Genomic DNA, 135,764 nt, shown 5'->3' with positions numbered 1-135,764 from the left:
AGCATTCTTACCTCCCCAAGATGTACAAAAACAAGAAACAGATTTGGCAGTTGGGCTATAGTTCGCTCATTCCTGGTTTAAAGTGTGAATTTTCTTGGATCAAACCCTCTCATCTCTCCAAATAGCTTGATTTTAGCCTAGAAGCAATTTGATAGCCTTTAGGCCCCTTGGTTTCTTTTTCCTGTTATATTATGGAATTTATTATCAGAAGCAAAGTTATCAATATAATCCTAATAGCTCAGGGCCCTGGGTTAAGAACATTCCTAACATTCACAGAAAGGTTTGGTCCTAATTGAAATGTTGCATTTCTAACTAATTCCTGACTTCCTCTATGGCCCTTTTCACAGCATGGGCTAAGTAAGTAGACAATAAAAGCCTTCATGTTCACTCCAGGTTCTTTATATTTGAAATGAAATAAAGATATAAGAAAGGTTGAGATAAAAGAAGGGAAAAGAGTATTTAGCAGTACCTATTCCTTGACAAGAACAGAAAAGATTCAACCTTTGGGAATTTGCATTAATCCCCGAAGAGACAATTAAAGACTTCCCTTAAGGCCAATTTCTGGATTCCGAGGTTGCCAGCAGAAACCCTACAACTTGCTAGTTTGCTGGCTCACTCACTCTCTCTCTGGCGTGCTCTTTCTTCTTTCTGTCTGTCTCTGTCTCTATACCTCTCTCTCTCTCTCTCTCTCTCTCTCTCTCTCTCACACACACACACACACACACACACACACTATCTCTATCTCTCTGTTTCTCTCTCACACTTTGTCTCTGTCTCTCTATTTCTCTCACTCTGTCTGTCTTTTTCCCTGTCTCTCTCACTCTGTCTCTCTATATATTTTTTTCTCTCTCTCTCTCTCTCTCTTTCTCCGCCTCTATCTCTTTCTGTCTTTCTGTCTCTTTCTCACTCTGGCTCTCAGTCTCTTTTCTTGTCCATCTCTCTGTCTCTCTGCCTATCTGTGTCTGTATCTCCCTCTCATCTCTCTCACCCCTCACTTTCTCTCCCCTCCCCTTTCTCCCCTGCTTTTCTCCTTTAATTGCATTGTTCCCTTCCACTGTTGAGCCTCTTTGGTTCAGTTTGTTCAGGCTCTGATAGGGCTGAGGATACCTCCTCCCCCACTACCACTGCTCCTCAGTTAATGGTGTCTCCTTTCCTTCCTTTTAAACTGTTCTCATTCACATTGTGTCCTCTTCAAAACTCCCAGGTGTGCTTCACCACTGTCTTCCAGTTCAAAGATCATAGTAGTCCTAATCACACTCAGAGATGAGAGGAATATTTGTCCCTCTGAACAATAAATCCCAGAATGACGGTCGGTTCTCAAACCCCTCATTATATCACTGTTCAGTGTTGTTATGTTGGAATATCAAGCTTCTGAATTTGTTTGCTTTGTCTGAATGTACATGTGTTTGTAATGAATATTTTCTGTTAGAAACTTCATTCAAAACCTTGATTGCAGTTCTGCTTCTATAAGCTTGAAAAAATGAAAGCATGTGCTTAAATGCTTAGACAATGGTGATTAGATTTGAGAAGAAAAGAATTCAGCCTAACACCACTTAAGGCCTCTGGTTTCTTAGAGTGGGGCAGCAGTGGTAGAATGAAAACAGTACTGGTTTTGAAGTCAGATTGAAGATCTGACTGTTAACTATGTTACCCTCAAGTCACCTGTTAGTTTTTCTATCCAGAAAATGGACTTGTAGTCTTTCTAAGAAGGGTAAATCCTGGGGTGGGGGGGACAGGGAGGGATAGACTACCAGTTTTCTGGGTATATTTACAGGTTGTTATAAAGGAAAAAACACTTAGAGTGTACAATAATTGGAAATTAGTTTTAATCTTAGAAATTTTAAAACATTCTCATGGAATTTGGTCATCTCATTTGTTAATGTTTGTCCTTCATTCTTGAAGAAGACCGTGATGTCAGGGAGATGATTCCATGACAAGCACATGAAACTGGATTTGAGTGAGGAGGTACTGTGCTAAGTCACTTTCTCTTCCAAAGTCATCTAAGATCCGGTGGCCAGATATGAATCAGGTTAACTGGAGATGACCCTGGATGTGAGGTAGTCAGGGTTAAGTGACTTACCCAATGTCACACAGCTAGTAAGTGTCTGAGGCTGGATTCAAACTACTATCCTCCTGCCTCCTAGCTGTTCATTAAAATTTTTCTTGCACCACTCTTTCTCATTCTGTCCCTGGCTCAGTCTGTTTAACATTTGTATACTTCAACAAACGGAATTCATCAATATAAGTGTCAATTGGAGGGCAGCTAGGTGGCACAGTGGATAGAGCACTAGGGTCAGAAGGACCTGAGTTCAAATCCGGCTTCAGACACTTATTAATTACCTATCTGTGTAACCTTGGGCAAGTCACTTAAACCCCATTGCCTTGCAAAAACAAAAAAAAATTATATATATATACAAATTATAGCCCTTCTATGATATGGTAAATGGAGTTGGTCCCTGATATTAATGGTCTTCTTTGAGAATAAAGCACAAACAACAAGACAAAATGAGATTGGTGAGTTGCCAAGTCTGAAAAATCCATCAGGGTACAATTGACCTAGTTCTTTATTAATCAAGATGTCCTGATCCTCAGATGACAGACCCATTATCTATTTCTGCTAGCATTTCCTTCAGTTATGCTTTGAGCACTGTGGAGGATTCAATTACCATAACTGCTTGTATTTTTATAAATTTTATGGTTACATAGCACCCTGCTTTACTTAATTTGAGCCCCACCCACAATGGATAATGGATACCAGCGTTGGAGTCAAAGAAGATGGGCTAGAATCTCAAGTACTATCTTTTCTTCTCAAATCTAATCACCATTGTCTAAATCACCATTGGATAAGTCATTCATCATTCTAGATTTCACTTTCTCATCTTCATCATGACCAGGTTGGACTAGATGACTTCAAATGTCCTTTCTTACTGTTCATCCTTTTTTTTTTTAGAGGAAGACATCTTGATATCTTGATTTGTAGATGAATTGGATTTAAGTGAGTTGGAAAAAGTTATCACCTTCACTTTCTCTGCCTAAGTCATTTAAGTCAAGTGGCAGGATAAAAATCTTTAATGTCTGACCAAGCTCTAAGTGCTCCATGATGCCTGCTTCAACTGCCTTTGATCTTTGGAACAAATTGTTCTTATCTACCATTCTACCAAGGGAAGTCTTTACATGTTTGGGGTAAACATCCCCCTAACTCACCAATGGGTTTGATATTTGTTAGTTGCCCTTAACCTGATTTGACCCATCTGCATTCTTTCTAGTCCTGAATACAATCAATATTATTGTCCATATTTTGCCAATGATGAAACTCAAATTCATAGAAATGACTTGTCATCCTAGGGGAACTGGGCACCATGCAATGGGAAGCAGGGTGGGGAGTGACTCCAACTTAAACAGGCAATCTTGGGGTACCCTAAAACTGAGCCAGTGGGAGAAGGACCGTGAGATCTCAACTTAGCTAGCCTGATGAGGAGATGTCTGAAGTTCAGACTGGGAACTGGACATCACTACAGATCCTGAGGTCTGCCGGAGGAACCTAGAATCCATGCATGGAATCCCCAGCTGCCGACCAAAATAGAGAATCTGCTGAAGCACTGAGTGGCATGTACTCATTTATGATGTACCTTTGGTTTATTTAACTTGTAAATTTATGGAGCTTATCAAATTCGCCTCTGTCGGAGTTGATTTAAATGAATTTGCAACATTGGTAGGACAGAAAGGAAGAATATATGACATCATCAATGTATTAGCTTCAAAAAAGATCTAAGCATCAGGTTCGATGGATTGGATCTGATCTTGGTGGTCTTGGATCAAAAGTACCCCAGCAAAATAAGATAAGGGGTGAACTTAATGATATAATGGAAAAGGCTCTGAATGACTTAAAGATCTTGCTCAGCAACCGTTTGATCTAACAGATGATAAGGAAAATGAATGATTAATATGGTCTCTCAAGAAATCCATAGTATTCAAGTTTTTCACAAGCAGGCTCTTCTTGCAGTTGAAGCTTCAGAAGAAACCAAATTGGAAGTGCCAACTCCTAAAGAAGATTGTACAAGAATATTTGTCCTTTATATTCAAAGAAGACCATGATATCGGGGAGATGATGCCATGACAAGCACGTGAATTGGATTTGAGTGAGAGGGGTAAAGTGGCACAGTGGATAGAACACTGGCCTTGGATTCAGGAAGGCAAGAGTTTGAATCTGGCCTCAGACACTTGCCACTTAGTAGCTGTGTGACCTTGGGCAAGTCACTTAACCCTGACTGCCTTGCATCAAAGGTCATCTCCACTCATCCTGATTCATATCTGGCCACTGGATCCAGATAGCCCTGGAGGAGGATGGTACCTATAAGGAGCACAGAGGAATCCTTTGATGTTTGTGTGAAATGGAATAGGTTAACATAAATATCAAAAACATTTGAAGAAATGAGCACTATTGTATCTGAAAGTAAATATACAGTCCATCCTGATCAAGAAGGAAATCCACAGCCTTAGGAATCAGGTGAAAAAACAATCTGAATTGTCTTGAATATTAAAACTCAGGAATTATTTCAACCATTTTGGTCAAATTAGCTTAATTTCCTATGAGATTTGTTTGTTTTGTTTGTTTGAAATTAGCCATAGAAGATGTTTGTACCCAATTTGACAACAATATTAAGGCCAATAGGTTAAGTAGTTCTCTTGTATAGTTATATTCAACTTATTATAGAAAAATGGCTCATTTTATAAATGTAATCTGGCATTTACTTAAAGAACTTTCCCTACTGAAAAAAATTTATGAAAGCTATCTTTTATAGTACAAGTTTATTATTACTAAAACATTTGGACTAATCTGAAACTGAAGAGCACAGTATCTCATTAACTTTCCTTATAATGTAAAATATGTCCTGAGTGGAATTATGCTTCCCATTATGTGAGTACTATATGCATTGTTTACCATCAGGTATTTCAGTAATAAAAGTGGGGGGCAGCTAGTGATTAGAACCCTAGAGTCGGGGGGACTGAGTTCAAATGTTGGACTCGGCCATTTACTAGTTGTGCCGGGTTAACGCTAATTGCCTAAAAAAAAAAGTAAGGGAATATACAATAAAATTAAATGTAAAGATGATGTATATATATGTCTATAAAAGTGTTTAGCTAACTCAAGAAAAATGTGAAGGCTACTAAAACTTTTACCTTGTACGACAAAAAAACAAAATGTGAATATGAAGTTTTTTTTTTTAATGACTTGACCAAAGTCACATAGGACGTGGCATATTTGGATAGTCAAAGCCAGATCTTTGACATCCAAATCTCATGTTCTATCCATCAGACCTTTCCATTTGGAAGAATTTGTTCTAGTGGCAACAGGGTTGCTACCACCACATCTTCAGCAGCTGTCTTCTCTTCATTCAGAACTTTTTCATCTCTCCCCCAGTCTCCTAATTAATCATCTTTGAATTCAGTCTTTCATCTCTCCAAACTATCATTCACTCTGTGAAATTAATAGTACTCAAGAAGGTCCAGTGGCTCCCAGAAAAAAATACAAATTCCTCTGACTGGCTGTTTCTGGCTTCAACCTCTCTTTGCCAGGCTAATTACAAGTTATTGTCTTTCAACCCAAAAGTGTATCTCCTCTTCTGACTCTATGGCTTACAAATCATCCTTCATATCTGTAATGTTCTCCCTTCTCACCTCTGCGTCTTGCCGCCTGAAGCTCCCTTCAGCGATCAGATCAAGTGCCATCTTCAAATGGTACTTTCCTGGTCCTGCCACTTGTTGAATTGGTTTGCATTTATTTAGTGTACGTATTTTGTATTGGCTTATCTGTATAGATATTGTTTCCTGGTAATAGAATGTGAACTCCTTGGGGTCAAGGACTTCCATTTTTGTCCTCATATCCTTAAATACTTATTGAATTGAGTTGAATTGAGGTAAGTAGCATGAGCATTATTTTTCCATTGTTCTAAATGAGGAAACTGAGGTACAGAGAAAAGAAAATTATTTGTCCAAGGTCTTTTCTATTGGTAATAGTACAGGATTTTTTCCCCCTTACAACTTGCTATTGAATTCCTCATCAGTGGTAAGCATAAATTTAATTTCCATTTGGAAGGAGGGATATTGTAAAATTAATTTATCGCTGAGTTGGACTGAATGCTTTTAAGATACTTTCCTTCTTGAAATTCTATGACTTGTCATTCTTTAAGAAAATGGAAGCATTTGTTTAAAGCCAGAGCTAATTCTAGACCCATATAGGACTAGAGCCAAGGATTCCTGAGCTGCTCAGGTCAAAATAAAAATCAGTAGCAATTTGTCTTTCTAGAATTGGTATATTAAAAAGTTGTATTTTTTGTATCCTATAGAGTTGGAGACATAAGCAAGGACAATTAAGGGAAATTGCTTGGTTTATAAAAGCAGGCAGAGACCTAAAATAATGTGATACCATTATATTATAGTCCTGTGGCTCGAAGTATGTGTCTGCTGAAGATAATTTCCAGTGGTTGATTGAAATCCAAGTTCTTACTGCTAGTAGCCAATAGGAAGGTCTCAAAGGAGATTATTTTCTTATCTCCTATGCTCAGTGTGCTCAGAATTGTGAGCAACAGGTGTGTGTATGTGTTTGTAGGGAGGACTCCAAGTGCTGGTAACTTCAGCTACACTTAGATCAGTCCTAGGTTAGCCAGAGGGTGACCAAACGGTTCATATTACTTCCAGACCAAACTGATTCCCAGCTGTCAATCTGGCAATGGATCCTGGTCAAGGTTGGCCTTGTGTATCATGATGTACAATGTAACTGTTCAGGAAGAAGAAGACCCACCTGTCCAAAAGTATTGTCCTCATCATTCCTTCCACATTGTCAAATATGGACACCTTTGAAGCTATTCTCTTGGATGCACTTTTTTATTCAAGCCATGCATTCAAGAAACTCAGGATCCTGGAAAATTAAGGGTGGAAGGATCTTCATGGCATAGAGATCAGAGCTGAGAGAGACTTAAATAATCTAGCCCAAATCTTTCATTTTACCAATGAGGATAATAAGGCCAAGAGAAACAAAATGAGTTTCCCAAGTCATACAGGCAAAAGAACAGAGAACTTAGTAAGCACTGATTGTATGCAGATATAGTAAATCCAGAGATATGGATATATCTAGTATGATTATATGATATAGTATCATTATCATTGATTATCATTATATGATATAGTAGGTGATTAATGCTTATTGATTAATTATTAGGAATCAGAAACAACGAATCGTTGGTTGTTGCCCTTTGTTCTCTAAGACGATTAAAATGGCGTCACAATATTAGAGTCAAGTTAAAGTATATCCAACTATGGTTGATAAGAACCAGTATGAGAGGGGGCGGCTAGGTGGCACAGTGGATAGAGCACCAACCTTGGAGTCAGGAGTACCTGGGTTCAAATCCGACCTCAGACACTTAATAATTACCTAGCTGTGTGGCCTTGGGCAAGACACTTAACCCCATTGCCTTGAAAAATCTAAAAAAAAAGAACCAGTATGAGCTCAGAATGCTCTACCATAAATAGGGCATAAATAAAGCACGTGAATCTTTGTGGTGAATTCTCTAAATCTGAGCATCTCGCATTTCTTTTGAGAAGTCATAAATAATAATAGCTTATACTTGTATTAGGGCAGCTAAGCAGTACAATGGTTAGAGTGTCAGGCCTAGAGTCAGGAAGACACATCTTTCTGAGTTCAAATCTGGCCTCAGACACTTTCTAGCTGTGTGACCTTGGGTAAGTCACCCCAGTTTCCTTATGTATAAAATGAGTTAGAGATAGAAGTGGCAAATCACTCCAGTATCTTTGCCAAGAAAACTCCAAATGGGGTCACAAAGAGTCAGACATGATTAAAGCGAGTGAACAACAACAGGCTTGTGTGGAGTTTTACCAGTATAGAACATTTTAATGATCTTTCTATGTAGTTAAAACTAGAAGAGATCTTGGAAGCCAATTAATCCAGCCCCCCTCAGTTCACAGGTGTGAAAACTCAGATCAAGAGAAGTGGAGAGAATGACTTAATATAACACTGGAAATAAATGACTGAAGCAGGCCCTCAGACTCAACCTCCTTTCCCCACATTACAACACATCTCACCTTCATATCCATGATCTCATTTGATTCTCACAATGATGGTAGGAGGCAGATATTTTAGGGTTTTTATTAACCCACAGGTTAATTTTCCCAAAGGTAGCCTCTAATATGTGGCAAAGCAAAGAATTATACCTGGCCTAGCCTCAAACTGAGATGCTAAATTTTGAAAGAGAAGGATTGGGGAAGGAAAGGGAACCACATTCATTAAGTACCAGGCACGGTGTTCAGTGATTTTTACCACTGTTGCCTCATTTGAGGAAATGGTTGGGGTACTAGAGACAAGAATCCCTTTGGTGAAGAGAGCTCCCAGTGAAGACCTCCTACAAATTCAGCACCTTCTCTGCCCCATAAAGTCTTTAAGATTTACCTAGAGCAGGGAAAGGGTAAATGACTTTCCCAAGGTCATACAGTCTATAGTTAAGTAGCTAGCATTTATATAACTTCTATAATATGACTGGGCTAAATGCTTTACAAAGAGTCTCACATTTGATCCTCACAACAACCTTATCCCCATTTTTTGGATGGGAAAACAAATAACAGTAAAGTGACTTTTCAAGGGTTCACTGAAAAGTTTTTATTATTACCCCTGTTTTACAGATGAGAGGCAAATAGTAGTTAAGTGATTTGCCCAGCATCACACAGATGTTCTTCGCAATTTACAGAGAAGGAAACTGAGGCAAAATGAAGTTAAGTGACGTACCCAGGGTCACACTAGCATGTGACAGAGAAAGGCATTGAATTCAGCTCTTTTTGGCTTTGAGGCCAGACCTCTATTTGACACTGCTGCAATGAAGATAATTTAATATCTCTCAGGATTCAGGGTCATCATCATGAGCCATGGGTACCAAATCTGGATGGAGTCTAGGAAGCCAGTCCCCGACACCAGCTTGCTTACTGATTTTCTGATGCTTTCTCTAAACAGGACGCTATTTGAGATAGCTGGTTGCTTAAGATTCTGCATAAAGGGTCTTTTAGACTGCTGTGATCAAACCGACAGCTGATGCTAACTCCCCTCCCTAGAAACTTCCTCTGGTCTGTGTCTGCACAGCTTGGCAGCTGGCAGCAAACATAGAGGAGCTGCCACTGTCGCAGGCATCCTGTTGTCATGGCAAGCTTTGTTTTCCCAGATTTCATTGGAGAGTCATAGATCTTGGGCTTGAAAAGTAACTCAAGCATCTTCTAGGCCAGCCCTTTGCCTCAGACCATTCATCATTTTGGCAGAGTGGATACAGCAGTAAGCTGGATAGAGGCAGGCCAATCTGTTTTGAATTTTCTCTCTGATACTTGCTATATGTATGAATCTCAGTTTCCTCAGCTGTAAGAAGGGGATGATAATACTTCCAGCATCTGCCTCACACAAGTCACTTCCTCCTTTCTGAGCCTCAGTTTCCCCCCTGTAAGATGAGAATGAGGATACATATAAGACCTGCTTCAGAGGGTTCTGATAAGGCTCAAGTGAGCAAATTTATATGTGATGGCAACTCTATAACCATTGAGAAGTCACTGAGGGACAGTGTGGCAGGCTTGGCATCTAGAAGGTCAAGGTTCAAGTTCTATTTCTGACACAGGCTTGCTGTTTAACTATCCTATATCTACAGTGGACAATGAGGGCAAATTTCCATTTCCCTGGTGAAATCAGAGGCAGCCCCCCCAAAAAATATCTATCGTCAGATTAATCTGGGATTCTGCCTTCACTAGATGAAGACATATTCTTTCCCCTTGCTAGGTAAAAAATTTACTTAGATTTATTTGACTAGAAAGATTTGGAACTTCATGATTCATTTATTAGCCACACCAACAAAAAGCAAATGATTAGGCAGAACAATTTTATTTAATTGTAAAGTAAACACAGCATTACAATCATCCCTCAAATGATGGTTAGGTAGCAAGTTCCACTTCAGTTGTTAGCAATCGTATTGCAAGTTAATAACCTATTTTTTTTTGACCCTTCTGTTTGCTGAGGGATTTTGTCTTACTCACTGGGTCCTCCATAAAATGCCTCTTGGAATCAGGGGAGTTCTGGTAAATGACAAGCCAAGAGAGACAGTCTTCCATCCAACCTCCAAGGAGGAGCCCAGGGGCTGGTGAGGGCCTAAAGAGGCTTCAGTTTTGGCCTTGTTCTGTATCTCCCTTCCCCACCCTCTTTTGTCTGGAGGACTTTTCTAGCTTCCAAAGACCCAGTTGTTTTAGACTTCCCATTCTCCCATCAGTATCCTAGCAGCATGCTTTAGAGTAGCCAATGACAAGATCTGTTTTGGGAGCAGAGGACAGATTGGATACAGATTCATGAGGAGCCTGGGAAAGAAATTATATCTAGTGAGCATCCCACAAGTGGGAGAAAAGGCAACCACAGACCTGGAAGACCTCAAATCATCATCATGCTGGTGATAATTGGGCCTCTGGGAGGTGATAAGATCATCAATTGAAATAATATAGAGCAATCTAAGTTTAAATCTGGCCCCAGACACTTATTAGTCAAGTGACCCTGGGCAAGTCACTTAACCTCTCTCTGCCTTGGTTTGTTCATCTGTAAAATGAGGATTAAAACAGTATCTAATTCTCAGAATTATGAGAACCAAATTTGACGAGATCTGGAAAGAACTTTGTAAACCTTAAAGAACTATATAAATGCTAGCTATTTGTTTAGCATGTTACTAAAAAAAAAAGCTTCTGGGCAGCTAGGTGGCACAGTGGATAGAGCACTGACCCTGGAGTCAGGAGAACCTGGGTTCAAATCCGGCCTCAGATAATAATTACCTAGCTGTGTGACCTTGGGCAAGTAACTTTAACCACACTGCCCTGCAACCCCCCCCCCCAAAAAAAGATGTTAGATGTTAAAAAAAAAAGCTTCATTAACCCTCATAGCCATATGAACAAAGAGTCAAACATTCCCTTTCCCTGCCCAAACCTAGAGTAATTAGTTTCAGAAAGAAGAATCTGAGTGCTGAGCACCTTCTGGTGTCCATGTATTATGGAATCTGGAAAAAAAATGGATTCTTTCCTAATGGAAATCTCAATGGGTATTACTCAAAAAGTCCTTTGTGTTATGCATGAAATCCTTCCAGTAGTAGTAGTAGTAGAATTAGAGGAAAGTTTAAAGATTATCTAATCCAATGTCTTCATTTTATAGAAATGGAAACTGACACCCAAAGAGGGAAAAGACTTTTACAAAGTCACATACCTATACAGTGGCAAAATTAGAACAAGTAACCAGGTCTCTTGATTCCTAGTCCAGTGAGGACACTGAGTCTCAGAGAGAATAAGCCAATCTTAGAATATTAGAGTTGGAAGAAGAATGAATCCTTCCATTCCCAAGTGATCATAAAGCTTCCAACTGAAGCTCTCCAGGGACAGGAAACTCACTACCTTATAAGGCATCCCTTTCCTCTGTTGGACAGTAGCTTCTCTTTTATTAAATCCAAGTCCATTTCTGGAAATTCTACTGATTCATCAAACTGCTGCTTCTTTGGCTGCTACTTTTGCCTTTTTATTTTCTAGGTAAAAATCACACCTATTTTCTTTGATGTTTTCTTGTAGAGGGGCATAAAGCTGTTTACTTATTTAATTCACAGAAAATTATAAATATGGCTCCAATTAAAATTGGATTGATTCTGACAATTTTACCCTTGAAGTTATTTTAGAAATATTTGGGTGTAAAGAGCAGCTAGGTGGTCCTGGTGTCAGGAGAACCCAAGTTCAAATCTAACCTCAAATACTTACTAGTTGTGCGACCCTAGACAAGTCATTTAACTCCAATTTCCTCAAAACAAACAGGAAAAAAAATACTTGGATGTGGATAATCCCTCCAACTAGTACTCCCTCAACAGATAAGCAGATTTCAACTCTTAAATGACTTCTCATTCTTGTTCTTCTCCACACTCTCATAAATCCTCTAGTTGGGGTCTACCTAACATACTGAGGTCTTCCATACATACTGACACATTTCCTAACACCCTGAGGTCTCTTGGTATTTTGTGGATGCTAATGGAGTTACTTCATATATTCAACATAAATTTTGGTTTGCTGTCATGTTCACCGCCTTCTCTCCACTCCTACAATCCCCGTCCCAATTCAAGCTGTCCAATGATAGAAAAGAAGGACTAATAAGGAAATGAGCTTCCTGTTCCCCATGATCTTAAATGAGAAAGTTTTAAAGTTCAGCACACCTTTTGGTTTAGCACACAGTGGTTTAATGACCCATCAATTATATCACATTAGCCCATCTTTTCATTTCAATTATCAGCTCAACCTCTTTCCTCCTTCCATGCTGGAGGAACCATCTAATCTTTTTGTTTTGCTTTTGTTTTTGTTTTAGATTTTTCAAGGCAATGGGGTTAAGTGGCTTGCCCAAGGCCACATGGCTAGGTAATTATTAAGTGTCTGAGGTTGGATTTGAACCCAGGTACTCCTGACCCCAAGCTGGTGCTCTATCCACTGCACCACCTAGCTACCCCTGGAACCATCTAATCTTATTGATTAAACATCTTCAATTCAAAATCTCTTAAAACTATGTAATCTAACTTCTGACCTCTCTACTCTCTCATCAAATTCTGTAATACCCATTTGCCCCACTAAAACCCATAATAAACAATCAGTTCATTTCCTTAAGAAACTGTCTTGTTTCACCTTGTTTCACCTTGGCATTATCTATGATTCTTCCCTCCCCCTCACCACCATAGCCCATCAATTACCAAGTCTTCAATTCGATCTTCATAAAATCTCTTACTTTTACCACTTTCTCTCTAGTCTTTCTTTCTATCTTAGTTCAAGTCACAATTACCTTTTCCTTGGACTATAAGAGCCACCTAATTCCTCTCTGTCTTTTGCGTTTCTGTTAACTGTCAAGATAATATTACTAAAACACTGATCTGATCATATTGTGTCCCTCCTTAAAAAATCCTCAGTCTTCCTATTACCTCTAAAGGTAAAATGCAAAAATTTTGATAATATTTAAAGCCTTCTACAATCTGGCTCTCATCTACTTTTCCTGCTTTCTGTTATATTCCTTCTCTTTATAACTCTCCATTCCATTCTGATTGGTCTACTGACTGTTCCTGTACACATGTTCTCTCGTAACCTCATACCTTTACAGATGTTTTGTATATCTGGAATACATTCCCTTCTCACATCTGTTTTATAGACCCTGGTTTCTTCTAAAGAACAGCTCAAGGACCATCTTTCTCAATCCTTGTTCATTCTGGTACTTTCCCTTTGTTGATTATTTCCAATTTATCATGTCTCTAGCTTGTTTATACATACCTTGTTTGCTAGTTGTCTTCCCATTAGACTTTCAGTTAATTGAGGGCAGGGTCTGTGTTTTTGCCTTTCTTTGGATCCCTAGTACTTAGCATAATGCCTAATGCATAGTGGATACTTGATAAATGCTTATTGACTAATTGACTTTCCCAGTTATTTTGCCTTCTCTCTTTCTTTTGCCTTCTCTCTCTTCCTCTAACTTTCCCCTCTCCTCCCCACTCCCTCTTTCTCAACCTCTTCTCTCTCTCTCTCTCTCTCTCTCTCTCTCTCTCTCTCTCTCTCTCTCTCTCCCCTCCCCTCCCTTCCTCCCTCTCTTTTTCTTTCTTCCCCCTTTCTCATATATATATATATATATATATATATATATGTACTGTGAATTATGTATACATATACTTTGCTTGTACATGTTTTATCCCTCCAGTAAAATGTAAGCTCTTTGAGGACAGGAACTGTATCGTTTTTTATCTCCATGTCTTCAGAGCCTAGCACAGCACCTTACACAGAGAAGGCTGTCAAAAAATGTTTATAATTTAACCTTACTGAATATAGGAGAGGGGAAAGAGTCATTCAGGTTTATTAATAATTAAGACTATTGCAGATGGTGCTTTAATATTTACAATTTGTCATAAAACATCTTGATTGTCTTTGACACTTCATCACCTAAACCACTGCCTCAGCTAATCTCTCTAACCTTGGTTTTCCCTCTTTACAGAGCTCCCTCTATTCTTTCTACATGCTCCTGTTATAGACAAGCAAGAAATAAAGGCTTCTATTGAATCTTGGTGCCCCATATCACAGGAATTTATTCTTAATTCCTTGACTCATGATACACATCTGGTGTCTAAAACTTTACCCATTTTTAAAAATTTTTTTTTAATTTAAAAAAATTTTTTTTAACTTTACCCATTTTTAAAAAACCCAACTTACTTTTTCACCCAGTCATGCATTTTCTTTACCTGTTGCTGATAGTCTTGCTTCACTGAAAAGACTGAGCTTACAACAGCCCTTCTACATCTTGTGGGTTAGGAACTTGGTTTCCCTGAGGTCTGGAAAATTTGCATAAAATGTTTAGGTTTTCCTTTCATACCAGAGAAGAAGTGTGAATTTTTTTCTTTTTCTTTTATGGGGTGTTTACAGTGCTTTCTTAAAGATTTGAGTTGATATTATAGAGTATTACATATATATATATATATATATATTTCATACATTTCTGAGTTTCAAAGCATCTTCTGTGTCATATGCTGGCCTTTGAGGATTAAGTTTCTGAAAAATTCCTCCCAAAATTACCATTTAATTTCTGATGCCAATTCACAATATGTTGAAACCTTGATGTATTGAATCGAGATGTGGAAAGGATGACTATACATTCTTTTGGAGGAATAAAAGAGAAGCCTTGCCTGGCTCTCTCTGGAAGCAATCTCTCTTTACTTGAATTAGTCATATCACTTTGTTTTACTTCCTTTTCACTTAAATTCTCGTATCAGTCATTTGTGTACTTTTCTGATATCCTGTACGAAGTGAACAATTCCTTAATATGGAAATAGTACTTGTTTTGGAGTTAAAGAACCTGGTCACAAATCCCACCTCTGGTATAGAGTTCCTGTGGAACCCGAGTCACATCATCATCCTGTGTCCCAGTTGTCCCCTTCACAAAATGAGAAGATCATGCCAGATGGACTCTGATGTTTCTTCAGATTCTAGATTTATGATCCTATCTGTAAGACTTATATTATTCTCAGGAAACATAGGTATATCCATTTGGGTTATCTAAAATGTCAATAGATACGGTTTTTGACTTGCTTGATGAAAATCTCTAAAATTTGACCTATCCCTCTGGAAAGATTGAGATTTCAATTTAAGTGGAGCAATAAAAAGACTTTTTTGTGACTGGGCACTAGTTCTCTTCCTCATCTATAGGTTAGAATTATCTTTATCTCTTTCCAAAATACTGGTGGTCTGGGGTTTGAGTCTAGTTCACAAAAAAAGCTACTTCTCTGATTGTTCTTACAAGGAACTCTAACCCTTACCTTACATTACACGCCTTAGTTCCTGCCCATTAAATACTGTATAGATAAAAGATAGTCACAAAAAACAAATAAGTAAATTCTTTCTTCCAAGCCATCAGCAAATGGAAATGGGAAAAATTATGCTGAATAGAATTGACCAATAAATATAGAAACCTGAATGAATTCTTTAGGTAGGACTGAGTTGAAATTTCAGTTCAATGTAAGAAAGGAGGTTCCATAGCAATTAATTCTTTCTTCTTCTTCTTCTTCTTCTTCTTCTTCTTCTTCTTCTTCTTCTTCTTCTTCTTCTTCTTCTTCTTCTTCTTTTAGGTTTTTGCAAGGCAACGGGTTAAGTGGCTTGCCCAAGGCCACACAGCTAGGTAATTGTTAAGTGTCTGTGGTCAAATTTGAACTCAGGTCCTCCTGACTCTAGGGCCCATGCTCTATCTACTTCGCCACCTAGCCACCCCATTATAGCAATTTCTAAATCAGTAGATTGGCGATCACAGATATATTGAGGAGTTGACTTCATCTATTTGTCTGTTGCTTCTCTCTCTCAATAGTATAATAATTTTATTTTTAACCAAAGAAGTATCTAAAGGTAAGGCAGCACTGAACAAGGTGGGTATAATTACTTGTAATAACATGTTTTGAAGCTTGGCTCCATATTTGTTACTTATTCATGTTTAGTTGGATATAGAACTGAAAATAATCATTAATCAATAAACCTCATATTTTATAAGCAAAAAAAAGTTTTTTATCCTTGAGTTCACAAACTCATTTCTTAAAAAAATATTTTGGTATAACGATTTCTTTGCTCTCTTAGTAGCCTGTTTTGTGCATTTAAGATGTTCATCTGAAAAAGAGTGTATTTCTTGCTATTTTTCCATTGTTCAGTCCTATATTGACTCTTTGACATGGACCATAACAAGTTAAGCCCTTTTGTCCTCCACTGTCTTCTGAAGTCTTTTGAAGCTCACATTCATTGTTTCCATGCCATTAACTATCCATCTCATCCTTTGTCATCCTCTTCTTTTGCCTTCAATCTTTTCCAGGATCAGTCTGATTATATGTCTAAAAAATTTAAGCTTCAGGTCAGTATTTGTCTTTCTAAAGAATAGTCAGTGTTAATTTCTTTAAATATTGATTGATTTGATCTTGCTGTTCAAGGAACTCTCAAAAAATTTTCTCCATCACAATTTGAAAGCTTTGATTCTGCAGTGTTCAGTTCTCCTTATCATCCAGTCCTCATAGCCTTATATTGCTACAGGAAAAATCATAGCTTTCACAATATGGACCTTTGTTAGCAATTGATGATGCCATTCACCAAATGGCTAAAGGGGTCCATGGCACACACAAAAATCTTAAGAATCACACTCATCTCACAGAAGCTCTAGCCCCTCATTCCATTATTCTCTTTTTGCAGGTACAGAGTATGGTATCAGTCTTTGCTACTAAGTAGAGAGTATCATACTTAGACACTCTTTAATTCTTTGTTTTTGGTCAAAAGTTATTTTATCAGTCTCTAATTGAGGTTTGTAAATTAGTCTCTGCCCTCCTCAAGGTCTGTGTCTCTGAAATGATCTGAAAAAAGGCAGACTCTCTGTGTGAAACAACCTAATCCCCCTCTAATTACATCTGTTTGGGTTTTCACAGTTGTGTAAACAGTGTAAAGACAATCCTGAGAAGGCAGGAAACTGGTCTGGTTATCTCTGTAAGAGACTGAATAAATTCTTATACTTAAGACATTTTGGAAAGGGAAAAATCCCAATGTTTTATATGTCTATATTATATCTGATAACAACATAAAATATCAAATCAGAAGAGGAGACAGGAGTCCTGTTGCTATTTGGATCTTTGTCAGTTGTGACATAGAACAGACCTTATAGATGGATGAGAGAATCATAATCAATGATACCTTTATGTACTAATGTGTAACCTGATTGGGTTGACTGCCAAAATTTTATGATCCTTTATGAAATTTCTATAAATTTTTCCTCATTCAGCTCTTGGTTGATATATTTATTAATACTATCCATCCAAGAGTTCAGTAAGATCCTAGAGAATAAAACTTCATGAATAAAACTAACTTTTTGTTATTTCATTTTTAGCCCAAAGAAATTGTTTAATATTATCTGAGTCACATTTCCTTCCAGCCCCTAATCTGGGTGATTCTATGATGAATGCAAAAGATTTCCTTTTCTTTCATTTTTGTATCTCTTCCTTAACAGCCTCATCATGACAGTCAGGTGCCAGGGCTTTGAAGGATGGTTTAAGCTAGGAGGGCCTCAAGAACAGATTCAGATGACTATTGTTTGGTGTTTAAGGAACAACCTGATTAAGTTAAAGGCTCATTATTAGGCTGATGGGGAAGTGATGAATGTTTTTCACCATAGAAACTCTGGTGGCAGACCAGAGGAATTATCTCTTTCAATGCAAGGAATGATGGCACTGAGGATTCAAAAAAGTATTTTCAAAAAAGAAGAGGAGCTCAGTAAATGTTGACTTGAGTCATGAATTCTACCTGTAAATTCTCTACTGCTCAGGTCATCTCCTGCTTCTTCCTCTGTTCTTTCCAGTTATAGAGTGTATATTTCTTAGATATTCTGCTAATGATTGACACTTGATGTACATAAACAGAAGCTGTTTTTTCCTACTATAAGAAGCAATCCCTTTCTATTATCAGTTTTCTCTTTTATGGTCAATGGTGCCATCATTTCTCCATGTCAAATTTGAAGATGCAATTTTTATTTTCCTTCTTCACTTTCTAAATCAGAGTTGTAACAAAAGCTTGACTGTTCCTTTTCCAGAATGTCTCTTGGATATGTCTTTTCCCCACCTCCTGCTTCTAATTAACTCTCCCCACTCTGGCTACTGGTGAGAGTTCACTTGTTCTCCTTAGACCATCCCATAGCACCCTGGTCATCTTCCCCAAGGTGCTGCATGACCTTGCACCAACTTTCCATGTGGGGAAAACTCTGGGAATAGAAATCAAATCAATACTAGCCAGGGAGTGTCTTTTGTATTTGTATTCCTAATTCTTTTTTTTTTTTTTTTTTTAGGTTTTTTGCAAGGCAATGGGGTTAAGTGGCTTGCTCAAGACCACACAGCTAGGTAATTATTAAGTGTCTGAGGTCACATTTGAACTCAGGTACTCCTCTATCCACTGCACCACCTAGCTGCCCTGTATTCCTAATTCTTAAGAAAAGTGCTGGCACATAGTAGAAAATAAATGTTTAAACTTTTAAAATGTTTATTATTATTATATTATTTATAAACATTTATAATGTTTGTTAAATTTTTTTTTCCCTTATTCTTCCTAACTTTTGTTTGACATTATTGAGAATTACCACAGTTCACCAGTGGAGTTCTCTGTTAAGTCAATAAGTAATTATTATTACTAATTTAGTGAAAAGGTAATTGATAAATACCTATTATGTCCTTGGAGACAGGAAAATATGAGTTCAAATCTGACCTCAGACACAGGCTGTGTGAACTTGAGAAAGCCACTTAACCCTGTTTGTCTCAGTTTCCTCATTTGTAAAATGAGTTAGAGAAGGAAATGGCAAACCATTTCAGCATCATTGCCAAGAAAACTTTAATAGGGTCATGAAGAGTAATATAGGACTGGGAAAAAAAATCTACTAACAAACAACTGAACTGTCTACAGGAAACTGTGCTATGCTCTGGGGACAGAAAGGCAGACAGTCTCTGCCTGTGAGGAGCTCATAATCTAACCTACAAACAAGCAATCTACAAGATAAATGGTAAATCGTCATTTCATATATGGATGACCACAAACGTCTCCTTCCTGGTCTTACTGTATCTAGTTCTGCTGCTTCATTTATCTTTCCCCAAGAGAAACATCCCATCATTATTTAATAGTCCCCCCCTAGGATGGACAGAAGTATCTCTGGAGATCCTATTGAGGTGGGTAAAATATAATAGCCAGCCCAAAGCAACACTTACCTAGATTTTAATCTTTTAGAAGGCCATGTTGTTCCTTCAAGAATATCAAATGCTCAAACCTTAATACTTCCAAATGGCATACGTTTTTCTCTATTGAATTGAGAGCTTTGGAGCATAAAGATTCTTTAGAGCTTTCTTTTTAGAAATTTCTTTTCTTTAAAAATTTTTTTTTCAGATCGATTATTTAGTTTTCTTCCTCTGGCTATTCCCCCTCCCCGTTCCCCCCTTGTAACAAAATAAATCCTAATATTGACCTTGTCCAAAAATGTATGTCTCACATCTGAATAGTTAGTATATGATATCTTGTATCTGGAGGTGGCTAAAGAATATCATGCCTTCCCCAGGGTAAACTGATCACCTGAAATCTCATCACCTGTGGTGATTGACTCAGTTTTTGACACTTGACTCCATCAAGTACCTCCTCCATCTATTTGATTGGAGGACAATAGAGGGCTCAGAACTTCCAAAACTTTGACTGTTTATCAATTGGGGAATGTTTCTTATGCTATTAAATGTGAATCATTTTCCAATATTTGGGAAAGGAGAACTTGATCATAGAAATGTGCTTCGAAGATCTTTTTCAGGCTAACTATTTCCCTTCTACTTTTCTAGATGACAAAACTGAGCCCTAATGAGGGATTTAGGCTTAATAAGTAAAATGGAACTCTGAGACTCAGAGGAATTTGAGGGTGACTTCTGAGATTCTAGAATTGCTTTGCTCACTCAAATGCCATCTGTCACTCAAATTTATTTTATAATAAATCTTTCCAATAAGTGATATTCCAAATACTTGGTGTTAAATAGTCATCATCATCAGTGTCTGAGGAATAAACAGAAAATTTTTCTGCCTTGATAATGACTCAACTTTGTGTGACCTGGGGAACACAATTTAATTTTTCTCCATTTTATTATATCTAAATGGGCATCTTTATTAGTTGCCATAGCTGTTTGAAAATCATATTGTGATCCAAATAATAAATATATCAAATTGTTATTTACTTAATAATTTGAGTTTAAAAAAAAGGAGAAAGAAATTAAGAAACAATTTCTAGAGAACTTTGTTGCTGAGTCATTTTTTAAAATCATAGCTGATTCTTTCATGACCCCTTTTGGTGTTTTCTTGCAAAGATATTGAAGTAGTTTACTGTTTTCTTCTCCAAATCATTTAACAGATGAGGAAACTGAGGCTAACAGGGTTAAGTGAGTAAGTTTCTGAGGCCATATTTGAATTTAGGAAAAGGAGTATTTCTGATTTCAGGGCAGGGACTCTGTCCACTTAAACACCTTAAAACCCTAGAGTCAATTAAGTATATCTAATTTTTTTTATAAATTTGCATACTGATATATCATAGAGATGACTGATACACAAGAAACTTTATATGATAGCAGACAAAAAAACAGAAAAATCTTAATGAAGAAAAGGAGTACTAATGAGTTTGGTTGGTTCAATAACAAATTGCAATGTAACTGCTTTTATATGAGTTATATTATCCAACATATATAGAACTTCAAAGAACTGTACTCATTAAAATACACACTTCTGCTCATTTGATCTTTACAACATTTTTGTGATATAAGTAGAATTATTATCCTCATTTTATAGATGAAGAAACGGGTCCAGAAATATTGAATAAGGTCTAACAGTAAATTAATAGCAGACCAAGACTAGATCTAAAGCACATTTCTCTAGGCATTTTTCCCAGGAAACATAAGTGTCACATCAGTCAAGTTAACAAGAATTTAAGTGCCTACTATGTGCCAGCACTGTGCTAGGGGTTGCTAAAGCATTTCTTGCCATCTTTCTAAGTCTACCTCTTCCTCTTATTCTTCAGTTTAAAGAGAACAAGGTATATTATTTTTAATTGATATTTTATTTTTCCAGTTAACACATTTTGTTTTTCATCATTCATCAATTTGCAGATTCATAAGTGACACATTTTTCTACCACCCTCCTTTCCCTCAATGCTCCTTGCTTCCCTAGTAGCAAAGAGTCTGGTAAAAGTTATTTGTACATTTGTGTTCAACACATTTACATAGTCATTTTGTGCAAGAGGAATTAGGACTTAAGGGAAAAGGAAGAAAACCATGATCTGGGAAGAAATTTTAAAAAGTGAATATGGTAAGGATATATTATTTTTAATTCAAAAAATATCATTTATCCCAACCTTCTCCCCTGGGGGGGGGAAACCCAGCAGGGAATACTCTATTTTAAAATATATATATATTAATTATTCATAACCTTATGGATAGATAGACTGGTAGATAGATCATAATCTCTTACTATGTACTATGTACCTCAAAATGAAGGAACTTTGAGCACACACACACATTTACCATGTATACACACGTTCATTTATACATATGCATAATACATATAGCTGGTATAATGTACATACATGAACACATGTATATTTGCATTTGCGTATACATATATATATATATGTATGTATGCATATACATAAACATTCAAAGTTCCTTCATTTTGAGGTCATAATTTTGTCATTTTGAGCTGGGAAGGGGCCGTAATGGTCATCAAATGCAATTCTTTCCTTTTATAGAGGAAACTGACCCAAAAAAGTATGTCTGGGGCTTAGCAAGGGCCAGGCACATAGGAAGAGATTAATGCTCTATCTCTTTTTTTTTGTCTTTCATTTTGAACACCTAGATACTAAGAGAGGCGATGCCATGACAAGCGTGTGAATTGGATTTGAATGAGGGGGTCCTGTGTTAAGTCACTTTCTTCTCCAGAGCCATCTATCTACCAATCTAACTCTCTATCCTTACGAAGGCCATACAAGAGGCAAGTAGCGATGGCAGGATTCCAACCCAATCTAGCTCTATTCCAAATTCTAGGTTCTCTGACAGCTTACTACATCTCTCTACCCACCCCCCCCTTCGGCCCCTCAATGCTGGCTGATGACCGACCCACCGGCATTTCCTCATTCTAGCAAACTAGTCCTGCTCCTTGTACATCCAGATCCCCTCGACTCCCGGGATCTTTGATTTTTTAGAGCCAGGCTTGTTCTCCTTAGCTTCTGCTTTCCCCAGAAGCCTGGACTCCAAGCGTCCGCCCCCGGGGCCCATCCGGGCCTCCGCGCCTCGTTAATTTCGGTGGGCTGTGTCAGTTTCAGGAAACCTTTGAGATCCTTCTTGGCAACATTGTTTCCTTTCCTTTGGCGACTCTGAAGCGTAGGGATCCCCGGCGGTGGGGCCGGGGCCCAGTCCCCGAGGCACAGCAAAGACCATGGGGGCACCCTGTTCCCCTCGGGGGCCTGGCTGCAGGGAACTTCTCCAAGTTGCTACATCTCGGGCAACAAGTAGCCCAGACAGACCGCGGGGGTCTAGGCTAAAAGAGGATTTGTATGACCCGGGGGGGGGTCACCTCTCTCCGGCTTGGCTTCTGTCACTTTATAGACCTGATTCAACCCCTTTTTCAGGCAAGAGGAAGAAGCGGGGGTCCAGAGCGATGCGGCCCAAGGCACGCCGAGCCGCAGCATCCACACTCAGGCTCCGGGACTGCAAGGTCCGCGCTCGTCGCCCTCTCTCTGCTTCCGGCGCGACCCCGGGGACCCGGCTGCCTCGCTTTCTGCAGCACCGGCCCGCGGGCAGAAACGGGACTGGACGGCAACCTGGCCTTCCCGGCGGCGAGCCCGGCCAAGCCCGGAGCGCCTTCCCCGCCCCCCCGCCTCCCGCCGCCGCGCCTGCGCAGCGGCGCTCCTCTCCCCCGCCTCGCCGGTGCGCAGGCGCGGCGGCCGATGCGAGTGTGCCTGCATGAGAGCGAGAGGAGAAGATGGCGGCGGCGGGGGAAGCGGCGTGAGGAGCCCGGGAGGCGAGCGGGGTCTCCCTGAGGCGGGGGCGACATGGCCCTCCGCGGCCCCCAGGTGACTCGGGGCGCCCGCCGCGGCGGGGGGCGGGGGTCCGGCGGCGGCCGGGCCGAGCGGGGGGCTGGGGGCACCGGGGGCAGCGGGCCCGGCGAGGAGGGCGGGCGGCGTGTGAGGGAGCGTGTGAGGGAGCGGGACGCAGCGGGCTGCGGGCCGGGGCCGGGGCCGGGGCCGGGGGCGCGTCCTCGCCCTCCCGCAGCGGGGCTGGGCCTAGGCCCCGGGGCCCCGACCCGCCGCCGCAGGCCCGGGCCCGGCCCCGGCCCCGGGCCGGCCACGCTCCGGGCGGCCCAGCCGGCCCAGGGGGAGCAGGGAGGAGCCCCCGGAGCGGGGCCTGGGGGGCGGGGGAGGAGGAGGACGGGAGCGCGGCGGGCAAGTCTTGTGCGTGTCCAGAGGGAAATCGCATCCTTCCTTTCCCAGTGAGCAGGGAGCCTGGGGAGGGGGAGGGGAGGGAGGAGGGTCTTCCCTCACCCACACCGCCGGACTCCCCGCTAGTCTCCTTTGGGGCGCCCTAGAGGTTGCATGAAAGCCCAGGAAATCTGGGCGACCCGGGGATCCATCATCTCCCCAATATCCGCCGCAGCCCCCTGCTCAGCGAGGGGAGGGGGCGTGTAGATGTCTGGGATCCGGCCTGGGGGGCTGTGGATCGTGCCCAGCAGGGGAGCCCCTTAGTTCGAGGCGGCATGGCCTTTAGGGGGCTGCTACCTCTTTCCCCCTTATTTAAAAAAAAACTTAAGTTTTCTCTTTCTGCATCTCCTGTAAAGACACTATTAGAAGTCTCCAGCACTAATTGAAACGTGAGGGACATCTTTTAGGCAAATCCTTCCCTCCCTAGGTTTACAGGTCCAAAGGATCCTCACTGATAGAGGGCCCAGGTTCTGTGCAATACAGCTTGGATTGGAATTTTCATTTTTTGTCCCTCAATTTCCCTTAGTAAGCTTATTCATGTGGGCGCTAGTGGAAGAGAGCTAGCTCCCTGGATTTGCTATCAGGGACGGGGGCTTCAGATCTTAAGGTGGGGGGGTCTTAGGCTGGTCCTTTGCTTTTCTCACCCGGGAAATGATGATGATGATTTTGGACTGGAAGATCTTTCACCTACCTGTAAGACTACCCCATAAGCTTCTAAGTTTGAGAAGCGTTAATTACATAGTAAATGGATACAATGAAAAAAAGTGGTAAGATTGAAATGTTACTCATTTTATTTCAGTGTAAAAGAGAAAGTGTTTATCTGAGGTTGTGTATTTTTTCAAAATTGAAATTACACTGGGTAAGAATCAGCATATAGTAGGATTACTTCTGGAGCCTGTTGTACACTAATTTATCGACATGAAGGGATTGCATTTTCTATTATTTGAAAAAAATCAAACTTTAAGGGGACGGCTAGGTGGTGCAGTGGATAGAGCACTGCCTGGAGTCAGGAGTACCTGAGTTCAAATGTGGCCTCAGACACTTAATAATTACCTAGCTGTGTGGCCTTGGACAAGCCACTTAACCCTATTTGCCTTGCAAAAACAATCAAATAAATAAATAAATGTAAAAAATCAAACTTTAAAGCCAATAATAGAAAGACTAGGCTTTTTTTATTAATAATAGACCTTTTATAAAAGTATAAATTAATCCAAAATGTTTCTATATTTTCTTTATAAAATAATTTTAGTACCTGTTGGCAATAGTGAAGTTGTTTGTAGTGTGAAATTGGAAAACATGCAAATCATATTTTCTTTTTTAGATTCTTTGAGTTCTTTAAAGTAGAAAACTTTTTTTACAGGTGGTAGTATTTGTAGGATTCCATGAAATTGATGGCACAAAATTTTTTTTCTCTTGTCAACAACCCTTTTTTGCTTTTATTTTAAGTACACAATTGTTTTCTCTCACCGTTCTTTCAAAAGTATTGCAGTTTATTCCTCCTAATGGGGCACAGTAAGCATGTTTCTTTTTTATGATACTATTAGAAATTCACAATTCTGTTCACCTAGCATAATTTAAAATGGGAAAGCCTTAGTAGGCATAGATTGGTTCTATCTATGCTCTGTGCTAAGCATTAATTAGGATCATAGTTTTAGAATCAGTTACTTTAAGAAGTATTCTGGTTCAAATCTCTTATTTTACACATGAGGAAACCCAGTTTGTGGTTCCAGATATTGTCCTCTTTAAAGCATATCACTAAGTTTGTGTAGAAATAAAGATGATTACTTTTAACATTTCATTTGAATTAACTGACTCATCTTGTTTTTTGTATAGTTGTAGAGAAAACTGTTAATATATTTACAAAATATTGCTTTAAGAATAGTCAAAGAAACAAGGGAATAATAAACTTGTAGAGAATATGTTCCTCATAATTTTTGCTTTTTTTGTTATCCAAAGTTTTGCTATAACTTATTATCATAACTTATTAAAACAAAATTACTCATTAAGGGAGTAATTTTACCACTTTAGTTTTGAATTCAGGGTGCTGTCAAAATTTACTAATCTTTGCAAATCAAACTTTTTTGGGTTTTTTGTAGCCAGTTTAATAAGTATCTAATAATTATAGTTACCTTAACTAGAAATTTAGAAAAAGAAAAAGTAAATGCTCTGTTTGTACTTCACTTTTAGAGAATGACAAGTTCTGAATTAATGATAAAATGCTTAGTAAGTATTGACTATATTCTTGGCTCCTTGCATACAGATTAATAAAAACATCACAGTTCCTGACCTTAAGGGGCTTTCATTCTAATTGGAGATGTGTTGGGACAGGAAGTGAGTTTTGTTGGGGAAGACAGAGGGATGGTGAGTTAGAGTCATAGGCAGTTGATCTGACATATCTTTTCCACATATGATACTATTGATTTAATTACTATATTCAGAGCTACAGGTGGAAAGCAGTGATTTGGGGTGGAAGGGTAATCCATGATATGAAGCTATCCAGAGAGCAGCATACTAGGGCCTGAGTAGGGCTAAATATGGAAAATACTCACCAACTTGGAGTCTGTGGCCCCAAGGTAAAGAATTGGAATTCTCTTTCACTGTGGAACCAGTAGGTATGATAAGAAGATGGTTGGAGAACTGTGTGAATTTAAATTGGCTCAAACCAGTGTTTTGATAATAGGAAAATGTTGACCTGAGCCCTGATCCAACCTATACAATAAATTTTAATGTGGAATTTAAAAACAATTTTAAGTTTTCTTCTGGTTGCTAATATGAAGGTATTCAAAATGATTAGTTTCTACAAATAGAAATATAAATTAAGTACTAATTTTAACATTTTATTTTCCTTACTTTATACTCTGAATTAAGTTGGGAAAGCTTCCCTCCACTCCCTCCCTCTCCTCCAGAAGTTATATTTTATATAGTGTATAGATTTTGAAATCACTGAAGTCAAGGCTAGGAATAGGGACTAGGGACTAGCCTTGTGATTGATAACTGAGGATACTGCAGGTCAGTCAGTACTGTCTCTACAATTTAAGTCTTAAACAATTTCCTAAAACGCTAAAAGGTTAAATGTCAGGGTAGAAACTTAGTTCTTCTTAACTTTTAGGTCTTTACATCATACTGTTTCTCATTGAAGTCAAACATTAGTTAAGGTCCTTAATTTATGATTAACAACTGTCTTTACTGATGTATTCTTTATATTTATCAATTGACTTCTCAGATATAATGAACCGCTTAGGTAAAATTGCTGCTATATTCTTAAATGCTTAGTATATATTTTCTTTTAATATTGAACATATAATTTAAACAGAAAAAAGACCTGATATTAGATTTATGAAGTTGGCCATTTTTACTGCTTTAAAAATAGTTTCTATGAAATTTCACAGTATTTTAAACTGGATCTTAATTATACCTGTAATCTATTGTACCTGCCATATTATGTATGAGGTGAGATCCATTCTTTAGGTACTTGGAACCTTTTGGAATGGGGTCCAGTATTGACCTTTCTCTATTCTAAATTCTGTTCTGCTACATGGAGCCTTATAGTGGGATTCCTAGGTTCATCTTTGAGTTTACATGTATTTTTGAATATTTTATTTAAAATTGAATTGCACATTTATTGCTAAGTGATTAGAGTAAAAATGTGGCTTAAGCATTAAAAATTATGTTTCATTCTGGGCACCATGGTTTAAGAGTAATATTGATTAGCTAGAAGAGTAGAGTGCTCAATCAGTAATTTTTATATGCCAGGCACATTTCTGAGAGTGCAAGTGCAAAATGAGACAATTCCTGCTTTCAAGAAGCTTACATTCTAATGGGGAGATCAATACATAGAAAAATTATATAGTTATAAAGACAGTAAATATAAAAGTGTATATGGTGATGATGATGTTGATGTTTGTCCTTCATTCTCCAAGAAGACCATGATATCAGGGAGGTGATTCCATGACAAGCACATGAATTGGATTTTAGTGAGGGAGGGCTGGGCTAAGTCATCAGCCTCACTTTATTTCTAGAGCTATCTGGGTCCAGTGACCAGATATAAATCTGTATGACTGGAGATGGTCAGGGTCAAGTGACTTGCCCAAGGTCACACAACTAGCAAGTGTCAGGTGTCAGAGGCTGGATTTGATCTCTTTATCCTAACTCCAGGGCCAGTACTCTTATCTACTGTGTCACCTAACTCCCCTTAAAAGGATATAAAGTAAAACACAAAGTAATTTGGGAGGGAGGGAAGCTAGCCATTGAGTGAGGGCATGCAGAAAATACCACTTAAAAGAAGCGTTTGCTTTAAAAGAACATGGAAAATATGAGACTGAGGTAAGGAGAAGGGAATACATTTCAACTATATTACATAGTTGATTCAAAGTTTTGAAGATAGGAAACAAATCCTCTGGAGTGAGGAGCAAAAAGAATGTTATTTTGGCTAGATCACAGAGAGTAAGTGGAAGAGTAATGTCCAGTGAGGCTGGAAAGATAGGATGGGGTCAAGTTATGTGGAACTAAAGCTAAGTGAGTTTTTATTTTATTCTAAAGCCATTGGGGGAGGGGGCAGAGCCAAGATGGCGTCATGAAGACAGCATTTCCCAGGAATTCCTTCCTTCCCCCCCAAAACTCTAAAACCCTTAGGAACCCAAATTGAATTGATTGAGCAGAGAGGCCACCTAATGAAGTCCATAGAAGAGTGGCTTGTGAGACATGTTGGTTGTGTTCAAGTATTTGAAATACTGTCATGGAAGGAGGGCTTAGATTTGTTTTATTTGGCTCTAGAGGGCAGAACCAGGAGCAAAGAATAGAAACTTGGAGGCAAATTTAGGCTCTATTTTAGTAATAATTTTTTAAAATTTGTTTTTGTTTTTGATTTTTTTTTAAGGTTTTTGCAAGGCAAATGGGGTTAAGTGGCTTGCCCACGGCCACACAGCTAGGTAATTATTAAGTGTCTGAGCTCTGATTTGAACTCAGGTCCTCTGACTCCAGGGCTGGTGCTCTATCCACTGCGCCATCTAGCTGCCACTTAATAAAAATTTCTTAACATCCAAAAACGAAATGGATTGCCTTTGAACTAATGGATTTCTCCTAATTAGATGTCTAAAAGCAGAGATTAGATGTGACCATTTATCCAATATGTTAAAATGGAATTCCTTTTGGAATTAGTCTGTTGTTAATTGTCTGATTTTATACTTGAGAAAAGTTGCCGATTGTCTTTTGTATTTGATTCATTAACCATTTTTTTGTGTAGTGAGAATTATGTTATGCATGAGCTTTTATAGTTGTATGTTAAATATTTTGCCAGATTCTTATTTTTTCAATGAACATTTGAAAATCAACCAGGAGAATTTTGGTTATAAATTTTAAGCTATTGCTATATTTTTGTTGGTGACCACATATGCAACATTCTAGTTTGTGAAAAACAAATACATCTAAAATAGAATTTGCAGGGCCAGGACCACTGGATTACAGTCTTTTGTCACTTTAGTGCTACTTCAGCAGTGTAGATGTTCGTTTCCAAAGAATTACATATGCTTGTATTGCAGTTTTCCTTTTTATTGGGATTTTGTGAATATACACATGGATGGATCATTACTGAATAGCATATGAAGCGAAGAGCATAGGAATGGAAGATCTTTAGAATATAGACTTTGGGGGAATTTTTTTCACGTGGTAATGATGCTATAAGGATTAGTGGGAAAGTAAGGTAGGGAATACAAATAGACACTCTGTATCATATGCACATAGCACATAACCCTTTTTATGACTTGTAGCTTGTAACACTTGAGTGTTTTTGGTAATCAACAAATGTTACAGTAAGATTTTGTATTCTTAATGCCTCAATGATGGTAAAGACCTGTGTGGTCTGAGGACTGTCTTTTGTGAAAGCTTGTCAGTTTCATATAATCACCATACCAAAGATTCCATCTGTGTATATAGATAATTAACATAAAAATTGTAGGTAGCTGGAAAAGGAAAGATTTATGGGCCAGTTATTAGTATCTTCTTCATCCTTTTTTTGATTATTCTAATATTTGTTACTCTCCCCATGAATTAGATATTCTTTTCTCTTTTAAAGGAGAAAGGTGGAATCCATCCTTGCATGGGAGGGAGAATCAGTCCCTCATCATGTACTTTGAATACTCTTCCCTTAAAATTGTGTGATATCCATCTTGGACTTTTATGTTTCAGTTTGAGTCAGAAAAGGATTTCATTTAGCAAAATATGTAGGTACAATTGACAGAATTAGACAACTAATTGGCTTTGGTGGGGGAGGGAGTTGAGAGTGACATCTAAGTTTCCATACTACTATCATAGGTGGTGATACCCTGGAAATTAATAGGAAAATTAGGAAGAGGGGAGGATGTAGGTAGAAAGATAATGAATTCAGTTTTTGGACATTCCATTTTGAAATGGTTCATAGACTGTTGGATATGTGAGACTGGAGGTCAGGAGAGAGTAGGCTTGGGCAATTAAATTTGAGACTCATTTGCATAGAGAGATGATAACTGAAACTTTGACCCAGGTCAGGGGACATCCACCATTAATTGAGGTGACCTAGATGAAGATCCAGCAAAAGAGACTGAGAAGTAGTGGTTAGACAAGTTGGAAGAGAATTAGGAGGGAACAGTATCATGGAATCTAGGAAGAAGAGATTGATCGAAGAGGAGTAGATGATTGATTAATGTCACAGGCTGCCAAGAGGCCATAAAGACTTAAGAAAAGACATTGAGTAATTAAGAGATCATCAATAACTTTGAAGGGTATGTGAGTGTAAATAAATTAAACCAATTATCAAAGGGGAATTTTTCTGGAAAAGTGGGCATATAACACACAGCCCATGGTACTCCCCTAAGTCAGATTAAAATGTAATTGGGAAATATTTAGCAAATTAAATAAAAACATAGTAGAATATAGATAGTATTGGTATGTAGTGTTCTAAATCAGTATGACAACCTTCTCAGTTCCCCTTAGGTACAATTTTGTGACCTTTCTGCTTAAGTTTGACATTACTGGGCGAAAGAATATCAGAGAAAAGATGATTGAAAAATAACAGGTCAGCCTGGTAATGAGTAAACAGGCCTGCTTGTTTCTTTGAAAATCCATGCAATGGGAAGAGATTTTGGGAAAAGACTCCTTATGATGGGTAGAACCCTTGTGTTGAATTTTTTATTAGAGACATGGATGAATATGGATGGTCAATCATACTGGATTGTGATGTATATTGTTGAAGGGAATATTGCTGAAATATAGGACATTTGGAGTATTTGGGTGAAGAGAAGCTTAGGTAAAATGGGTACATATTGACTCACATTTATTGAAGGTGTAACAAAACTCAATACAGATCAATATTTAAAAGCTATCTAACATCTAATGTTTAATTTAATATTTAATAATAAGTTCAATAGCTCCAATATTGATTTAGAGCTAAAAAACTGCATTAAGACTTTTTGGGACACCTATGTGTTATCTTACAGTTTAGAAAGTTTTTTTGTTTTTAAACTGAGTAGTTGATTTCAGTTATGTGACTTGTGAGCTCTGTCCCATGTGTTTTTTCCTTGAAATCTGTGCCTCCATAGATGAATATGTGTGTGACTTTAGTGATATGTGTGGATGATTCCCACTCTTCTCTCTTGGGGCCAATTCCACTTTAGTTCAATCCAGTGAAGGTAGAGTAGCAAGGAGTGCAGCTGATGAGAAATAGCTGGGCTGTGAGCCTTCTTTAAATGGAAACATCAGGAGTTATTTGCTCTGCCCTCTAGCTGTGCAATCCAACAGGCTGCTTTGAGTGCAGAGAAGCTGTGAGTTTGAAAGCTGGTGCAGTTTCAGAGAGAGCTCAGAGAGAGTGGAGTAGACTCCAAAGGAGAATGCCAGGTGCTTCTGCACCCTCTTTAAATGGAGACTTGGGGAAAGGTTTTTCTTCTACCTTTTCTTTATGATTTTTATGTGAATATTCCTAGGTTTCCTATCTTTGATTTTTGCTTACTGCTGCTGGCCCCCTTTCAGGATTTCCTCAAACTCTTCTTCTGGGTGTAGTTCTATACCAACCTTCATTTCCAAGAGTCAAGAATGTCAATGAGTGTGTAGTGCTTATTTTATACCAGCTACAGAGCTAAGTGTCTGATGTTAAAGAAAATCAGAAAGGGAGTCTCTATCCTCAAGGAATAGTCAATATATAAAACAAGGAAAGAGGAAAGGAACCTGAAGCTTGCTATCTACTAAGTGCTTTATAGTCATTATTTTATTTGATTTACATCACAACTCTCATCTCTCAATTGAGGAAACTGAGGCAAACAAGTTGAGTTTCTTGCCCAGTCACATAGCTAGTAGTTTGTGAGACCAGATTGAACTGAATTATTCTTGATGCTAAACCCAGTGCTCTATCCCCTGAGCCACATAATTAGATTTATATTGAACAAATAGAAATTCTGGGAGGGAAAGATATGGACAGACACCTGTTGTAATCTGGAAAGGTCTCCTGGGATAGGTGAAGGGGCAGAAAATTCCGAGCATAGGCGACAACTTGTATAAAAGACATAGAATGTCTGAAGGACTATGTGTAGATGAGTTGTGGAGTATGTAGAGGAGAATGGATTGTAAATTGATTGGAAAGATATGAAGGGGCTAGGTTATAGAAAGTTTAAAATTATGACCTGGAGATAAAGGGAGCTCTTGGAAACATTGTATATATAGGATAGAGTGGTATAAGATCAGACCTATACTTTTGAAAAATCACTTTGGCAGCTGAATTGGAGGGTGGGGGGACAGAGAGAGAGAGAGAGAGAGAGACTTGAGTCGGAGAATCAGTTAAAAGGCTAGTGGAGTAGCTCAGTGAAAGAGGTGATGAGAACCTGAATTAGGGTTGTGATTGTTTTAGTGGAGAGAGGGGAATATATATATACATATATATATATATATATATATATTCCTGTATGAATGATGCTATAGTGGAAATGACAAGATTTAATGATGGAGTGTGTATCGGAGCAAATAACAATGTGGAACTGAGGATAACACTAAGATTTTGAGCATGGATGACTAGGAGAATGATTGATGGTTCCTTCAACATTGATAAGAAGATTAGGAAGTAGAGAGGGTTTTGGGAAGAGAGATAATGAGTTCTATTTTGACCAGATTTGAGTTTGAGATACCTACAGGTCATTCAGTTCTAGATGCCCAAAAAGAGATTGGTTTGTGGTATGGAAATAGGTCTCAGTAGAAAGATTAGGGCTAGATTTGTAGATCTGTACAGAGATAATTAAAACCATGAAAAGAATGAAAGCACCAAGTGGCATTATAGAGGGAGAAGATAAGAGGGCCCAAGACCAGATATGAAGTAGGAAAGGATATAAGAAAACCAGAAAAAAAGAAGTGTCATGAAAATCAAGAATTATCCAAAAGGAGGTCATCAACAGTTAGGTTTGAGTAATTCTATTTTGGTTCTTTGTAAGTTTTCTAGTTCTCTCCCATGGTAACCTGAACCAATGGTTTCCACATTTATTTGATTCCATTCTTCTTTGACCAGTGAATGCTGATTCTGATTTGCCTTTGTATAATTAAGGAGCAAATATTGCCTTATTTCCTGTGTCATGTGGAGATAAATGGATTGAAGTAATTTTGCTTGGCATCACATTTTTAAAGAATGATACACATATTTATTAATTCCAGTTATATCCTCCAGATCATACTGCTCTAAAAAAAGGCTGGTTATCAACTGAATTCCATGGTAAGAATCCCTGTTCTAATCTACCACTTCTGAGATAAATAAACGGAGGCAGGAGGTGAAGTGAATAGCAAAAAAAAAAAATCAGTTACACAGTAATTAAAAACTAGGGGATTTGTATGCCATCTTCTTTCATTCATATATATATATATATATATATATATATATATATATATATATATATACACACACACACACATATATGGATTTCTTGAGGGAAATGACCATTAGTGATAATATTATAATATTAAAACATTTTGGGGTCAACCATTTAATTAACTTAGGAGACATCTGATCAGTTTTGCGGTCTTGTCTGTTCTATGTTCTACCTTTCTCACATCTTTCATACTATCTATTATTTCCTTTTTAACACTACTACCACCCTTGTGCAGATCCTTATCACCTATTCCACCAAGCTTATACTATTGCAATTACCTCTGAATTGGTTTTCCTGTCATAAGTAGCTCCCACTGTAGTCTGTCCTATGCCAAATAGTCACAGTGATATTCCCATTTAAAAAAAAAAGCACAGGTCTACCCATATCATTCTCATCCCTCCTTGTTTAGTAAATTGATTCCATGTTATTTTTCAGGACCAAGATCTTCTGATTGGGGTTCAAAGTTCTTCATAATGCCATCACCCTCCTTTTCTTGACTTTTTCAATTTTCTTATACCTCACTCCCTTCCATGTACTGACCTCCTTGTTATTCCTCACATAAGACCTCTCTGTCTCCCAGCTTTGGGTAAAGATTGTCAGTGACCATCACCCTTATCAGGAACTCTCTCCTGCCTTATCTTTGCCTCCTGACTTCCTTCAGGTTTTTACAAGGTGCCTCTTAAATTGACTAGTTTCTCCCAGAACCTCCATTTTAAGGAAGTCAAGACCAACCATGTTTTTTTCCTTCATTGCTCTGCAGACTGCACTCTTTACTTTCTTTTCCCCTTTTTTTTAAAATTCAAATTATGCCTTAGACATTTATTGATTGTGCAACCTTGGCATTATCATTTATTTTATGATTGATATTTTATTTTTTCAATTACATGATATAAAATTTTCCATCATTTATTCACATGCATGTTTTTAAGTTACACATTTTTTTCTGTTTTATTTAATATTCTCATTTTGTACAAATTTTTTTACATTAATAAAATATTCTTGTTTAAGAGTAAATGAACCCCCCCCATAAATGTAGACTTGCTTGAACGATAAAGGGGAGAGAAAAAAATTAAAATAAAAAAAATAATAGTAATAATTGTAGGTATGGCCAGGTGGTGCAATGGATGGAGCACCAGCCCTGGAGCCATGAGAACCCGAGCCCATATCTGGCCCCATACACCCAATAGTCACACAGCCATGTGACATGCAAGCCACCCGAACCCTGCAAAAACAAAAAAAAAAAGGAAAAAGACCCAAAATAAAAATAAAATAAAATAGTAATAATAGTAGGGGTGGCTGGGTGGCAGCCAGAGCATTGGCCCTTGAGCCAGGAGCACCTGGGTCCAAATCCAGCCTCAGACACCCAACGGTCACCCTGCTATGCAGCCCCAGGCAGGCCACCCAGTCCCATTTGCCCTGCACCCCCCCCCAATAATAATAATAAAAAAAATGTGCTTGAGTCTTTGTTCCAACACCAACAACTCTGTCATGGGTGGATCACATTCTTTATGATAAGTCTATCACAAAAGTTACTTCCATATTTTTCGTTGCCATTGCTGATCACAACTCCCTCCTTTCGTATTTCTCCACTACCATGTACTATATTTTCTCTCTCCTTTCACTCTGACTCTGCTGTAGGGTAGCTGAGTAGCACAGCAGACAGATCCCCGGCTCTGGGGCCAAGAGGCCCTGAGCCCCCATACCACCTCTTAGGCCCAGCATCCACCTGGCCCTATGGTCCCAGACAGGCCATCCAATCCCAGCCTCTTGCAAGAAGTAAAAAAGAAAATGTGTTATATCTGACCACTGTCCCCCCATGGTCCATCCTCTCCTCCTTTATTCACATCCCCACCCCTTCCCCCTGCTCCCCCCTCCTTCTTACTCCAGTTGTCTATACCCCATTGAGTATATTTGCTGTTTCCTCTCCTAGCCAACTCTGATGAGAGCAAAGGTTCCCTCATTGCCCCTTGCCTTCCTCCATTCCATATCATTGCAATAGCTCATTTTAGTAAAGAAAAATCTTACTATATGAAATATCTTGGCCTATTCCCACTCTCCTTTTTCTTTCTCCCATCACATTTCCCTTTTTTTCTATTGACTCCATTTTTACACCATATTTTATCTTCAAATTCAGCTTTCTCCTGTGCTCCAGCTATAAAAGCTCCTTCTATCTGCTCTATTAACTGAGAAGGTTCATATGAGTATTATCAGTGTCATTTTTCTATGAAGGAATACACACAGTTCATCCTCATTAGGTCCCTCATATTTCCCCCCTCTCCTCCAATCTCCATGCTTCACCCAAGTCCTGTATCTGAAGATCAAACCTTCTGTTCAATTCTGGGCCATTCCAACAGGAACATTTGAAATTCCCTGGGTTCATTGAAAGTCCATCTTTTTCCCTGGAAGAGGACATTCAGCCTTGCTGGGTAGTTGATTCTTGGCTGCATTCTAAGCTCTTTTGCCTTCTGGTATATTATATTCCAAGCCCTATGAGCTTCCAATGTAGTTGCTGCTAAGTCCTGTGTGATCTTGACTGTAGCTCCATGATATTTGAACTGTGTCCTTCTGGCTGCTTGTAATATTTTCTCTTTGACTTGGAAGTTCTGGAATTTGGCTATAATATTCCTAGGGGTCGGTTTTTTGGGATCTCTTTCTTGGGGGGATCAGTGGATTCTCTCCATTTCTATTTTGCCCTTTGCTTCTAGAATATCAGGGCAATTTTCCTGTAGTAATTCTTTGAAAATGATGTCAAGGCTCTTTTCCTGATCATGACTTTCAGGTATTCCAATAATTTTCAAATTATCTTTCCTAAGTCTGTTTTCCATATCAGTTGTTTTTTTCAGTGAGATATTTCACATTTTCTTCTAATTTTTCATTTTTTTGGTTTTGAAGTATTGATTCCTGATTTCTGGTAAATTCATCAACCTCCCTGAATTCTATTCTCTATTTGAAGGATTTGTTCTCTTCAGAGAGTTTTTTTTTAATATTTCTTTTTTTATAGTACTTTTTTAAAATTTATTTTTTATTCTCATTTTTGTACAAATGTTTTTCTTTACATTAATAAAATATACTTGTTTACAAGTAAACAAAATACCCCTCCCCACATGAATATAGATAGACTTGCTTGGGCAAAAAAGTAAAGGGGGAGAAAAAAATTAAAATTAAAAAAAAATAATAGTAATAATTGTAGGTATGGCCAGGTGGTGCAATGGACGAAGCATCAGCCCTGGAGCCACGAGCACCCGAGTCCATATCCAGCCTCGTAAACCCAATAATCACCCAGCCATGTGACATGCAAGCCACCCGATCCCCACTGCCCTGCAAAAACCAAAAAGAAGGAAAAAAAAAGACCCAAAATAAAATAAAATAGTAATAATAGTAGGGGTGGCTGGGTGGCAGATAGAGCATTGGCCCTTGAGCCAGGAGCACCCGGGTCCGAATCTGGCCCCAGACACTCAATGATCACCCTGCTATGTGGCCCCAGGCAGGTCACCCAGCCCCACTTGCCCTGCACCCTCCCCCAAATAATAACAAAAAATGTGCTTCAGTCTTTGTTCCAACACCATCAACTCTGTGGTGAGTGGATCACATTCTTTATGATAAGTCTATCACAAAAGTTACTTCCATATTTTTCCAATGTTGCCATTGCTGATCGCAACTCCCTCCTTTCTTATTTCTCCACTACCATGTACTATATTTTCTCTCTCCTTTCACTCTGACTCTGCTGTAGGGTCGCTGAGTGGCGCAGTAGACAGATCCCTGTTCCTGGGGCCAAGAAGCCCTGAGCCCCCATACCACCCCTGAGGCCCAGCATCCACCTGGCCCTATGGTCCTGGGCAGGCCATCCAATCCCAGCCCCTTGCAAGAAGTAAAAAAAGAAAATGTGTTATATCTGACCACTGTCCCCCCATGGTCCATCCTCTCCTCCTTTATTCACATCCCCACCCCTTCCCCCTGCTCCCCCCTCCTTCTTACTCCAGTTGTCTATACCCCATTGAGTATATTTGCTGTTTCCTCTCCTAGCCATCTCTGATGAGAGCAAAGGTTCCCTCATTGCCCCTTGCCTCCCCCCCTTCCATATCATTGCAATAGCTCATTGTAATAAAAAAAAATCTTATGTGAAATAGCTTGGACTATTCCCCCTCTCCTTTTTCTTTCTCCCATTCCATTTCCCTTTTTTTCTTATTGACTCCATTTTTACACCATATTTTATCTTTGACTTCAGCTTTCTCCTGTGCTTCAACTATAAAAGCTCCCTCTACCTGCTCTATTAACTGAGATGGCTCATATGAATATTATCAGTATCATTTTTCTATACAGGCAGTTCATCCTCATTAAGTCCCTCATATTTCCCCCCTCTCCTCCAATCTCCATGCTTCACCCAAGTCCTGCATCTGAAGATCAAACCTTCTGTTCATCTCTGGCCATTCCAACAGGAACCTTTGAAATTCCCCTGGTTCATTGAAAGTCCATCTTTTCACCTGGAAGAGGACATTCAGCCTTGCTGGGTAGTTCATTCTTGGCTGCATTCTAAGCTCTCTTGCCTTCTGGTATATTGTATTCCAAGCCCTACGAGCTTCTAATGTAGCTGCTGCTAAGTCCTGTGTGATCCTGACTGCAGCTCCATGATATTTGAACTGTGTCCTTCTGGCTGCTTGTAATATTTTCTCTTTGGCTTGGGAGTTCTGGAACTTGGCTATAATATTCCTGGGGGTTGGTTTTTTGGGATCTCTTTCTCGGGGGGATTGGTGGATTCTCTCCATTTCTATTTTGCCCTCTGCTTCTAGAATATCAGGGCAATTTTCCTGTAGTAATTCTTTGAAAATGATGTCATGGCTCTTTTCCTGATCATGACTTTCAGGTATTCCAATAATTTTCAAATTATCTTTCCTAAGTCTGTTTTCCATATCAGTTGTTTTTTTCAGTAAGATATTTCACATTTTCTTCTAATTTTTCATTTTTTTGGTTTTGAAGTATTGATTCCTGATTTCTGGTAAATTCATCAATCTCCCTGAATTCTGTTCTTTGTCTGAAGGATTTATTCTCCTCAGAGAGTTTTCTTATCTCTTTTTCCATCTGCCCAGTTTTGCTTTTTAAGGCATTCTTCTCCTCAATAACTTTTTGAACTGTTTTATCCATTTGACCTAAGCTGGTTTTTAGCATGCTATTTTCTTCAGCATTTTTTTGAATTTCCTTGACTAAGCTGCTGACTTCATTTTCATGTTTTTCCTGCATCTCTCTCCTTTCTTTTCCCAGTTTTTCTTCTAACTCCCTCATTTGATTTTCAAAGTCTTTTTTGAGCTCTATCATAGCCTGAGCCCAATTTGTGTTTTTCTTGGAGTCTTTAGATGCAGGAGCTTGTGCTTCCTCATCTTCAGACTGAGTATTTTGATCCTTCTTGGGCTCATTTGCAAAATATTTCTCAATGGTCTTCCTCTTGTTTCTTTGTTCATTTTCCCAGCCTAAGCCTGTTTTTTGGGGGTGCTTCCTGAGCTTTTGGGACACTCCCACAAGGGTCTCAGTGAGTGAGGCTCTGTCCTCTCTCCTGGTCTGTGGATGACCATATGCGCCCCCCCTTTGCCATGGGGCTGAGGTGGGGTGGGGCTAGACTGCAATCAGGATCTGAATGTGGTCAGAACCCCAGAGTCCTGTTCTAGGGACTGAGCTAGGCAGTTTCTCTTCACTCCCCTGGGGGCTCCTGCTTACCAGCTCTACCTGCTTTTGTTTCCTGGATCTGGACTGCCTTGCCTAGGCTGCTGGGTGTGTGCCCTGAGGGATGGACTTCACGTGCTCGCTCTGGCAGAGGTCTGGTTCCCCCCGTTCCCCCAAGTTGTGTCCATTGCTCCCCAGGGTGAAGGTCAGGAAACTCCCCCACTGCTGTGAGGCTGAAGTTCTTTCACTCTGGTGGGCCACCCCTTTGGGGGCCACCCCTTCAACCCCGGGGAGCGGAGCTTTTTTGCTCTTTTCCAGGTTACCTTGAATAGGAGAACTGCCTCACTGGGTCCTTCTGTGGGTTCTGTCTTGAAAATTTACTTAGAGTTGTTAATTTATAAGTTTTATGAGAGATTGCCTAAGAGATAATCCTCTCTTGTTGCCATCTTGGCCACAACTTTGTTTTGATGAATAATTTTTTGCATGTTATTTTACCATTTTCTTCAATAACTGTGCATCAGTATTTTTTAGTAATTTCCCTTGATAATTTTCTTTATCTGCTTCATTCTTTTTTGACTTAGGTATCAGAAAGAATTTTATCATATATTTATATTTATATATATGGTGTTTATTTAGTGATGACAGGAATCTCATAGGTCATTTATACCAGTTGCCTCATTTTTATTGATGGTAGAACCTTAACTCTTTTTTTTTTATTTTAGGGTTTGTTTTTTTTTTTTTTTGCAAGGCAAATGGGGTTAAGTGGCTTGCCCAAGGCCACACAGCTAGGTAATTATTAAGTGTCTGAGACTGGATTTGAACCCATGTACTCCAGGGCCGGTCCTTTATCCACTATGCCACCTAGCCACCACCTAGCTGCTCCCTGAACCTTAACTCTTGAGAGGGCAATGTCTTGTCTAAGATCTCACAGAGATTAATAACAGTTGAAATATGTATCCAAAGTCAGCTCATTTTTTTTCCTACTGTGCCATGTTGCCTTTTAGGATTACTCATTCATTGAATTTTTGATAAAATGAGTAACTCATACATATGTTTGTATATTATGTGTACACATACAATTAAATATCCATAAGAAAAGATTTTTTTTTTGCCACCATGATAGTTCATTCATTTATGGCTTACTTAGTTCTGCTGTTGAGGTTCCTTTCCTTGGAACATGATTAGTTTTTGCAAAAGTTCCAGAGAAATTTGAGAAATGTATCTTCTACATTACATTTATGGGTTATTCCCTCTCAAGTGAGATGTCTCTTTTAACGAAATCTCATGTTAAAGTGCCTGCAAATCTTCTCCACCTTTAGTAACTGCCACCTTTGCTAGTTTTTTTTTAAGTTAATAGCGATTATTTTTTTTTCCCTTTTGGCGAACTGCTTATTGACTGAGTCCTAAACAATGACCAGTGAGTAGGAGCTCAGCTTCCTTACTTTTCATTTCTGTGACTACTATAGGTTGGCAAACATGAATGTATTGTGATCTTTGTCACAGATATTATTATACTATCCTTATCTTCACACCCACCCTTCCTACTTTCATCATTGCTATCAGGGACACCAATCACCTAGGTTCACATCTTCTCCTTAACCTTCACTGCAATCTAGTCAGTTGCCCAGTCTTGTTTTTTCTTTGCAACATTTCTCACATCTGACCTCTTCTCTATTATTTAACTTTGACCCTAATCAGCCCTCAGGTGTACTTATTGCAGTGACTTTGTAACTGATTTTTCTTTCCTCAAGATTTTCCCACTTTCCTAGCCATATTCTACACAGTGATGTTTTGTTTTCTAATCCATTCTATAATTTGACCGCTTTTGTTGATGAATTTATTAAACAGCAATACTCAATTATTAGTTAAATTTGATTTTTTACCTTTAGAGTCTATTTTTATTTGGAATATTATCAGTTTCTTCTAACTGTTCAGCCTTACTGACTACATCTGGAGTCTCTGTCCTTCTGTCCCACTCATTCCCTCAAATTCACATTAGCTTTGTGCCAGACAGGCCAGGCTGCAACCATCATTCTAGACCAGAGGTGTTAAACTTGGGGCTTGGGTACAACTCGAATTAGATTAAGATGTAATTGGAAAATATTTAACTAAATAGATAAAACTATAGTGTAACTTATAATGTTAATTAGTGGTTTTCTGAGTTATTATATCCCTCTTTTCCCATCTTTTCTATTTGAATTTGACATCATTTCTTTAGACCCTGTGTGGAGAAAGCCAAGGTTCCTGAACATTGAAAATATCAATGCCCTCCAGACCATCAGTCCAGCTTTCCCCTGGCTCTGTAACAGTGGTGGGGAATCTTTTTTCTGCTAAGGGCTATTTGGATATTTATAACATCATTCTAGGACCTGCCACACAAAATTATCAACTTAAAAATTAGCTTGCTATATTTGGCCAAACAATTATTTCATCCCTACAAACCTAGATTTAGTGAATTTTGAGTCCTGTCTGCAGTTGGCCTTGGTAGCACCAGACCAAATGATTTCAAAGGTCTTGAAGCAGCCCACTGATTAGTTCCTCCACCCCTGCCATTATCTAGAGTAGAAATTGCTATAAAGAGGAAACTCTTAAAACCACCAACTGTTAATTAATTGCCTTGCAACTGGCAGGTAAGACTCATCCCACACTTCTCTATCCTCCTAAACTGGCCTTTAAAGGTGTCATCCTGGGAAGCAACCCTAGTGAAGATGTGGACTGGCAACTGCTTCTGCAGGTGCTAATAGTTACTGAAGATACCAAAAATTGTTTTTTCCCACCAAACTTAATAATGCTGACAAAGGTTTTTACACCAGAAACTAATAAAGATTTTTATCAGGAGATTATATTAAAGGTGATTGCATTACCATCTGCTTTGCCACTGTACTTCAAGGACCTTAGAACCATTCTGACTTGCAGTTGGGATCTCTTATTTATTATTTTGGCCCTATTAGAAAAGAACATGGACTCCTTGATAGTAGGAACTGCCTTTTCTATTTTTATCCACATGACTTAACACAATGCTTTGCACATAGTATTTGCTTAATAAGTTCCTTTCTTTTCCATTTCTTTACTGTCCTGTTCTGCTGTCCTATACTGCCCTGCCATGTCTGGTCCTAGCTAATGATTTAATCATCCTCTTTGTGTATAAAATGTGGCAATTGGACTTGATCTCTTAAGAACCCTTCTAGATGTATTTAAATTGACAGTCTTATTCATTTGCTTATCTTCCACTTTTTCTTGAGATTCTTTACATCTGATAACACCACCCTACTGGAGTTGTTCTTAAGGTTACTAATTAATCTGTTAGGTAGTAAATCCTGTGACTTTGTCTTGGTCATTTTTATTCTTGACCTTTCTGTGATGTTTTTCACACAGTTGAGCAAATCTTCATTGTTTCCGTCCCTTTCCATTGCACTGCACTCTTTCATTTTTCTGAAATCTTTGTAGACCATTCATCTCCTGCCTGCTAAATGTATGTTGCTGCAATGTTCTCCTAGAACCCTATTCTATTTTTCTATATTTTTTCTCTTAGTTCTCTTGTCAGCTCAGTTCAGTTGTGAACTCTGTGCAAATAACTATAATAAATTACCTCTACTTCAAGCCCTCATCCTCTCTTTTTTAGCCTATTATAACAGCCTCATTGATTTCACTATTACTAGTTTCTCTGTCATGAATATTCCTAATACACAGTCTTACTGTTGTATTCATCTGGTCAGAGAACTTAAATGACTTCCTATTTTAACCTCCTCAACCTGGTCTTTAAGACCTTGCAAATATGACTCCTCCTGCTTTTCCAGACACATTTTAATATTTTTCCTTTCCCACACTTTGTTCCATCCCGACTAGCATACTAATTCAATATTCCATCTCCTTCATCTTTGCTTTTGTATCATTTTCTCCCATGCATGAATTGTTTCCTCTTCTCATCTCTGCCTCTAGGAATCTCTAACTTCCTCCAAGCCTCTGCAGCCACTTTACTCATATCCACAGTCCTTAACCTTAAATTACTTAATGGTGTATGCCTTGTATCTCCTTTTTGAAGCTCTTTAGGGGTAGAGAGAATGTGTTTAATCTTTGTGGTTTTAGTTTCTAATAAATTATTGAATTTATATTATACAAGAGACATTGATAGGTTTGGAAGATATTTGTGAGAAAATAATTAGAGATAGGACTGAATCACAGAACAATTAGAGATCAGTACAAGATGGTATATAATTGCTGAATTGTGAAGTGAGACATATGTAGTCTGAACTGTTTGAGGGAGTATGGAAGATAGAGGACTAGAGCTAATATTAAAGAAGGGATAGGATTTGGATATATGGGAAAGAGAAGGAAAGATATTAACTGGTGAGTGAAGAATATGAATGAGCCATGGATTTGAAAATTAAAATGAAATGTTTATATGTTTTTAAGTATGATTAAAACTAAAGATAGTAGCTTGACTGGAACAGAGAGTTTAGAAATATTGGAAATAAAGGTTGACTTGTGTAGCTGTGATGGAAAGAATCTTAGTTCTTTAGAGAGACATGTCAGTTTTTATTAGATTGGATTTTTCCTTCTCTCACCCCAGTGTCCAGTCAGAAACTGCTTTGTTGATTTTTCATTGTTTTTCTTTTTTTTAAATTTAATATTTTATTTTTTCCTAGTTACATGTAAAAACAATTTTTAACATTTGTTTTTAAAACTTTGAGCTCCAAATTCTTTCCTTTTCTCCTTTCCCACCCCTTAAGGTTATACATGTATAGTCATGTAAAACACATCTCCATTTTATTCACATTGTGAAAGAAAAGAAAACATAGATTTTACTCCCCACCCCCCAAAAAAACCCAAGAAAAATAAAATAAAAATGTATACTTAAGTCTGTATTGACACCATCAATTCTTTATCTGGGGATAGATAGCTCCTTCAGAGTTGTCTTGGGTCATTTTATTGCTAAGAATTACTAAGCCATTCACAGCTTATTCTCTTCCAATGTTGCTTTACTTTGTTCACAGAACATTTCACTTTTGCAATAGCTAATGGAAATCTTTCAAGGTTTTTCTCAGAGCATTCTTGTTATCATTTCTTAAAGCACTATAGTATTCCATTGCAATTGCATACTACAAATTGTTTAGTCATCAGTTGATGGGAATTCCCTCAATTTCCAATTCTTTGCCACCAGAAAACAGCTACTATAAATATTTTTGGAAGTATAGGTCCTTGGGGCAGCTAGATGTCACAGTGGATAAAGCACTGGCCCTGGAGTCAGGAGTACCTTAGTTCAAATTCAACCTTAGATACTTAATAATTACTTAGCTGTGTGGCCTTGGGCAAGCCACTTAACCCTATTGCCTTGCAAAAAAAACAAAACAAAAAAAGAAAATATAGGTTCTTTTTGGTTTTAATCTCTTTTTGAATATATACCTAATAATGGTATTGCTATTCATGTTTAATAGTCCTTTGGGCACAGTTCAAAATTGCATTGTAAAATGGTCGAATCAGTTCACAATTCCACCAATAGTGCATTTAAAGTCTCATTTTTCACATCCCCTGCAACATTTGTCAGTTTCCTTTTCTGTCCTATTAGCCAACCTAATAAGTATGACATAGTACCTTAGAATTGTTTAATTTTCATTTCTCCAATCATTATAATTTTTCATTTGACTAGAGATAACTTTGATTACTTCATCTAAAAACTGATCATATCCTTTGATCATTTATCAGTTGGGGAATGATTTTTTAATAAATGTAATTTAGTTCTCTATATTTGAGAAATGAGCTCTTTATCAGAGAAACTTGCTTCAAATTTTTTTCAGTTACTTTTTTCTTTTTTTGGGTTTCAGTTACTGTTGTTAATGTATTTCCCACTGTTCTGTCTATCCTCATGTATTCTATTTTCTTTCTCCTTTGTCTCCAGTATTTTGCTTCTAATTACTGCCTTCCCCAGTCTACCCTCCTTTTACCACTCCACACCCTTCTCTTATCCCTTTGAGTATTCAGTTGAGTAGTATTTTATTCTCTTTGAGTCAGTTCTGATAAGAGTAAAGTTCATTTACTTCCCCCTACTTTCCCCATATTTCTGGGTTGTTTTTTTTTTTGCTGCTTTTATGTCTGATGATTTACCCCATTCTACTTCTCCCTTTCTTCCAGTGCTTTCCTCTCTTACCCCTTAATGTTATTTTTTTAGATATCGTCCCTTCATATTCAACTCACATTTGTGCCGTCATATATATATATATATATATATATATATAATTATCTATAATATGTATATATATACATATACACACACACACACTCTCTCCCTCTCCCTCCCTCCCTTTAACTGTCTTAATGAGAAAGTTCATCTGAGCTACAAGTATCAACTTCCCATGTAGGAATATAAAGAGATTAACCTTATTAATTCCCTTATGATTTACTTTTCCTGTTTACCTTATTATGCTTCTCTTGAGTCTTGTATTTGAAAGTCAAGTTTTTATTCATCTCTAGTCTTTTCATCAAGTATACTTGAAAGTCTTCTATTTCATTGAATGTAAATTTTTACCTCTAAAGGATTATACTCAGTTTTATAGTAGGTGATTCTTGGTTATAATTCTAGCTCCTTTGCCCCCTAGAATATCATATTCTAAGTCCTGTGATTTAATGTAGAAGCTGCTAAATATTGTGTTATACTGACTGTAGTTCCTTGATATTTGAATTGTTTCTTTCTGGCTGCTTGTGATATTTTCTCCTTGACTTGGGAGTATTCACTGATCACCCCCCAGAAATATTGCAGTGAATTCTTTCAATTCTTATTTTATCTTCTGATTCTTGACTATCAGAGAAGTTTTTCTGGATAGTTTCTTGAAATATGATGACTAGGCTCTTTTTTTGATCATGACTTTCAGGTAGTTCAATAATTTACAATGAGCTCTTCTGGATCTATTTTCCAGTAAGATTTTTTTTTTACATTGTCTTCTATTTTTCATTTTTTTGATATTGTTTGTTTCTTGATTTTTCACTAAATCATAATTAGCTTCTATTTGCTCAATTCTATTTTTTAAAGAATATTTTCTTTAGTGAACTTTTGTACTTTCTTTTCCTTTTGACTCAGTCTACTTTTGAAAATTTTTTTTCTTCAGTAAATTTTGCTCCTCTCCCATTAGGCCAATTCTGCTTTTTATGCTATTCCCTCATTGACTTTTTGGACTTCTTACCACTTGGCCTAATTTGTATTTTTTTTTTAAAGATTTTATTTACTTTGAGGTTTACAATTTTCTCCCTAATCTTGCTTCCCTCCCCCCACCCTCCCCCACCCCGCAAGGTATTCTGTTAGTCTTTACATTGTTTCCATGGTATTCATTGATCCAAGTTGAATGTGAAGAGAGAGAAATCATATCCTTAAGGAAGAAAAATAAAATATAAGACATAGCAAAATTACATAATAAGATAATTTTTTTTTCTAAATTAAAGGTAATAATCTTTAGCCTTTGTTTAAACTCCACAATTCTTTCTCTGGATACAGATGGTATTCTCCATTGCAGACAGCTCAGAATTGTTCCTGTTTGTTGCACTGTTGGAATGAGCAAGTCCATCAAGTTTGATCATCACCCCCAAGTTGCTGTTAAGGGTGTACAATGTTTCTCTGGTTCTGCTCATCTTGCTCAGCATCAGATCATGCAAATCCTTCCGGACTTCCCTAAATTCCCATCTATCCTTGTTTGTAATAGAACAATAGTGTTTCATGACATACATACATATGTGTGTGTGTGTATATCTATATCTATATCTATATCTATCTATCTATCTATCTATCTATCTATATATATATATATATATATCTATATATAGTTTGTTAAGCCATTCCCCACTAGTAGAGTTTTGTAGTCTGTGTCTTCCTGTAGCTCTTTCAACTTCTTTAAGATTTTGGTTGCTATACTATTGGGTGTGTGTGTGTGTGTGTGTGTGTGTGTATTTAGTATTGAAATTACTTTATTGTCCATGGTATTTTTTAGGATGATCTAGAGTCCTTCCTTATCTCTTTTAAGGCTATCAGTTTTTGCAACCCCTGCTTTTTTCACTTCAGCTGAAGCAAAATATATTTTACTCCAACCCTTTACTTTTACTCTATATGTATCTCTCTGCTTCAAATGAGTTTCTTGTAAGCAGCATATTGTAGGATTCTGGTTTTTGATCCACTCTGCTATTAGCTTAAGGGAGAGTTCATCCCATTCACATTCAGAGTTATAATTGCTAACTCTTTATTGCCCTCCTTGCTATCTTCCCTCTGTTTGTAGTTTTCCCTTTATCCATATTCCCCAGTGTTTTGTTTCTGAATACCACCACCTTCAGTTTGCCTTCGGATATCAACCCTCCTCCCCTTTATTTCCTCTTTTCCCCTTCCTTCTTCCCTTCTTTCTTTTAGTTCCCTTATTTTCTCCTCTCTCCATCCCCTCCTCCTCTTTGCCCCTTTTAATACTTGAAAGGTAAGATAAGTTTCTGTAACTTAACTGAATGTGTGTAAGTTAATAACTATTTTGCCCTCTGGTTCTATGATATCTGGGCAGTTTTCCATCACTAAATCCTGTAATATTAAGTCCAGGCTTTTTTTCTCTTCAATGTTTTCATGAAGTCCTATAATTCTCAGGTTGTCCCTTCTCAATCAGTTCTTGAGGTCAGTGGTTTTGCTGATGAGGTATTTTACATTTTACATTTTTATTTTGATCTTTTGGTTTTGTTTAACAGGATCTTGTTGTCTCATGAAATCATTAATTTCCATAGATTTTGCAACTCCTTTTCCAATTGGTCAGTTCTGTTTTTGAAGTTTTTCATTTGTCCAATTGATGATTTGAGAGAATTGATTTCTTTTTGTATTTGTCCAATTGTATTTTCCAATGTTTTGTTTTCTTGTTGCAATGCATTAATTTTCTCTTGAGTTTCTTTTCCCAACTTTTCCAATTGATTTTTTTATTTTTTTATTTAGGTTTTTTTTTTTGGCAAGGCAAATGGGGTTAAGTGGCTTGCCCAAGGCCACACAGCTAGGTAATTATTAAGTGTTTGAGACCAGATTTGAACCTAGGTACTCCTGACTCCAAAGCCGGTGCTTTATCCACTAAGCCACCTAGTTGCCCCCCAATTGATTTTTTAAACTCCTTCCTGATTTCTTCAAGGAAGTCTTTCTGGGCTGGTGACCAATTCATATTCTCCTCAGCAGTGCTTGACCTCTCTGGGTTAGAATATGGTTCTTCTAAATATTTCTCCATGGGTCCCCCTTTTCACTGGTTTTTCTTCATTCTAGGATCTTGTGTTGGGGTAGGGGTTGGCTCTCAGAGGTTTGCTTTTGAAGAGCATAGAAGCTTTGTTCATTTGACTTAGTAATTCCAAGGCTGGCCACTAGGGGGTGCTGGTTTCTTTCTCTGGAGTGATTGAAGCCCTCTCCCAATCCTTGTTGATAGGTGTTTTTCTCCTAGCTTCTTTTTTCTGGGTTTTGTTGATTGAGTTTATGTTAAGAGGTTTCTTTCATGTTATTTTTGAGGGGACACAGGGATCACTTAATGCAGTGCCTGTCTTCTCTCTGCCATCTTGGCTGGAAGTCTCTAATTTGTTTTTTAAGGTGTTATTTTCCAAGGTATGTTTTTGTGTCTCTTTTATTAATATATTGACTTTTTTTTATAATTTTCTTGTATCACTTTAACTCAATTTTTCCTTTGCCTCTCTTTCTTGATTTCCAAAATCCTTTTTGAGCACTTCCATGTCTTGAGATCAATTCATATTTTTCTTGGAACATTTTAAATGAAAGGAACTTTGACTTTGTATTCTTCTTTTGAATGTATGTTTTGGTTTTCCTTGTACCATAGTAACTTTCTATGTCAGAAATTTTTTTCCATTGTTTGCTCATTTTTCTAGCCTATTTCTTGACTTTTATCTTTTTCCATTCTGCTTCCAGGGGAGAGGGCATACTATTCCAAGCTTTAGGGGTTTTATGTGGCTGTTTTTAGTGATAATTCTAGGGACCTGCAAGTTTTCAGTTCTTCCAAAGTAGGATGATCTAAGGAGGTGTGTTTACCACTCTCTTGGCCTAAGCTCTGGTCTTTGAGCTACCAGAGCAGTCCCTTTGACCCCCTCCCTTCCTGAAATTCTGGTGAAGGTCCCTGATCCATTGCAGTTCAAAGCTCTGCTGTACTATAGCTTCTCCTTGCCCTGAGACTGACATTCAAGACTTGACCCAGATCTGGGTGTGGACAAAGCAACATAGTCCTTCCTTTAGTGCTAGCAAAGAAACTCTTGTAATTTTCTTCTTTTTTTTTTTAGGTTTTTTTTTTTGTAAGGCAAATGGGGTTAAGTGGCTTGCCCAAGGCCACACAGCTAGGTAATTATTAAGTGTTTGAGACCCAGGTACTCCTGACTCCAGGGCTGGTGCTTTATCCACTATGCCACCTAGCGACCCCTGTAATTTTCTTCTAACCAACTTCTTCAACTCCCTCTGTAAGCGATAGCCCCAGAAGCAGTTGCACCTGCTGCCAGCTCACTGACTGCCAAGTTTGCTGGGGATTGTCTAGTGCTGGACTATGCTCCACTGTCCCAGGTGCAACATACCTTTCCTTTCCTGGTGCCATTCTAAATTATCTAGAAAATTATTTCACTCCATCTTTTTGTGGGGTTTTGCACTAGGAATTATTTTTATGGCATTATTTAAAGGTATTTGGAGAGTTTTGGTGAAAGCTCAAGCAAGTAGTTGCTTTTTCTCTGCCATCTTAGCTCTACCCTCTCATTGTCTCTTTGATCCATCTCTTTTCCATTCCATAGATATCAGAAATTTAGTTCCTATCTTTTATTAGATCTTCCTTTGTTTTCTCACAGAAAGAATTAACTAGACTTAGTAATAGCCTTCATAAGATTACAAAGCCTTAAAACAAGACTCTCCAGATTTTTGTCCCAAATCCCCTTTCTGAGTTTATTTCCCCTACTGTTTCCTTAGACAAGGTATTTCTGATCTTTTTTGTATTATAGATTCCTTTGGCAATCTTGTGAAGTCTCTGAATCCCTTCTCAGTATAATGTTTCTAAATACATAAAAAGAAATAGGATTACAAACAAAACCAATATTGAATTGGAGTTATCAGAATATTTTGAAAAAATGTTCCCTGCCTTCAGGTTAAGAACCCCATGTTAGACCTAGTCCAAAGAAAGTTGTCCTATCTCTTTACATACTTGGAATTATCCAACTCAGGTGTCTTTAATAATGCTGTTCCCTCCTTTGAGGGGATCCCTCTCTCATCAGTATTCCACTCTCCTTCTAGTTAACTCTACATCTATCACTTTGGTTTCTGTCCCATTTTATAAAACTAGGGCCATAACCTTAAGGTAGACCTTCATTCTCTTCTGTGGGATTAATGCAGTAATAGCCTCCTAATTAGTTTTCCCTGCCTCCAGTCTATTTGATTCTCTGACCATCATGTAGTATTCTTTCCCTCTTTCCCTCTTTGATTCTTTAGTTCCCTCCAAGACTAAATGCATATTCAACTTCCTCCACATAGGAGGTATCATCTCATTTAGTTATTGAACTCCATTCTATCTTATTTACTTCACGTATTTTTTATTAACATCTCTGTTCAGGTTGTTTTTCTGTAGAAGAATGCAGTCTCCTTTGTTGCCTTTTTTGAAAGATTGGGGTATCTTTGGTCTCAAACACCTGGTGGTAGGAATGGTTATGTTTTGTACAGTCATTTGTTTAGGATCATAGCTTTAGGACTGGAAAGAAGTCACCCTTATTCTTGGGAGAAGTCTCTCTGTCCCCCTCCCAATCTTCCATTCTCAATTAACAAGTAACATATTTGTTACATTTTGCTAAAAGTAGGAGATGTAAAGAAAGGATAAAACACTTTCCTCAAAGTACACAGATTCTAACAGGATAGTCACACTATTGGCAGGTAAATGAAGTGATGGTTAGAGTGCTCAAAGGATCTGAGTTAAAATTTTGACTTAGATATTAATAGGTAGGTTATTGAAGGCCCACTTACTAGCATCTGTGTTTCAGTTTATTTATCTGTATTGAGTAGGGGAGTGATTTGTGTTTTAGGAAAATTCAAATAGAGGACAGATTGGGTTTGGGGAGAGACTTTAAAGAAACTAATCAGAAAACTACTGCAAAAGCCCAGCTAAGACCTTGTATCACTATGTGAGCACTTGGAAGTTCTCCATTAGATAGTCTTTTAGGAAAAATACATTTGAACAATCTGACCTACCCATTGGAGTAGTACTTTCTGAGGTAGAATTTGAATGCTTGGCAGTTTCATCTTGAAAAGGGACTCAATATATGGTACATTATGTTGCCTGCCAACAATTCACATTGAAGTGTTGACTGTCCAGGTTTCACAGACTTACAACAGTAAAGTCAGCACAACTGTTCTGTAGACCTTCAGTTTCTTAGGCAGCAGGCAGCCTCCTCCTCCCAAATTACAAGGCTTGAAAGTAAAGGAAAGGGAACTTATTCAGAGCATTTGCAATTTAGCTGTTTACTGTAATGGATGCGTCCTCAGAAGGATGGTAGGACACTGGCTGTGGAGAATCTGTTTTCTTGATGTTGATTGTTAGGTCAAAATTAACAAGCAGCTTCTCAGCTTCAGGCTTTTTGAACAAAGAGTCAACACATCCTTTCTCTTTCCTCTGTAGTCTTGGCTTGTTGCCTTTTCAGTTTAAATATTTGATTGTCAGGGCAGTAGCTGACCTTGATGCTATGTGTAGGCATCTGACAGCTTCATGGAAGGCATCGTGCTGAAACCCGGGGAGCAAGCCCACAATCCTGCTTCACCGAATTGGTAAGTAGAAAAGCATGAGAGCATTGCCCATTATCCTCAGAACCTAATGAATTTCTTCAGGGAACTAAAGTTTGCCCTCATCATCCACAAGTCCTTGAGACTGACTATGTCAAAGGATGAAGAAGATTGTATACAGACCTATTTTCTTTACTATTGGCTTTTGTTTTGGGAGTTGTTTTGCAAAGTGAGGTGATGGGATTAGGTGACTTTCCTCAAGCCTTCCTGACTCCAAATCCAATAGCAAAAACCTATCAACTGTTGTTGCCACACTATCTCTTTAGATGATCATCTTGCTGGCAGTGACTTAAGAGACACCCCCAATCTCCATCCCCTCTCTGTGATTGTCATAGGGCAACTTATTTCATTTTCCTTTAAGAGAGATGGTCAGTGAATGCATTCTTGAACTCCTGGGTATAATCTCCTCTTGTTATCTATCCTGGAAAGTTTGTCAGTTTTGTGTGATCAGTGAACCAACCCCTGCCTTATAAATCTCAATTGGAATAGAATCAATACAGGCTGTTTGCTACTTGAAAGGAGCCAGATGACATTCAAAACTTCTTCACTTGGAAGTCCAACTAGAGAGGGATTGACTTAAATTTGAGATGTGTTATTAGTGACTTCAACTTTGAAGTCCTTTCTCCAGGATCATGTCCTTATAATCAGTGTGGCTCCATCTGCACTGAGTAGTTGAAATGCAGCATAGGTCTTTTATCCATAAACAACCTTCAGGACATCATGAAAGTGTTTTGAATTGTTAATATCAGTGTAAAACTGAATTTCATCTGTCTTTTTCTTGAGCAGAGAATCTTGCATCCCCTTAAGCTTTGCTTTCTTTTCACATTTGATGGCATCTTAGAGATAGATGAAACCTTGTGGAGTTCTTGTTTTTCACTTAGCACCTTCTGAATTTCCCCATCTTTCTCTTCTAACCAATCTTGATGTTTTCAAGTGATCTGGTCTAGATGAGGAAATGCAGTATTGTACACAAAATCATTGAAAGCTGCTCACTCCTTTTTTGCTCTATTGTTATTAGCCTTCTGTTGACTCATCTTCCCTTCCAGATTAGCAACTATTGTTCACCTGGGGAAAAGCACTCTAACCTGTTGACATTAAGTCTTGTGGGAGCCATCTTGCCTTGGGGCCACCACTTTTGTTAAATGTGAAAGGTTAATTTAGAGAAGAAAGTTATATAATTGATCTGTCACTTTGCTTTTCACCTTCCACTCTCATGTCCTCTTTGTCTCTTCTTAAAATGACTTAGTCTCGTAAGTGCCAATATTTTCTGTGAAGATGCTTCCATGAATTTAAGTAAGTGGAAGACAATGTTGGTGATGAGAAGGTGATGGGATATGCCAAATCTTTAGTTGTAAAAGTGACATTGCCACTGTTGATGTTTATGACACCATTCCTTCTAAGGGCTCCCTGTCATGTCTGGTAATCTGTATTCAATCTCACATTAAAGTCACCCAGAAATACATGCCTGACCTCTTTCAGGACATTTCAAAACTTATGCCTGCAGGAGGTTTTTCCCTATCACTGGCTGGAGTCACTCTAGAAAAACTTTGACTTAAGTAAGCTGGCCTTCTGTTGCTTGCCTTTTTTTCACTCAGTATTAGTATTTGGATGTGATTCCTTCTGAGTTCTCTAGCAACAAGAGCTAATTCCATCTTTCAGGTCTACTGGATTTCATGGTCTATAAGCTTGTACACATTCCATGTACTGATGATGAGTACAATCATCTTCACAAAAGTTTTTGTACATTTTTTTCTTTTGACCACAGGGTAGGATCCCTACCTGCTACAGGAAGTAGTCCAGGGTTGATGATGATGTAAGTCCCTCATTCTAGAAGGAGACCATGACATCAGGGAGTTGATGCCATGACATTCACAGGAATTGGATTTGAATGAGTAGGATGGGGTGCTTCTTTGCTCAGTCACTAGCCTCACTTTCTCCTCCAGAACCATCTGGGTCCAGTGACCAATTACAAATCGGGATGACTTGTTAGCCTTGGATGTGAGTCTCACAGTGCCATTGTGGGGATAGAGTAGCAACCCTGAAGTCAGTTCAAATGTAGCCTCAGACAGTTGACTACCCATGAGACACTGGGCAAATCACTTACTTAACCTTATTGTCTCAGAAAAAACAGGTCAGGGTTAGGTTGAGTGAAGCAGATGGTTTTTAGAGCAACTTTTCTGGCCCATTCCTTCCTTACACCAGAGGTTGAGCAGTCTGGTCCTTAAAAAAAGCTACTTGGGCACCCAGGAGCTGCTTCAGACCAGTGAGAAAACAACCCTTTGGCCTGGGCCACCTGTGTGCAGGTCATGACTATAGCTCCTGGTGTACCTGCTGTTGTCACTTATCTGTTGCCACAGGACTTTGAGGTAGTTTAAAATAGTCTGGTGATGTCTTTTGATTTCATGCACAAATTGGATTTAAGTGAGGCGATTTGTGCAATTATCAGCCTCTCTCTATATGTTCAGAATCATCACATTCTAGGGACTTTGATATCTAACCAAGCTCTTAAGAACTCCACTATGCTTGCTTCTGATGCCTTCATGTCCCATTGAAGCATATGATTCACATCTACCATTTCCCCCCCGGGGAAGTTTTCACATGTTTAAGGTAGACACCTAACTCTCACTAGCTAAAGAACTGCTGGTTACCCTCCAACCAGTTTAGCCAGTCTGCCAAGTCTGGGTGTGGCTGTTTCACATGCCACAAGTGAGAGTTGGGAGACTGGTGGACACTAAAGGTGGAAAGAGGTGCTTCCAGCTGTGCTCTTATCTATCTGGAAGATTAGTTTCTCTTGTGGAAGCTTTTAGAAGAATGATGAGATCAGTTAACTGTACTAGCACTAGCACATGATGTTTCTTTATAAACTCTTCTTTTTTCTTGCTATGCTAAAGTTACCTTAGAGACTTTAGTTACTTTGACTAAGCTTTCCATAGTAGTTTCTGCTTTTTTAAAAAAAAATATGGTACCAGTGAGTCAGTGGTGATTTTGTTTTTCTGGAGGAAATGTGCAATTTTTATTTTATCAAATCTATGTTTTACAAGCTCATGAATAGACTAGGAAAGAGTCTACCTTATGTGGCCTTTCATTTCTCATTGCTTTACATAACTTTCTAATATTTATTATAAATTGCAGAGAAGGGGAGGACCTGACCCACTCTTGTTGGGAAGATGGAGTTTTCTGATCCAGGAGTTCTTTATACCAAATCAAAGATCTTTGTTTATGGAGAAAAGTCAAATGAAATAAATTCAGTACTTTTGTGTTAGTGCTTTAAGAAGTGTAAAAAAGCTTGATTTTATGTGAGTCTAAACTGCTACAATTATGTTTCTCTTTTGAAAGATAAAGCCTTAGTGACAACTTTGAATTTTCTGTTTTAGCTTAGCACAGTGTCTGGTACAATACTAATTATTTATTTGATACTGATTTGTAGAAAGGTTCTTTTGAGGTTCCTTAATAATGTTGTGCATTCCCTCCAATACTCCCTGGTGGCATTTTTCCTCTTGGAAGTTCCTCCCTGCAGCAATTTTCACTAGCACCTGTGGGCTACTAACTTGATCCCTGAAAATGAGATCTTTCTTATTTCTTTTGATTATATAAAGTTATGTGTTCCACCACATAGCCTCGACAATGACATCATTGTGTTATCTGTAGTACAGCTCTCTGTTTAAAAAGAGAGACTAGGCCTGTTTTGTGGTTAGGGCCTGCTTAGTCTACCCCTCCTTTACTTTAAGAAATTTATCTGTGGTTGAGATAATGAATTATTTGAAGCAATTGCTGGTGATCAGGTTATCATTGAATCTAGCTTTCAGGAAAGGCTTCAACTTGCACTCTATATTCTATGGACTTGTCTCTACTGTAAGAATTTTTTGCACCCAGAGAAAAGATCATTACTTTCTTATAACCTCAGTGGGAAAACGTCATCATCCTGCAACATGCCATCAGCCTTGATACTCCAGGTCATCATCACTCTGCAGCCCTCTGATTGGAAGATCCGGGCTCCAATAGCTCCACAGTTTTCAGCTGGCTAAACTTCTTCATAACCTCCCTGGCTTCTCCACCGTGGGAAAACCTCATCATCTTTGCAGCCTTGCTGCCCTTTGTTTTTCCCTCCTGATTGGAGAGTAAAGCTGTGGTCTCTAAAATCTCCCTTTAAGGGAAGGGGGAAATTCAACTTAAACATCAAGCCAGTTGGCTTGTACACAGTCCCATAGAGGCCCCCCACCCAATTTCTGTCTTCCTTCATTACATTGCAAATCCACTTCCCCACGATCTTGCTTTTCATTCCTGTGACTTTCTGGACTAAAGTGTAATAATAATAGTTGTCCTTCTTGTTTTTATTATAATAATAAAAAATAATTGTCCTTACTTGAAGAAGACCTTGTTGTCATATACATGATGACATGACTTGCACTTGATGTTTATTATAGTGAAGGGAGTGCTGTGCAAAGACATCCTTCTCATGAGCTATTTCACCCAATGTTCTGATTGATCTGAAGTAGGACTTCTAGGGATGTCTGGATGCAGTGGAAGTCCTTGACCTTTTGAATGTCAGTGAGGCTCCACATCACTCTGGTAATTCAGGGCAAAATGCTACTATATGATTTCCTGGTGACAACACAGTATAATCCAAACCTGTTTCTTGATGGTCTAATTGTCGGTGTAGTGGTTTTATAGGCTACTCAACAGCATGATAAGATTGGCAACAAACTTTCAACAAAGCCAGTTTGCCATTCAAAGGCCTTTGCTGCTTCTCTCTGCTAGTAAACTCTCTTAAAGCTTCAGTTTCCTGGGTGCAGTCAGAATGGCAACACTTTCCAAGGTGCAGGCCCCTCTTCGAATGAACCTATTCCAAGGCAAACCTGCCTTTCACAAACAAGATAGAATTTTCCCTGCAGCTCCTACACTGGATGCCTGGTGACACTTGTCTTTGCCGGTTCAGATTTGGGGATCTGAAACCAAACTCTTTTTTAATTGACAGGACATTACCCTTCCCTTCAGGACAGCACTGGTCTGTCTCTCAGGACCGACGGACCTGTGTTCAACTATGTCACTTTACCGTGAACTTGCAGTTCACTGTGACTTATTGTGCAGTTTTCATTGTTTCACAAGGAAGAAATAGCAAAGAAGCAAACTCTAAATTTGCTTTGTTCCCAAAATATTCCCATATATAGTGCTACCTCAATTCTTTTTTTCCTTTATTTTATTTTTCCAATTACATGCAAAGGGAGTTTTTAACATTCATTTATTTGCAAGATTATGAGTTCCACAATTTTTCTACCACCCTCCTTCCCTTCCCCATGGTGATGAATGATCTGGTAAAAACTGTACATGTACAATCGTGTTTAATGTCTTTTTTTTATTAACCATATTGTAAAAGAAGAATTAGAACTAAGGGGGAAAATCCATGAGAAAGAAAGAAAAAACATGAAGCTTCAAAATGAACATAGTATGTTTTGCTCTGCATTCAGACTATAGTTTTTCCCCCTCTGGATGTGAATGGCACTGCTGAAAGGAGCTGCGCCCATCTTAGTTCATTATCTCACAATGTTGTTAATGTATACAATGTTCAGTTGGCTCTGCCTACTTCACTCAGTATCAGTTCATGCCAGACTTTTTAAACTTTTTTGAAGTCTGGCCAACTCATTTTTTATAGAATATTAATATTCCATCCCGTTCATATACTATAACTTGTTCAACCATTTTCAAATGATGGGCATCCCCTCAATTTCCAATTCTTTGGCACTTCAAAAAGAGCTGCTATAAATATTTTTGTTCATATGGGTCTTTTCTCTTTTTTATGATCTCTTTGGGATATAGACTTAGAAGTGGTTTGGATCAGCATAGTTCCAAATTGGTCTCCAGAATGATTGGATCAGTTCACAACTCCAGCAACAGTGTCTTAGTATCACAATTTTCCCACATCCACTCCTATATTGATCATTTTCCTTATCTTAGCCAATCTGATAGGTATGAGGTGGTGCCTCAGAGTTGTTTTAATTTTGCATTTCCCTAATTAGTAATGATTTAGGGCATATTTTATATGACTAAATAGTTTTAATTTTTTATCTGAAAACTGCCTGTTCATCTCCTTTGAGAGTTTATCAATAGGAGAATGACTTATCAATTTGATTTAATTTTCTATATATTTTAGAAATGAGTCCTTCATTACACACTCTAGCTAGGAAGTTGTTTCCCAGCTTTTTGCATTCCTTTTAATCTTGGTGTTTTTTTTTTTACTAGGATATGCACCATGATTGGATAGGGTATGCTGGCAGGGATGGTTTAATATTAGGAAAACAATCACTGTAACTGACCATATCAGTAATAAAATGAACAGAAATCATATGATTATTTCAATAGATGCTGAAAAAGCTTTTGATAAAATTCAGCACCCAGTCCTATTAAAGTCATTAGAGAGCAAAGGAACAAATGGGATTTCCTTTAAATTGATAAGCACTATCTATCTAAAATCATCAGCAAGCCTTATATGTCATGGGGATAAACTAGCAGCATTTCCAGTATAAGATCAGGAGTAAAATGAGGATGCCTGTTATCCTCTCTGTTATTCATTATTGTATTAGAAATGTTAGCTTTAGCAATAAGAAGAAAAAAAAATTGAAGGAATTTGAACGCACAGTGAGGAAACAACTTTCACTGTGCAGATAATATGATGGTATACTTAGAGAACCTTAGAAAATAAACACTACTTGAAACAATTGACAACTTTAGTAAAGTAGCAGGAAATAAAATAAACTCTCAAAAATCATAAGCATTTCTATATATGACCAATAAAGCTCAAGCAAGAAATAGAAATTCCATTTAATGTAACTGTAGATGACATTAAATACTTGGAAATATCCCTCCCAAGACAAACCCAGAAACCATATGAACACCATTGCGAAGTATTAAATGGAAATGGAAAAATATCAGTTGGTTGTGGCTAATATAATAAAAATGACAGTTATACCCAAATTAAATTACTTACTCAGTACCTACCATACCAATCAAATTACCAAAAACTAGATTTTACAGAATTAGAAAAAAAAAGTAACAAAATTCATCTGGAGCAATGAAAGGACAAGAATATCAAAGAATTAAATAAAAAAACTGCAAAGGAAGGTGTTTGTACTAGATCTAAAACTATTATAAAGTGGTAGTTATCAAAGCTATCTGATCTTGTCTATGAAATAGATAAGGTACAGAAGAAATAGTAGTAAATGTAAATGATGCTAGTTAACCCAGAGACACTGGCTTCTGGGAAAAGAACTCATTGTTCAACAAAAACTGCTGAGAAAACTGAAAAAATAGAATTGTAAGAACTAGGTATAGCCCATATCTCAAACCCTCTGCCAAAATAAGGTTGAAATGAGTACAGGATTTAGATATCAAAGGTGATGCCAAAGACTATTTAAGAGTACAAGAAATACTGTAATCTATGGAAAGAGGAGGTTTAAGAACAAGCAAAAAACAGGACATTATAAATTGCAAAATGAGTAATTTCGATTTCTTTAAATTAAAAAGGGGTTGCACAAATACTCATTGCATTTTTATGAGAAAAAATGTTTTAGCAACTTCAGATTTGCTTGAGACTCATTGCATTTGGTAGAACTTGTATGAGTCATGATCTGCCCCCCCCCAAGAAAAATGCATCATCACTTGTCACCTGCTCCATCCAATTCCTTCTTTCCACAAAACTTCACATCTCCTCATCCTTTGGTAGCTCATGAACTGGGCAGAACCCCAGACTGAATCCACTTGCTCATTATTTGGGCCTTGACTGGTTCAGAGTGAATGGAAATAACAATTGTTTTTGTTTTTTTGACCAGAAACTCCTCCCAGCTGATTTTTTTTTAAAAAGTGGCTAAAAGACTTCCTTTTCATACTTAGTTGCCTGAATCCTGAGAAGCTCTGAAGGTCTTTTCCTTCTAGTTTAAGCAAAGGTGGCCATTCTTGGCCTCTTGGCCTCTTCTATCTCTTACCTAACCTTAATCACTGAATGGGGTTTGCCTCAGTCACACTGTTGACCTGGGAAAGACCTTAATCTTTAAAAAGCCATGATCTCCCTCTGTATCCAGTTGTTCCGCATTCATATCTGACTCCTGAACCCAGATGGCTCTGGAGGAGAAAGGTAACCTGGAGACTTATCAACCCCCCCCCCCCACACACACACACGCGCACACACACATTCACTTTGTGTACATATCATCATGGATGGAGGTGTACATATCATCATGGTGTCACCTCCCTGATGTTGAGTTCTTCTTCTAGGAGACCTTAGGTAATTGTGTCTAAATTTTTCAGACTTATAAGTTGGAGACATTTAAGCGGTTTTAAATAATAATGAATAGCAAGAGTCTATAAAGTACCTTGTTTCAGGATCTTTAGAATAGGAATCTCTTTTATTCTTTTTCCTGTACTAGATAGCAATGAGCTCATCGAAAATTCACTTAACTAGACCTCCACACTAGTCAGTAAGGTAGAGTAACAAGCTGGTCTTGGATTATGAAGAGATTTGAATGCTCTAATGAATTTTTTTTTTTAACTTTAAAAACTTTTACTTTACTCATATATCTAGCACTGTGGTGAGGACTGGGGGTACTAATACAAAAGCAAACATATAACTTAGCTTCAAGGAGCTTACATTCTATTGGGGTTGACCCCACACAGAGTTTGGAGAAGTTTAAGTCACCAAGGAACTGCTTATATATTCTAGGCACTGTGCACTAGGAGTGGAGTCAGAAAACCTGGAGCCAAAAATCTATCTTCAAAAACTCACTGTGTGACTTGGAAACATCTCAGCCTGTTTCTTCATCTGTAAAATGATGCTATTGATTTTATTACTGTTAGCAAAGTTAGAGGTCAGGGGTGGGGTGGGTTGTGGTAATACCAGTGCTCTGTATCTTGAAACTTTGTAGAGGTCCCAAGACAGGTAGAAAGTCCAGTGGTGGGAGGCCTGGGATAAAGATGACTGGAGAACAGGAGTGTGGTGGTTCTGGATGGCCTAGTAATGGAGAACTTACTCTGGATGGTCTGGAGGCATTTGGAAAGATGATGGCACAAGAAGAGCAGGATTGTGGTAGATCTGGATCTGAGGAGATCTAACAGTGGAGAACTCTCACTAGTCACGGAGCAGTGGCTTTGGGCAGGAGCTCCAGACAAGTGTGACCTCTACCTTGTAGACAAGAGGAGCAACTGATAACTTTTGAGTAGCGATGTTGGAGATGAGAGAGTTAAAAGCTGTTGTAAGAAGACCTGGTGACTGGTGATAAGGGCCTGTGCATGTGTTGAGGTGAAGTGAATAGAAATAGAAATGTGAAATTGTTGGGGACGTTACTAAGCATAAGATGGTAGGTAGAGAGAAGTGTCAGAAATAGCATCAGTGTCTTCTGGTATAGTTTAATAAATTTTAGTTGTAGCAGTGATGTGAGTCAGTTGTTGCCATCCCAGGTCTGCTTAGGGTACAGAGAGTAGATTTGTCTGGAACCAAGGTTTTGTATAAACTTTGTAAGGGCAGCTAGGTGATGCAGTGTGATAGAGCACTGACCTTGGTATCAGAAGGACAGGAGTTCAAATCCAGCCCCTGACACATACTAGCTGTGTGACCTTGGTCAAGTCACTTAACCCTGCCTGCCTTCCATCCAGGGTCATCTCCAGTTGTCCTGATTCATATCTGGTCACTGGATCCAGGTGGCTATGGAGGAGAAAGTGAGGCTGGTGACTGTGCACAACCCCTCCCCACTCATATCCAAGCACATGACTTGTACTTGACATGGCATCAACTCCTATCATGGTCTTCTTTGAAAATTGTCAAACATTATTATTAAATAACTTTGTGTAGGGGAGGTTGAGAGTGTAGAGTGCATAGTCTTGAATACCAGATTAAGAGTTAGATATACATTGATGATCCATTGAACATTTTTGAAGGGAATAACTTTTGCTGAACACTTTCAGAAGATTTTTGGAAGTCATGGATAACACAGATTGAAAAATGGAAGAGGGAATATCTGGAGAGGGGAACCTGAATTTGGGTGATAGTGAGAATGGAAAGGAAAAGATGGATAAAAGAGACATCAATGAAAAGGGAATCAGTAGGATTTTTTCACCAGATATGATTTGGAGGATATAGAGGAGAATTAAGGATGAGAGCATAGTCACAATCAGTGAAGTTACCTAGTAAAGAAAACCCCCCCCCCCCCCCCCCCCCCACACACACACACACCCGGTGTTGTGCGTGGAGCACTGGACCTGGAATCCTGATTTCAAACCTTAACATCAAATCTTGATTAGCTATGTGCCCCTGGGCATGTCTCTAAAGTTTATCTACTTCACTTTGTTCAACTTAAATTGGCAGGATTTTTAACAGAATTAAAGGAGATAATATTTGAAAAGAGCTTAGCACATTGTCTAGCATGTAGTAATCATTATATAAATGGTCATTCCCTTCGTTTTGGTATCATAGATACAGCATTTGGTAGAGGAGTTGGGGCTTGGGAGCTTAAATGCCAAGAAACAGGTGAAAGGATTGATCTGAAGTGAGTCCAGAAGAGGAAGCCAATACATTTTGAAGGAATAGGGAGTTTTAGCTGAAGGGAGAGTCAAGGTCCCTGGCTTAGAGATGGCAGATTCCATTCTCCTCCCTTTTTGGTAGTTCTAACAGTGGTCTTTATCCAGTCTTAGGGGTTTTTTGTTTTGTTTTGTTTTGTTTTGATTTTTGCAAGGCAATGGGGTTATAAGTGGCTTGCCCAAGGCCACACAGCTAGGTAATTATTAAGTGTCTGAGGTCTGATTTGAACTCAGGTCCTCCTGACTCCAGGGCCAGTGCTCTATCCACTGCTCCACATAGCTGTCCCATCTTTATCCAATCTTGCTGAACCTCTCTACCTCATCTACATTTCATTCAGTGATCAGGGTCACACTACTTTAAACTTTGTGAAGAATAGCATTGATGTAGCATGTTAAGGTTTGCCAAATGATTTATATCAATTCCCTGAGGCATGTTGAACTGGAGTATCAGGAAGTCTTGAGTTCAGATGTGTTAGGTAATTAATTAGATTCTCATTTGGAGAGGCCTAGTGTCTGACTGCACCTATCAGGTCAGTACAAAGTTGGGGAGTCAGTCAACTTTTCCTCTTCTAAGTAGGTGATTTTCTAAATGACTTGTATTTTTCTTAAGGTTTAAGAGAATGATTTTGAGAGAATGCAGTATTAGTTTGTATTGAAGGGACATTTTTATCCTATATTAACTATATTATTGTGACTTGGTTTGGTCAGTAAATTAGTATTAATAACTTTTAATTACTTTCATCTGCAATCATTATTTCTTTTAGTATACTTAATAATAATTTTAGTAGAAAATGCCCTTTCCTGAAGTTTCTACAATATATTTTCTGACTCTTCACCAAATTATGTGTTTTTGTTTTTGTTTTTGGTTGATGATAAAGCTGACAAAATTTGAACTCCCTTCAGCTTGGTCAACTTGGTATGTCTAGTTATAAAACATAAGCATTTGCTGTTTGTCTGAATTTGTTGTGAACCATTTATAAACTTTTGAATTTTTACCTTGTTTTCTCAAATCATAGGGATATTGAATAATGATCTAGTGAAGAACAAATGAATCTTAAATTGTAACCTGAATCACAGTAATTGTCATGGTCAGTTTGTGGGCAGTAGAGATTAACGACCAATTACTTGTTTATTTTCATGTGGGTAGAGTAACCTTTCAATTTTAATTTTTTCAGTAAAGCATGTAGTGTCATTAACATTAAGACAGCTTGATCTATATTGACTTTAGGAGATAGTCTGTGATAGGTAGGCCACTTGGTCTGTGTTTGATACTAAATATATTTTTTAGAGCTATTTCAAAAACATTTTTTTCTTTTTGTCAGTTACATTTCATTATAGTTTTTATTCATTAAAGTCCTGTGGTTTTTATCATTATGGAAACTCTTTAAACATGCTTATCAAGGTTAAGTGACCTGCCTTTGGTGAAATAGTAAGTTTCTAAGGCAGGATATGAACATAAAATCTTCATTACTCTTATCTACTGTCACACTACCTTTTTTTTTTGATACATAAGCAAAATCTTCTTCTGGGGTTTTATTTATTTATATACAAATCTGTAAATATTGATAGGTTTCTTCTGGCCTGGAACTTTCAGTAATTTGAGATTTTTCTGACACTAGAAATGTTAATTACAGAAACACCCCAGTCATCCATCCATTGATAAACAAGTTACACACTTCTGTTTTAATATACATAAACACACTTTTATTTATAGATGCTTTTATTTTTAAAATTATATATATATGTATATATATATATATACATATATATATATATATATCAAGCTACTCTTCAGACATCAGATTTGTGTCTTATTGGAAGATTCCATTGCTTCCTTAAGAACGATCAAATAAATAAAATATCTAATAAGTGCTTTTGGTCAATACAGCAACTGCTGGGGATGCAAATAGAAAAGATAGTCCTTGTTCTCAGGGAACTCACATAGTAATTGGAGAGACAATATTTATGGAAGGTTTCAGCTGTAAATCACAAGTTCCATGGTCCTTAGGATGCAGTGACAAAGTAAATGTCATCTGGTAGAAAAAAATTGGAGACAAAGGGAAATATGGAGAACCAGAAAAGTAGAGAAGAGAATCAGAAATGGATAGGCTACAAAAGTCTTTAGCTGGAGATAGATTTAGTGAATTTTTTTTATGTATAGTTTTAGTATGTTTTCAGTATTGTTTTAAGTAGGCTTCAGTTTTGAATGTCTCATTTAATTTTTTAGTATTACTATTGATGTTTTTAGATTGGGAGAATTAAGCTGCTCAGTGCCTATAATAAATCCTAGTTCTTAGAACTTTCCATGGTTTGGTCTGCTGAAATGGATTCATTAAATTAAAATATATACTTTGGTAACAGTTCTTGAGAATTGTTAAAAACATTTAGTGAATTTACTAATATTTTAACTTTTACATTTTATGTAATCAGTGTTTTTTTTCCCTCCTCAGTATGTTTTTGGAGATTTTACTCCTGATGAGTTCAATCAGTTTTTTGTGACTCCTCGTTCTTCTGTTGAGGTAAGATCTTTATTTGGTATATAAAACATGTTTAATGAGCTCATTTTCAGTTTTTACTTTATTGTATAAACGTATGAGCAAGTAGTTTATTTTCTAAAGATAAAAGTGGATGAAATTTGGATTAAAAGAAGGAAAATTGAACAGAATCATAATGAACATAATACTCAGTATATTCTATCAATGGAATTTATATGTGTAACATGTATAGTCACAGAGTGAGCATGGATAATTTTTTTTTCTGACTTTTAGAAGACCAATGCATCCTATTAGTGTTGTGTCGTTCCCCCCCCGCGCGCTTCTTTTTCCCAAAGAAATTTCATTTGTTGAATAGAAATCACATGAACTGGTTTGGGACCAAAAGAGGACAAGACGTGGGAATGTTTGTGTTGTATGTGTACTCACATTTGTTTGTTTACACAGATAGACATAGACATATATTCAGTAGTATTCTTTTTTTTCTATTTTAAGAGGTAACAAAGAAATCCCTAGATAAACTAATATCAAGATTTGGTGGAATATCTGGATATCAGTATACTTTCAATTTAGTCCAGGTTCTTAGTAAAGCCCCCCCAAGTATGATCATCTTCCACAATCTACAGTCTTCTGCAAATGGTGATGATGGTAATACCCTAGAGAGATGTCAGGAAATTGAGTCAAGGAAGTTTAAATTGTGTATATAAATGAACCTTCACACAGAAAGATTTACACATTTGAAATATAATCGTATATTTATTGATCATCAGTTTGCTATTGATTATAATTATACAGGACATTAATTTCTCAAAGATTTTGGTTGGTTAAGATTTTACCTCACATATTTAAGTTTATACATATTTATTAAATGATTTGCTCTGTATTTCAGCAGGAAATAGTTGTATTTACTGAACATACTGTCATTGACTTAACATCCACAGTTAAGATAACCATGAGCAGAAATTTTTTGAAATTGGAAGACCAAAAATATATGTACATTCATATATAAATAAAAGTAAATACAAGATAGTTTTGAAGAAACTAGGAATTAGGGGGATCAAGAAAGACTTCATGTAGAAAATTGTAAGAGAAAGAGGAGGATTCTAAAGGTAAGGTAAAGAAGGGTAAAACATTCAAAGGATATGTAACAGGCACTATGTGGGGAGATTTTTCTTCATTAGTTTTTACCTTAGACACTAACCATCTAAATAAAGCTCCTCATACTTCTATACCAGTCACAAAAACATCTGACACAGTTCATCAGTGAGGAAGAAGAAGAAGGGAGGAAACTGTACCATGTGTCTTGGTTTCCCCTCCTAGATTCCATGTAGTGATTCACTGGAGAGCTAGGGCACTGCAACTCTGTTCTTCAGAATGGTTGTGCATCTAGCCATTAGTCTCCTTACCTAAAAGGCCACCAGGATGTAACTGTTGTTCTGAAGGGACTGAAGTGACTCTAGAAGTGGTCAACACCCTTATTTTATTTTGTTTTTTGGGGGGCAAATTTGTGGGGCAATGGGGTAGTGACTTGCCCAAGGTCACATAGCTAGTAAATATCAAGCTGATTTGAACTCAAGTCTAATTGATTTCAGGACCAGTGCTCGATTGCCTAGCATTGCTTAGTTGCCTCCAGCACCCTCATTTTATAAGTCTGTGACTTGTCCCCAACCAAACATTAGTAGCAGCCCCATGGGTTCAGTTCCAAACCCTATATCCCCCACTCCATTGCCTCTTCCAGATTGCCATTTAAATTTCTTTTCTTACTTTTAGCTGTTCTTACTCACTAGCTCTTCTTTGACTTTGTACTCTTGGTCATGAGGATGTAGGTTTGGACAGGAAAGTATGACTGCCTCAGCTTCAGAATAATACTTTGTAATTGAAAAATGACATCAGAGGGCATGCCCTGCTGAGAGTAGGTTGGTTATGGCATGTGTGTGGGTGTGTGCATATATATATATATATATATGTACATATATATGTATTTTCTATAAAATTCTATATGTATTCTATAAAATTACTTTCTTAAATTGTTGTACTAGTTACATAGTATATGGGAGGCCACATAGCTTTTCTAATTGTGATAAAATAATAATAATAAAGTGTTGAAATTTCTTGTATTAAAATGTTTTTCCAAATATGTCTCCAGCTTCCACCATATAATGAAACAATTTCATGTGACACTGAAACCCCAGAGGAATTACATGATGGTAAGTTAATTCCATATTTTATCTTTTAACTCATTCAAAGTTTTTCCCTCTTGTATACTCTATTCTCTTGTTTGACAGGTTGTTTTAGAAATATTTCTTACATTGTTTATTAATATTCTATTGTTGCTGTTTACCTGAACAAATTTGATGTCTTACTGTTTGATCCATTTTAAAAACAACTTGTCTTTAGAATAAGGCATGTAGTGGTTAATTCTTTCTTTTTCCCTTAACAGTTCTCAGTGTCACAGGTATGTATCATCTTTCATTGGCACCTTTCCTCTTCTCCAAGGTTTGCCACAGGGTTTCTTGCATTGATGGTGATGTTGCCAGGTGCAGGGGCTTGGAGCATGTATGTGTTCATATTGCTGGTGAGTGGTAGCTTGGGTTGGCTGTTGTCAAAGATTAAAGTCGTTCTGAGCCTGTTATTGCCATGTTGGGAAATTTGGTGCCTTGTTGAACTGCGGGTTTGTTGCTGTCTTGTCACTTGAGTGTGGGTCTTTTGTTTCTTGAGCTGAATTTCGTAGATCTTGTATATTGAGATAGGAACACCTTGTTGACTTTATTAGTACACCATTTTATTACAGTATGAAGTAGGTGATATAGACCTGATTTTCTTCTTGAGGCTAGCAGAGAGTTCTAATTTCTCCAGAATTTTTAGTTTGAATCACTTTTAACTTTTCTATTGGCCTCTTAAAAAATTCAACCAGGAATTTCCTCGAAGATTTAAGGAGATTGCACTCATGGAATTCTCATAATTAAAGAATTTAAATGTATACTATACAACTCATAATGATGTTTGAAAGTCAGGTTAAATTCTTGGCTAAAATGATATTTGAAAATGATTTCATCTTTAAAAGTCATTCAACCTTAATAGGAAGGAAGAATCAGATGAAAGGATAAGGAAAAGCAAATTTTATTAATGTTTACTTGACTTTTAGGAAGACAAATCTATGAGACATTCTACCATTGTTAATTAAAAAAAAAAGACATTAAATTGCTAAAATATGATTTCTGACTAATTGTTTAGTTTTTAAATCTCCTACCTCATCCCCCTACCTTTTGGGGGTATAGTCAAAAAACATGGTAAAGGAGAAAGCTTAACTAAAAACCAAACTTATCAGGTTTTAAAAATAACTTGCTTGGACATCACCACCTTTTGAAGCTGTATGTGGCTAAATAGGTTTTCAAGTACTTTTATACTCTCACTATAAATATAAATGGTTGCTTTATTTAAAATGACATCAATTACATGGAATTCTTTGAGGCCTTTAAAAAGTTTGATCTCAAGCTTTAGGGAAGAAGGGGGGGGGGAAGCCCTAGCCTGTACATTTCAACATGTTGCTTTCTAAAACATTGCTTCTTACACAGATTAAAACTCATCTTTTTAGGACCATATGTAAGACCATACTGACCTTTTTATACAGCTCTTTTTGTCCTTTCTTAAGAGCCTGCAGTATTATAATGAGGTTTATTTGACTTTTCTGTTCTCTTAACATACTCTACACAGTAATGGGCCAATTGTCAATGAACTCAAGGAAATAGTACATTTACATAGTACTCAAATGCTCTGTATATTTTTAAGTTTTAGTAGCTTAAATATATTTTTAAAAAAAGCTTTAATAATTTTAAAATGTACTGAGGCTTTGGGGGCACCTGGTATATTGAGTTAGTACCAGATAAACCATTAATATTGACTTCACTAAAGCTTAAATGTTTTTGTCAATGCTGGAGATGTCTTTTTTTCTATTTTCTAAAAAACTGACTGCCTAACTATCTTGTTTGCTCATTTAACTTTTACCCAAAATGTTTCTAGAAAAAGATTTTTTTTGATCTTTCCTTCCCTTCCTTTATATTTGATTGAAAAATTGGGCTTTGTTTTAACTTTCCTGCCCTTCAGTTTGCCTGAGTATGTCAATTGTGGTGGAAACATGATGAGCAATTCAAGCTAACTAGGCAGGGCAGGTGTGTCTTGTTCCCTTCTAATGTTAATAATCTAAACACTGTTAGTGCTTAGTCAATATTTAATGATGCGCCAGCATAGTGAAATGTTCACAAAGTTCCCTTAATGTCAGACTACATTGTACATCTGTATTTACTCCACAGTAGCCACTTGTAAAATTGAGGATACACATGCTTAAGGAACTGTTTCTGCCTTTTATGAATAATACAAATCCTGCTCAAGCTGCATGACAGCGCATACTAATTCTTAATATACATTCGCAGCATACACCATAACGCATTGACAGGATACATTATAACCATTCAAAGGGGTATCTTGTCAATGTGTAGTATTCTTCATACCTTCAGGTACATCCTTTTCAGTCCATGCAACATTGCATCCTCGAAACATCACGGAATGGGTTGAAACAAAGATGCGTGGAAGCAAAGTGGACTGTCAACTTATAGGTACAATAATGAAAAGTTGATTTCATTGAAATAGTCATTCATTTAGTATTCATTTTAAAAAAGAAACTAGATACATCAGGGAAGAACACTGACAGTGAAATCAGAGTGACTTGTTTTATATTTGAGCTGTTTATGTATAGATATGAATATTTATTTTGGTACATTTGGGGTTTTAGGGAGAGAAATAACTAGTGGCTGGATGTTTTAGCATTTACTCTGTTATAAACAGATTACATCTCAGTACATACTGAGACACATTTCCTTTGACATTATGGTAGTTTTATAAGTAGACTTAGGAAAAATATAGAATTTAGTTATCCACTTCTTTTTTCATAATTAAATATTAAAAATGAAATACGGAAGACAAACCTATGCAATTTCTAGATTTAAGTATTGTTATGTATGCTAAATTTGAGGAATTTGTTGTAGGTTTACAAAAGATTTGTTTAAAGTGTATGGAGGATAGGAGCTGGAGTGGGGTCCATGGGGTCATGAAGAGTTGGACACAAATGAATGATTGAACAGCAATAAAAAATTAGAAAACATAATACTGTTTTCAGTACTGTAGTCCATTAGGAAATAGCCTTGTCTTTTCATGAAGTTGATACAAATTAAGTCATTTAGTAGTCATTTGAGAGCTACATGTTTATATGAAGTGTTTAGAAGTATGTTTATATGTATTTATTCACATACATATTTGTATATGGGTATAGACACCACACATTTATCAGTTTTCCATTATGGGAAAAGAGGACTGATTAGGGTATTTTGGTATTATTTGAATACTATCTATATGATAACCTCAATATTGAGAGTATTTAAAATAAAGGAACCTGACTTAGGAAGTGTCTACTTAAATCAACCATTTTCCTCATCTTATTTCACATCCATGCAGGAGTAGACATCACTTTAAAGCAGGTGTCCTTAATCTTTTGTTGTGGACCCCTTTTCAGAATCATGTAAAAACCCATGTAAACTATAAGATTTACAAAGGAGACCAATTATACTGATGCATTTTTTGACACCTGCATCCCCAAATTGATGAGTGATAGACCCCTTGGAGAGCCATGGAGCCTGGGTGAAGAACTCCTGCCTTACAGGCTAGAAGGAGCCTGACAGTGACTCACATTATACCTGGGTTGAGGGGAGGGAATTGATTGTGTAATTTTTAAAGGTATTGGGTTTGATGGAGGTATTAAAAATAAAGAAAATAATACAGTGAATTTTATCAGCTATGAGCATTTATATAAATATTTTATTTGCCTTTGTTGGGCACTCAAAAAAATTTCAAATTAATCCATCAAGTATATTGTTACATTTATGGCTTAACATCTCTCATACATGTTTATATTAGTGAAAGGGCAATAGAATGTTGATATTTCTTAAGTAGATGACTTTTACATGCTACCTGGATGAGGATGATCATGGTTAAGTACATTTAGGTAGGTGTAAGCTGAATTATGGTACTTTGCATCATTAATTATGCTAGTTCTTAAAGTTAAAGTATTTTAATAGCTTGATTTTTGTACGTGCAACTGTGACATTTTATGAAACAGTTACTGAAATATGACAGTTAATGAAAATAAAAAAATTATTCTTTTAAATTTAGTATATTTCAGGGTGAGAAAAAATGAGGAAATTTTTGTTCAATTAGTGAACTGAGTGGATATAGGTTTTGAAAGAAAGGTCTTATAGCATAAAGACTCGCTGAACAAATCTTACAAATTTTAATGTCTAAATTGTACAGATATATGTAGATGATGATCTCATGGCATGAAGACTGGGTGACTCAAATGGTACTCTTAGAATAATTTTGCTCAATACTATGTAGTAGTCAGTTCCACATTGATGAATTTTAGTGATAAAATTAGGTCTTTGAATTCTGTATGCAATTTATGTTCTAGCAGAAATTTGTCTTTTAAAATTGATTTCATTTTTAAAAAGGTTTGCTCTGGACCTGTGAAATAATCATTTTATAAATGCTAGGCTGTCTCTTAAAATTTTGAATTAACTTTTGGGGCACAATTTAGAAAATAGTATTGATTATGATTAGGAGAGTTGTTTTGTTTCTATTGTTGGTGATTTGAATTTTCCTAAGTTATTTACTGTGATTAATTAAAAAATAAATTGTCCAAATTCACTTTACTATTACATAGAATAGTGTAGTGAACATGTGAATTCATTTGAATTTATGTTGTAAGGAACCAGCAGGATGCCATTTGGTTAATTTGACTGGAAATTCATTTTGTTTTATATTTTCTGAAAATATAAATTTATGATAGTATGATAATTGAGAATAAAAGTATAAGATTTTTCTTTTCATGATACCCATAATACTTTAGAATTAATTTTGTTTAGTTTTGTGAAACATTCATTTCTTGCAGTAATGATGGATTCCATAGATTTTTATTAATTAGAAGAAGAGCATACATACTATAAACCAAGAAAGATAGGAAAGAAGTTTAATATGAAGGATAACTAGTTTTGATTTTTTTCTTTAAAGATAGAACTGAACTAGAGTTGTTATTATCTTTTCTCTTAAACAGGGGAAGAGTATCAGCGAATTGAGTTTGGTGTTACTGAAGTTATTGAACAAGATGAATCTTTACTGAATAACACTGACTACAGTATTTCAAGCACACTGAATCCTCAGGCTCCAGAATTTATTCTTGGTTGCACAACTTCCAAAAAGAACCTTGATGACATACCCAATGAAACCAACTACAACTCCATCGACTGCCAGTTCACAAGCCCTATGCTTGCTTTGGATAATGGTTCTAATGCTGAAGCTGAAAATATAGAAAATGATAACCTTTCTGGTGGCCTTGGACAAAGGGAACGTAAAAAGAAGAAAAAAAGGCCACCTGGATACTACAGTTATTTGAAAGATGGCGGTGACCATATTCCTACAGAAGCCCTTGTAAATGGTCATGCAAATTCATCAGTACTGAACAATATAAGCACAGAGGAAACAGAATTTATGAGAAATATACCACCATCAACTATACCAAGGACTTGTAATAGCCCTGAAAATTCTGTGGACTTCATCAGTGACACTGTGCCTGATGATTCTTTTCCTAGAGCACTAGACAATGTCAGGACTGCAGGGCAGCCTGAGGTATGCCATGTTACTAATTTTGAACAGTCTTGCATCCCTTCGGAGGCTGGCAGGGGTAGCCCATTAAGGACAGCTGTTGCACAGCCTTGTACTGGTACTACTGAAAATCTTGGAGTTGCTAATGGACAAACACTTGAATCCTCTGTTGAGGGCCCAGCTGCCAATGGGGTAGAATTGTACACTGTGGAAAGCACTGACTCAGATCCAGCCAAACATGACAATGCTTCACCTACTGCTGAAGTCACAGCCCCTGTTACAGGATCAGTTTCTGTTAATCAGCCTGCTAAATCTTGGGCTAGCCTTTTTCACAATTCTAAGCCCTCTGCTTCCACACCTGTGGCTTATGTTGAAACTAAATATTCCCCTCCTGCCACAACAGCTCTGGTCCCTGAAAAACAGGTTGAAGTCAAAGAAGGGCTTGTTCCAGTTTCAGAGGATCCTGTAGCCATAAAGATTGCAGGTATAGTTAACAAAGATTACAACTGAAAGTGAAATATGGGCAATTGTGATTAACCTTTGGTTAAGCATTATAAAGTTTTTATAAATAAAAATGAAACATTGTAGATCAGTCTGGAATTGAAGGATCAAAATTAAGTTGTTGAAATTCTGAAGCATTGCAATTTTAAATTGCCTATTTTCTGGGAATTTATGGAATATTTCTATATATGTGATAAAAATTAATGAAATATATTTCTAATCACAAAGGAATAATTATACTTCAATGTTAAATGTTTAAAAGTTTCATTTATTACTAGAACAAATTCTTTTTCCAGTTTTTGATTGAGTATCCTTTCTGTTGCCTAGCAGTTTTATGGTGGTGTAATGAAGTAGCCTTGTTTCTTTAAGTTACAAGAATTAATATAATTTAATATAATATTCTTTCTCTAATTTGCACTATATCATATTAGCATATTTCCAGTTTTGTTTTTAATTGTAAGAAAGTTTCATGGAGTAAATAGTTGACTTTTAAGAAGTACCTCTTTTATAATGCCAACATAAGAGAAATTTAAATTGATTTTCTTCAGAATTTCAACAAAATCGCAGGTCACATTTGGATAGGAGAAACTAGGGAAAATTTTCATCCAGGGGTAATTTTTTCTTTAGAAATGCCAATATAAAAAAAATTGTAACTTGGGTTTTATATAGTCACAGTGATGACACAATTCACTTTCAAGGCTTCTTTTTCTTTAAAAATTTAAAATTTGGGGTGGATAGGTGGTACAGTGGATAAAGCTTTGGCCCTGGAGTCAGAGGATTACCTGGGTTCAAATCCGGTCTCAGACACTCAATAATTACCTAGCTGTGTGGCCTTGGGCAAGCCACTTAACCCCATTTGCCTTGCAAAAAAAAAAACACCTTAAAAAAATTAAAACTTAATGCTCTTTGAGGGCACATACAGATGCAAAAAAAAGAAAGATAATTCTTTTAAATATTGTATTTTTGTTAAAAAGGAAATTCTTCATGTAAAAGCAGTAATAGAATTAGACTTCTAAGTTAACACAATGTCAGTCATTATATATGAACCTTTTGCCCTTGTAAAACTTAGAAGGGCCCACTGTTTGTACATTGACATTCTTAGAATCAAATCTTTAAAAAAATCTTAAAAGCCAGGGATGGTTTTCTGAAGCTAAAGTAAGAATTTTTTACCTCTAACAGAATTATGGGCCTTGGGGTAAAACCCTATTCCTAGTCATATTTTAATTTTTTATTTCTAAAAAAATTAATAATTATTGTCACTTTTTACAATTATTGTTTCCATAATTAGGTGCCTTTGAGGTGAAATAAACTATAATTTTTCTGTTTTGCATGTTTAGATTTGGAAGCATTCAATTTTTAATGCTATATATATTCAGTCTTAAATTTTTAAAATGACCTTCAGAGTTAAAGGAATTTGGGTTTTAATTCTGGCTCTGTCACCTTTCTGATCCTGGACTAGTTATCTAACCTTTCCTTTGCCTCACTTTGCTCATTTCTAAAGTGAATAAGATTGGATTAGATGACTTCTCAGCCTTTTTCTATCTCTAAATCTGATTATAATCCTATGATCCATACTGTCTAGGTTGTTTTTAACTTGGTTCAGTCAAAAACATAATCACATATTCCCAATAAAATTAATCTTGGGATTTGGCATGTTACTTCCCCTTCACTAACAGTTCTTAATGGCTTATTTTTCTCATATTTTGCTTAGGTCAATTTTAGAATTTTTTAATGTTTGAATATACAACAACAATTGAAGACAACCCTGAAGCATGATTCATGTAACGGGAAATTGGCTTGAGATTTTAAGATTTCCATTTAATATATACTGCCAGATAATTAATAGACTAATAATGCTTCCTTTTTCAAAATGAGTCCAGGAAGAGATTGACATGAAGAAGAAATACACTGTAAACTCCATGTAGATCTTTGGACCTGCCCCCTGTCTCTCCTTTGCCAAAGGAAGTGACTTTTAACCTTAATAACTTTTATGATAAAGTAGAATACTCTTGTGAGCTAAAAACACAACATACTTCTTGAGAAGAGCCATACACACACACACACACACACACACACACACACACACACACACACACACAATTTGATCTTTCTGGTATCAAAAATACTTGGAAACAGTTTACAAAAATTTACTTATCTTCATTCAAAATAATGCAAATTGTCAGTTACATGATAACAAATTTTAGTGTATTTTTAAAGTAAATTCCTTTTCTCATATATTCTCTGGTTTTGCCTTTGTGTGCCAGTTATTAGAAATATTTGCATTGATTTGATAGTGATTTTTCAAAATTTTCTCCAAATTTAAAACCTGTTATGATTTTCCCATTAATTATTGATGAAATTATTGATATTATTGATGAAACCATCAAATTATTTTATTTATATTTACTTAATATATATATATATAATTGATATTATCATTTGCCATCTTATTTAATCAGTTATATTAATTGATTAAACAAAGATTTGTTATTTATAAAATGATTAAATTTCCCCCTTTTTGTAATTTAAATAATTCAGTTTAATTTTCACAATGAAGAGTATTTTAAGTTTTTTACGATAAAAGTCATAACAGCAAAAATCTGTAAGATCTTTAGGTCTACTTATTTAAAATAAAATGTTGAATTCTAGTTACATAGAAAGTTTGTTGGACTGTTGTAATGAGGTTTGGATTGTATTAAATTATTAAGATGGATATACCATATGTACTATAATTTTATGGGGTTTTGTTCTATATATTTAGTTTAAAGTGGGCTATCCTTTTTGTAGATTTTTCACACTCCATTATTATGCCGAAGTGATTCCTCCTCCTCCTCCTGCTGTTTAGCAAGCACTTTTCTGACATTAGTCTTAATTTAAAAGCAATAGAGGTAAAATAGAAAGTTATATAGGAACCATGCAAAGTATCCCCAAACCAACCACAGTCAACTCTTGATAATTGTTTTCTTGCCAGGTATTGCTTCCATCTTTTTGTTGGTATCATTCATTCTTCCCAAGTCCTTCTTTAACACTACCAAGTTATGTCTATTTACTGTAATTTCCTTTATTCAGTTTGCATTAAAGCAGCTTACTAAAAGTTTTTAGATACCACACACCAAGTTTTCTCCTATAGTCTAGGGAAGGTATGAGCAAGTAAGAAGAGAATTGGGGAAGAGGAGAGAACTTAAGAGCTTCAGAGGGCAATCTGTTGTACTTTTTTAGCAGGGAATAGGAAGCAGTTGAACCCCAGGGTTCTATTTAGACTTGTCCCAAGTCAGTTATTTTGAATCCCAAGTAAACCCTATATTTAAAATACGCATATTATTTAGATTGCTGTTCTTCCACTAGCATAGATCATGAATAATTTGCTTAGTAAAGCAAATTTTATATTTTACTAGTTACAGTTTGATGTTTTTGTTTGTTTTTCAGAATTGGCTTTTTCTTTAAAGGTTTGTTTTATTTATAACCTTATAGGTAAACTTTTGGATGGTGGGGAGTGGGTGGGGTCACATCACCCAGAACCATTCTATAAAGTGTCTTAATCTTGTTAAAGGTATTCTTTTGTAATTGATATTTCTTCACTTTAGACAAAATTTGCTCAGTATTATTTTAAAAGAATTGTTGTCTACTTTGCAGCTAACAGGACACAAATATAATTTGGTAAATTTTTAAATGAAATAAAACAAAATTAGTAGGAAAAATATCTGGCTGTTTGGTTCTACCCTGCCTCTGCCCTTTATTTAAACTAGCCACATGATTCCTGGACAAGGTATTCCTCTGGGCTACAATCTTTTGAGTTGAACTAGATAGTTTCTCAGGTCCCTTTTGATGTTTAAGAAAAAAATAATGATTCTACTTGTTTGATATAGAAATATGTGATCATATAGTTCTTATTACTCCTTATGTCATTTATATTGTGAGGTGAGGTGCTGATAATACATTATTAACTGAAGCTCACTTATATATCTCTGTATACCAGAATTCCCTAATACAGCTCATGCTGTCATAGTTAGTAGGAACTTTAGAGATTATTCAGTTTATTTTGGACTAGAGATTATCCACCTACACGTAAGAAAGTGAAGTCTTAAAGAAATAAATTCATAAAGCAGTGCCTTTTCACTTAATGATACCTTGTGATCCCCTATCTTTATTTGCATTATTAGAACTTGGAAATGCCATATCCTACGCACATTTGTCCTTGAGGACAGACTCAAAACTTTCTCAGTTTGGTAAAGCCTATCAGAGCATGTTCCACATTGGTGTAACTTCAAAAGTAAACAAATAATTTAAAATCTTGGTTTAAAATTAAGTAAAGTAGTTCAAGTTCATTTTAAATCTTCAACTTGAAAAAATTTGTTTATATTATGTTGGAGATTTACATACTAAAGTGGTTTTTAGAAAAATCACTTGGAGATTTGAAGTCATGAATAGTTCAAGACATGAGCAAAATCGTACTATGTTCTTTTGTCATACTGCCAAAAAAGATAATTATGATGTATGTCTCTATTCTGTAGGAACTAAATTTCAACTCTCCCACTCATAAGACATAAGCTATTTCTGTAGCCAATAGGTAGTAGTAAATGTTGGTCACTTTGCTGTCCTTCATCAGATCAGGTGACCAAGATAGCGTGTTCCACCAAATGGGTGTTAATGAGGAAAAGAAAGACTTGGAGCATGTTCTGGAAAGTTAGGAAGATCACAGAAAAGCAGGTCAAGAACATCTGAATGTCGATTACGTCTCACTTAATGAGTCTTATGAATCAATGAAAGTTCTGCACCTGAAGTTTTCATGGATTCTTAAATGGTAATATGACCTTTAAATCCTAATTTTGATGGGGAAGCCAATTTTAGATGCATAAAATATGCATAATAGCAAAATGTTACTGTTTGTATAAGAAAATGTACAATGCTTGAAGTGATACTGAGTTTATTATAACTAATTGAATGATATATAGAAATCTAATGTATACCAGCTATGTATGGTGTGCATTAAAAATAGGCCATCAAGCGACTGCATTTTTTTATGCTTCAGCAGATTTCATAGAGAACTCTTTAATCCACTGAGTATAGTTTGAGCCAGCACTTATATTCCTGATTATTTTAGAGTTCTCAGTTTCCTCGTTTATATAGTTTAAAGTAATTCTATTAATTATAACTTATTTTGAAATTCTCTGCAGTTTAGGTGATATTGTACTCAAAAAAAGTATAGATGAGGGATATCTCTATGTAGAGTTGTTGATAATAAAAACTGTAGTGTAGGTTGCCAGTAAGATACTGTAAATGTGTAGTAATGGAAGAATGCTACCTCTCAAATAGAACAAAGTAAAAAATCCATACAATCAACTCCTGATTGTTTGCATTAGTCAAAAGTCAGGTATGGATCATGTGGCATAATTTAAGGTATATGTTAGCTTGGGCATATGAAGGGATACTTTGTTACCTCAAATGTATTTCCCTAATAATTTGGGTGTGAGCTACTGACAGTTATATACAAAATATGTAATTCACCCAGAACTTACTATTTTGTGGTGTCTTATTTGAACAGACTTTGGGGCGGGGGAAGAAGATGTATTACTTTTTAGACTTAAATGATTATATCCTCTTTGAACAAGAAGAATACTTATCAGAGCTTGCCTGAAACAACCTTGACTTGATGTCAAAGTGCTTGAGTTCTCTAACCTTGTGTAGGTCAGTTCCTTTCTCTGAGACACCATTTCCTCATTTTACAGATGGGGACAGTAATACTTGAATTACCTGCCTCACAAGGCTGTTAAGAAAGCATTTTATAAACTGTCAAGGGCTATACAAATGTGAACTATAACAGATCATCATGCCAGAAGTCTCACAGTTATACAGTAAGCCATATCACAGTTTATTGTATCCTCCCTATAGTCTTCCTCCATCAATAAGAATACTAACCAAGCAACCACTTGTCAGGGGACAGTTAAAGGAAATTCATCCTTGAGGGCTGCTCATTTTGGATTTAAAGATTTATAAGTTTCTAATTTTTGACCTACAGTTTTTTTTAAATTTCTTCCCCCTATTTCCTTACTTTTTCATAATCACAATGTTACTCATGTTTTCTTGTCTTACCCTCCCCTCTCTGACTTCCTTCTAGCACCTAGAACCATGTCTTAGACATGGTGTTTAATTTGTTGTATAGAATTGTTCTTACCCTTTTAAATTCTCTTTTGCCCTATTCTTGCCCCTGTTAAGTCTCCTGTTCTTATCTGTTTTTCTCTTTGATTCTGATGCCAATATTTCTCAACCTGTATTCTCTCTGCCTGCTCTCCTGTTTTTCCCACATTATTACTGTGGCCTGATTTTTTTCTCCTGACTTTTCCTAGCCTTTGTCATTCTGCTTTCTTCTTCATGTTCAGAATCATTGTATCTTTCATTGAATGGCAATCTCAATACAATAGAGTAGTAAGAATCATTTAAGCAGAGTAAGCAATAACTGCAAAATTTAAGCAGAATTTATCTTAGTTTTGCTGTAATCAGTAATTGACCATTTTGAACAATAGTGTGAGAATAATATTTTTGTGCAGTAGTATTCTTTGACCACAAGGTGGAAGAAGATATTTGTTAATGAACACTGTAAAATACTAATCCATAGTTTTATTTCGTGGTCTTTGCAGTTATTTTGCCAAGCAGATGTTTAATAAATAGGCATCATAAGTGTAATTAGACCATAATAGTTTCTGAATGGACTTATCTTTTAAAATATTAAATAGTTTAATAATTTTTGGCCTATTCTTAAATGTTTTTTTGTTGAAAGAGAAATGATGTAGATTGATAAGAAGACTATGGAAATTAAAAGCTTAATTTTTAAAATTAAAGTTGATATTTCTCCTCTTGATACATAAACATTTTATTCTATAAACTTTTGGAAAGTGATGTAAAGAGCACTGTTCAGGGAATTATTCTAGGCTTCTTTCATAATTGAACAAATTATTTGTTTTTAAATTTTAAGCTCAACTTTCCAAAGTGGAATATTATTTGTTCTGCCTTTTCTTTCCACAGGGATGTTAAACATGAGAACCAAATAAAAATTATGGTATAAGTGAACTTTGATACTTGGATGAATCCACTATGATTTTATCATTGTGAATACCCCTTCTTACAATTCCCTTACCTCTTATAACTCTTGTCCATATTCATTCAATATCCCTTGTCATTTTATGGTCACCAGCAAGGCATATGGACTGACCTTTGGATTATTTGTGCTCTTGCAACATAATTAGTACAACTTTTTTCATTTATATGTTTTGAATTACATTATAAATGAAAACTATGAAAACTGTATACCCTTTATTTCTATTCCCTTTGAAGAAATTTGCTTTTATAGTAGCCCCTCCTTTAAGGTAAAAGTATTATTTATTTACTTACTTTGAAGAAGAAAAATCTTCAAAGTTCATTCAATTTGAAGTAGAAACATTCTGTTGAATGTTTTGAATATATATTGAGATAAAAATGTAGAGAAACAAATGCTCTAAATAAGATATCAGAAGTCAGTTGAAAACTTCTAAACTTTTTGAGGGTATGTATGTCCATTTTATATATTTTTTATTTCAGGGTTGTATAGTACAGTGATAGACACCTTGGCACAGAATCTTTTTAAATTGAATTTGGGTTTTAAAGTTGAGTAGAGACAATCTTTTACGTTTTAATTTATTTTTCTGTTAACTTCTAAGGTTTACAAAATTATCCCAACATTCCTGGGAAATTGGCTGATTTTGAGAGTCAAGAGACTTGACAAGAGGAAATGATTTGCTCACGGTCACACAACTTGCAAAACTTGAAATCAGTTCAGATCCTTAATCTACAAAGCCAGAGCACTTTCCTTTCTATCATGCTGCCTTATATAAATAGTAATTGATAGATAATCCTTATTTGTGTCCTCTGATTTAAGAAATTAGAAAAATGATATTAGTAATAATCACATCTGTCTGACTCTGCATTTTACAAAATACTCTTCACAAAAACTCCATGGCATAAATGTTATTCTGATTTTTAAAATTAAGAAATTGAGACATAGAGAGGTCAGTTGTTCTACCTAGGGTCATACAGGTAGTACTAGTTGGACCTGGGACTTCAGGGTAGATCTTCCACCTCCAAGTTCATTTCCATGATCTATATAATATTTGCCTGAAGCAGATTTTCCCTTTTAGAAGATTCTTCTATATGCAAAAATTTTGGAATTGTATTAGTCATATTCTATAACTGAATTAAATTAACTCAGTGTCTTAAAATCTGTCTTGGAAAGAAGATTGAATTTGGAGTAGTCCAATTACTTGGATTTGAATTGTTCCTCTGTCACTTAATATCCATGTTGCCTTGGATATGTCTCTTAACCTCTGGGTTTCTAGTTTCTACATCTATGGTTTTATCTTTTTAGCTCAGATTAAAAATTGACACCATCTTCTTGAAATAAATGATATGTTTTTGCAGTTAGTAAAGGAACCACAAGGGGATGCCAAAGACTTGATTTTAATGTTGTAGAACCATTGAATTTCTATTTTGCTGTTCCCCTGAGTAAGTGTAACTGAAACAGAGTGCCTCCCAGATCGATATTTTATTGCATTTAAATACTTTATGTAGAACTAAGGGAACTGCATATAATTTTTAAAAATCTTATTTTTAACTAGAAATTGTGTTTTTGCCTTTGGAATTTTCTTTTATGTATATTAAAATTTTTATTTCTGGAGACTAGAATCCTATTTGAAATAACTAATTCTGGGTATTGTTTATCCTCATTTAGGATATACTTGATAAGATTTCTATCTTATCATACATCACCTAAAGAATTTTATTCTTGTGATGAAAATGTAACATATGACTTTGTATAGAAAAGTTGCATGTAAAGAAAATATTTATGTATGGAAAAAATGTTTAGTGCTTCCTGTTCTTTGAAAGTTGGGTTTAGACTTGATGAAATGTCAGAAAGGGCTTGATTGGTAGAGCCAAGGCCATTGAGGGTCTGAAACTGGAAAGGGGAGTTGCTTCATGATTATTGAAGTTTTATGGAAAGGAGGGAAGTTGAGAGTATCAGTTGACCTCAGCTTTCTCAAGTAAGGGGAGTATAAAAGTTAACATTTGCATTGGCTATTGAGGAAGATTGTGTTATTAAGAAATCAATAAAAGAATAACCATATAATCCATTTATTTAAAAATTAAAATTTCATTAACATGCACCAAGAAGAGTCTAAGTTTGATTTAAAAGGATTTAAAAACAGATAGTTTTGTTACTTTCAAATACAGCATATAATCTAGACTAAGCAGTGTATAGCTTCACTAAGAATTAAATGGAATTGAACTAGGGCAAAGATAGATTCAGAATGCAGTTGGACTAAAGAGATAAAAGTAGATAATGAAGTTGCCTTTTTTGAGTGTATTTCATTGGTAAATTCTCTTTTCTGGGAATGGGACATCCAAATTGTTAGATTGTAGTAGAATATTTTGACTATGCTTCTAAAACTCAGATTTATTTTATAAAAGTTTCAGATAAACTCAGTATCTGTTTACAAAATGCCTTCTATGTTGAGAGTTATATTAAATGCTGAGAAATAGAGAAGTAAAAGCCTGTCCACCTTCATAGAACTGTCTAATGGGAGTAGGGTTATGTTAAATCTATGCTACATATGCAGTTATACAAAACCTTCATTGTAATTACAAAATGCAGTTTTAATATTGTTAGATATCATGTAACTCAAATAAAATTATTAACATCAATATAAAACAGAATAGACTGGAATGCAATCATCATCACTGAATCTGAGAGTTGTAAGGGACTTTGAAAGGCCATATGGTTTAGCCTATACTTGAACAAGTATATGTAAAGATTCTCTTTACTCTTTTTTTTTTTGACAAGTGGTTATCTAGTCTTTGTACCTATAAAATGAGAGGGAAAGCACTGCCTTTTGAGGCCATCTGTTCATTTTTTGATAGTTCCCATTGTTAGAAGTTGTTCCTTATCTGCAACTTCTAACCATTGTTTCTAACAGATAGACACTGGCCTTGGAGCCAGGAGGAAGGGAGTTCAATTCTGGCCTCAGACACTTGCCACTTACTAGCTTTGTGATCCTGGGGAAGTCACTTGACCCTGATTGCTTTGCATCTAGAGCCATCTCCAGTTGTCCTGATTCATATCTAGCCAGATGGATACAGATGGTTCTGGAGGAGAAGTGAGACTAGTGACTTAACACAGCATCCCCTTACTCAAACCCAATTCATGGGCTTATCATGGCATCACCTCCCTGATATCATGGTCTTCTTTGAGAATGAAGGACAAAACATCATCACCCTGTGAGGCCAGACATAAATGTCTGCACAAGTCTTGTAAATGATAGCCCTTCAGCTATTTGCAGGTAGCTCTCCTATCCCTTTTCAGTCTTCTCTTCTATAAACTAAACCAAACATTCCTAATTCCTAAAACTAATCTTCATTTGGGATTATCTTCAAGGTTTTCTCTATCCTAGGCCCCACCTAAGTTTATCACTGTCCTTCCTAAAATGTAGTATCAAGAACTGAACATAATATTACAGTTTAGGTCTGCCTAGATCTAAGTATAGCAAGAAATATCATGTCCCTATTCCTGGACATTATACTCCTTTTCATACACCCTAGGATTGCATAAGCTTTATTGTTTGTCATATCAGACTGTTATGTTATTAAAATTTCAGACCACTAAAACTTTCAGATCTTTTACACCCAAATATCTAACCATGCCTACCCTATCTTCTGTCTTTAAAGTTGGTTTTTATAGCTATGCAAACTGAAAGACTTTGCATTTATTCCTGTCAAATTTCTTCTTAATCAATTTGGCACTATGTTTGCTAAGGTAGACAACTTGATGTCCAAGTCTAAAGAAGGAAAGAAAATTTCCAGGGAATGTGGGAGCATTCAGGAAGTACAATAGAACTGACCCCACAAGTTCCCAAGTAGAAATGGCTGCTGTCACAAATTTATCACCTACTCCTCTATTCCATATCCTGCACCCTGTCCTGTGTGGTATTATTACTTAGGTTAATAGGAGTCAGAGGAAAACCTATAAGCAATCCTTGATAGTTCCTAGCATTGTTTGAGAGCTCACATATTAAATATGGTATGCTGGAAAGGTTATTAGTTTGGAGTCAGAAAACCTAAACACATGTCTTACCAAATTAACAAATTTTTCCACTTTTTAGCTGCCATTTAGAGCAAGTCAGCTTCCCAAGGATGTTAATATTTGCTATGCCTACTTTATTTATAACATTGGGAACTAAGTGATAAAATAGATGTGGATTTTTTTGTAAAATTATAAAGCATTTTATTACTAATGGAATTTCTAAAATCTAATGTAACTGAAAATTTAAATTTGTATATTTATTTATAGTTAATCTGAGGGTAGGTGGGAATTCATATTTCCTGCTTTAAAAAAGGAACAACTTTCAAGGGAATTGCTTAAGGAAAAACTTTTATTTTTGTTTCTCTGCATTTCAAAGTAACTTATAGTTCTTAATATTTATATTCTGAGTTCAAATTCAGAACATCACTACTCTACCCACCCCATTATTAGGTTGTAGAGACTGTGAAGGAGGAACCAATAAATTTTAACTTTTTATATAACAAGAGCAGGCATTGTTCCCAACATCTGTATGGTAGAGGTTAGTCATTCTATGCATTCTGAATGGAGGAATGAGGAAATATTACTGTCATAAATAGTAAAGACTTTGGACCCCAAATTTTGTATGATGGAAATGAGTTCTAAATTGCTGCCTTATACAAGTGATTTGTCCCTAGAAAAAATGTTGATCTTTAATTCTATAATTTTCCTGTTTATGGTTGTCAGAAATGTTTCTATTTAGACTTTTTCAAAAATCATTTTTAAATTAGAGAGGAAGCATGGTTTAATGGAAATAGCATTGATATTGGAGTCCTAACTTTGGTTTGAATAATGGCCATCTGTGTGACCTTGGGCAAATAGTTTTAACCTTTGTGGGCTTCAGTTTTTTTTAGGGAGTTGTACTAGAAGACCTTTAAGGTCTCTAATAGCTTAACGTCCTGTGATCCTGGAGTTTTGAGGGGAAATGAGATCTTGACAATTTTTTTTTTGCCTGTTTTTAGCAGTTTTGATACTTGCTCTTTGAACATCTGAATTCTTGATGCATTTTACTGTGATAGAGACCAGAGGTGTCAAACATGAAGTCTGAGGTGGGATTGAAATTACTTTAAAATATAATTGGGATGCAGATAATAAAATAAGTAGAAATATAGTAGAATATAGATGGCATTAATATTTGGTTTTCAGAGTACTTATACAGTCCATAGGGGGATCCTTATATCCCTCTTTGTGTTTGAGTTTGACACCACTGATATGGACAGTAACTAAATATGAAAAAAAAGGATGCCTTTCTTTATGAAAATAAAATTGAATTATTTTGGGATAAAGTTACAAAGAGTATAAAGACAGGTAATCTCATTCTGCTTTTATCTCCAGTTTTGTTTCTACTAAAATAATTGTTATTTTAAAATTTTATTGGGAAAAATAATTGCAACTTAACTAATGTTTTCCTTTTCATGTATGCATTTATTAAAGATAGGACTTTGGAAAATGGAAATAATTGACTTACGTGGCACTTGTCTTCATTTATTAAATGTGTGTTATCTTTAAATTTTCAGAATTACTAGAAAATGTAACGCTAATACATAAACCAGTATCTTTGCAACCCCGGGGGCTGATCAATAAAGGAAACTGGTGCTACATCAATGCTGTATCCTTTCCCAAAGTTTACTTACTTTTCTTTAAAGTCATGTTACTATTCAATTTAATCCAGGAGCTTGTAACTTGAGGTCTATGATAAAAATTATTATTTTAAAAATATTTTATTAACTATTTCAATATAATTTGATTTCCTTTAGCTTGCAAATGATAATAAACCAAGAGTGAAGGGTTGGACCAAAATTTTGAAGTTCCTTCCACTTGGAAACAGCTCAGAGTTTGTTTTACTGTTCTCCAGCCATATATGGTCAGTTTAGGTTTACCATATTGAAATGGAATTAAATTTTTTTTTTGATTTAAAAACATTTTTCATACACATGTCATAATAAATTCCTGCATTGACTTGAATGAGAAAGGGAAAGGATTGGTTAATTCTTATGTGTATCCAAAAACTAAATCATTATGATTTTCTTGTTTTACTGAAGTTTTAAGTGACTGTGTATTTGATTTGTCTTAAGGAAATATCATTTCTTGCATTTCCTTTATCCCTCCTTAATGTTCTTATCTAGACTCTGCAAGCATTGGTTGCTTGCCCCCCAATGTATCATCTAATGAAGTTCATTCCATTGTATTCCAAAGTGCAGCGACCATGCACATCAACACCCATGATAGACAGTTTGTAAGTAGAGTTGCTAGCAATGTTTATTGTTGTGGCTTGATTTTTATACTAAGAAACTAAATATGCTAACAGGATTATATGATTTCTGAAAATGAGCATTTTGAGTATTATTATCTTTTGGATTAATTCTGGCTATTTTGGCCAGAGATTAGGTATTTAAAACCATTATGGAAAAAAATAACATTCAAAAACAGCCATAAAGAAGATGGGTTCTGAAGACTTAGTAATTGAAGTTTCTCTTGATTTTGGTATTTTAAAGAATATTATGTGTAATTGTATCTGTCATTCAGTGTGATATTCTGTGACAAAAATTTCCATTGCATTTTTCATATCCTTTTTATTTTACTTCTAGTGTTCGACTAATGAATGAGTTCACTAATATGCCAATACCGCCAAAAGCCAAACAAGGTAAGTTGTTTAATTCAATGATGCTCTTTCGACTATACAAAATGAATAATTGAGATACTGAATAAGACTAAATTGGCATGTCCTCCTGTCAGCAACTAACAATTGCTTGATATATGCCTGGTTTAGAAGTAGCCACACCTACTATCTTTTGGTATAAATAACTAGTTTCTTCTATTTCTGAATATGCTTTAATTTTTATAATCTTGTGTTTTATTTCTCTTGTAGCTCTTGGTGACAAGATAGTGAGGGATATCCGCCCTGGAGCTGCCTTTGAACCCACATATATCTATAGACTACTGACAGTTATCAAGTCAAGCATTTCTGAAAAGGTTGGAGATTTCTCTAGTGTATTTACTATTAAGTAGTGGCAACTAAGTACCTCACTGGATAGAGACTAGACCTGGAGTCAAGTCTGTGTCACCCTAAGCATGTCACTGAACCTCTATCTCCCTCAGTTTTCTTCTGTAAAATAGGGATGATGATAGCATCTTTGTCCCAGGGGTATCTGAGGATAAAGTAATCTATTTGTAAAGCTTTTTGCAAATCTTAATGTGCTCCCTTAGGGCCAACTCTTAGGATTACTTATTGTGTTTATTGCCAGTCTGGTTGCAATCCACTGTGTAAACAGTACTTTTTGTCATTGGATAAAATATTAGAAATACCAGGACTTTAAATCAGATTCAGGTCACTCCAGTATGGTGACTCTTAAGGAGAGTTCCTTCACAGGAAAAAAGAAACAGATTTATTCTCAAGTCTGAGATTGGTTGAGCGTGTGCAGTTATATAGAAAGATAGGCTTATAGGGCATTGCAGTTTAACAGGACACTTCCACATACCTGACCCTGTGTTTGGAATTCCTCAGAATTTAATTTTAAATATATAATTATGTAAGGAGTTATGGTACATTTGAAATTTCTTGAACACGTATCTTTTTGTGGGTTTCTAGTAGCTAAAATTTATATAGCACTTAACATGCCAATGTTGTAAGATAAATATAAAGTATTGTCATTTTGTTGTTGAAAGAAAGTTATATAGCTGGTAAGTGTGAGATGAGGTTTGAGCCCAAGTTCAGTCCTTTTTCTCCTCCTAAGCCACATTGCTTCAAAGGTAGCTGATCTCTAATTCTGCTGATTATCACCCTTTACCACTGCCCTTCCTTTGGTATTCTTGCAATGGAGCAGCAGAAAACAAGAAAAACAAGCTTTGGAGTCAAACAGTGCTCAATTCTCAACCTTTACTCTTTATTACCTGTATGATCTCTAGCAACCCATTTAACCTCTCTTTTTCTGTGCCTCATCTCTCTCATTTTTTTAATGATAAAGAAGTTGGATTATGTGACTTCTGAAATGTCGGCCAACTCTAATTTTATAATCCCACCCCAAATCCCTGACAGAAGTTCTGGATACTTTTCCCTGTGCCCTGTTGAGATCTAGGAGTACTCAAAGTCTAAAGGATGATGATGACTTTGGTTTCCCAAAAGAGACATCAGAAAAAAAAAATAGGAAGGTGAATTGTCTAATGCATATCTTGCAACTAATTTTGAGAATGATAAAGTCTTGTTTTTCATTTTTAGGGTCGACAGGAAGATGCTGAAGAGTATCTTGGATTTATTCTAAATGGACTCCATGAGGAAATGCTGAATTTAAAGAAACTTCTTTTACCAAATAATGAAAGTAGGCTACCTGAATTGCCTTACTTGCCACAAAACTATTTTAAGAAAGTTCTCAAGAATTGTTTTAAATAATTATTTAGTGACTTTTTCCCATCAATTTTGCTTTTTGTAAAAAAAACAATAGTTTAATTCTTAAATGTCTATTGATCTCAGCTATGGACCTACTTCTGGAAAATTATCTTACAAAGTATTCAAAAGTAATATTATTTCTGGAGAAGAAATATCATATATATTCAAAGAACATACTTGACAGACTTGAAGTCCATCCCATGTATAAAGTCTTAGTGTTGAGTAATAATGGCCCGTCATTAAAATCTGAAAACCATTTTGCATTAATACTTTCCAAACCTTTTTTAAGAAGAGTTGTACTTTTAAGTTTTAGTTAGCATATAAAATTTTTCAAGTTGAATTTAAGGTTTTTCTGTCTTGTGAATTATTCTAGCACATCTCTGCCTTAAAAATAATGTATGCTCTGGGGCAGCTAGGTGACTCAGTGAATGAAATACCAAGCCTGAAGTCAGGGAGGATCTGAGTTCAAATTCGACTTCAGACACTTAATAATTACCTAGCTGTGAACTTGGGCAAGATACTTAAGCCCACTGCCTTGCAAAAACAAAAATGTATCTCTCTAAATAAATTCAAGGAGAAACAACAGTTTTTTTTTCATTTTGTTTATCTATCTGATTAGTTTGTGTATTGATTAAAGTTTTTAAAAAAATTAAATAGCTAAAATTTTTGCTATAATTTTTTATGGATTTTCATCCATAATAGAATTCCATCCAATAGAATTCCATAATAGAAGCTGTATTTCCCTTTCAGAATTTTCAGTTTCCAATGGACCTGAAACACAGTCTGTACCTGAGGATGAACAGGGACAAGGAGAAGGTAGTGAAGATGAATGGGAACAAGTCGGTCCACGGAACAAAACATCAGTCACTCGGCAAGCTGATTTTATTCAGACTCCAATTACTGGCATCTTTGGAGGACACATTCGGTGTGTTATTTTTAAAAAATATTTACCATTTATAGATCTGCTTCGTTATTTTGCCTTCTTAATATTATTTTTCTCCAAAATGCCCTTGTTGCTCTTCATAATTGCACATTTTAGAGGGCCTTCTACATCAATCTGCTCTATATCAGCATAATTCTTAGAGAGTATTTCCTTAGGGAGTACAGACATTTGTCTCTGGAACCTCCATCCACCCCACTGTCCATATTTCTTCACTTTGGATCAAATTGAACAAGTCTCATTCCTGTTCCACAAATGTCGTGTTTCCTCCAAGGCTCTTTACCCAGTCTTCATGTGGTGGCAAGAAAGCACAGGGCCTTCCACTCTCCTGATTGTCTTCTTTCCTTTGAATATTGTCCATCTCATCAATGTCCTCCCTGAAATATGGGGTGTTTGGGACAGAGTACTGATTCTGGTTATGACCTGATCCAGAAGAGTGGGGCAGATAATGCTACCTCAGCCTGGAAGCTCTGCTGCCCCCTCCCTCCCCCAAAACAGCATTGTGGGCTGTGGGGAAGCTTGTAGTCGAGGTCTTGTTCAGAAGCATTTCAGGCAACCATGCCCACCCCATTCCACTTTGTTACATTCATCCCAATCAACTTTAATTTCATTAGATGTTTTAAATCCTGACTGCTCAGTGTGTTAGTTCTCCCTTCTAGTTTGGTGTCACATGGAAGTTTGCTATTTAGGGGGAGTATTCTGAGAAAACTGGTAAACCTATGGACTGAACAGTCAGGAAGATCTGGGTCCATGCCCCTGCTCAAACACTAGCTACATCACCTAAGAAACAGTAGAGATTCTCAGACCCAGTTTTCCCAATTATAAAATGAGGAAACTTCTCAGGGTGGTTGGGAAATCATGATATAAAGCACTTTGCAAACACTGAAATTACTGACCATTTATATATAGAAATATTATCTAGCACAAGCCTAAACACAGGTACCTGGGGTGTGCCAATAGGGACCTCTAGGTTGAAATTAAATTCTATTTTGCTAGGTACTCTCGATTTAGAACTGGAAAGGCCTCTAGAGTTTAGCTGAATTCCCTTATTTTAAACTTTATGCCAAGACCCAAAGATGTGACTGATTCAGAAAGTGAAATAGATTTGGAATATGTTCAAATGCTAGCTTTGCTACTTACTAGTTATATGACCTTAGGCAAGTCACTTTCTTCTCAGAACCTTGTTTGTCTAGATGTTTACAATAGATAATCTCTAAATCCTTTACTAGCTCAGAATTCTGTGATCCAGTCTAGGAACAAAAAAAAAAACAATACTATTAGTACATTTTGATAGAGTCCTTAGAAAATGCAAAGTCAAAGCTTGTGCTTCAATTTTCATTTAGTAGCCCAAATCTGAGAGACCAGGTTAAACTTTTTTGCTCACAATAAAACTGAATTATTGGCTTTTTTTTCTATGACACTAATTGCAAATGAACAAGGCTCTTTTAAATACATAAGAAAAAAATAAAAAAGAGAATTAATTACCTTATTTCACAATCATGTTAAGGCAGAATAGTTTGTTTTGTCACCCACCAGACCATAGAAATAACATTTTATATTGATAACAGAACATCTAAAGCCAAGTTGACTACTGGTGCTTTTCCTCTCCACCCAAGCATCAGAAATTTGAAAATAAAAGGGGAAAAACAGCTAAGAAAACATGAGGAAAATTGACACTTCTTTACTTAGAGGAGTGTGTTGTCATTTGAAGCCATTGGAAACATTTCTATATTAGGCATATTGCAAATAATAGCAATAACAAAAAGCACAAAAAATAAAGACAAAAAATGCATCAGTCTACGTTCAAGGGTTCATTTCTCTCTTTGGAGGTAGATTTCATCTTTTATCATGGTTCCTTTGGAATGTCCTGGATCAGTCTTGATCATATTAGCTAGCTAAGTCTTACACAGTTGATCATCCTTCTAGTAATTGCTGATACTGTTTACAATGTTTTTACTTACTTTATTTTGCATTAATTCTTAAGTCTTTTCAAGTTTTTCTGAAATCCTTTTTCCTATTTCTCATAGTACAGAAGTAGTCCATCATTTACCACATCTTACTCAACCATCCTCCAATTGATGGGCATTCCTCCCATATATAATTCTTTGCCATCATAAAAAGAGCTACTATAAACATTTTTGTACAAATGGGTCCTTTTCCTTTTTCTTTGAGCTCTTTGAGATACAGACTTAAAAGTGGTAGATGGATCAAAGGGTATAGCATAGTTTTGTAATTCTTTGGGCATAGTACTAAATTGTTCTGCAGAATGGTTAGATCATTTTACAACTCCAGTATTGATTCATTTGGTGCCCCTTTTTTCCACATTCCCTCCAACATTTATCATTTTCCTTTTCTGTCTTGTTAGCTAATCTGATGGGTAGAAGGGGGTACCTCTAATCATTTAGAAAAATTTTTCTTTTGACATTTGATAGCTTTGATTCTTTCTTCTGATATTGCCTGTTCTTATCCTTTGACCATTTGTCATTGGGAAATGTTTTTTATTTAATCAGTTTCCAATATATTTGAAAAATGAGGCCTTTATCCATAAGGGTGCTGGTAAAATTTTCCCTCAGTTTCCTGCTTTCCTTCTAATTTTGGCTTCATTGATTTTGTTTCTGCAAAACACTTTTAAATGTAATCTGATCAGAATTATCCATATTACTTCCCGTGGTCTGCTTCTGGCTCTAATTTGGTTGTAAGTTCTTAGTCTTTGCATACTTGCTGCCAAATTGCACTCTAGTTTTTCCCACATGGTGAGTTTTTATCACAAAAACTTGGCTCTTTTTTTTTAATCAGATACTAGATTACTGTGGTCATTTAGTACTGTGTATTGGGTGCCTAAATTATTCCATTAATCAACCACTGTTCTCTACCCAGTACCAGATGATTTTTCTGATTGCCATTAGGTAATGCAGTTTAAAAATCTAATATTGTTAGACCACCTTCCTTCACTGTTTTCATTGATACATTTGCTATTGACCTTTTTTATTTTCAGATGAATTTTGTTGTTGGGTTTTTTGGCTCTGTAAAGTAATTCTTTGGTAGTGTAATCATAGCACTGAATAAGTAAGTTACTTTAGACAGAAATATAATTTTTATTATATTGGCTCTGGTTACTCACAAGCAAGTAATATTTCTCCAGTTGTTTAGATATGTCAGAGTATTTTGTAATTATGTTCATATAGTGCCTGCGTATGTCATGATAGGTAGACTACCAAGTAACTTATACTGACTGCAGAAAATTCATTTTCTTTTTCAAAACATTTTGACAAAATTGAGCTTAACTAGAAAAAGTGCAAACTGGTGATGGGGTATATTGAAAATGTTCGTAGGAGTCCTATGACTCATACTACATTCAATTTGCAGAAAATGATATGCTCTATTTCAAATTATCTTATCATCTGGTCTTTTGAAATATCTTCTTTCTACCCTAGTGATTAGCTTCAGGCAGTAGTGGCAGAAGTTATATTTTATATAATCTTTGTTTTTCTGTCCTTTTAGATCTGTAGTTTATCAGCAGAGTTCAAAGGAATCTGCCACTTTGCAACCATTTTTTACTTTGCAATTGGATATACAGTCTGAGAAGATACATACAGTCCAGGATGCCTTGGAAAGTCTGGTGGCGAGAGAGTCTGTCCAAGGATATACCACAAAAACCAAACAAGAGGTATTTTCACAGAGATAACAGGTTGTGAGGGAGAGAGCCCAGAGCTAGCTGGGAAAGTGGCAGAGCAAGAATTTGAAAAAAGGCCCCCAGGGTCAACTCCAGATTCGTTGTTCTCATCATTATACTAGATTATTTAAAGCAGTTTTGTTAGTATGGAAATTTTAAAAATCAGATTTGAATATGAAAGAATTATTCCATCCAAGAGATGTTGGATTTCACTTATTTCCCCTAAATGTACCAATAAATTGTCAGTTACTGGATCTTTACTAATTTAGCCTAAACTAAGACAATTGAAACTAAATTCATTCAGGTTCCCTTGCATTCATTACAGTGCCATTTAATATTTTCCTCATGAATTAAACATGCATTCAGTTTTAGACTCCCAGCATTGAATGGTATTGTGTGACGTTGACTAAATTACCTTCCCTCTCTGCATTTGGTCAGTCAGCAACCTTTTATTAAGCTCCTACTATGTGCCAGATCTTAGGAATACAAATACAAAAGATGGGTTACCTCCTACTCAAGAAGTTTACATTCTATCAGAGATAAAATTGTACAAGAATATATTGATCGAAAATATACAGATTAAATATAGGGTAGTTACTGAGGATATTGGAGTTGGGAGGGAACAGTAGAACTTCAGGTATAGAAAAAAGATATTCTTAACCTGCATTTCTTTTAAAGAAAGGATTTTATTTATTTTGAGTTTTACAATTTACCCCCAATCTTGTTTACCTCCCCCCACAGTAGGCAGTCTGTTAGTCTTTACATTGTTTCCATGTTGATCTAAGTTGAATGTAATGAGAGGGAAATCATATCCTTAAGGAAGAAAAATAAAATATAAGAGATAGCAGAATTACATAATAAGATAACAGGCCCCCCCCCCCCCCCCCCAAATTGAAGGTAATAATCTTTGGTCTTTGTTCAAACTCCACAATTCTTTCTCTGGATACAGATGGTGTTCTCCATTGCAGAAAACCCCAAATTGTCCCTGATGGTTGGATTAATGACATGAGCAAGTCCATTAACATTATCATCACCCTCATGTTGTTGTTAGGGTGTACAATGTTCTGGTTCTGCTCATCTAGCTCAGCATCAGTTCATGCAAATTCCCATCCCTCCTGGGTTCTGATAGAACAATAGTTTAACCTGCATTTTTAAGGAATAAAGGGATTCTAAGATCCTGGGTAAGGAAGGAGGACATCCGTGGCTTGAAACATGACCAGTGCAGAGTCAGAGATGGACATGGAAGTATCATCCCTGTGTGAAGAACAGAGAATGCTAACATGCCTTAACCAGAGAACATAAAGAAGGACAAGATTGTAGGGGGCCTCAACAACTAAATGGAAGAAGTTATACTTTTTCCTAGAGGCAATAGGAAGAATTTTCTCTTTTGAAAAAGATTGAGTTTTCCATTTTGATTTTTTTAAAAGTTCTGTGAACTTGGTGATTCATTCTTTCTTTTTTTAATTTAAAAATTTTTTAATTTAAAAAAATTTTTAGGGAGTAGGGTTAAGTGACTTGCCCAAGGTCACACAGCTAGGCAGTTATTAAGTGTCTGAGGCCAGACTTGAACCTGGGTCCTCCTTACTCCAGGGCCAGTGCTCTATCCACTATGCCTCCTAGCTGCCCTTTGGTAATTCGTTCTAATTCATACACATAAAGACATTGACATTTCCATGGTCGGGGTTCTCTAATATGGAGTAGTTAAGATTAATTGCTTGGCTGGACTTTGTAATTAAGCATCTGAGGGTAACATAAAGTTTAAAGCTGTAACCATAGCTTAGGGAAAAAAAGACTGCTTCAAGATATGAGAAATGGGAAACAAGGAAAAAAGAAATTTATAATTTAATTTTTACAACTGGACAAAAAGAAGTTGCTACTTTTTACAGTGATTCTCGGTGATGTGACCTATACAGTTCCTTGATTACTCTGTAATTGCTTTAAATAGCTACTTAACTAATCCTTGCAAGATAAAACTACAGACTCCTTGTCCTGATATAACAGGATTCTTTGCACTTTGTCCAAGCCAGTTTTTCTACCTCGTTTAGCAGTATTTACCTTCATGAATGCTTCTGTTCTAACCAAAGTTCCTTAATTGCATCCTTTGATCTCCTTCATATGTATTATTTGTTTTCTTGAATCTTGTATATTCAAAAGACAACTGGTGGTGCAGAGGATAGAGGGCTGGCATTAGGGAGACCTTAGACATTGAGCAGTTTTGTGACCCTGAGCTACTCCCTCATTGCTGTCTTCTTCAGTTTCCCTACAGTGGGGATGAAAGAGTAGTTATTTTCCAAGGTTTTGTGGGACTCAAATGAGATTCCCTTTTGCAAACCTTAATATGCTTTGTCAATGCTAGCTATTCATCTCATCATTTTCTTCCCTGTTATTTCTATGGGCCTTGCCCAGAGTTTTTTTTACACAAAACCTTTCTAGATACTCCCATATTAATTTGAGTATATGTGTATAGGCCCATAAGCATACAAAATGCTATATTTTTATATCTACATAAATATGCAAAAACATATACATAAATATATGAGAAACTATTTTATCTCTAGTCAGTTTTTTTCTATAACACTTGATTCTTTCTCATACAATTTGTTGCCATATCATATTCTCTATTAGTAGACTATAAGTTCTTTTATGGTATTTTTTTTGTCTCTAGTACTTAGAATAAGTTGAATAGAAATGGATCCATTTCTAAGGCCACAGCCTCTTAGAAAACCATAGGTTAACATTATCTATGATGTATTATATTTTTATTTATGATAAGCATTTCCCATTTACACTTTACTCTGCTACTAACTACACTCAATCTAGCTGAGAACTGAACAGATAGTATACTTTACATTTTAAAACAATTATTTCAAAAATGTGAGAATCTGGGACCCACATTGTAGGACTGAACTGTGATTAGTACTGTATATGAAAAGTTCATTTTTACTTTAGCTACAAATTGTTTACTTGAAATTCATATTGTTGTGGTTGAATCATTTTTCAGTCATGTCCAATGCTTATAATACCATTTGGAATTTTCTTAATAAAAATAATGGAGTGACAAAAGGGTAAATGTCCTTCTCCAGATCATTTTACTGATGAAGGAATTGCAACAAACAGGCTTAAGTGACTTGGTCCAGGGTCAGTGAGGCCAAATTTGTACTTGAACAAAGTAATCTTTCTGATTCCCGGCCTGGTGTTCTATTGAACCACCTAGATGCCTTTTGAAATTAATGAGACTCAATGAAAATATGAGAAATTCAATAAGAAAATTAAAAAAAACTTCAGTTTAAGAGAATTTGATTTGTAGGGTACAAAAATATTACAGTAAAAGAATTTGCTTCCAGGGTAGGAAATAGATAGCCAAACATTTTAAAACCAATTTTTCCAAAGATGTAGCTGACATGGTAATTATTCACTTCTAAAATTTGATGATTATAGTCTATCTCTTTAACTAATTGATAAAATAAATGCTATTTTCATTGGTCAGCATGTCTTTGTTAAGCATCTGCTATGTATAAAACATTATGATTACGAGGAAACACAAAAGCTGGATCCCAAGTTTCTCCCACTTTAGTTGTAGCTATGAGATGTTCACATAAATTAATTATACCAATAAAGAGAACCAGTAATAAATGTTAAATTATTTTTCTTTTAGCAGCTAATGTCCTTTAAGCAAAGGATTTTTTTGTTTGGAGTTTTGCATGGTCATCTGAAAGTTGCTTTTGTTCTCTATTTAGACAATCTTCTAAATTTTTTGGAAAGACTTGATATAAATAAAATATGAGAAAACAGCAAAATCATTTAAAATTTGGAAATAATTATTGGATTGGCAGGGGTACAGAAGTATTATTGAAATACAAAAGATGACTCTTAAGGAGAAATGTGATAGAAACTCGACTAAGTATAAAAACAGCAGTCATTGTTAGACTTAGACCTGGAAGGTCCATCTCAGGTGAGACCTTGGAGATCATTCAGTCTAATTCTCATAGAATAGAGAAAAACTGAAGCTGGAGAAGTGACTGCCCAAGTGACTGCTTGCAGTTGGTGGCAGAACTGTGACTCAGCCCAGACTTCCTTCCTCACAGTTCACTGCCCTATATTCCCCCCCCCCAGTTGTTTTTTCTCATATTAATAAGTATAATTGTTTAAGGGGAGTAAGAACAGTACAGAAGACTGATTTTAAGAGTTGAGCCCTACTCAAGTCACTGGAATTGCCTGAGTCCCTAGCAAAGCTCCAGCACCACAGGTTTCAGGGCAGATGACAGGATCCCACTGTCAGCTCCCCAGATCAGTGAAGTCACAGGTTTATAAAGAGTGAGACACAGCCAGAGTGAGACAGAGAAAGAAAGAGGAAAAGAAAGGTTCACACCTGCTATTTTATTCTGGGGAAACCCCCCTTGCAGTTGTCTGGATCGACACTGTTCCTTATTGCCCCAGGCTACTCTCCTGGAGAACTTGTTTCCCACCTCATTTATAACGGAGCAGTTTTAGGAGTTGAAGGATCTGTTGGTAACCAGGTTGACTTTTACTTTCAGACTGGCATGATGAATTCATTTACTCTCTGTGTCTTAGGTTGAGATTAGTCGGAGAGTGACCCTGGAAAAGCTCCCCCCTGTTCTTGTTCTGCACCTCAAACGGTTTGTGTATGAAAAGACTGGTGGATGTCAAAAGCTTATTAAGAATATTGAGTATCCTGTGGACTTGGAAATTAGCAGAGGTAATATTCATTATTGGGAAACATGTTTTGTTAAAGTTTTTAAAGATTTTTTTTAAGATTTTAAAGATATGCTGATTTAATACCTTGTGTTTGATACTTTCATTTAACATTGAAAAAAAGTTGTATTTTTTTAAAAATTCTGTCAGTTCTTATATGAACATTCTAATTAAATATTGACTATTTTTGAATACTGAATATTATTGTCTAGAGAAAAATTGATGTGTCTTACTTAGGTTTTATCACAGAAGATTTTTTTTATGTTAGTGAACCACAGTCTGCATTTTTGGCTTTGTCAAAGTGCAAATTAGGGATGTCTAGTTATTGCTAATATTCATTTTTATGATAATCCTGTATTTTCTCAGTTAAAAAACTTAAAACTGAGAAGAGCTTGTTCTTATTTTCCTGATTTTATTCTAGTTGCAGATAAGAGGATATTTGAAAAGTTGTAAATGTCCTTTAATTTTATGTATTATCATTTGCTGTTTAGGTTTTATTTTTATTTTATATGGCCATTAGACAATAGAATTTAGTAATTTTTAACTTTAGGATAGCTTTTGATAGTACTTTCTATTTGATTATTCTACACCTAAGCCCCCCCCCCGCCCCCCCCCCCAAATTGATGTTTTCCTCTCATGCCTTATGATTAAGTAACCTTGGGTTTTTGAAAACTGTGCCAGTGGTTGAAGCTTTACTTGCCCCTACCAAGCTGGAAAAGCTTCCAGTTTGGGTGTGCCATATGAGAGAACCAGACTGTCCAAGTTAAGTATCTCATCACTGAAGAGTTAGTCATACTTGTTCACAAAGCCAGCCTGTTAAGGTGTTGAGGGGTTTCAGTCTGTGTCAGTAAAGGGAAAAGTATCCACCCCAGTAAAGGGACATGTGGTTTGAAATACACTAAATCCAGTTTGAAGTAAAACAGATTTTCAGAGAAATGGGGTGTTCTGGCAAAAATGACTACAAGCCCATCACTAAGTGCCATTGTTCTTCACCTTCCTTCATAGAAGACAAATAGAGACAAATCTAGACATTTTAATTCTTTAGTCAAAATATAATCAGTTTCCATGTGTTTTTAAAAGACAGCTTAAGTTACAGCGTTGTTCTGATGACTTAATTAACTAATAAATAGATATGTAGAAAGAAAAAGATTTCTGCTGATTCCTCATGTTATTGAAAGAAAGCTTGAGGAATCAGCAGAGTCTGCAGTATTTATATTTCCAGAAGAGAAATTGGTGTAGGGTTATTCAAGTGTAAAGGTGATTCTGCTAACATGTTGGGCAGTTGAAAAAGCTTACAAATATAAATCTGAAGCTGCTTTTTCTGCTTTGGAGACATTTAACTTGCAGACAAACTTAGACATGATCTAAACTGATAGTATCACCCCAGAACACAGTTGCAAAATTAAGTAGCATTAAGTCTCAATATATTTTATGTGGGTGTGTATACACACAGGCACATGCGCATATACATATATATGTATTTTTTTTTAGTTTTTGCAAGGCAATGGGGTTAAGGCCACACAGTGTCTGAACCTAGATTTGAACTCAGGTACTCCTGACTCCAGGGCCGGTGCTCTATCCACTGCGCCACCTAGCTGCCCCTATATATTCCTTAATAGTATTTTTCAATTATATGTAAAGATTAGGTATAAATGTAATATAAGCAAATCATATATAAAGGTAGTTTTCAACTTCATTTTTGTAAGATTTTGAGTTCTGAATTTTTCTTCCTTCTCTCTCCTTTCTCTTCCCTTTCCCTAAAGCAACAAATAATCTGATATAGATTCACTTTTTTTAAAAAATTATTTACTTTTGAATTTTACAATTTTCCCCCAATCTCTCTTCTCTTCCCCCCTACCCCACAAAGAAGGCAGTCTGATAGTCTTTACATTGTTTTCTATGAATGTGTTGAGAGAGAAATCATATCCTTAAGAAAAAAAATCAAAATATTTGGGACAGCAAAATTACATAATAAGATAACTTTTTAAAAAATTAAATGTAATAGTCTTTGGTCTTCATTTAAACTCCACAATTCTTTCTTTGGATACAGATAGTATTCTCTATCACAGACACCCTAAAATTGTCCCTGATTGAAATGAGCAAGTCCATTAAGATTGCTCATCACCCCCATGTTGCTGTTATGGTGTGCAGTGTTCTGGTTCCATGCAGTATTTCTCACATGATATCAGACAAATAGGTTAGCTTTGATTCTCAATAAACTATGTCAGTACCATAGATTGCTTTTACTGAGTGGCCTGAGTGGATTCAGTTAATAGATTTGTGAATGACTTCTGATTTAAAGTACATAAGGACAGTTTCTGGATTTACTTTTCCCTTGTTTGATAGTCTGAACAGCTATTCCTCAGGAGGAAGATCTATAGGTGTCTTTTCCTAGCATGAACTTCTTATTCTTAGTTCATTCTGGCTATCTGTTTTCTTGATGGTATAGTTAACTGATAAATGTTTTAAACAGTTTTAAAAATTATAATATTACCATATTGATAAGCAGGGGTACTAATTGAAATATTTTATAGTTTTTTTGTATTGTTGAAATCTGAATGATTTTCTGTTACTGTGTTTGCTATTTAGAAATCTTGCAATGCCTTTGAACTATTGCCATTTTGTTTTTCAGAGCTGCTTTCTCCAGGTGTAAAAAACAAAAATTTTAAAGGTCACAGGAACTATCGACTTTTTGCAGGTATGTAAGTTTGTGTAATGTCTTCAACAATGTAGATTGTATAATTATTTTGTTATGGAATCATTAAATCACACGGAAACCTTGGTTTCTATAATTTGCAGTTCTGGTTTTTTATGGGGTGATGGATATCTGTAGAGAGGACATTGCAAGAGAGAAATGTTTAACTGGAAAATGGATGAATTGATATGAAATGATAGGATAGGATGTTCTGGCTGGCTGTCAAACAACAGGGAACACAGATGGCAGCAAGGACAATAGTCCTCTGCTCAAAGGAACTTTCATCCTAGTGATGGAAGATGAGACAGAGGAGAGCTGGTAGAAAGCAAGACACACACACAGTATTGGGAAGGCCTGGACTGAGGGCCCTGGAATGCAACCCAAGGTTCCAGCAGAACAGCGGGGGGGGGGGGAGCAAAGCTCATCCCATCCTGGCCATGAGCTGGAGCTGGAGATCTTATTGCCTTTTCTGAGAGCAGGATAGACAAAAACACCCAAGTTCCCAAACTGAACTTTTTGTATTTTTAAAGAGATACAGATGATGGATTGAATGAGACTCGCTACTTTGTAGGCCAACTTGACTTGAAACAGCCCTGTGTGTGTCTTTGTGTCTGTGTGTGCCCTTCAGGATTGTTTTCTCTGATGTTATGCTGAATTTTACTGTATCATCCATTGTTCTGTGTAGTCCTATTTCTGACCAATTTTTATTTGGGGGATCTGACCACTCTTCATGTCTGTAGCCTAATCTGATGCTAAAGGGGAAAAATGGGTGAAAGTAGTTTGTACCATGAACAAATCCATGACCAAAACCATATGAACACTGTGTTTTCTAGTGGTTCTTTGAGCTTACTATTCTAGCCATATTTAGCAGCAGTTTTAGGTTTTAGCTGAAATCTGATTCAGGTGAAAATTTGTCTTACTAAAAATAACTTTATCACCTAAGTAGTGATGGATTAAGCTAGTTATGGGTTTCCTTTTCTCAGCCTCAATTGTGTCACAGCCTAATATTTTGTGCCACTTTTCCCCTGAGGTTTCATGTTTGAGGATAAAAATATCTACTTAATTAAATATTATGGGTAAGAAAGACTCATAGACTTAAAAGTTTAGAGCTAGAAGAGTTGTTAGAAGTCATGTAGGTCAATCTCCTCATCCAAGTGAGCAAACATCTCAAGAAGTTCATGACCACATCACAAGAGCTGGGATTTGATCCTCGTTCTTCAAAACTTTAAGTTCAACTTTCTTTCTATTCAGCATTAGGAAGAGCATATCTGTGTCTCTGTGTTTGTGTGTATTTTAGGAAGGGGGAAGAGAATTTCCTCTTGTACGATATAATGAAGCATTAAAAAGAATTGTGGACATCTTAGTTCATTAATTAAGGTTTCTTAGAAAATTCTAGGGCAGAAATGTTTATTATTTGTCTACTCTTGCATACTATAAAGGGTTTATAAATTGAGAAATACTTCTCACACTTTTATTGTCTTTAATATGTTTGATTGAAATAAAAAATGTTTTAGCTTATCAGTCTCTCTTTTTTACAGTGGTCTATCATCATGGAAACAGTGCAACTGGTGGTCATTATACTACAGATGTCTTCCAAATTGGTCTGAATGGCTGGTTACGTATTGATGACCAGGCAGTCAAAGTGATAAATCAGTACCAGGTGGTGAAGCCTTCTGCTGAACGCACAGCCTACCTCCTGTACTATCGCCGAGTTGACCTGCTCTAAAACTTCTTTCTCTGTGCTGTGTGTGCAAGATACCTGCTTTCTAGAATACCAACTCTTACTAACTTTTTTTCCTCTCTCTAATGGCTCGAGTGAAACTTTATTTCTCCTTTGCAACTATGGGATAGAATGGAAAAGAAATGAACTCCCTTGGAGTTTATGCACAGCATTCTTTATGTTGATTTTTAACTTCCAAATCAAAATCATTTGGTTGAAAGACTATTGCTTGATTTAGAAAATACAAAAACCCCTTTATTTCTGAATAATGCTGATTCCTGTGATGATAAAGGGGAATTTGCATCTGATTCCCAATTTAATTGCCTAGTAGAAGAAATCCTGCACCAGCAACACAACTTGTGAATTTCTGTGAGAATGAATTTTATCTTTCCTTATAAAAGTGAAAAACTTTTTAAAATGCAACACCTTCTCCTCCCTTACCCCCCTTTAGTTTTTGATAAAGGATAAAAATATGAGCCAGTTCTTAGAGGAGAAAGAGTTCTTAGTTTAAAAGAAAATGTACAGAAAGAACAAAATATAAGTTGCTGGTTCTAAATAGGAATTTTTTTTTTTTAATAATTATGCGATGGGAAACTGCTGAAGTATACATTGCAGATCAAATATTTGGAGTTAAGATGTTAGGCTTAAATAGATGGGTGATTGTAACTTTATTGCTATTGAAGATTTTGAATTGCATTTTTGCTTCTGTGTACACAAGATTTTAAAATGGGCAAAATAATGAAGGTTGATATTTCTTTGTCTGCTTTGTTTAATTTTGCTGTCTGCTCTTCTTTAATGTTGAGTTTCTAATTGTACACAGTTTAGTGATATCTAGGAATATATAAAGTTGTCGCCCATCAATAAAAATCACAAAGTTGGTTTAAAAAGGTTCGTGTTTCTTTGAATATTAGCGCCTTATCTCAGTTTTAGGGGAATCATTTTGAGAATTGTGTATCTTGGTGTTTAACTGAATATTGATTTAGTCTAATGGTTTATGAGATTCTTTCCCCATATCTTTCCCTTATCATATAAGATAAGCAGGGCAACTATTTCCATTTTATAGATGGAAAAACTAAGTCACACATTTATTAAATGTTAAAGCCGATTTCTTGCTGTTTTTGAAAGCCTGATTGGAACTCGAGCAGTACTTTTTACTACAGTTTTAGTGATTTGGATAAATGAAGACCCAAGAGAGTGTTCATAAAATAATTATAAAACCTACATTACTTTTTTTTACCTGACAGTGTTATTTAAAATAAATCTTATAGAGGTTAGGAATTGCTTTACCCTGGAATGCCATATGTGGGATTAAATCCTGAGTTTTTACCATCAAGCAGTAATTAGGGAATAAGAGAATCAAAGAAATAAAGAGAAAGATGAACATAATAATGACTGAACACCCTGCCCCTGTTAACCACCAGTGTCTTGGACTCCCCATACCAATGTAGATTTTGGTAATGTGTTGGACCATAGTCCTGAAAATTTTTTTAAGGCCCTATAAAAATGTTTCTTGTGGTTTCTGATTGTGATACAGTGACAGCTTAGAGCAAGGGTTATCAAAATGTGACCTGCAGTCATTCCTGAGTATGACCAGAATCATATTAAAATGTAATTGGGAAGTATTTAGCAAAGCAAAAATATAACAAATGCTGATGACATTACATTTTAAAACCAAGTCAGTATGTGGTCCATAGGCATCCTCATATATAAATTGTAGCCTCCACTTCTTGAGTTTGATGCCGCTGACTTAGAGATCCTGTTTTCCACATTGAAAAAAAATATGTGGGCAACTACAATTCAAATTCAACACCTCTAGTTTTCAACTGGTAGCCAATTATATATTATGCCACATTTATTTCCTTAAAACTTGAGAATTATATGATGCTTAGAAGTCAAATTAGTTTTAAAGAAAGCCACACCAGCAATAGCTCCACCAAAGATTATGTAAAATCCAATTTTGAAGCCTCTCAAACCACAAATTTAGTTTGTTTCTCATGGTGGAATAGAGTATATTTCATACTGTGTAATCCGAGGGTGGTTCTTGTCCTCAGCATTGTAACTATTTCTTTGGTTTTCTTTATCTTTGTCCCTTCTGAGTTTCCACTCTTGCCCACTAACTTCCCACAATCCTAAACTTGAGTAATTGTTAGTGAATCATATCAACCATTCTTTAGGCACTCTGTGTGTATGTACACATATGTGGGTACATAATCTGTGGGAAACATTCAGAATGAGGCCATATCAGTTATATTTAAATGCAAAAATTATTAGCTAAGGTATTGCCCTTGAGTATCACTTTCTGTGGGGAAAAAAAAGAATGGGAAAATGTCAGCAGTTTGAGAGTAGTAGACATAAAAAAATTCAAGTGTTCTGACCAAATTTTGCTTAATGCATTTAGAATTATTGCCATCACTGGATTCATCTGGGCATTAGGTAAACAATTAGAAAACAGTTATAACTTTTCTCTCCTAGTTTCCTGCATAGGAGGGATTGTCCTCTAAGTGAATTACGGCTAGTGCTAATAGGAGTTTTGAAATTAATTATTTCCTTCCTGCAAGAGATCTGGATTGTATTAATATCTCCTTTGGTTACCTATTTTTTGGTTTGAAATGCTCATTCAAAATTTTTTTTAAAACCAGTCCTTGGTGCTTCAGATAACAGAGTCAGCCGAATGGTTGATTATCTCAATTTTACTTAATTTTGGAACATATTATATATTAAATTTGGATATGCTATCATCCTTTTAATTGAAATAAATTTTTATTTTCCTATGCAAACACCAATTGCTAACAAGTCAACAGAGCTTAGAAATATTTTGAATGAGTAGGTTGGAATTAAGAATTAGCCATAGATGATTGCCAAAGTGGGAAGTTGGTTTACATGATTGAGAACTGATTGCTCAATGGACTGTTAAAGTTTATGCTAGAGTGTGATCTGAGGGAACCTGGAGTCCATGAGACCCTTCCAGGGAAATCTTTAAAACTTAAACCTATTCTTTTTAACTATTCTTACTAATACTAAGGTATTTTCATTTACAGTATGATAAATATTGATAGACCTCACGGAAGAACTCAGTTTTTAAATAGGAAAAGAGTTCCTGGCTCCAAAAAGTTTGAGAACCACTGGTTTATGCATTCCAATACTTGACAGCATTTCAGCCTTGTGGCTAGCAGATCTGTACAGAATACTTCCAGAATCTCAGAAGTGAATTTTAACCTGATATAGATCTCTTAATATTGGTTATTTCCTTGTTTTACAGTCAGAACATGAGGTTGCATTTCCCACATTAGTAAATTATGCTCTAATCTTGTCATGACTCCCAGTCATGTAAGGGGATCTTAAAATATATGTGACAGGATGGTTTTTCTTATTATTTGAGCTCCTCCTGAAAAAGACAGTTTAGTGCATTTTGCACATTTTGCAATATAGTTCTGTAGAGAAAGACTGTGATGAAGTAATTATGTTGAAATGATTATCAGCTCACAGAGCAGACAAGAATACATCTTATTGTCAGGAAAAAAGCTGGGCTTAATTTTATTTTTAAAAAGTAATCTCCACACTTGTGCATGGGAGGGGGGCTCATTTCTCCCTCTCTGTCCTAAAATGAAATCAAGTGTTTTGTTGTTGTTTCCACAGAGGCAGGGATACTGTCTTTTTTGTTCTGTATCAGTTGCTGATAATATTATGACAATACATGAGTACTGGTGAATATGAATGACAGATTTGTATTTTCATTGATTTAAGAAAAAACTTGTGTACCTAGTAAGGTAGACTGTTCAGTTGTAAAATATTTTATAGTTAGTTTAGATTGTTTCAAATCAAGTCTAGTTACTCATTGTTGTAATAGCTGAAGGAAACTATATTATTAAAACTGCAATGAAACTGAAAAATCCTATAGGCTCTCTCCACCTAGGCCAGCCTCAACCAGTTGAAAAGAAAAAAATTCAGTTAACTGGTGGTTTGATTTGGTTTGGTGTGACTTAGCTGTTGATGGCTGCAAATGAGTTTGCCCAGTTGGATTTTTCTCTATTGAATTGACTGATTTATAGAATGTTTTTTGGAGAATATGTAGTTTACTTTCATCCCTATCAGTAAATTAGAAAATTGTACCTGTTTTGGCATCTTTGTTATCAAGTAGATGATTATTTAACATTTCCTTGGGGGGGGGTTAGTATATAATTGTCAGTCAATAACGTCAGAAGTGGAGTGAAAAATGCAGCAATTGATATTTAAAGACAAGGGGGAAAATAGATAATTTGCCACAACCAAAAGTATTTAGAAATTATCTAGCACAAATGTCTCATTTTACTAATGAAATTGAGACCCAGAGATGAAAAATAGCGATTACTCATATTTAGAACTACTTCTCACACAACACTGGAAGGTAGTAATACAATCTTTACCCCCATCTGCAGATGAAAAAATGGAGGTTCAAAGGTAAAAGCCCCAAAGCTACATGCTTACAATAGATTATCTAGGTTTATTGATTTACAGTCCTGTGCTCTTTATAGTATTCATTACCTGGAGTAGGGTAACACTAGAAAGGCCATCAGATAGAGTCCATAGACCCAAGTTCAAATCCCAACTTCATTATTAATTCTGTTACCTTAGGCAAGTCACTTCTATTGTCCCCATTTTTCTCCTTTGTACAGTGGATGACTTCACCCCTTTCTCTAATGAATTCTCAAGTGCTGTGTTCCTCCATGAAGATAGAATCTCAGCTAAATTCATTATGTGGAAAACCCAGGTGATATTTTAACATTATTTCCTTCCTCGTCATTGAAAAGCAATGATAAGATAATGGATGGGAATGATAGTGACCATTGCTTTAGTATTTTCATTTTTAACAACTCATTCTTAGCAAGATAGCAGATTTAATAATCAACTATCTTGTAATTTATTTTGTGACATTCAAAACATTAATTTGATTTAAAATAATCACAGAAAATAAACATACAACGTATATTACTTTAGCATAGTGCACTATAAGAATTTTGTTTCCAGAGATTTCAAAATATAAACAAGGCTGTCTTTTGGGCTGATCATTTATAAAGAAATATATTGTTTTGTAGAAAAAAATTTGTCACCCTTTCTGCAGTGTTTTTCTTTTAATGAATATCCTGTAAAACATTAATGAATCCTTTACCTACCCTTCTCTCTGAACTGCGTGTCTATAAGTCTAATAAAATGAATTTATTTAAAACAGTGGTAAGTACTTAATTTTCTGTGGAATATGAATTTGGGATTTGCATTTTGGTTTGCATTTGAGGTCCAAGATTGTTTTATTACTGTTTTAATCAGTTTCTCCTTTCGTATACTATGATCATAGTTCAGGATAACTTAGCCTAGTGCTTATTTGCTAAAATATTTTGTCAGAATGGTCTTTTACAGCTCAAAACGCCCATACAATCAACTCCCAAATTATATTTTAAGTCATTGTATTTACATTAAAGGTAATTTAAACTATTTTGCCTGCTGGGATGTTTAATTTATGAGGTGGTACTTATATTCCTATGCCCTTTTATAAAGTACTTTCCTCACACTGACAAGTAAAGTAAATAGTTCTCATGATATTATTTCCAGGTTACAAATGAGCAAAATAAAGGTTACAAAGATGAAGTGATGAGGCAGCATAGAATTCTGGATTTCGTGTTAGACAATCTGAATCTGCCACTTAGTATTGTGTCTTGGACAAATCATTTACTTCATTTACTTCCCTGGGCTTCAGTTTCATCCAGTGTAAAGTGAGGTTGTTTCACACAACCTCTGAGGCTCTTTCCAGCTTCATGACCCTGATCCTGTAAAGTTCCTAAGCCATCTCCAGACCTTAAAAGTTCCCATCTGTAAAATGGTAGTGAGGAAGTGATGCTGAATTAGATAACTTCAGTTCTAAATCTGTGATATGGCTTACCCAACTAGTAAATATCAGACTTGGGATTTAATTTAATTCGGGGGAGGACAGACTAAAAGAGTGAGGTCAAACTCAAAAAGAAAGGCCATCCCTGCAACAGCATATTGACTTGAAAACCACAAAGAAATATTCTGCTGTATTAAATTTTATTTGTTTTGTTAAGCATTCCCCAATTTCAAGCCAGAATGGGAGCTTTTGGGGGTTACTTACTGCCTGAGTTTGATGCCAGTGGATTAGAATTAGTCTCTCGGGTTCCTTCCACAATTTCTGAGAATTGATTCTATTTCTAAAGTCTTGCCATCAAAATTTTCTTGGCTTATTTTTAAATCAGAATTAAGAACAAGGAAAATTTAAAGATATTAGCAAAAAATTGGGGTTTTTATGTTTAATGCTAGCTTTTAGATAGTTCTTACTTTTTTCTAATATCCTTAGGAACTACTTATTACTTCAGTTGACATGGATGTAAATTAAATATTAATTGTTCTTACATATTTGTGTAATTTATAAGCAATTGAATTTGGAAGTCATACCTATGTCCCTCCATATGGGTTTTTTGGAGAATACTGTTAAAACTTTCAAAGAATTTATGAGTATACTACATAAATTATTCTTAAAAAATTTTGTTACTATTAATAACCTTTAATGAGACAAATGCTGACTTAATATCTAAACCAAAGGATAAAAGAAAACTAGATCAATATCATTGCTGAATATTTAAATATATTAAATGAAAGCTTGGCAAAAAAGACATCAGTTTGTCAAAAATCTTTATAATCAAGTTAGGTTCTACAAGAGATATAGCATGAATGGTTGTATTAGTTTGACTTTTCTGTAATGATAAGTGTAAGAAGAGGTGTCTGTTCTTGTCATTCTGTATTCAGAATTCAACTCATATTTATAGATGGGAGTCCAGGAATATATTAAAGAAACGGGGATAGTAGAAGCAGTAAGACAATAGTTAGATCAGAAATTGTGAATTCTCTTCAGAAACTGTGGAATTGGATCATTTATTGTTTTAGTCTATGGTATTAGTTTAAATTTAGGGCCTTTCAGGTTTCAACTGGAGAAAGGATATCCTCAATGAATAAATAAATGAATAAAATAATAAGTGCTTACTCTGTGAACAACACTGTTAAAAAGCCGAGACAGTCCTTGTTCTTAAGGAGCTCACCTTTCTAATAGGAAGAGGCAATACCTAGAGGGATTTTAGTTCAATATTTAGTTCAACCACTTGATAATAACTTGGGTATCAGGAACTTTCTTTTCAGTGTCTTTTAGTAGTTGTGCTTGCATAACTTGCAGAGAAAACCTCCAGATCTACTCTCCATCAGGGTTGTTTCGCTAGACAATGACTATTGGAGGAAGGCTGGAAGCAGAGCCAATGGAGTTCTAGGCTGTTTGGGTTTACCTGCCTCTCGTTGGTAGTCAGTTGTTCAGCAGTTGGGGGTGGTGGTGAAGTGGTGATTTTCCCCAGAAGGGTTGTTCACCTCAATCATGGCTATGGCCAGCTGGATTGGGGAAAAGAACCTGTATTCTAGTAAAATTGACTGTCTCTAGGGGGGTTGGGTTTTTCTGCTCAGTGTTATTGCAAAATGAATAAATCTTTCTAGAGGAAAAAAAGATGTAGCAAAAACCTTTTGCTAAAATATAGTACTCTTAAATTGCTACAGGCATATGTAGGTTTATTTTTAAGCAGTATCTAAAAGCAAACAATTTGCAGTAGAGGAATATCAGAAGTTTTCTCATTACAGGGATAAAAGCAAGGATCTCTATTTGATATAGAAAAGTTAGAATTTGCAATAGTCAGAGAAAGGCACAAAGATAAGCAAAGAAAGGCCAAAGCAAACCTATTTGCCAATGACATGATGGTCAGATAAATCATAGGAAAGTGGTGTAGAAACCAATTGAGACAATAGTTTGACAAAGTTGTAGACTGCCAAATAAAACCAAAAAAATCAACATTTCTACATTATAAAATTCTCGAAGCAATAATAGAAAGTTCCACTCAAAAAACCCCAGCAAATTGAATAAAATACTTGGAATTCACTTTTTGCCAAAGTCCATTCAGTAGTATCAATATAGACCCAACTTTTTTTTTTTAGGTTTTTGCAAGGCAGATGGGGTTAAAGTGGCTTGCCCAAGGCCACACAGCTAGGTGATTATTAAGTGTCTGAGACCGGATTTGAACCCAGGTACTCCTGACTCCAGAGCCAGTACTTTATCCACTGCGCCACCTAGCTGCCCCTAGAGCCAACTTTTAAAGAAATAAATAATTTAAATAGCTAGAGAAAGTCAGTGCTTATAGACTACCATGCTTGAAACCTATCTCCAGCTTGAAAAGGCAACTGAAATAAAGATGTTAAAATATCTTTTCCCAGCTGTGTTTTAGGGATTGAATCTTTAAACAAGTGATGGGAGCAATTACTAAAGCTAAACTAGATCATTTTTGAGGGCAAAATTTTAAGGCTTCCCCCCCCTCAAAATAAGTGGCTGATCAGAATCAGACAACTGGGAAAGAAATCATTCAAATAACTGATATACAAGATATAAAGACAGCTATCAATTATGTAAGACCAAAAATAACTCCTCAGTAAATTAGTGATTAAAGGATGGGGAAAATTAATTCTCAGAAAAATTTCAAATTATTATTAATGATATGAAAGAATGCTCCCCATCACAATAAAGGAAATACAAATTAAAACCCTCCCAGCAAATGGGTAAAGCTGATAAAAGGAAAAGTCAATACTGAAGGATTTGTAGAAATGCAGTTACGTGAATTCATTGTGGATAGAGCTGGAATTATGTAAATCAATTGCTGAAACATCTATATCCCTTGACCCCCAAATTCTACTGTTATATATATATGGTAGTGGTAAAGAAACAAAAGTAAATGCCTTTTGGTTGGGGAATGTCTGAATAAATTGACATACACATATAATGTAATATTTGATTTGCTCTAAAAATGACCAGGGTAATGAGTAAAGAAAGACTTCAGATGAATTATTGCAAAGTGAGGTAAGCAGAACCAGGAAAATGATATACCAAGTCTACAACAATGTAAATAGAAAAGAATAGATGGCAATGATTGAAATGCAAATCTATGAAAGTATAATAACCCTAAGAAAAACTCTCTTCCATACTTGCTCCTTTGCAGAGGTGGTCTGTGTGAAAAAATATGTAAGTTTTTGTTAAGTGCCCACATATCCTGGGCACATGGGGCATGAAGAAAAGAAATAATTCTTGCTTTTGAAGGGGTTACTCTTTCCAGAGAGAAAACATGTTGATGTATAAACTATATACCAAATAAACATAAAATATGAAATTGGTTGGAGTGAGAAGTCAGAAAAAACCTCATATAGAAGATGAACCTGGATTTGTTTTGATCTAAAAGGCTGAAGCAGAAGTGTGTTCAAGCCATGTATTGTGCAAAGAAGAGAAATTGTGGGTATGGGTGTGAAGAAAAATCAATTTGGTTGGATTGTCGAGAGTGTGAAGGGGACTAACTGGAAAGACTGAAACAGATTGGAGTCAATCTTTGAAGGCCTTTTAGTGGCAAGTTGAGGACTTTATTGAACCATAGAACAAGGAGCTACTTGGAGTCAGAGTAGTAAAGTGATGTGGTCAGACTCATGCTTTAAACCTTAAAGGAAATTTAAAATAAATTTAAAATAAAAATATTAAAGAAAAACCCTTTTGACATCTGTGGGGAAGCTGGTTTGGAGTGGGAGGATGTAGTGAATGAGGCAGAGAGACCAATTAGGATGTAGTTACAATGGTTCAGAAGAGAGACCATGTCCTGAACAAGAGTGATGGCTATATGAGTAGAGAGATAGAGACATATGTGAGAAATGCTCTGAAAGTATAGAAGACAAGATTTGGTAAGTGATGGGGTATGAGAGTGAAATGAGTGAAGATGGCCAATGATAGACTGTACATAGGCTGGGTAAAGGAAGGGTTTGGGTACTCTAAAGAAATATGGAATTTTAGGAGAAGAATGGACTTTGGGGAAAAGTTCACTTTTGGACATACTCCATTTGTGGTGCCTATGGGACATCCATAGTATTCAACAGACAGTTGGGAATGGGAAATGAGTTCAGGAGAGAGACCAGAGCAGGATATGCAGATTGGAGAGTTGTCTGCAGAGAGATAGCAACCCATGGGAGTGGATCAGATCTAGAAAGCATACAAAACTCCTTAGAATGGAGGCTTGGGGTATGAGTTATGCGTGATGGTCTAAGAAAAGGAGAAGTTAGGTAGAGGACCTAAAATGGTTTCATGAAAACCCAGAGAGGAAAAAAAGTCCAGAAAGAGAGGGTGATTGACCATGGCCAAATGGTACACAGAGGTCAAGAAGACAGTATTATGAAATAACAGCAGCAGCAATAATAATAACTTGAATTTTCATAGTGTTTTAAGGTTTGTAAAGTGCTTCACGTGTATTATCAAAACCTGTGAAGTAGGTGATCTCTCCATTTTTGTTTTAAATAGCTGAGGAAACTAAGATTGAGAGTTTATGGTATACTTAAGTTTAAGCATCTAATGGAGGATTTGAAATATGATCTTACTGATTCCAGGTCCAAGTCAAGTCATTTCTCAGGGGCTGGTGCCAAGACACCATACAAAGTGGTATAAAGGCCCAACTCAATAAAAATAAAGGGCCCAAACAAGACAAAACTAGGTCCTGATTTCAAGAAACACAGTTTAATGGTGGAGATGACATATAAACAACTAGTGATGATATTTGTCCTTCATTCTCTCTTTTGTAAAAATTTTATTTAAGGCAATGGGGTTGAGTGACTTGCCCGAGGTCGCACAGCTAGGCAATTATTAAGTGTCTGAAGTGAAATTTGAACTCAGGTCCTCCTGACTCCAGGACCAGTGCTCTATCCACTACACCACCTAGCTGCTCCCTTGTCCTTCATTCTCAAAGAAGATGGTGACATCAGGGAGATGATGCCACGACAAGTAATTGATTTTGATTTGAGTGAGGGGGCCTGTGCACAGTCACCAGCCTCACTTTCTCCTTTGGAGTCATCTGGGTCTAGTGGCCAGATATGAAGCAGAATGACTGGAGATGGCCCTGGATGCAATCAGGGTTAAGTGACTTGCTCAACGTCACACAGCTAGGAAGGGTCAAGTGTCTGAAACCAGATTCAAACTCTGTCCTCCTGACTCCAAGGCCAGGGCTCTATCTGCTGCACCACCTAGCTTCCCTTGGAGACTAGACAGTTAAACAACTACATACAAGATGAGTATCACCAGGAAGCAATTGGTAAAGTGAGACTGGATCTGAGAGCTATTTGGGGCTATTTGAGAGAAATTTGCACAAAAATGAAAGTAGCTTAAAGTAATAATTTGATCATAAACTAATGGGGTTATCAAGGAAGAAAAATGGAGAAATTCCTAAACAGTACCTTGGGGAAGATAACTCATGGTTGGGGCCATTAGGAGATGCAGTGTCTGAGGTTGGATTTGAACAACCACTAACTTGGTGCAAGTCCCACGTAACAGGTTGATCCATAGTATATCAATTCTTAAAAGTATCCTTTTGGTTAATTCTTAATTTGGTTTCATTTCATCTAGTCTCTGGTCACAATGCTTAAGACTAGAAACCTTTATCTTATTAAGATAAGCCTCTGAAGTTTATTTAGTGGGAATAATAGAAGTGTTATGAGGGGCAGCTCAGTGTTGCAGTGGATAGAGCTCTGGAGTCAGGAGGACCTGAGTTCAAATTTGACCTCAGACACTTAATACTCACTAAGCTATGTGACCTTGGGCAAGTCACTTAACCCATAGCCTTACAAAAAACTTAAAAAAATGTATTATAAACAGTATTTAATCTGTTTAATGTATATTTTTTTATTATTGTCTTCCTAACTATGAGGCCAGTGCTTTATCCATTGCATTACCTAGCTGCCCTGTGTGTGTATGTGCATGTGTGTGTGTGTACAATTATATATGTGTGTGTGTGTGTGTGCTCACATACAAAAATGTATCTAACTAGCTATCTATCTCTAATATTTCTAATTTGAAGTCAAACTAGCCAAACCAGAATTTATTTTGTTTTCTACACCCCAAATCCACCTTTTTCCCCCTGAACTTTCCTTATTCCATTGTGGGCACCACCATCTTTCCAGTCAATCAGGTCCACAACCTTAGCCTCACCTTTAACTCTCCACCCTAATATATTCTCAATTCGACCTCCATAATGCCTCTTCCATCTGGTCCTTCTCTCCACTCACAACCTGGTACAAGTCCTCAATCACTTTCTGCTTCAGTGATTACAATAGCCTGTTCATTGGTGTCCCTCTATCTCAAACCTCTCCCCTTCTCAGTCAATCCTCCATACAACTGCCAAGGTAACATTCCTAAAGTACAAGACTTACCATGTCATTTCCTAACTCAGTGGACCCACATTACCTCTAGAATCAAATATACATTCCTCTCTTGAGTTTTTTTTTCAACCTGTTCTTAACCTACCTTTCCAAACTTATTAGGGTATTAATCCCCTCCAGCTAAACTTAGTGTTCTTTCTATATGATACTTCAAATGTTGCCTCCAGGCAGGAACCGTTATGACGTTGAGTTATTATAAAATGGAATTCCAAATGAACGCGCATTAAGTTTTTGGCAAGGATGAAATTATCACTAGAGAAATCCTGAAATCAAGAATGATTGTCAAACCAAAGACTTGCTCCACATTTCAGATGACATCACCATTTGTGCTGCCTCTTACAGTTAAGTAGGACAGAACGTTTTCGTAAATGGATCACTTGTGAAATTAAGGGGTTTTGGTTTTTCTATATTCCAAGTTAAATATAAAACATATGAACGTGCAGACTCATGGTAGCCATCTCAGTTTCTTTCACAATATTTTCCAGACCACTACCATTGCTGTTTGCAAGCGAACAGGCTCGAGCACCTAACGTTTATGGGTTCCCCTAAATCTTCTTTTATTACTTTGGCAATGCTGAGGCAGAAAAAAAAATCATTTTCCCGAAAATATGCAAAAAAGTCTAGTACATCCATAATGTGCCACGACCCAAAACAAATGTCTCAAAAGACTGAAGAGTTTACAGGAATGAGTTCAAAGGATCCAGTCCCTCAATTCCTCCAGCACATATGCAGAGAATCATACAAACTTAAAAACTGAAAGGACCTTAGAAGTCATCATATTTTTATACCTGAGGAAACTGAGACCCAGAAAGGTTAAGTGGTTTGTCCAAGGTCATGCATTTAATCAATTTTTTTTGTGTTTTTGCAAGGCAATTGGGGTTAAGTGACTTGCCCAAGGTAACACTGCTAGGTAATTATTATGTGTCTGAGGTCAGATTTGAACTCAGGTTCTCCTGACTCCAGGGCTGGTGCTCTATCCACTGTGCCACCAAGCTGACCCAAGATTATACCTTTAGTAAGTAGCAAAATCAGAATTTGAACACAGGTCTAAATGACTCCTGATCCAGCGCTTTATCCCACATACCAGGTTGATCCACAATATATCAACTCTTAAAAGTATCCCTTTGCTTAATTCTTAATTTGGTTTCACTTCATCTAGTCTCTGGTCACAATGCTTAAGACTAGAAACTTACCTTATTAAGATAAGCCTCTGAAATTTATTTAGTGAGGACAATAGAAGTGTTATGAGGAACAGTTCAGTGGCACAGTGGATAGAGCTCTGGAGTCAGGAGGACCTGAGTTCAAATCTGACCTCAGACACTCTTAATACTTACTAAATTGTATGACCTTGGGCACCCCATCACCTTACAAAAACCTAAAAAAAAAGTGTTATAAACAGTATTTAATCTGTTTAATGCAGAAGTTTTTTTTATTATTGATTTTTAAGGCAATGGAACAGGGATTTTCATTATGTATTATGCCCAACTGAATTCAACTAAATAAAAGTCTGGTTGTAATCTGGAGTTAGAAACAAAAAGACTCAGAAGAATAAAATAAATGCTAAAATTGAAGGTAACCTTAACCTTTGGAAAAAGGCAAAATTTCCCCAAGAACAAAAATAAGACAACCAGACAGCTTTTGAATGTCAAAGAAGTTTTTTGACATAGCTTGTAAATTGACAGACACCTTCAAGGTTCCAAAGTTAATTCCTAAAATCTGTCACTCCTTCACAGAGTGAAAAACTTCCAGCAAGCAAACTTTGTTTCAAAAATAAACTGAAATTGGAAATCAAAGCAGACAAACTGTTTCCTAGTACAGAAAGGAGTCTTCCAAATCATTGGATCACTAATCTGAATTTCAAAAGGGAATGGCAGTAATAACTGACTTTGATGCCCACAGCCCAAGTGATGAGTGGAATGTGACAAGAGTTTATTTCTAAGACACTCCCCTTTAATCTCTTCTGTTCCCTTCTTCTTCCCATTGCAATTTCTCTCCCTTTCCCTGTTGTCCTTTCTCCTCTTCCCCTTCCATTACTTTTCCATTTTTTAATGGACCCTACCATAGAAATGAAGCTATTTTAAATAATTTTAAATTCTTTTAATTAGTAAGAATTCTTGGAGAATTGAAAATGAATTTAACCAAAACAGTAATGGAAAATCACTAAACAGGTGGGTGTGAGCTTATAAACTTCAAACAAATAGGAAGCAATCAAAAAAAAATGTGAATAGCCATTCTTATCAAAGAAATGTATAAATGAAAAAGATGAGCTGTTTGCATTGGAAGAGCAAATGCTAAAGCAATGGTTATCGTATGAACTTCATTTGTATTGTTTCAATGTTAAGAAAAATGGAAGCTCCTCAATTTAGTGCATTATTTGGTGAATTGTTTGGTAGGATGGGTAGACATGGATGGGTTGCATTGTTGGGACAATAGCCATAGCAATGAAATCAGAGAACCATCCACAAATCAAATGAGGTTTGGCTTCCTGTGCTTAATCCTGGAAGATGGCCAATTGGCAATTATATCATTGTTTTCAAAATCCCAAATCAAGTTATTTTTTTCATTTTCAGCAAGGCATGGAGGAACAATCAATAAATAATCATTTCTTAAATGCCTCTTATGTTCCAGTCATGAGATCATTACTAAGAACAAACACACAAAAAAGTGAAGTAGTATGCCCTCAAGTTTCTTACAGCTTAGTCAATGTACATATATAGGTTTATTCTAAATAAATAATATAAATGCTAAATAAATAGGAGATTTTTGAGTGAGGGGGAGGGCTCTAGAGTTCAAGGAATTTAGGAGGGGAGCCTGGAAAGGCCTTATATAAAATTTGACTCTTGACTTGAATTTTTTTTAATGGAAATTTAAGGAATTTAATACAGATCCTATGACAAACCACAGGTTTATTATCTAAGGATTAGAGAAGTAGCCTGGCTTGTTGGAGAGGATTAGAGGAACATGGCTCTAGAACTAAAAATAACTCTGAGACTAGATTGTCCAGCTTCTTTATTGGATAGCTGAATCTGAGTCTCAGGGACACGAGGCAACTTGCCCAAGTTCATATAAGTGATAAGAGTTTGGGGTGAAATTTGAACCCTGGTCCTCTGTTTCCAGAATCCTATGCTTTTCTTATTGTACCCACATATAAGGTCATCCTTGTAATCAAGAAATTATGATTTCACCTGTCTGACAGATTCTAGCTGAGTGATCATGGGTGAGACTCTCACCTTCTCAATATCCTAAGGAGACAAATTACAAAGCATTGTTGCTTTACTTTGGTAGGAAAAGTTTCTTGATGAGATGATAGAACAGACTCTTCTCTCCCCCCCCCCCCAAATTACTAAACTCAGAAGTCCAGTAATCATATTTCCATATTCCAAATATTTGCCTAGCCGAGTTCAGCACATCACCAATTTGACAGTAGAGTGATGAATTTTTTGACCATAGAAACACTCCCACACTAGATCTTGACAGACAAAACCATAGACTCCTAAGCATTGACTTTTTTTTTTCAGGAGTATTCCTGAACATGAAAAGAATAAGAGAGAAAGCCATGGGTGTTCTGGTGAAACCCTCTAAAGATGATCTACAAAAAGAGATAGGGGACAGTAGCATGAGATTAGCAGGTTTGTGATCTCCCCTGGCTAAGAAAGCCAGGAGAGATTGAGAGCTAGAAGAGTCTCTGAAGTCATCTCATTTGCCCCTCTCATTTTTCATATGCTCAGAGGGGTGTCTTTGCCCAAAGCAGTAAATGATAGAGGTAGGATTTAAATCCAGATCCTCCAAATCCAAGTTCAGTGCTCTAGTCTCCTCTTGGTGAAATCATCACTAATGAAATATTTCAGAGTGACAGAGGTGGTGAGGAGCAGGAGCAGGTTCTGGTCTTCTGACTCCAAATCCAGGGCTTTCTCTACTGGGCCACTCTTCCTCTTTGAAGATGTTACTCCAATTCTCTAAACAAAGCTTCCATTAATTCTGTGGTATGGAGGTCCTCTGTCCTGTTCCCCCTTCCCCTACCAATGTTTTTTGGGATACAGTTTCCATAGTTAAAAGGAAAGATTTTTTTAAAGTCAAGTCTTAAACAGATTGTTGAAGAGACAAAGACATTAGAATGCAAGCTTCTTGAGAGTAAGGAATGTTTTATTTTTAAAATCCTCAGACCTGACACATGGTAGACATTTAATAAATTTTTGTTGATTGGCTGATTTCCACCTATTTTGGGACCAATAATTTACCATGTAAGATCTCTGTGAAAGGAAAAAAGAAGCACAGACTTGACCTGAAAAATAATTTTGATTATAGACTAGACTCGGGTTTTATGCAAACCAGACTTTGGGGGAAAAGTGTGACCTATATTAGTACCAACTTGGGATTCTCTATTTGTCCTAAGCAGCAAGTTACTCACTATGTCTATAACAAATTTTATTCACAATATTTACTCTAATGAACTCATTCTCCACCACTACATCTCCAGGTCTTTTAGCCTCTGCCACTCACAAGTAGAATAAGATTCTAGGTTAGAAAGGACTGCAGCGGCCAACTAATCAAACAGAGAGCTGAACAAGTGTCCCTTCTACAACATTCCAAAGGAGTAGTCATCCAGGCTTTGCTTAAAATCTTTTAGTGAGAGGAAACCCCTTATATCTTGCAAGAACCCATTTCACTTTGGGATCCTTCTCCTAGTTACAGAATTTTCCCCTCACATTAAGTTGAAATTTGAATTTTTCAGCATTTGTCCATTGTGCTTCATTATGCCCTCTGGGGTCAAATGAACCAAGTCTACTTTAAATATTATATGTTTATGAGTTTGTTGTATTTTGACCATTTATTTTATGATGGGGAAAAATACTGTCTAAAAGACAGTACTTCAAATGCTGGATGATCACTACAACTCCCTCCCTAAACCTTCTTTTCTGGAAGCCAAATTCCCTTGATTCCTTTATGGACTCTCATATGGCATGATCATGAAGCCATTGACCATCCTGGTCACTTTATCGATATCCTCTTGAAAATCTGATACCCAGAAGTGAATAGAATACTCTTGATGTGAACTGGCTGTTCATTCAATTCATTTGTCAGCAGTAAACTGGGAGGGATACACCTTCTTCCCACAAAGGTCCCAAATGATGGACTCAGTAAATTGAGTTTATTTCCTAAAAGGAGCCTGATCCCAAACCAAGGGCTTTTTTTTTGCATGTTTTGACTCACCATCACCACCACTCCTCCCACCTTCCCACTAATTCCCCTTTTCCCCACCCCCAGATCAGAACTTTGGGAGGAATCTCTTGTAATGAAACTTAGTCATGCTTCATGCCTTGGGTTTCATCTTAAAGAATTAACAAATATCCCTTCTGGAAAGTTAATCCATGTGGTATAGAGTAGTAATTTATTTCTCCTATCATAAAATAAGTGCTTAAAACAGAAAAGCCTCATAAGTTTATACTGACAAATATTTAAAACATGAAGCAGTGACCCATCACTCTCATCCTTCTAGCATTCTTTGGAGATTCACAGAACTAGTGAACAGATATTTTACTTTCAGATCTGATGTGTGCTGTCTGCCATGCTATCAGACACTTTCACTGAGGATGGACACAGCATCAAGGTCAACTACTGCACTGTTGAAAAATTCTTCAACTTGAAAAGACTACAAGCCAAGACTAAAGTGGAGGGAGTGTTGGTGCAGGATCTTCTGTTTGTAGATGATTGTGCTTGATGCAGCCTGTGAAGCTGAGATGCAGCAATGTATGGATCGATTCTCTGTTGCTTGTGCTCATTTTGGTCTAACAATTAACACCAAGAAAACCCAGGTGCTCCATCAGCCAGCACCACACCTTTCATATGTGGAACCATTGGTTACAGCAAATGGAAAAGCTTTGAGCACTGTAGACAAGTTCACTTACCTTGGCAGTGTCCTTTCCAGGGAGGTACATGTTAACAATGAGGTTGACACTTGCATAGCCAGAGCTAGCTGAGTATTTGGGAGGCTCCAAAAGAAAGTGTGTGAGAGAGAAGCGATATTAGACTGACCACCAAACTGAATGTCTATAGAGCTGTTGCACTGACGCCATGGTTATTTGCCTATGAAACCTGGACAGTCTTCCAGTGCCATGTCAGGAAACTAAATCACTTCCATTTAAATTGTCTTAGAAAGATTCTGAAGATCAACTGGTGGAAGAAGATACTAGATACTGAGGTCCTTCCTTAAGCTACACTGCCTAGCATTCCGACATTACTATGGAGAGTGCAACTATGGTGGGCTGGACACATTAGAATGCCAGATGTATGCTTGCCAAAAAAATTTATTTTATGGAGAACTCACAGAGGGGCAAGCACTCACAAGGGGGGCAGAAGAAGAGATACCAAGACACCCTGAAGGTCTCATTGAAGAACTTTCAAATTGACTGTACAACACGAGATACACTGGCACAGGACCACCCAGCATGGTGTGCCCTCATCAGATGAGGTGCTGCACTCTATGAGGAAGGCAGACTGGGAGTAGCTTAAAGGAAATGTAACATCTGTAAATTTAGAGTACCCACCCCAGGTGTTCACATGGACTATCTATGTCTGCCATGTGGTAGAGCATTCCGAGATTGTACGGGTCTGATCAGTCACAGTTGGACACACTGTAATTTGTTTCAAACATAGTGATGTCATTTTGATTTTTTTCTATACTGAAGGACAAGAACCAACCAACCAATGCTGTCTGCCCAACTCATAAGTACAATCTTTTGGTAAGGGTCCTACTTGGTTGTTTTTTTTAATTTTTCATTCCAACTTTTCTCCATTCCTTTACTCTCTTTCCAACTCAGTTGGGAAGGCAAGAAATACAATATCCATTATACATATGAAGTCATGCAAAGCATATTTCCACATTAGTCATGTTGTGGGGAGAGGGAACAAGAAAATTAAAGAAAAAATATGCTTCAATCTATACCCAGAATTTATCTGTTTACACTCTAGTGGTAGACAGAATTTTTTATCATGAGTACTTTAGAATTTTCTTGGATCATTACATTGCTTAGAATATCTAAATTTTTCACAGTTGTTTATCATCACAATAATGCCTTTATTGTATACAATATTCTCCTGGTCCTTCTCACTTCACTGTTCACCATTTCATATAAGTCTTCCCAGGTTTTTCTGAAACCATATCCTTAGTTATTTCTTACAGTACAATAGTTCATCACAATCATATGTAATAAGTTGTTGAACCATTCCTCAGTTGATAGACATCCCTTCAATTGCCAATTATTTACCATTGCAAAACAAACCCTGCTATAAATATTTTTGTACCTATGGATAAAATTGTTCTTTTTCTTTTTCTTTGATCTCTTTGAGAATACGATTTTTTTTTTTAGATTTTGTAAGGCAATGGGGTTAAGTGGCTTGCCCAAGACCACACAGCTAGGTAATTATTAAGTGTCTGAGGCTGGATTTGAACTCAGGTACTCCTGACTCCAGGGCCAGTGCTCTATCCACTTGGCCACCTAGCTGCCCAAGAGTATAAATTTGATAGTAGTATTGCATCAAATGCAGTTTTATAGCCACTTAAGTATTGTTCCAATTTGTTCCCCAAAATGATTGGACTACCTTACAGCTTTACCAACAGTGTATTAGTCATTTGTTATTTGCCTTTTCTGATATCTTAGCCAATTTGATGGGTACCTTAGAGTTGTTTTAAGTTGCCTTTGATTATTATTGATTTGAAACATTTTTCATGTGACTATTCATAGCTTTGATTTCTTTTTCTTAAAACTATTGGGTCATATCTTTTGATTATTTATTAACTTGGGAAAGCCTTTTATTTTTTAAAAATTTTGCTCAATTCCCAATACATTTGAGAAATAAGACCTTTATAGGAGAAACTTGCTATAAAATTCCCCACCCCACCCCCAATGTCCTGTTTTCTTTCTAATTCTGACTTCATTGGTTTTGCTTTTTAACTTAATGTAGTAAAAATTAACCTTACTTCTAATGATCTTATCTTTTGTTTGGTCATAAATTCTTCCCTTATCCAGACCTGACAGGTAATTTTTTTCTGAGCTCCTTTTAATTTGATTTTGATATCATTCTTTATCTTTTAATCATGTTCCTATTTTGAGCTCATGCTACTTTGCAGTATAAGGTTCTGATTTATAACTATTTTCTGCTATACTGCTTTCCAGTTTTACCAATAGTTTTTGTCCAAAAATGAGTTCTTCCCCAATAACTGGGATCCAGTTCCAGATTATTTTGATGATCACTGTTTTATAGAATAGCTTGAGATGTGATACTGCTAGTCTACCTTCCTTCTTCTTTTTCATTGATTCCTTTGGTATACTTGACCTTTTGTTCCTCCAGATGAATTTGGTAATTATTTTTCCAACTCTATAAGTAATTCCTTGGTAATTTAATTGATATGTTACCTTTTAAGTAAATTTATTTAGGAAGTATTATAATTTTTGTTAATTGGTTCAGCCTACCTATTAAATTATATTTATCTAATTGTTTATATGCATACTTGTGTGAAGAATGTCTTAGAATTGTATTCATACAGTTTCTATGTGTCTTAGCAGATAGACTCGTTTTTTTTTTAATACCACCTGATGTTTTATTAAGTCAAATTTCTCTATCTCTTCCTGTTGGATTTTGTTGGTTATATAGAGAAATACTTATGATTTGAGTGGGTTTATTTTATATCCCTTTTAACAAGGTTGGTAATTGTTTTGACTAGTTATTTAGCTGATTCTCTAGTATTCTCTAAGCATGACATTATATCTGCAAAAAAAGTGATAGTTTGGGTTCTTCATTGACTGTTTATTTCATCTGTTTTTCTTATCTAATTATTATAGCTATCATTTCTAGAACAAAATTGAATAATAGTTGTAATGGACATTTTACTTCACTCCTATCACATTGGAAAAGTTTCTAGTTTATCCTCAATACAGTTTGTGCTTACTCTTTGTTTTAGATAGATACTAGTTATCATTTTAAGAAAATCTCTATCGATTCTTTTGCTTTCTAGTATTTTTATTTTTATTTTTTAAATTTATTTAAGGCAATGGAGTTAAGTGACTTGCCCAGGGTCACACAGCAGGGCAATTATTAAGTGTCTGAGGAAGAATTTGAACTCAAATCCTCCTGATTCCAGGGCTGTTGTTCTATCCACTGGGCCACCTAACTGCCTTTCATAGGTTTTTGCAAGGCAAACGGGGTCAAGTGGCTTGCCCAAGGCCACACAGCTAGGTAATTATTAAGTGCATCCTAGTATTTTTAATAGAAATGTGGGTTGTATTTGGTTGAAAGCTTTTCTACAACTATTGATATAATTGTATGATTTTTGTTGTTTTTGTTATGGATTTGGACAACTGTGTTTATAGTTTTTCTAATATTGAACCAGTTCTGTATTCCTGGTCATAGTGTATACTCTTTGTTTATATTGCTATAATCTTATTACTTTAATTTTATTCATAGTTTTTATAGCAATAATCATTAGGCAAATTGGCCTAAAGCTTTGGTTATACTCCACAAATTTCCATCTGTTGTCTCATTGCTATTATCATTAATGAAATTATTGATTTCTTCTATGTTTTATTCTTTAACTACTTATTCTTTAGTATTAAATTTATTTGATTTACAATTAATTTTTAATGCTTCAAAGGCTAATTATTGAGTGTAATTTTTTGTTGCACTATGTATTAAAGGGATACTTTTAATATTTGTTTTCTGCATTTGTTTATGAGGTTTTTTAATGCCCTAAATATACAGACAATTTTTGCAAAGTTGCCAAATTGCTTGGTTTTTTTGGGGGGGGTCTTTTTATCTGTTAACATCTTTGGATCCTTTTATCCATAACAACCTTTTAATGTTGGTCATTTTTCCTCATATAAAGAATTATTATAGAAACCACCTTTTGCTGATTAACCAACTCCCAGACCCAGGAGTTCCCAAATTCTTCAGCTCACAAATCTAGCAACATCCATCTCAGGATCATTGTTCAGCTACCTGTAATTGGGGAAAGAAATGAAAAGCAAAAAATATCTAGAGAAGTGAGGATTCATCTCAGACTCTTTTAGACAAGCATATAGACTTGCTTCTATTTGTAGTTAGTCAAAATTGTTCAAAGGAGAGCAAAAAAATCACCTCTCTGCCCTTCCTCATTGGCAGTCATAAGAAAGGGCTGCCAGAATCTCAAACATCATTTTCCAAAGAGAGGGAAAAACAGAGCAAAAGAGAGCAGTAATTTTTTTTGAATACTCAATTGTTTCTTGTCCTTTGTTATTGAATAAGACCAAAATGACCTCATTATGTTTGAGACAAAGTACAGTATGTCTGACTGTGGCTGATCAGACCAATACAAGCTTGGAGTGCTCAGGTTGAGCACAAATAGTCCATGTGACCACTTGGGGTGGATAAATTTACAGTGTCATGTTTCCTTTGAGCTGCTTCAATTTTGCCTTCTTCATAGATTGAAGCCCCCTCACTGATGAGGGCATGCCCTGCTGGGTGGTCCTGTGTCAGGGTCTCTCATGCTGTACAATCAATTCCAAAGTTCTTCAGTGAGACATTTGGGGTATCTTAGTATCGCTTCCTCTGATCCCTTTGTGAACATTTGCCCTGTGTGAGTTCTCCTTAAAATAGTTTTTTTTTTTTGGCAAGCTTACCTCTGACATTCTAATGTGTCCAACCCAATGTAGTTGCTCTCTCTGTAGTAATGTTGGAATGCTAGGCAGTTTAGCTCAAGAAATGACCAGTGTTTAGTATCTTCTCCTGTCAAGTGAGCCTCAAAATCTTTCTAAGACAATTTAAATGGAAGTGATTCAGTTTCCTGACATGGCACTGGTAGACTGTCCAGGTTTCACGGGCATATAGCAATGAGGTCAGCACAACGGCTCTGTATACCTTAGTTTGGTGTCAGTCTAATACCTCTTCTCTTCCACACTTTCTTTCAGAGCCTCCCAAATACTGAGCTAGCTCTGGCAATGTGCACCTCCATGAAAAAGCCACTGCCAAGGTAAGTGAACTTGTCCACAGTACTCAAAACTTCTCCATTTGCTGTAATCAATGGTTCCACATATGGATGGTGTGGTGCTGGCTGATGGAGCACCTGGGTTTTCAAGGGGGTTAATTATTAGAATAAAAGGAGCACAAGCAGCAGAGAATCGATCTATACTTTGTTGCATCTCATCTACAAACAAAAGATCCTGCACCAACATTCCCTCCACATTGGTCTTAGCTTGTAGCCTTTCCAAGTTGAAGAATTTACCATCAGAGTAGTAGCTGACCTTGAGGTCATGTTCATCTTCATTGAAGACATTTGATAATATGGCTGAAAACATCATGCTAAAAAGCATGGGAGGAAGAACACAGCCTTGTTTTACTCCATTGGTGACTGGGAAATCTCAAGATCCCTCTATCCAGAACCTGAGCATGCATGCCATCATGGAGCAGATGAGCAATACTGATGAACCTCTCCAGGCAACCAAATTTTTATATAATTTTCCATAAGTCCTTGTGACTGATGGTATCAAAGGCCTTGGGCAGTTCTACAAATGTTGTATACAGATCTTTGTTCTGTTCCTGGCATTTTTCCTGGAGTGGTTGGGCAGTAAACATCATATTGACTGTTCCTCAATCCTTTCTGAAAAACCACACTGGCTCTCAGGGAGGTGACCAGCTTCCAGGTGAAGGATCAGCCTATTGAGAAGGCCTCTTACCAGCAGTAACTAAAAGAGAAATACCCCTGTGATTGTCACAGGACAATCTATTCCCTTTACCTTCATAGAGATGGACAACAAGGCATCCTTGAATTCTTGGAGGATAACCTCTTCATGCCATATAACTTGGAAAATTTCAGTCATTTTTTGGGTGAGCAATGGACCCTCCACTTTGTATATCAGTATCAGGCACTTTGCCACTTGAAAGGAACCTAATGGCATTCAAAATCTCTTCAGTTGGAACTTCAGTTAGGGACTGATTGACTTCAACTTGAGGTAAATGGTTACTGTCTCGATGAACTTTTATTGAATGTTATGTACCAAACACTGGGGGCACAAAGAAAGACTCAAGGACTCACAATCCAATGTGGTAAGATGACATATAAAAGGAATCTGAAAAGGGAATGCATGGTGGGAGGTGGGCAGGAGGAACATGATGAAGTTCAGAGGAATGTAGCTGGACGGGAAATAAGAAATGACAGCCATGGGTGCTATCCTCTACTTCTTAAATGGTGGATCTAGAAAGAGCTCTCCACTGGTCACCATCTATTCTTTTCTAATCAGAGTGAAGAAATTCCAGGAGAAAGAGGTATTGAAGAGGTGTGAGTTTCAGAATTGACATAACCTTGAAGAATGAGAAAATACTGATGAAGCCCAGAGGAATGAAGCTATTCCTTTTGCCAATATTTAATAACTATATGGCGATCTACTACTCTGAATTCTGAACATGAATGGTCTTTAGCAAGGGGCCAGAGGAAATGTTCATTCCCCTACATGTCCTAGGATGGCCCCAGTTCAGGAGGCTCGCCTCATTGTATTATTACATATTCATTAAAAAGTTACTTTATGAAATGATTACTATGATTATGAAATGATTACTATGATTGCATATGCATAACCTATATCTGGTTACTTATTGCCTCAAGAAAGGGTGAAAGGGAGGGAGAGAGGAGGATGATAGAGTTTGGACTTCAAAATTTTTTAAAAACTAAAAAAATTGTTTTATCAAGTAATTGGGGAAATTAAATATATTAATTTTTTAAAAGACAGAAAAAACAGAATCTACTGTATTCTAGACACTGTATGAAGACAAAAATGAAAGAATCCCAGATATTTAGTAACTTACACTCAATTGACCAGGGTGAAGGAGAGTGAAACTATCTCCCCGTCTTATTCTGAAAAGTTATGCTTCTTTTGATGCAGTCTGAAGTCACATTTTCCTACCTGAAATAAGTAGTAGTCAGTCTAGTATGGTGGAAAGAACATTGTACTTGTAGTTAGATGTCTGGTTCTGTGTGAGACCTGAGTCAAATCACTGTATCTCTCTAGCCTTTAGCATCTTCATTCATGAGTTGGGATCTTTGAAACATCTTCCTCATAGGATTATATAAATATCATCTGAAAAAGCATAGGATTCTTTTTTTTTTTTTTGCAAGACAGTGGGGTTAAGTGACTTAGGTCACACAGCTAGGTGATTATTAAATGCCTGTGGCTGAATTTGAACTCAGGTCCCCCTGACTCCCGAATCGGTGCTCTATCCCCTGTGCCAAACTGCCCCCATAATGTAGTATTCTTTATAAGCCTAAATCAAGTAATGTTTGCATGGATGGGTTGTTATTTCTGTACCTGAATTTTATGTTTATTTCTATCCCTAGAATTAGATATTTTAAAACATTCATATGATTTTCATAGTTTCCCCCCCCCTATAAATTCAATCTTATAATCTGATGGTTTTAAAGATGAAAGGGACATTGATGGTCATAGAGTCCAATGCCCTTATTTTGCATTTGAGGAAACTGAGAGGTTAGAGAAATTAGGTGCCTTATCTAACAATACATAGGTAGCAAGTGAGGGCTAGAGTCAGGATTTGAAACCAGATTATCTGATCCCAAATCCAGAACTGATCACAGAATCATTGCCTTTGATGAACTCAATGTTATTTGGTCCTGACACAGTGAAAGAATTTATATTGATTTTACTTATTGGGGATGGAGAAAAAAACCATCTGCCAAATACAGACCCACTTTTCTTGAAATCCAAGAACCAGCTTTAGAATTAAACAGCAGTTCCTCTTTAGTGTGGGCAACATGGAAGTATCTAGTTCTAAGACTTAAAAGGCTCCTAAGACATCTTGGCCATCTATTGGCTTTTATATAGTTCCATCTTGATGAGTAAGCATAAGTGAATCCCAAACATAAGGATTAAGTTTTCCTTTAAATGTATATGGGTTTCCAACTTTGGGGAAAAATATGCATGGGAAAAATGCATCTTGGGTTTCATCAAACATTTGGAAAACAATCTGAAAATGTTTTGCCAAACCAAGTTAATCTGGGTATTCCTGTTCTTCCTTCTTCTGATCCTTAATGAATTTGCTTGGGTTGGGGGATATTTTAGTGCAATATTATTCCTCTAAAAACTCAGAAGATATTGACTCTTATTTTGTGAATTTGGGGTTTGGGTGAAAGTAGAAGAGCTCTTGGGTCAAGTCAAGTTCCCCCCCCCCCCTTCTTTAACTATCAATCCAGGGGACCTATGCCCATAGATTCATCTCTGTTTATCTACAACTTACTCCAACTTTGCAACCAGTAGCGTCCTGGAGACTTTTATTTAGACATCCTGTTGACTTTTCAAACTCAACATGCCCCAAACTGAAATTATCATCTTTCATATTTTTGTTGAATCTATGTATGTTTTGCATGTTGCCTCTCCCCATTAGATTGGAAACTCCTTGAGATTAGGGACCATGATTTTGCTTTTCTTTGTATTCCTATGACTTAGTATAGGGGAAGCTAGGTGATCCAGTGCCTAGAGCACTGGACTTGAAATTAGAAAGATTCATCTTTATGAGTTCAAATCTGACCTCAGACATTCACTAGCTATGTGACCCTGGGTAAATCATTTAATCCTGTTTGCCTTAATTTTCTCATCTGCAAAATGCACTGAAGGTAAACTACTTCAGTATCTTGGACAAGAAAATCCCCAAATGAGGTCACAAAGAGTCAGATATGACTGAAACAATTCAACTACAATAATTTACCAGTGTCTGGCTTATGCTAAGTATTTAATAAATGTTTACTGATTGACCTATGATGGTTCCACAATTATTTCAATTACATGGCTTTGAAATCCTGGAATTACCTGGGACAATTAATTCTCCCTTACTACTCTATCCAAAAAGCTGCCAAGTCCTATTGACCCTTCTCCATTATATCTGATATTCTTTTCTCCTTACTCACATAGCTTATATTCCTTTCTCCTTAATCAAACACAGTCACCACCCTCATGCATGCCCTCATCAACTCATACATAGTCAACATGGTTTTGCTTCCACCAGTCACTTCTTCCACAATCCATCCATCCATCACATCCCTGCCAAAGCAATCTTCATAAGGCATTAATTGTGTTACCTTACTACTCAAAAGTGTTCTTGAATTTCTTGTTGGTTCAAGGATCAGATGCAAAATTAGCTTAGCATTTAAAGTCCTTGAAATCCAATTACAGATTTGTTTTTTCAACCTTATTTCATAATATTTCCCCTCTCCTCACTTTTTATTCAAGTTAAATTTGGGCAACAAGCTAGCCTTTTATTTTTTTCCTATACTCTGCCATCACTTTATTTTCCTTCAATCCACCCTCTAGGCTTGAATTATAGTTTCCTATTCCTTTATGTCTGGTAAAATCCTCTTACTTTCAATGCTCAATTCCAGTGCTGTCAATTCTATAGAGCTTTGTTAATACCTCAGGTCAAAGGTACCTCTGCCTCCTTTACTCTCCCTCCCCTTCCCCTCCCCCCTCTCCCTCCCCCCCCTCTCGTCTCTTCTCTCTCTTTCTCTCCCTTTTCTCTCTTCCTTTTCTTTTTCTTCTCCTCTCCTCCTCTCTTTTCTCTCTGTCTGTTTTTCTCTTTCTCTGTTTCCTTCTCTCTCTCATCTCTGACTGTCTTTCTCCCCCCCTTCTCCCCATCTCAAATACATCTTTTGCCAACATTACATTCCAATTTGTATCATAAAATATCTGTATACATATATTCTCCCTATCAGATGATAAGTTCCTTGGGGACAGAAATAGTATTGGTTTGCATCTTTAGATCCCAAACAATAAACACAGGATCTTCCAAGTAGTGTAGTATGTGCCTAATAAATTAATACCAGAAGTCCCAGGGTAGCTGTCTAATTCATACCTATTACTATACTACTTGTAGCTGTTTGAACTTGGGCAGGTCACTGTCCTGCTCTGGGCCTCAATTTCTTCAAGGCAGTTGTATTAAGTAAGTTTAAAGTTCTTTCCAGCTTAAATATGTCATGATCTATAAACTATTTGTTATATACATGTATAATAGAGATGTGTAATATAATGTCTTATATACATATATGGGTATTGTGTATGTATCTGTATCCATACGTGTATTATATAATAGATATGCATGATTCTATAACACTACCACCTTCCTACTGAGGAGAAAGATAATAGACATAGATAAAAGCTCCTTTTTATAGCTAGAGAATGACATAGTATGAGTGTTCCCTTAGTAGGAGTGATCCCTTAGTGGAAGTCTCTATGGTTGAGGGAAATTTTGCTGGCTTTGGAGTCAGAAGAACCAAGTTCAAATCCCATTTTTTGACACTTATGGGACTAAGTATTTATTCTCTATCTCCAGTCCCACTCACTTCCCTCTCCTAGCACTTAGGACAGTGCTTTTGCACATGATATCATAGTAGATGCTCAATGAATATTTAATGATGATAAGAAGTAACTTGTCCAAGGTCACACTTGGGAATAATGATGATGATAAAGATGATGAAGAAGAAGATGGTGGTATTAGTGATGGTGGTGATGATGACAATTTTTGCAGGGCTTTGTGACAAGGTAATTTACATACATTATCTCATTGGATCTTCCCAATAATATTGGGAGATGAAAATCAAATATTGTTTGATTGGATGAATGAAGAGAGGCAAAGTGGTTCAGTGGAGAAAACCCAGAAGACCTGAGTTCAAATTCTGTCTTGCTATGTCTTTGCAGGGAAGTTGCTTAAACTCTTTGAGCTGAAGGCTGTTTTTTAAGACTGTAAGGCAAAGGAAATCTTTGATCTGGCAGATAAGAATTAATAGAGGAAATTTCCAGGCTGAAGAAATCATGGGTCCCTGAGATTGACCATTTCTTAATAAGGAACATTTAAAAAATTTTTAATTTATTTTTATTAAAGATATTATTTGAGTTTTACAATTTTTCTCCCCAATCTTACTTCCCTAGAAAGGAACATTTTGAGAGACAAAGAGAGTCACATAGATATCACAGAGTCATGAGAGTCACATAGATGACAAGTGATCAAGGCAGAACTCAAGCCTTGGTTTTCTGATGTCAAGTCTCATGCCCTTTCCTCTAGACCCATCTGATTTCTCTGAGAAGCCAAAAGTTGGTTATGCTATGTGCTTAAGTTTAAATGGAAAACAAATTATATATCTAAGGAATATTGTCATACTATTCTGAAATGAGTCAGCTCAAGACAAGAGTCTTCATGTTGACTAACCTCACCCTTACTCTATGTAAGCATTCTTCTTTTTTTAAGACTATAAAGAAAATGTTTATTAAAATCTTAAGTTTTTAAAAGCTTTTTTCCTAAGTTAACTCCTAGTGTAGACTGTACAGGATGGTAGGGAAATGGAACCTTTCAAGGGGGAGATAGGTTACTAAGGGCCCAATTTTCAGAGCATAAGTAGAAGGCTCTGTCTGCTGCCCATCTATATCATTTGGTTGAAGAGGGAGTTTGTGAATCTACTTCTTGCAAAGATTTCAGATATTCTTTCTTTTTTTTTTATTTGCAAGGCAATGGGGTTAAGTGACTTGCCTAAATTCACACAGTTAGGTAATTATTAAGTGTCTGAGTCACATTTGAACTCAGGTCCTCCTGACTCCAAGGCCGGTGCTCTATCCACTGTGCAACCTAGCTGTCCCTCAGATGTTCTTTCATTGCTTGCTGTCTTTATTGCATTATGAAGAAAAGTTTTCAAGCTAACTATTTGATCAAAGTTGTTGAGAACTGGAAAGCTGTCTGACATAGAGGGGCTGAGGGAAAAAAGGCACATTAATTCATTGTCCTTAGAACTGTGAATTGGTCCAGCTATTCAGGAAATCGAACCCTACCCAAAGAATATTCATTAGATTGATTACACATATCCTTTGGTCCTTTAGAGTCAAATAGTGATAGCACCATTAGACTTTTTAACCCCATGGATCCAAGTAAAAAAGTGTTATCCCCACATCCCGAAACATTTATAGCTCTTTTGTAGTGGCAAAGAACCAGAAACTAAAGTGATTGAACCTATTAAAGTATATTCATACTGTGCTCTATGCAGTAATAAAAGATATTCCTGGATGTATAGAGTGTTAAACCTTTCTTTGAACAAGTGACTTGCAAGACCTTCTGCCATATCTCTTCCTCTAAGTATGAAAAGCATTTACCTTAATGTATCCCAAATAATGTGAGATAGGGATTTCCTTTACATTTCTTTTTACCTTTAAAACCATCAAAACAGAACAGAATTGGGGGCAGCTAGGTGGTGCAGTGGATAGAGCACTGGCCCTGGAGTCAGGAGTACCTGAGTTCAAATCCGGCCTCAGACATTTAATAATTACCTAGCTGTGTGGCCTTGGGCAAGCCACTTAACCCCATTGCCTTGCAAAAACCTTAAAAAAAAAGAACAGAATCCCACACCCACCTCTAGATCTTCTGTCTTAGTTTTCTCTGACACTCTCAGAAACTGGAGTTCTGAGAAGACTTGTTTCTCACTGATCCTTCTAATTGAAGAAATGGATTTGTGTTTCCATTTCAAAGTGTCAATTCTCTTCTGGATGGATTGGTAAGCATTCTTCTAAGCTATGTCCTTGCTCATAATCTCAGAACCTAAACATCTTTAAAATACTCAGGAATAGTTTGGTTACTGAGCAAGAATGTCTTTTCTAAATAATATGGGTGACTCATTTATAAAACCAAATTATCCAGAGTCAGAATTTTCCTGGAAGGATACAGAAATGTCTGGCTTATATCCAGAACAAATGAATACACAAAACATCATGTATTGGGGCAGCTGGAGGTGCAGTGGATAGAGCACTGGCCCTTGACTTAGGAGTACCTGAGTTCAAATCCAACCTCAGGCACTTAATAATTACCAAGCTGTGTGGCCTTGGGCAAGCTACTTAACCTCTGCCTTGCAAAAACTAAAAAAAAAAAGCCAAAAAACCCCAAAAACATCATGTATTAAGAACCTACCAAAGGTCTGGAATTCTGCCAGGCAAAGAATGAAACAATCCCTACTCACAGAGAAGCAGGCATAAATAGAAAATTAATAACTAAATACATACAATAATATACAAAGTATTAAAATGCAAGGTAATTTGGGAGGGAAGGCACTAGCAGTTGAAGATGGCAGCTTAATTACATCTTAAAGGAAGAGAGAGAGAGAGAGAGAGAGAGAGAGAGAGAGAGAGAGAGAATCAAATGTCCAGATGATACAAAGCAGGGAGACAATGGCTACCTGTTTAGATGATAGAGTCAGGATTCCAAAATTTCTTGACTGGCTAGAACTTTGGGTAGAATCTAATAAGGCAAAATTTAATAGGCAAATGAAAGCTCTGTATTTGGGTTCAAATAATCAGCTTCATAAATAGATAGACAAGATGTACAGTTCAGTTGAAAATTATTTGGAGTTTTTAATGGACACTGAGCTCAATGTGACTCAAAAGTTTAATGCAACAGGTGGGAAAACAATGAAATCTTAGACTGCATTAAAGAAAATAAAGTGTTCAAGACTGGAGAGGTAATAGCCCCTCTGTATTCTGCCATGGTCAGAACTCATCTAGAGCCTAGGTACCATATTTTTGGAAGCACATTGATAAACTGGAAAATATTTAGAGGAGAGTAGTCAGTATGACTAGAGTTTTGAGATCATACCACATAAGAAACAGTGAAAGAAACTAGGTCTATTTAACTTGGAACATAGAACACTTGAAGTGGGGTCTGGGAATGAGAGTTGTCTTCAAGCATTCAAAAGACTCTCATGTGAAAGAGGATTAGATTTTCTCTCTTTGGCCTTAGAGGGCAGAACTGGGAGTAGTGGGTAGGAGATGCAAAGAGAAGATATAGACTTTCTATTCCTTATAACTTTCTAAAAGTGAAATCCTAAGGATCCCCTTAGGAGGGAAGGAATGTTTTCTCCCTGTAGGTCATTATGTAAAAACCAAATGACCACTGTGGCCAGGTTTGCAACTAGATGGAATTTTCTGGTAAGTAAATTTTGGATGACACCATTGTCTTCTAAAGTCCATTATGATTCTGTGATGCTGACTAGAAGTTTTCAAGGCCCCTTTCAGCTTTAAATTTATGATCTTACAATATGAAGAATTTTTTTAATGGCAATATCTGGGTCAAATACAAATCACAGAAGAAATTTCAGTTTCAGAGTCCAAAGTCAACAACTTTGGAAAATGTAATAGGGTCAGTATAGGTCAAAGGACCTTTATTGTTTTTCCTTAAATGTATCCCTTATAATGAAAATATCTAACAAATGCTTCCAACCTTCCAGTTAAATAAGGAGGCATGCTGCCCAAATACTCCTTCTACAAAGACTTCATGATCCATCCAGATAAAGGAAATCTCTCCCCCCTCAGATCTCTCATAGTACCTTGTACCTCTCTTAGTCATTCACCATATTCTGTTTTGAAGGATTATATTTCTATATCTCATGACACCTTCTTGATTATAAGCTATTTGAGACCAGGGATCATCTTCATTTCTTTTTTTGCTTCTAACCTACCTTGGAGCATGATGAGACTTCATAAATGTTTGACTTAATTTCTTACCTTTGTTGTCATAAAAGATCAGCCAGTGAGGAAAGAGGAAATCTTTTTTTTTTATCATTTGGAATTTTTAATCACCAGAGAACATTAATTTTTGCTTATTCCTCTCCCCCCCAATATATTATCCTGATTGATCTCAGTGAGTCACATTGTGACTTTCTCTTCTAATGTTACCTTCAGAACCCCACAGAGTACATTGTTTGCATATCAGAATTAGTAACTTCTTTCAGTTGTCAATATTGTCAATTTTTTCCCTACATTACATTCTAACTTCTCCTCCTGGCTGCTTACTGGTTGGAATACATTCTGTTTTTCTTGTGTGCCTTCTTTGACCAAAAAATACAGAGAATAGGATGACATTCTTGTGACCATCAGTAACCATCATTGCAATATTATTGATTTTGGTATATTTTTGGAGGTTGGTAAGAGGGACTTTGTTTCAAATTC

At 36.4% G+C, this 135,764-nt stretch overlaps 1 protein-coding gene across 4 annotated transcripts; it reads left to right on the top strand.

The window, feature by feature from the left end:
- Positions 1–23,101: 23,101 nt before the first annotated feature.
- USP10 (ubiquitin specific peptidase 10) lies at positions 23,102–108,733 on the top strand. 4 transcript variants are annotated; one of them, XM_074201909.1, is made up of 16 exons: positions 23,102–23,209; positions 64,939–65,007; positions 67,127–67,187; positions 67,421–67,435; positions 69,495–69,593; positions 72,140–73,171; positions 85,846–85,937; positions 86,455–86,564; positions 86,917–86,972; positions 87,198–87,301; positions 88,545–88,644; positions 89,463–89,637; positions 93,154–93,319; positions 97,898–98,042; positions 100,671–100,736; positions 102,272–108,733. In XM_074201909.1, exons 1-16 carry the CDS (start codon positions 23,189–23,191, stop codon positions 102,457–102,459), a joined length of 2,499 nt encoding a protein of 832 aa, XP_074058010.1. In that variant the 5' UTR covers positions 23,102–23,188; the 3' UTR covers positions 102,460–108,733. The 4 variants fall into 4 exon arrangements, with proteins under 4 accessions (XP_074058010.1, XP_074058014.1, XP_074058019.1 ...); XM_074201913.1 differs by lacking the exon at positions 67,421–67,435; XM_074201918.1 differs by lacking the exon at positions 69,495–69,593 and having other exon boundaries at positions 23,103–23,209.
- The last annotated feature ends 27,031 nt before the right edge of the window (positions 108,734–135,764 follow it).

Source organism: Macrotis lagotis, chromosome 1 (genome assembly GCF_037893015.1).
Source record: "Macrotis lagotis isolate mMagLag1 chromosome 1, bilby.v1.9.chrom.fasta, whole genome shotgun sequence".
Taxonomy (NCBI): Eukaryota; Metazoa; Chordata; class Mammalia; order Peramelemorphia; family Peramelidae; genus Macrotis; species Macrotis lagotis.
This window is presented reverse-complemented; position numbering and strand designations above follow the sequence as displayed.

Bases quoted from the DNA above. Each gene is read 5' to 3' on its own strand.
- USP10 (XM_074201909.1), top strand. From the start codon at position 23,189: ATGGCCCTCCGCGGCCCCCAG. The intron at 73,172-85,845 runs GTATAGTTAACA...TTAAATTTTCAG, and splicing joins TGTAGCCATAAAGATTGCAG to AATTACTAGAAAATGTAACG. The intron at 87,302-88,544 runs GTTGGAGATTTC...TTTCATTTTTAG, and splicing joins AGTCAAGCATTTCTGAAAAG to GGTCGACAGGAAGATGCTGA.